The 144,179-nt window shown below is 34.7% G+C and overlaps 1 protein-coding gene across 1 annotated transcript; it reads left to right on the top strand.

Annotated features, from left to right (window-relative positions):
- The first annotated feature begins 63,698 nt into the window (after positions 1–63,698).
- On the top strand, positions 63,699–139,354 carry LOC138711843 (uncharacterized). The gene is made up of 6 exons (XM_069843105.1): positions 63,699–63,769; positions 100,573–100,688; positions 111,667–111,797; positions 128,248–128,354; positions 135,391–135,486; positions 139,156–139,354. Exons 1-6 carry the CDS (start codon positions 63,763–63,765, stop codon positions 139,299–139,301), a joined length of 603 nt encoding a protein of 200 aa, XP_069699206.1. The 5' UTR covers positions 63,699–63,762; the 3' UTR covers positions 139,302–139,354.
- The last annotated feature ends 4,825 nt before the right edge of the window (positions 139,355–144,179 follow it).

The raw sequence follows: 144,179 nt of genomic DNA, 5'->3' as shown, positions 1-144,179 counted from the left end.
TCCTTGTATTTCCTCCTTCGCTTAGATTTCAAACTGTTCTCCTAGTATCTACGTATTTTTCTCGTATTTTCTCTGTCATCCTCGTATACCTAATATCCTAGTATTTCCCATATTCTCCTCGTATCCCCGTATTCTCCTCGTATTTTCTCTGTTATCCTCGTATACCTCATATCCTAGTATTTCCCATATTCTCCTCGTATCCCCGTATTCTCCTCGTATTTTCTCTGTTATCCTCGTATATATCATATCCTAGTATTTCCCATATTCTCCTCGTATCTCCGTATTCTCCTCGTATTTTCTCTGTTATCCTCGTATACCTCATATCCTAGTATTGCCCATATTCTCCTCGTATCCCCGTATTCTCCTCGTATTTTCTCTTTTATCCTCGTATACCTCATGTCCTAGTATTTCCCATATTCTCCTCGTATCCCCGTATTCTCCTCGTATTTTCTCGGTTCTCCTATTATCCTCATATTCTCCTTGTATCCCCGTATTCACCCGTATTTTCCTTGTTCTTCTCGTATCCCCGTATTCTCCTCGCATTTTCTCTGTTCTCTTCGTATCCCCGTATTCTCCTCGTATTTTCTTGATTCTCCTCTTATCCTCGTATTCTCCTTGTATCCGCGTATTCTCCCCATATTTCCCTTGTTCTTCTTGTATCCCCATATTCTCCTCGTATCCCCGTATTCTTCTTGTATTTTCTCGGTTCTCCTATTATCCTCATATTCTCCTCGTATCCCCGTATTCTTCTCGTATTTTCTCGGTTCTCCTATTATCCTCATATTCTCCTTGTATCCCCGTATTCACCCGTATTTCCCTTGTTCTTCTCGTATCCCCGTATTCTCCTCGCATTTTCTCTGTTCTCCTCGTATCCCCGTATTCTCCTCGTATTTTCTTCATTCTCCTCTTATCCTCGTATTCTCCTTGTATCCGCGTATTCTCCCCATATTTCCCTTGTTCTTCTCGTATCCCCGTATTCTCCTCATTTTTCTCTGTTCTCCTCGAATCCCCGGATTCTGCTCGTATTTTCACTGTTCTCCTCGTATCCCCGTATTCTCCTCCTATTCCCCCTGTTCTCTTAGTATCCACGTATTATCCTCGTATTTTCCCTCTTCTCCTCGTATGTTCTCCGTTCTCCTCGCATTTCCCTTGTTCTGCAGGTATGAATGAATGTATATATTTGTCTTTAAGCAATATACCTTTTGGTGAGGCGGCACTTCACATTATTAGTATACAGTGCCATCTCCCCATTTTACAATGCCTCTCGTTCAAGTCGTTTAGGTCATTACTTATTTTTATTTTATTATTGCAATTGTTCCAGTAGTCTTTTCTTGTCCGTCAACAATTCCTCCACTACTTTATTCCTAACCCATTATTATACCAAAATTACTATACTTCTAATTTTTTACCCTCCCTCCTCTATGACACATTTCCCCTCACTTCACATCTCTAACTATTTGCACTTTTCACTGATAACGTTTCCACATTGCTAATTTATTTAGATCTTAGTTTTCTTTCCTCACGATTTATTTCCTCTCCACACCATATTCTTAAGTCATACTGGTTTTACACCTTGTTTTCCCCTCTTCCTTCATCACTGCTTCCTGAACTATCTCCTATTTGCGTTACTCTACTTCTCGTGAGCCTAGATTTAGATCTTAGTTTCTTCACCCGCTTCGGAATTGCTCGCATCTGCTGTCCACTATTTCCATTCACTTGCACTGAGGTCTGGTTCTACTGTGCTTGCTGAATACCAGTTTGCGTCATTCATGTTTCTTCTTCAGATGACGTCACTGCCTGCTTTCCGGAAAATTTCGCTGAGTTTAACACGTTTGCATTTGCCTCGCGTAAACTCTCCACACTTGTGTCACTAACCTCGCCTTTAGATACGATATTCCTTTTTTTTTTTTTTTTTTGTTTTCAAAATTTGTTCGTCCCTTTCCTTTTCATCCAAGCCTACAATCAGTTCCTTTAAGATTACTAGACACTAAAAACCAAATTGCTTATCTTAAATTTGTCCTTGATAAGTTTCGCGAATTTTCCATTTCTTCATGCTGCTTTAAGAAAAGGGATTAAAACTCTTATTCTTCTTCTTCTCACTTCGTAGCTCCAGTCGTTATCTATTCTGATCGTTGTGTTCCCTAGCATCCTTCTATTCTTCATAATCCTCTCCTTCGTAACCACACTCTTAAATTTTACTAATATTGGCCTAACTTGTTCTAAGTTTTGTATCTGCTTCTTTCCTACTCTAAATGCTTCCTGTACTTGTCCATCGCTCACGTCCATACCAAAACATTCTCAACACACTCCTAATATCTTCTCATATTTATCGATACTCTGTTCTCTATCTTTTTCTTCTATCCCGAAAAATAACAAGATATTTTCTCCTCTTCTCCTCCTCCTCCTCCTCCTCAAAGTGATCCCATTTGCTTTTCAGAATTTTGTTTTCCAGTTGAATTCCTTCCATCTTCTTCCTTAGCTCTGCCATGCACTCCTTCATTTCCATTAGGTCTTGTTTCACTGCACTGTCCTCCATTTCACTGTTACGCACACTTATTCACCGGTTTAACACAGGTCAACGCCTCTACTATACGTTACTATTCCCTGACTTGCACAAAGTGAAACGACTTCCTCTTGCTTAAGGCTGTTCTGCTGATATGCCTCGTATTCTCCTCGTATTTCCTTTGTTCTCCTCGTATTCCCCTTATTCTCCACTCTATTAATTTCATGACCAGAGCTGTATCTCTGTGGTGATAATTTTCTTACAATTTCACATGTCACTTTCAAATTTACTTTTCTTTTTTTGTGATGAATGAAGTATCAAATTTTCAAAGTAATGTCGCAGTAATGTAATATACATATCTGTCATAGTATAATAGCAGAACACAATATATCATTTCGCTAATTTTCTTCGACGCGAAAATTAATTTGAACACATTACAACAAGATAGAATGAAACTCTTTAATTATAACATATTCATTCAGATAATAATAATAATAATAATAATAATAATAGTGATAATAATAAAATAATTATATTACTATTACTGTTATTATTTTTCGGATCTGATGTAAGATTATTATAATATTTTATATATATTATTTAGTTGGACATTATTGACAGCAATATATATGTAGTGAAGTAAATAACATAATAATCATTACTTTAACTTTCTCTTAATTTCAATCAATGAAATAGGCAAACTACAACTGCAATGCATGTGACTGGCAGTGTAAACAGACTGCGACCAGTTGAACGTAGTCAGTGTGAGAGGAAGTGTCACAGCGCAATGGAGCAACGTGTAAACATCAAGTTCTGCTACAAATTGGGGAAGACTGCAACGGAGACACATGGAATGTTGGTGCAGGTGTACGGGAGGGAAGCCATGAGCAGAAAATGTGTTTACGAATGGTTTAAACGCTTCCGTAAAGGGAAGGAAACAATTGAGGATGAGCCACGTTCAGGTCGGCCATCGACAAGCAGAACCCCAGAAATGATCGAGAAAGTGCGACAAATGCTGGCACAAGATCGGCGACTGACTCTAAGATTGATTGCGGAGGAATTGGACATTAGCAAGGACACCATTGTCCGCGATGATTTCGGTAAGCGGAAGATCTGCTCCCGATTTGTACCGCACAAGCTCATAGACGAGCAGAAAACAAAACGGAATGAAAACTTCTGGTGATTTCATTTCCATGTGTGACCAGGATCCATTGCTTCTGAAAACCATCGTCACGGGAGATGAGACCTGGTGCTACCAGTTCGATCCGGAATCAAAACGGCAATCGATGTCATGGTGTTCACCAACTTCCCCGCGACCAAAAAAAAGCTGTCCGCAAAAATCCAAGGTGAAAACACTGTTGATCGCCTTCTTCGACAACAACGGCATTATTCACAAGGAATTTGTTCCTGCAGGTCAAACCATTAATGCTGCATTTTACCAGTCCGTTTTGAACCGATTGCTACGGCGTATCCGGCGGGTTCGGCCAGAGTTGCACAGGACTGGAAAATGGATGCTGCTCCATGACAATGCCCCTGCACACTGTGCGATCCGTGTGCGCCAATTCCTGGCTCAGAAGATGGTAACTGTTCTTGAACACCCTCCGTACTCGGAGAAGCAATGGATCCTGGTCACACATGGAAATGAAATCACCAAAAGTTTCCATTCCGTTTTGCTTTCTGCTCGTCTAAGAGCTTGTGCGGCACAAATCGGGAGCAGATCTTCCGCTTACCGAAATCATCGCGGACGATGGTGTCCTTGCTAATGTCCAATTCCTCCGCAATCAATCTTAGAGTCAGTCGCCGATCTTGTGCCAGCATTTGTCGCACTTTCTCGATCATTTCTGGGGTTCTGCTTGTCGATGGCCGACCTGAACGTGGCTCATCCTCAATTGTTTCCTTCCCTTCACGGAAGCGTTTAAACCATTCGTAAACACATTTTCTGCTCACGGCTTCCCTCCCGTACACCTGCACCAACATTCCATGTGTCTCCGTTGCAGTCTTCCCCAATTTGTAGCAGAACTTGATGTTTACACGTTGCTCCATTGCGCTGTGACACTTCCTCTCACACTGACTACGTTCAACTGGTCGCAGTCTGTTTACACTGCCAGTCACATGCATTGCATGCTGTGTATCGATTCTCCCGAAGTCTCTGCAGAATCATGTGCATGCGCAAGCACATGCGCCAAGTTGCCGTTCAGATATGATACCATTCACCGAACTTTTTAGACACACCACGTATACACGATGTTGCAGTAATTTACGACTTCACTGAGGACTACTCGTAAGACCTAAGAATCTGATAATCTATACTAATAATAAATCTGTAGCCGAAATTTTTCTGGTAATTTTCGATTTTCCAAAAATAATTGGTCCTAACTTATACAATTAACCACCCTGAAACCGAAAATCGCTATTTTGAAATTTTTGTTTGTATGTCTGTCTGTCTGTCTGTCTGTCTGTATGTTTGTTACCTTTTCACGCGATAATGGCTGAACCGATTTCGATGAAAATTGGAATATAAATTAAGTTCGTTGTAACTTAGATTTTAGGCTATATGGCATTCAAAATACATTATTTAAAAGGGGGGTTATAAGGGGGCCTGAATTAATTAAATCGAAATATCTCGCTTATTATTGATTTTTATGAAAAATGTTACATAACAAAAGTTTCTTTAAAAATAATTTTCGATAAGTTTTATTCCTTCAAAAAGTTTGATAGGACTGATATTTAATGAGATAAATGAGTATTAAAATTAAAATAACTGTCATCTATGGCCGTGTAATGAATTAAAAAAAATAATTCGTCTATAAGGGGCCTTGGACAAAAACAATCGAAAGCTATGAAAGATAGCCTACAGAGAATGTTTCTGTGTTTGTATGAACTAATATCAGAAGCTAAATTAACCGATTTCTATAATTAATTATTATTTCACTATTGGAAAGTGTAGTTTCTGCAGATGGACATAATGCTATAATGTTATTACAGTAACTTCTGAGTGAATCGAGGACAGGTAAGATTAAAATAGCTTCTTATGCACAGAAAACTTGATAGACTATTCTGTACATTCGTTTCCTGTATTTCCTAAAATAATTTTTATGACCAAATGAGTGGTCTTTGGATCAAAATGATCGCTTTTTAATTATGCAAATACAATTCAAATTAAGTAACATAATAAACGATTTTTCCTTATATCAAACACGAATGTTCCCTGGATCAAATGTCCTATTTTAATTATGTAATTATTTTATATTTATTTCTAACGGGTGCAGCGGAGCGCACGGGTACGGCTAGTCATTTATATAAAACTCATGGCTACGGTATTCCACGACGCAATTATTTAGGTTTTCACTTCGGGAACTATCTGCTAAACCTACCAAGTACATTGAATGAAAATGGTGGTTTGCCAAGATTCATTACCTCCACTGCGGAATCGTTAAATTCTTTCTTTCTTGCTGAAGTATTAGAATGGTTTGACAAGAACTCATAGTATGAAGTACCATTAAAATAATCCTTTTATGTTCCGAAAACAACGTTCCACATGGGTGGTCGTGCTGCGTAGGTTAAACATTGGTAATTTCGTGGCAGTGGTTATTTCGTGATACTTTTTCTTTGGTCTTTCGTGAACTAACCAATGGCGTTACGAGATTCAAAATTCCGCCAAGAGATTGCATATGTTGTCCGGTTTCCAGAAACATATAGCTACGCTTTGTGTGACTATTGTAGCCGCTTCAGTGAGCTTTTATGTTTGGAGAGAGCAAGTTAGCGTCGATTTCTCAGGCGTACAAATTGTGTGGATGTTTGTAATTACATTACAGGCTTATTACTAAAGGTAAGCATATGGTATTTGGTACAATGATTTATTATGTCTTAATGAAATTTTAGGAAATGTTTTTGGAATTTTAGATACACTGTAGTCGCTTAGCTTTACTGATAGAAATCTTAGCTGTTTGAGGCGAAATTTTGCTGATCATTAAGCGTTACATTTTATACTATTTTAAAAATTGTATTACAATACGAATTTTAGAAATTTCAAGATACTATGTGATAATAAAAAAGAAAAGGGGGACGCAATGGGTTCAGTGTAGCTTCTGTTTGATTTGTTATCATGCTAAGTGCCAATGATAAGTGCTAGACGACTTACTTGCAAGAATTGTGACAGAAGATGAAACATGCCTCCAACATTTTGGACCGGAGACAGAGGCAGCCAATGGAGTGGCATCATGCAAATTCACCAAAGAAATAGAAATTCAAAAGTGTTCTGCTATTACACAACAACGCACAGCCATATGTCAGTCACAAGACCACAGACCAGATCAGAAAATTCGGATAGACAACACTGAAACATCCGCCTTACAGTCCTGAACTGACACCGTGCGATTATCATCTCTTTGGTAAACTGAAGGATCCCTTCGCGGAACGAGGTTAGAAGATCACTCCCTTGTGCACGCTGCTAAAGAGTGGCTCAGACGTGTTGGTCCAGACTTTTAAAGTGTTGGTCTACAGGCCCTCGTTCCTAGGTTACGTAAGGCAGTTGAGAGGGATGGGGATTATGTGGAAAAGTGACATTTTGTTCCTTAAGGATGTATCTACATTCTGTGAAAATAGAAAAACTGTAGAATAAAAATATAATTTTTAAACAAATGATATGCATTACTTTTGGAGTTACCCTAGTAATATAAGCTATAGTAAAGTCCGTAATAAAAGTGTTCACCCTTTCAGGGCAAAGAAGATCCCTTTTCAATTTCAATTTTTACTTTGATTTCATTCTTATTATGTGTTGATATGTATTTCTATGTTTTCTTGCTATGAATATTAGACGGGATTACTATGTTTGAAGTCTTGTAACATTAAATGAGAATTTCTTTTGACTTTAATGAATTTTTCCACAATTCTTCTACCTCTCACGAAATTATCAATGTAAAATCACGAAATTACCAAGGTTATCACGAAAGAACCAACCTTTTAGCTTAAGTTGTAAAAGTGGTTTCTGGCACTTGTTCAAGAACGTGTCCAATCTTTTATGTCTCCAGATTTGTACAGCAAATTATAGTCTTTTAGATGAAAAAATCGGAATAAGGATACATTTACACATTGCATTTTAAATAGATTTTCATGAAATTATTACGAAATTACCAATGCTTACCCTAATAACTGGCAGACAGAAATACTGCCAGTTACTCTCAACGTATATAAATAAGATAACGTCAAATGTTTAAGTGTATTTCCTTGCAAATCTACACATCATTTTCAGTTAAAATAAGATAAATTGAAAAGTACACCGTTTTCATAATTATCGCGCAAATTCGCCTGTAAAATATTGTCATGTATGAACTATACTTAACACTAACACTTAGAGGCATTCGCTTTAATTATTATCGCAGAATAGTACCAAAACCACATTGGTTGGAGTAAATCATTGCACGTCGATAAGATAAATGAATGTGTAAAGTAAAAAGAACCGACATAACTAAAACCATGTAAACTCGAGGAAAAAAAAAATAGATCTTTAATCAATATTTTTCATTCCAGTGCATATTTAAGGTGTTAAAATTGTAATCATTTCAAGTTGTGGCAGCAAATGTACTGGATTGCGTCTGTTCTAAGTTCTTCCAGTTGAAGTTCACTTTACTACAGCGGTCAATGAGTGGACAGTCATGGAGACAGCTTTTCCTGGATGTGCAACAGTGATAATGAGGTAATGCCAAATCATATTAATACTACGCCATGAAGACACTTCAGAGACATGGAGGTAGATCATTACCGTCTTAATCCCGGCACTAGAACGAGGTGGTATGGTCGGCACCACGCTGCGATTACTTTTTGCCTCCGGGAAAACCTGGAGCAGTTACTTAAGAGATGAAAAAGAAACTAAAGTGTAAAGAGACAAAAATACTAGTTTCTCAATCATATGTGGTGAGCGAGATGTGTTAGTGAAACAACTTAAACTCTGACAGAATAAATGCAGCAAAATTATCAGTGACATAATTATGTCATTCTTATGGGTTTATCACTCTTCGCGACGTCGAAAGAGTTTCTTACAGTAAAGTACTGTTTAAGTGACCACTTCATTTCAACTTCGGCTATTTTTAATATGTTAAACGCACGCGCCTTCTTTAAAATAGAAAAACTTTTATATTAAAGCTTATCATAATACGAGTATATGAAAATTAATTAAAAAATAATTTATGAATGAAGTGAAAGCACAGGAGATCAAACTTACGGCAGAAAAGAATATAGAAAAACGAGAGACGAGAAAATAAGAAATGAAGAGCATAACATTCCTACGAATGCGCAATACGTTCTTACCTAGTGTAATAGAATAATGCAATAAATGCGAGTGCAACTGCAAAATGTTAATAATTTAATAAAACTTTCAATGGCCAACTTATTTTTGATATGGTTACAAATTACCAACTAAATAAAAGGAAAATAAACTGAAGAATAGAAATGAAGGAAATAAAGGCAGAAAGAATAAATACGGGAAGAGACATTGAAAAAAAAATTAAATGGAAAAAAATATAAAGAGTCACAAAATTAATATAAATCGGTCACAGCATTACTGAACGACAGAAATTCAATAGCCTACGAAATAAAAGAAATCTACGAACAAAAGAAGGTTATTTTGTATCAATGGCTAAGATGTGATACGTCTTATCCACAAAGTGGTTATTTAGTTTAACTGAATTATATTATTTATAATAATTATTTTATCATTATCTTCACAAAATTGAACAGGTAACTAATATTTTGTCCTCGTGTAGAAGATCTTGCAAAGCAGAAGCACATTATTATATAAAAAGTTTGTCTATTTTGAGAGAAAATAACTGAAAACCTCGCGGATAAATAGTAATAAACTTCAAAATTGAGATTGACAGTTTTCTGTTTGCTAACAGATTATCAATCACATATTGTTTGATTTGGTTAAATAATTATGTAAATATGTTAATAAATTATTTCATTATGCTGCTTGAAAAATGGCAATCCTCTTGTGTTTGCAGTAAAAATTAAAATTAAACTCTTGTCACTGAAGTATCTCTGTCTGCAGTAAAGGGATCTATAAAAATCCTAAGAAAACATCTCTACACGTAAATAGATTGATCTTTACCTATGGCGATCTACTCACTTAAGTTGGGTCTTGTAATTAATGATAAATAGACGACTGTGATCACTTGATAGCAAATGGATACCGTACTAGGAAAATTTTACGTTTATTCTGGAATTAATGATCTTTTGTTTAGTCGTCTTCAATTATTTATAATTGTGTTATTTCTTTTTCTTTTCCTTCTTCATTGTTTTTTTTTCATTATAATTGTGTACCTACCATTTACTCAAAAAAAAAAAACAACAAGTTCTTGGTACGCTCTATCTTCTAGGCAGCCTTCACTTGGAGGAAGCTGAATAAAATTCAAAACAATATCATTATATACACCCGGGTCTTCAATTTTTAAAGCAATTTTCTGTTTCACCTGAAAATTCACAGATACGAGGTATTCAATTGTAAATAAATGTATTTGTAATCAGATAATCACTCTAATCGAATTTGAAGTTCCTAGTTATAGTAATAGAATTAATCAAACATTTTTTTATAATGTGTCCCTGGACAAATTACAGTACACACAATATAGAAGTTGTTGCTATTAAAATAAGTATTTTAACAATTGTCATACTTTTTGCTCTAGAATTACATGTTTTATATCGGCCACAGTACACAGTACAACCTACACGCAATTTAGTTTAGTTTAATTTTTATAAGTTTTATTTTTTTTAATTGCTACCTTACTGTTATTTGTAAGTAGTTTTCCCTTATTGTTGTTGGGTAAACCATGATAAATAAATAAATAAATAAATATATATATATATATATATAAATAAATAAATAAGGTGAGTAAGTTAAGTAAGGTAAGTAGGTAAATAAGGTAAGTAAGTAAGGTAAATAAGTAAGGTAAGCAAGGTAAATAAGTAAGGTAAGTAAGTAAGGTAGGTAAGTAAGTAAGATAAGTTAGGTAAATAATTAAGGTAAGGAAGTAAGGTAAGAAAGAAAGGTAAGTAAGAAAGTAAAGTAAATAAGGTAGGTAGTTAAGTAAGGTAAGTAGGTACGTAGGTAAGAAAGTAAGGTAAGTAAGTAAGGTAAGAAAGTAAGGCCAATAAGTAACTAAAGAAAGTAAGTAAGGTAAGTAAGTAAGGTGAATAAGTAAGGTAAGTAAGGAAGGTAGGTAAGTATGTAACTTAAGCAAGTAAGGTAAATAAGTAAGGTAAGCAAGTAAGGTAAGTAAGTAAGTAAGGTAAGTAAGTAAGGTAAGTAAGTAAGGTAAGTAAGAAAGTAAAGTAAGTAAGCTAAGTAGTTAAGAAAGGTAAGTAAGTAGGTAAGTACGGTAAGTAAGGTAAGTAAGTAAGGTAAATAAGTAAAGTAAGGTAAGAAAGAAAGGTAAGTAAGTAAGTAAAGTAAGTAAGTTATGTAAGTAAGGTAAGTACGCTAAGTAAGGTAAGAAAGTAAGGTAAGCAAGTAAAGTAAGTAAGGTAAGAAAGGAAGGTAAGTAGTTAAGTAAGGTAAGTAGATACGTAGATAAGTAAGTAAGGTAAGTAAGTAAGGTAATTAAGTAAGGTACGAGAGTGAGGTAAGAAAGGCAAGTAAGTAAAGAAAGTAAGGTAAGTGAGTAAGGTAAGTAAGTAGGATAGGAAAGTAAGTAAAGTAGGTAAGTAAGGTAAGTAAGTAAGTAATTAAGTAAGGTAAGTAAGTAAGGTAAGAAAGTAAGGTAAGTAAGTAAATAAAGTGAGTAAGGTAAGTAGTTAAGCAAGGTAAGTAAGTAGGTAAATAAGATAAGAAAGTAATGTAAGTAAGTAAGGTAAATAAGTAAGGTAAGTAAGGTAAGAAAGAAAGGTTGGTAAGTAAAGTAAGTAAGTAGGGTACGTAAGTAAGTAAGATAGTAAGATAAGTTAGTAAGTACAGTAAGCAAGTAAGGTAAGTAAGTAAGTAAAGTAAGTAAGTAAGGTAGGTAAGTAGGGTAAGAAAGTAAGTAAGGTAAGAAAGTAAGGTAAGTAAGTAAAGTAAGGTAAATAACTAAGGTAAGTAAGTAAGTAAGGTAAGTAAGGTTAGTAAGTAGGTAAGTAAGGTAAGTGAGTAAGTAGGCAAGTAAGATAAATAAGTAAGGTAAGTAAGTAAAGTAAGTAAATAAGGTAAGAAGTAAGATAGGTAAGTAACGTAAGTAAGGTAAATAAGTAAGGAAAGTAAATAAGGTATGTAAGTAAGGTAAGAAAGTAAGGTAAGTAAGAAAGTACAGTAAAGTAAGTAGTTAAGTAAGGTAAGTAGGTAGATAGCTAAGTAAGGTAAGAAAGGTAAGTAAATAATGAAAGTAAAGTAAATAAGTAAGGTAAGTAATGTAAGAAAGTAAGATAAGTAATGTAAGTAAGTAAGGTACGGAAGTAAGGTAAGAATGTGAGGTAAGTAAGAAAGCAAGGTAAGTAAGATAAATAAGTAGGTTAAGTTAGTAAGGTAAGTAAGTAAGGTAAGAGTAGGGCAAGTAGGTCAGTAAAGTATGTAAGATAAATAAGTAAGTTAGTAGGTAAGTAAGTAAAGATAATAAGTAAGGTAATTAAGTAAAGTAAGTAATTAATAAGGTAAGAAAGTAAGGCAAGTAAAGTAACTAAGTAAGGTAATAAAGTAATGTAAGTAAAGTAAGTAAGGTAAGAAAGTAAGGTAAGTAAGTAAAGTAAGCAAGTAAGGTAAGTAGGGTAGGTAAGTAAGTAAATAAGGTAACTGTGGTAGGAAAGAAGGTAAGAAAGTAAGGCAAGTAAGTAAGTAAAGGAAGTAAATAAGGCAAGTAACTAAGTAAGGTAAGTAAGTAAGGTAGGTAAGTAAGTAAGGCAAGGAAGTAAGGTAAGTAAATGAGTGAGGTAAATAAGAAAGGTAAGTAAGTAATTAAGGTAAGAAAGTAAGGTAAGTAAGAATGCAAGGTAAGTAAGAAAGTAAAGTAAGAAAGGTAAGTAGTTAAGTAAGGTAAGAAAGAAAGTAGGTAAGTAAGCAAGAAAGCTAAGTAAGGTAAGAAAGTAAGGTAAGTAAGTAAGTAAAGTAAGTAAGTAGGGTACGTAAGTAAGGTAAGCAAGTAAGGTAAATAAGGTAAGAAGGTATGGTAAGTAAGGTAAGTAAGTAAGGTAGGTAAGGAAGTAAGGTAAGAAAGTAAGGTAAGAAAGTAAGGTAAGTAAGTAGGTAAGTATGTAAAGTAAGTAAGTAAGGTAAGTACGTAAGTAAGATAAGAAAGTAAGGAAAGTAAGTTAAGTCAGTAAGTAAGGTAAGTAAGTAATTAATTAAGGTAAGTATGGTAAGTAAGAAAAAAATAAGTAAGGTAAGTAAGTAAGGTAAGAAAGTAAGGTAAGTAAGTAAAGTAAGAAAGGTAAGTAAGTAAGGTAAGAGAATAAGGTAAGTAAGTAAGGTAAGTAAGGTAGTTAAGTAAGTACGTAAGGTGGGAAAGTAAGGTAAGTAAGTAAAGTATGTAAGTAAGGTAAGTGAGTAAGGTAAGTAAGTGAAGTAGGTAAGGTAAGTGAGTAAAGTAAATAAGGTAAGTAAGTAAGGTAGGTAAGTAAGGTAAGTAAGTAAGGTAAGTAAGTAATAAGGTAAAAAGTAATTAAGGTAAGTAAGGTAAGTAAGTAGGGTAAGAGAGTAAGGTAAGTAAGTAAAGTAAGTAAGTAAGATAAGTAAGTAAGGTAAGTAAGTAAGATAAGAAAGTAAGGTAAGTAAGGGAAGTAAGGTGAGAAAGTAAGGTAAGTAAGAAAGTAAAGTAAGGTAAGTAAGTAAGCAAAGTAAGTAAGGTAAGTAAGGAAGTAAATTAAGTAAAAAGGTAATTAAGTAATTAAGGTAAGTATGTTAAGAAAGTAAGTAAAGTAAGAAAGTAAGGTAAGTAAGTAAAGTAGGTAAGTAAGGTAAGCAAGTAAGCAAGATGAGAAAGTAAGGTAAGTAAGTAAAGTAATTAATTAAGGTAAGTAAGTAAGGTGAGAAAGTAAGGTAAGTAAGTAAAGTAAGTAAGTAACTAAGGTATGTAAGGTAAGAAGGCAAGTAAGTAAAGTAAGTAAGAAAGTCATTAAGGTAAGTAAGATATGAAAGTAAGTAAGCATGTAAAGTAACTAAGAAAGTAGTTAAGATAAGGTAAGTAAGTAAGGTGAGAAAGGAAGGTAGGTAAGTAAGTAAAGTAACTAAGTAAAGTAATTAAGTAAGGTAAAAAGGTAAGGTAAGTAAGTAAAGTAAGAATGTATGGTAAGTTAGTAAATTAAGTAAGGTAAGTAGTAAGGTAGGTAAGTAAGTAAAGTAAGTAAGTAAAGTAAGAAAGTAAGGTAAGAAAGTAAGGTAAGTAAGTAAAGTAAATAAGTAAGGTAAGTAAGGTAAGAAATTAAGGTAAGTATGTAAAGTAAGTAAGTAAAGTAATTAAATAAGGTAAGTAAGAAAATAAGGAAAGTAAGTAAATTAAGGTAAGTAAGTAAAGTAAGTAAGATAGGTAAGAAAGTTAGGTACGTAAGTAAGTAATTTAAGTAAGGGAAGTAAGTAAGTAAGGTAAGTATGTAAGTAAGTAAGGTAAGAAGGTGAGGTAAGTAAGTAAAGTAAGCAAGGTAAGTAAGTAGGTAATTAAGGTAAGAAAGTGAGTTAAGTAGGTATGTAAAGTAACAAAGGTACGTAAGTAAGGTAAATAAATAAATTAAGTAATTAAGGTAAGAATGTGACGTAAGAAAGTAAGGCAAGTAAGTAAGTAAAGTATGTAAGGTAAGTAAGGTATATAAGTAAATAGGTAAGTAAGTAAGATAAGTATTTAAGTAAGGTAAGTAAGTAATTAATGTAATTAAGGTAAGTAAGATAAGAAAGTACGGTAAGTAAGTAAAGTATGTAAGGTGAGTAAGAAAGGTAAGTAAGGTAAGAAGGTAAGTTAAGTAAAGTAGGTAAAGTAAGTAAGGTAAATAAGTAAGGTAAGAAAGTACGGTAAGTAAAGTAATTAAGGTAAGTAAGTAAGGTAAGTTATGTAAATTAGTAAGGTAAGTAAGTATGGTAGGCAAGTTATGTAAGAAAGTAAGGCAAATAATTATGTAAAAAGTAAGTAAGGTATGTAAGTAAGTAAGGTAAGTTAGTAAAGTAGGTAAACAAGTAAGTAAGGAGGTATGGTAAGTAAGTAAGGTAGGTAAGTAAGTAAATAAGGTAAGTAAGGTAACTAAGTAAGGTAAGAAGTTAAGTTAGTAAGGTTATAGTTAAGTAAGTTAAGAATATAAGTAGGTAAGTAAATAAGGTAAGTAGGTAAGTGAAGTAAGTAAAGTAAGTAAGTATGGTAAGTAAGTAAGTAAAGTAAATAAGTAAGGTACGTAAGTAAGGTAAGTAAATAAGGTATGAAAGAAAGGGAAGTTAGTAAAGTAAGTAAGTAGGGTAAGCAACTAAGTAAGGTAAGTATGTAAGTAAGGTAAGTAAGTAATTAAGGTAAGTAAGTAAAGTATGTAAGTAATGTAACTAAGTAATTAACGTAAGAGATTAAGATAAGTAAGTAAATGAAGTAAGTAAGGTAAGTATCATAAGGACAGTAAAGCGCGTAAGTAATTAAAGTAAGTAATGGAAGTAAGTAAGGTGAGAAAGTAAGGTAAGTAAGCAAGTAAAGTAAGAAAGCAAGGTAAGTAAGTAAGTAAAGTAAGATAAGAAAGGTACGTAAGTAATTAAGTAAAGTAAGTAACTAAGGTAAGTAAGTAAAGTAAGCATGTAAGGTAAGTAAGTAATTAAGGTAAGTATGGTAAGAAAGTTAGTTAAGTAAGTAAAGTAAGAAAGTAAGGTAAGTAAGTAAAGTAAGTAAAGTAGGTAAGTAAGGTAAGTAAGCATGTAAGATAAGCAAGTAAGTAAGGTAAGTAAGTAATTAAGGTAAGTATAATGTAAGAAAGTAAGGTAAGTAAAATATGTAAGTAAGCAATAAAAGTAAGTAAGTTAAGTAAGTAAGGTAAGAAGGTAAGAAAGTAATTAACAAAAGAAAGTTAGGTAAGTAAATAAGGTAAGTAGGTAAAGTAAGTAAGGTAAGACTGTAATTAAGTAAGTAAAGTTAGTAAGTAAGTTAAGTACGTAAGTAAGAATGGTAAGTAAATAGGGTAAAAATTAATTAAGGTAATTAATGTAAGGTCTGGTAAGTCAGTAACGTAAGTAAGTAAGGTAGGTAAGGAAGTAAGGTAAGAAAGAAACGAAGGTAAGGTAAGTAAATAGGTAAGTAAGTATGGTAATTAAGTAAAGTAAATAAGTAAGGTAAGTACATACGAAAGGTAAGAAAGTGAGGCAAGTAAGTAAGGTAAGGAAGTAATTAAGGTAAGTAAGTATGGTAAGTAAGTAAGGTAAGAAAATAAGGTAAGAAAGTAAGTAAGTAAAGTAAGTAAGTAAGGTACGTAGGTAAGCAAGTCAGGAAGTAAAAGAAAGTAAGGTAAGTATAGTAAGTAAGTAAAGTAAGTAAGGTAAGTAAGTAAGGTAAGTAAGTAAAGTAAGTAAGTATGTAAATGTAGTAAGTAAGGTAAGTAAGTAATGTAGCTAAGCAGGTAAGGTAAGTAAGTAACGTAAGTAAGTAAAGTAAATAAGTAAGGCACCCAAGTAAGGTAAGTAAATAATTAAGGTATGAAAGTAATGCTAGTAAGTAAAGTAAGTAAGGTAAGTATGTAAGTAATTAAGGTAAGTAAGGTAAGAAAGTAAGGTAAGTAAGTAAAGTTTGTAAGTAAGGTAAGTAAGTAATTAAGGTAAGTAAGGTAAGTAAGGTAAGAGAGTAAGTTAAGTAAGTAAGATGAGAAAGTAAGGTAAGTAAGGTAAGAAAGTAAGTAAATAATTAAGGTAGGTAAGTAAGTAAGTAAAGTAAGTAACGTAAGTATGATAAGTAAGTAAAGTAAGTAATTAAGGTAAGCAAGGGAAGTAAGGTAAGAAAATCAGGTAAGTAAGTAAGTAAAGTAAGAAAGTAAGGTCAGTAAGTAAGTAAGGTAAGGAAGGTAGGTAAGTAAGTAAAGTAAGTAAGAAGGTAAGTAAGTAATTCAGGTAAGTAGGGTAAGAAAGTAAGGTAAGTAAGTAAAGTAAGAAAATAAGGTAAGTAATTAAGTAAAGCAAGTTAAATAGGTAAGTAAGGTACGGAAGTAAGTAAGATAAGTAAGTAAGTAAATAAGGCAAGTAAGTAATTAAGGTAAGAAAATAAGTTGAGAAAGTAAGGTAAGCAAGTAAGGTAAGCAAGTAACGTAAGTAAGTAATTAAGGTAAGTAAGTAAGGTGAGAAAGTAAGGTAAGTAAGTAAAGTAAATGAGTAAGGTAAGTAAGCAAAGTATATAAGTAAGGTAAGTAAGTAAGGTAACAAAAAAGGCAAGTATTTAAATTAAGTAAGGTAAGTAAGGTAAGTAAGAAAGTAACGATAGTAAGTAAGTAAAGTAAGATAAGTAAGGTAAGAAATTTAGGTAAGTAAGTAAAGTAAGTAAGGTAAGTAAGTAGTAAGGTAGGTATGTAAGTAAGTAAGGTAATAAAGTGAAGCAAGTAAGGAAAGTAAGCAATTTAAGTAAGTAAGGTAAGAAAGTAAGGTAAGTAAATATTTAAAGTAACTAAAGTACTTAAGTATGGTAAGTAAGTAAGGTAAATTAGTAAGGTAAGTAAGTAATGTAAGAAAGTAAGGCAAGTAAGTAAGTAAAGTATGTAAGGTAAGTAAGTAAGGTAACTAAGTAAATAGGTAAGTAATAAGGCAAGTAAGTAAGTATGGTAAGTAAATAAGATAATAAGTAATTAAAGTAAGTAAGTAAGGTAAGATAGTAAGGAAAGTAAGTAAGTAAAGTATGTAAGGTGAGTAAGTAAGTAAGGTAAGTAAGGTAAGAAAGTAAGGTAAGTAAGTAAAGTAGGTAAAGTAAGTAAGTAAGGTAAATAAGTAAGGTAAGTAATGTAAAATAGTAAGGTAAGTTAGTTTGGTAAGTAAGTTAGTTAAGAAAGTAAGGCAAGTAATTAAGTAAAAAAGTAAGAAAGAAAGTAAAGTAATTAAGTAAGGTAGGTAAGCAAGTAAGTAAGTTAAGTAAGGTAGGTAAGTATGAAAGTAAGTAAGTTAAGTAAGGTAGGTAAGTATGAAAGTAAGGTAAGTAAGTAGGGTAGGTAAATATGAAAGGTAAGTAAGTAAGGTAAATAAGTAAAGTAATTGTGTAAGGTAAGTAAGTAAGGCAAGAAAGTAAGGTAAGAAAGTAAAGTAAGTAAGGTAAGTAGTTAAGTAAGATAAGTAAGTAGGTAAGGAAGTTAGGTAAGTAAGTAAGGTAAGAAAGTAAGTTATCTAAGTAAGTAAGGTAAGTGCCATAAGAAAGTAAGGAATGTAAATAACGTAAGTAGGGGAGAGTCGGGTAGTATCGGACATGGGGTAGTATCGGACAGTGCGTTTCTTTCATCTACCACCATATGGTAGTACCTGAATGACATGGTTACGTTACTCTATGAGATATCACAGAAACGTAACCATGTTAATTAGGAACTATCATTGAGTGGTAGATGAAAGAAACTCACTGTCCGATATTACCCGCTGTCCGATACTACCCGACTCTCCCCTAATGAAGAGCAGATAAGTAAGTACATTGAAATATTTAACGGATAATTACATAACTGATTTCTGGCACAATTTCCATATTCATCTATGACTATAGGCTATATCTCATCCTATATCTTGACTGTGGTTGTAGCACAAATACTTGTAGCAGTTCTGATGATAAAGAAATATTATTAGTACGGTTCGAATAAAGTAACTGAATCAGGATAGGCATCCTTAGTCCGTACGTTTTGTTTACAAATATTAACTGCTGGGAAGAATGTGACAAAATTTGATTAATAAAATATCATTAATTAATTATGTATTGTAGTACAACAACATCTTCGTGGAGGCTTTCAAAGCCTCAGATAAGGTGTTGTAAAATGTAAAGCTACATAAGTACAAGACTGACATTGTTTCACACGAAAGAGTTTGAAGAGATTTAACTGAAAAATATAATTAAACCTCATTACTTTCTTTACAGAGGAATTCATTTTGAAATCATTTTTTTTTTACTGTTTAATTAATTTGTTTCAGAATGTTCTGTAATTTGGGCTGTATTAACCGGCCACAAAGAATCAGCGGCAGCTGATGACACCCGTTCCATCACAGCTCACTTCATACGTAAGCTGCTATGAACTTAATGCAGCTTCTTGCTATACTCTCTCCATGTTAGGAGTACGGTAGGCGTATTGATGTTCATCGAGACACTTTTTTCTTTACAGTATTCCGAAATTAGTATATGTCACTCTTAATAATTGAACTGAATTACTGATATTTAACATTTTAACAAGGGAAATTAAAATATTATCACTTGTTAATAAAGTACAGTGTCCATAAGCCGATGCAAATATTTAATTATGTAGTCTAATATGTTAAATACGTAATATGTCACGCTACCCCTTAATATTATATTGTAGAGTAAATCAGTATTATAATCATCGCTCATCTGAAGATATAAGCCTTGCATGTATTCTACTTGGTTTTCCTGTGTAATGTGTTGCACGTTGTGATTGTGGAAGTGGTTAGTGACCAATTCTTCGTTTGCTATAAGCCCTACCAATAATATAGTGGGATCCGTAATAACAGTGCAACTGATATTTCGAAATTTGTGCGGAATATGTGTTAATTGCAAGACTTTATTATGGCGAGTTTTAATATTTTATCGACTGTACGATAAGAGATTGAAATATCTACATGTATTGCACTTTCACCTTGTACATCAGGTGATTAATTTGCAACCCAACATTGTCAACAAACGATGTGCCGCCATAGTGAAGTACTGATTTCGGTCATTTTCTCCCACTGCGTTGGATTGGACTTGAAGGACCAATACCATTTCCTGTGGAACTATGTAAAGGATTTATAGATTCAGGGGCACTGAAGGAAGTTACAACTAATGCAGTGAACTGCATTGACATAACCAATATTACAAAACATCGGACAGAAACTAGAATACCAGTGAATATTTCAAGAACGGCCAACGATGCCCGTGTTCAGATTCATTAATGATTTTATTGGGTTACTATAACTATTCTATATTATATGTTATTCATGTTTAGTTTGTACCTGATGTTAAATAGTTACACGCTAATGTAAGTTTACTCGGCTTGTGGACAAGCGTACTTGGAACAAGAATTGTTTTAAAGTCATAATTGATTTTCAGGGTGTAATTAAAGCAAATTCATTTCACAAATATCAGTGTTGTTCTATGTACTTCTGAACTTTACTAAGCCTTTTATTTCTGATCAATTGGTGCGTCAGTATTAGTCTACAATACCTTGCCAGATCGAGTTTCAGCTTTACGAATATTTAATTCTATGGATAAATGCTAAAGGAAAATTTGAATTCGTATTCAATTAATTGATTCTTTTCAAATTGAATGTTTCATTTAAAGGCGATGAATATTAAGTAAATAATATACCAATTATTTCAGGGAAGATGAAAGTACCTCGAGAATATGCCTATACACTGTATTTCAACACTACAGTTAATAGGCCTATTTGGTCTCCTGATATTTGACTTAGCCTCTAGCGTGGAAATTAAAATAAAAGTTATTTACTTAACTAAGTACGTTTCTTGTATTATTTACATTACTAAGTGCGCTTTGTAACTGCCGATAATATTGCACGTAGCTGAAGTAGGGTGGTTAGTTTAATTGGTAGGGAAATCAAATAGTACTCGAAAAAGTTGATATCACCTGAAGCATTATTGTTATAACATTAAAATATTAACAGTTATTTTCAAAATAAGCATTAATTCTGAGCCACTACATGGACGTGTAATACATTTAATTATAACTAATATCTTTCATTAAATATAACACATATTCACGCGAGAGAGTTATAGCTTGAAGCTGGGGGACCGGATGCTATACAACCCAAGTGACATGTTCATATTTTATCGCTTTTGAGAAATTTGAAGAGTAATGAAGAGCAGATAAGTAAGTACATTGAAATATTTAACGGATAATTACTGTACATAACTCATTTCTGGTAATATTTCCATATTCATCTACGACTATAGGCTATACCTCACTTTATATCTTGACTGTGGTGGTAGCACTAATACTTGCAGCAGTACTGATGATAAAGAAATATTATTAGTACGGTTCGAATAAAGTAACTGTATCAGGATAGGCATCCTTGGTCCGTACATTTTATTTACAAATATTAACAGCTGGGAAGAGCGCCCCCACCCCCTAGCTAAAACATAAGGGAATGGACAATACAGTCGTTGACGTTTGTAAACAAAACCCACGGAGCAAGGATGCCTATCCTGATAGAGCTACTTTATCCGAACCGTAATTATTAGTAATTGTAGCTATGATGTAATGGGACGCGCGGTAGCGTCGCGGTTAAGAAGTAAAGCCCCAAGCCAGAAGATCACGGGTTCAATTCCCGACGGCGGCGTCATGAACTTTCGTCAATAACGTAATCCTTCCGGTCGAGCTATGGCTCTGGGCTAACTTCGTCACTAAAAGAAATGAGTACCAGGAGTATTTCCCTGGGGATAAAAGCGATAAAAGTGGCGGGAACGTAGTACTGACATCCTTATTCCCATTTACTACCAGTATATGTCCAGGTGGTAGCCTTAGTCAAAGACGTTGTAGTTATAGATCTAGACACACAATTGGCGCTGGTGTGCTGTACAGATCAGAGTCCGTGGATATACAGGGACATCATTTTATTTTTACTAACATTTTTAATATTAACCTGTCTAAACCTTTAGAGAACCGGAAACACCGTTTTCTACCCCCTTCCACGACTGTAGTTCGATGATACTGGCGTAAAACACAAAAAATCGCTTCACTAGGTATAGGAGGGAAGAAAAGTAGTTAATCCATTTACGTAAAGTAGGAAATATCGCGATTTTGAGTTTGATAATTTTCATTAGGATTTTTGTTTAATCAAAATACAGTACTGTATTAACAATGAGTGTTTTATTCATGAACTGAGTTATCCATGCGAACATATTCATTATGTAGTGTATATTATACTCTCTACAGCACATTAGCGTACAATAAAGAGAATGTATATTATACTGTCTACAGCACATAAGCGTACAATATAGAGAATGAAGTTAAATTGAAAAATAACCATAATATGGATATTTAAACACATTTTTGAAAATGGTGGCCGTTCATTTCGATACAGGCTTCAGTTCTTTTGTGCATATTATCGCACTATAGACTATTGCATCTAATTCCAATTACCAGTTTCGTCCTACGTACTAGTAACTCATATTGAAATAAATCTGTACCTACTCTATAAAAGAGTACCTTACGTACCGTAAATTCAATCTTCACTTCTGCCCGACCCGCACAGATAAAATTACTCAGACATGCTATCAGTGGTTATGCCGCAGGATCGTAGAAAGGGGGAAAATCACGTGACAGTTCATTACTTAACGAGGCCCTTATATTTATGTTATTTTAAACAGTTGTATAATATTACGTGAACATTCAATTCCTAACAAAAAATTAATGTTTTCAGAAAGGAGCTAAGACATCCCAGTTTTTACAGAGGTGCGTGCAGAAGCAAGTGGGGGAAATCGGGATGCGACGTAGGCTAAGGGACAGTACCTGTGCGAAAATATTATTCAATATTGACAGCTCTTTCGTCACTGGAAAACGCGAACATATATCTGGAACGTACTATACTCACTAACTCAGTGCTGTTTGCTATATGCGGCCTTGGTTCTGTGTGGAGGACATTTGGAACTTCATTAGTAGATGGGTGGGAGTGAAGTACATTCAAAAACTCAGGTACAATAAAAATTGAAGTAAAAATAAAATTATGTCCCTGTACAAAGCCGCAATTCTTTTCGCCGGAAAATGCCGACGAACTCGGCGCTCTGCAGTATAGTTGTATAGGGAAAGAATGTAATGTAAGTGCGAAAACATGTTTGGGTATATTGGAAAACACGAAGACGGTAGAAACTAGAAACCCTATTAAGTGTAGACTGATGTGAAATTTCAGTTTTCTAAACTATTCTAGGTAGATCTCTGAAATTTTGTCCTGCTGCATATAAATAGTCTCTGCACAAAGTTTAATCTAATTTGGTACAGATATGTACGAATTATTAACAATTTTGTAATTTTAAATTGTGTAAAATTAGGTTTCCAAAAATTGCTATTATTTTGGCCTGAATTTTTGTCTACATACTTATCAGACCTTCAGAAACAATACTTGTTATACAATTTTGCTTCTTATTTTACTAAAAAAAAATTAAATATTCACTTCACTAAAATGTAAAAACAGAAAAAAATTCAACACGAGCATAAAAAAAATTAGTATTAAAAATACCTATTATTGATATTCTGGCTGATATATATAACCAGCAGTACATCTCACTTGAAGATATGTGTCAGAGGAAGAACAATAAAATTGTACGTATGCATCTGAAGTCTGATTAGTGGAATATGTCGCTAATCGGCGAAGTATGCATTGGAGGGGGGAAAGGAACTGGTCACCCTACCCCATTATCTCCTGGTCTAGTTGTCTCATGAGTGATGCCTTATTGGTGTTAATTATGAGAGTTAAACCTGTCTTCAGACAGGTGACTAAGCAACAAAAAAAAAAATGAGTGTTAGGTATAATCCTGATAGTAAGTTTTGTTAACATATTCAAGAATCTCTACAAAAAATCATGCATGTAGTACAAAATCTGTAGAAAGAGTAGCGTTTTAGCAATGCAAAATTTACAGAAAATTAAAGTGGAAAAATTGACTTCAAATTTGGAATCATAATAATGAACCAGGTCTCTGTCTTTTTTATTTCCTAGGCATTTTGAAATACATAGACCTAGCATATATGCAGAAGTTCTCTCATATATACTACCACGCTGTGCACATAACCTACACTAGTAAATAAAGATGACGACTGAAAAACTATTTAAACTTAAGAAAACACTATACTAGATAAATATTATTAGAAATCACTATAGACTGTAGACACTATTATAACACTAACAATGAAACTGTTTGAAACTTGTAAATATTTCTTATAACACAAACAGAAACCAAGCATAAAAACACGTTGTTATGGCGACTAGCAATAACTGGAATTCTCCTTTAGACAAGAGTTGTGCTCTCCTTTGTAACTGAAAATCTTTCAAAGGCAAGCAACCTTTGAAGTAACATCTATTGGATTCTACTTCGAGAAGTCGAGAAGTTACACTGGTTCAATCGGAAATATAAGATAATAAATAATGTATGAAACACAGCGTAATTTCCAAAATGGTGGCAGAATTCAGAGTAGAGGGCGTGGACGGAGCACTTAAATTACCAGACAAAGCGCGCAGCCTTTTAAAAATGTGACCATAAACAGCTGATAGACCAGTTGTATGGCCATGAAAATTGGCAGAGGGCATCTTTACACCATAAATAAATTAAAAAAAATAAAATCAAAGAATCGATTTTTTTGACCAAGCATGACAAAATCTCACATCATTGTATCCTTGGGGACATTATACTGAAATTACTGACTTCCATATTTTTAATGCTAAATTCACAAAATGTTTATCACAAGTATATCTGGTTAATAATAACACATGTACAAAATTTCGTCCCTCTATGATAAGTGGTTTGCATTTTATTAATAACTTCATAAAATATTGTATTGCTTTATTTCGCCACAATTTACTTTATTTTCAATTAACATCCACTTATATTATTCTTTATATACATTGGAACAAACATTACTCTTGGAATTTTCTGCACAGTGAATGACTAGTTTATGACTTAATTTTTATTTTACAATAAAAAATTCTAGTAATTTACTGATTAATTTTACAGTAAATCCCTATAGTAAGCTTTGATTCCATGTATCTAAGGATCCATATAAGTGAATATCACTTAAGAATAATGTCAATTGTATTGCAAGCGACATTTTATAAAGCGGTTCTATATTTTAATAAAGTAATTAATAAAATGCAAACCACGTATCATAGGCAGATATACCAGTGATCAAAATTTGGTGAATCTAACTTCGTAAGTATGGTATTTATTGGTTAAATTGCATTGTTGTGAACTCTTAAAACTAAGGAACTTGAGAAATTTCAGTATAGTGTCCTCTTATATGCGGAGGCCGGAGAGCTTGCACGAGAATGCAGTTGGAAATGTTTAGATTTATTGTTTTTTTTTATTTGCAACATTGTTTTCATTTGTTACTTGTAATTTATTAAGTTCATGTTGCTATAATACCTATAACTGTGCTGTGTATGAAGGAGTGTGTTGAACACTTAAATGTATATTTATGCTGTAATAATTATTAAATTATATTTTTATACATTAGTATGTTGATTGACAATATTGTTCTAAAATGTAAGAAGATTCTTTAGAAGCTTTTGCTCTTCAAATTAAAAATATCTGAGTTTTACTTTAACTGTGCCTATCCTAAGCGTGCTGAAAAGGAATAACAATGGCGGCCGAATCGGTGATTGCTTGTATGCAACCGGTATATCCACGGACAATGGTGCAGATTTGAAACCTCTCGCGCAGGTTCGCATGACTCCACGTTTCGGGAGCACAAATGGTTGTTTCTACAGGGACATCATTTTATTTTTACTTCAATTTTTATTGTACCTGAGTTTTTGAATGTACTTCACTCCCACCCCTTCTACTAATGAAGTTCCAACTCCACACAGAGCCAAGACAGCAGATAGTAAGCAGTACTGAGTTACTGAGTATAGTACGTTCCAGAAATATGTTCGCGTTTTCCAGTGACGAAAGAGCTTTCAATATTGAATCATATTTTCGCACAGGTACTGTCCGTTTGCCTACGTCGCATCCCGATTTCCCCCACCTGCTTCTGCTCGCCCCTCTGTAAAAGCTGGGATGTCTTAGCTCTTTTCTGAAAACATTAATTTCTCTTAGGAATTGGGCGTTTACGTAATGTTATACAGCTGTTTAATTGAACTTAAATAAAAGGGCCTCGTTAAGCAATTAACTGTCACGTGATTTCCTCCCTTTCTACAATCCTGCGTCATAACCACTTGGACGGACAGTAGATAGCATGTCTGAGTAATTTTATATTTTCGGGTCGGGCAGAAGTGAAGATTGAATTAACAGTACGTAGAGTAGGTACATAATTATTTCAACATGAGTTACTAGTACGAAGGACGAAACTGGCAATTGGAATGAGATGCAATAGTCTATAGTGCGATAATATGCACAAAAGAACTGAAGCCTGTATCGAAATGAACGGCCACCATTTTAAAAATTGTGTTTAAATATTCATATTATGATTATTTTTCAATTTAACTTCTTTCTCTATATTGTACGCTAATGTGCTGTAGACAGTATAATATACACCGCATAATGAAAACGTTCGCATGGATAACTCACTTTGTGAGTAAAAACACTTATTCTTAATACAGTACTGTACTTTCATTAAAGAAAAACCTAATGAAAATTATCAAACTCAAAATCGCGATATTTCCTAGTTTACGTAAATGGATGAACTACTTTTCTTCCTTCCTATACCTAGTACAGTGATTTGTGTTTTACGCTAGTATCATCGAACTCCAGTCTGGAGGGGGGAGCAAGCGGTGATTCCGGTTCTCTAAAGGTATAGACAGGTTAATATTTAAAATGTTAGTAAAAATAAAATGATGTCCCTGTATGTATAAAGAGTTCGTAGTTCAAAAAATTCCATTGAGTATAACGGCATCTTCTTATCAGACATCTCCCCTCTTTGTAATATAACTAAGGTAACTTATTTACATATTATTTTCTAACATGTACAAAACAAGAGAAGTAAGAGTAAATCTAAAAAAATTATAACTAAGCAATTTTCTCATCAGAAATAATTGCTAAATTATTATAATGTGGTTTAAGAGACCATTACTTCCTTTCAGTCATCTGATGATTCATATATTTTCAAGATTCAGTTAATAAAACTATTTGTTGAAATACTTTCGATTATTGCTTCAAATATAAGTGCTTATATTGCTCATATAGAATTACAGCATGTACTAATTTATATATATTACCAATAACCGAATACATGGAATAAATTTACTCTTGTTATTTTTATACACGTTAGCTAATGTGTAGATAACTTATTTAAGTTTTATTACAAAGAGGGAGAGATGTCCATTATTAAGACGCCTATATACCCAGTAGTATTTTCTAACCTCCGAATCCACTATAATAATGATTCTCAGTGTTTTGAGAATCAGAGGCGACAGGATACTTTTGAACTTTCAATTGAATACAGTCTCCATATTCTTACACCATTCTCAATGACAGGATATTCTGAAAATGTGATTTTATAAATTGTTGTTAAATTAATAAGAAAATATCTTGTTATAAATCTGAAGAATAAATTTATGGTCCCAGCAGTAAACAAAATCTGTTTTTCTTTTATCTTACGAAACAATGAGTGTCTTGTTATGCCATCATATAAAATATACCGCTTAAATGAAATGGCGATTACGCAGATATTGATAGAAAACAATGACTTATCTTCCATGGGTCCTGTATTACATCGTGTGAAAACAATGAGATCCAACAGTTCAACATTTCCACAGCAGAGGAACATATTTTAGAAAACGTTTCCCAGAGAATCACATTTTAAACTTCTTAAATTGAACATAGATATGTACAGATACGGAATTAAAATTTGGAGCGCGTCTTGACTGGGCTCTTGTTTATTGCACATGCGCAGTGTCTTCTAAGCGAAAATTACACAATAAGGGAGCTCCAGATTTTATTTCCATATCTGTACATAAAAAGCAGATATCAACAAACAGCGAAAAGTTAGAATACGAGTTTTCATAAAAAACGGTTATAAGACAATAATAAATTTAGCTAAGTCACTCTTATTAATAATGAATCAATAAGTAAGATCTTGTTTTGTACAGTAAGCCTAACATAGATTACACACAGAGAGGCCTAATGTCCATATAATAATGTGTTCAAGTTTATTTGACTGAGTAATTCATGCATGTGAAGTTTATTTTGTACTACTGCTGTGATAATAAACTAATGAATGAAAGACCTACTTATAATTCCAAGCTGAAACATTAGGCCTAGACATTTTTAATTTCCAGGAGTAGTATATTATGCGATATGGAAGGAGATGAATAATAATTATTCGTTTCTCATTCACATCATAGAGAACATGTTTTCATAATATGATATGATATGATATGATATGATATGATATGATATGATATGATATGATATGATATGATATATGATATGATATGATATATGATATGATATGATATATGATATATGATATATGATATGATATGATATATGATAAGATATGATATATGATATGATATGATATGATATGATATGATATATGATATGATATGATATGATATGATATGATATGATATGATATGATATGATATGATATGATATGATATGATATGATATGATATGATATGATATGATATGATATGATATATAGTAATAATAAATATGTAGCCGAAATTTTTCTGGTAATTTTCGATTTTCCAAAAATAATTGGTCCTAACATATATAATTAACCACCCTGAAACCGAAAATCGCTTTTTTGAAATTTTTGTTTGTATGTCTGTCTGTCTGTATGTATGTATGTTTGTTACCTTTTCACGCGATAATGGCTGAACGGATTTCGATGAAAATTGGAATATAAATTAAGTTCGTTGTAACTTAGATTTTAGGCTATATGGCATTCAAAATACATTATTTAAAAGGGGGGTTATAAGGGGACCTGAATTAAATAAATCGAAATATCTCGCTTATTATTGATTTTTATGAAAAATGTCACATAACAAAAGTTTATTTAAAAATAATTTGCGATAAGTTTTATCCCTTGAAAAAGTTTGATAGGACTGATATTTAATGAGATAAATGAGTTTTAAAATTAAAATAACTGCCATATAAGGCGTGTAATGAATTAAAAAACAAATGACTCCGTCTATAAGGGGTCTTGGACAGCAACAATCGAAAGCTATGAAAGATAGCCTACTGAGAATGTTTCTGTGTTTGTATGAAGTAATATCGGAAGCTAAATTAACCGATATGTATAATGAATAATTATTTCACCATTGAAAAGTGTAGTTTCTCTAGATGGACATAATGCTATAATGTAACATATAATATAATATAATATAATATAATATAACATAATATAATATAATGTAATATAATATAATATAATATAATATAAAATAATGTAATATAATATAATATAAAATAATGTAATATAATATAATGTAATATAATATAATATAATATAATATAATGTGTAATATTATATAATATAATTTATTTGAAGGGTTCACAACCATAGTGGGCTAAGCGCCATTTACTGAATACGTAGAAAACAAGGGTTAAAATTAAGTTATTACCATAATTCAATGGAAACCTATAACAAGTAAAATAAAATATATACATTAAATCTAAATGATGTCAATCTCCATTAAACTATGGTTGTATGTAATAAAAATTAAGAAACAGGTTAAAGGAATTGTCATTGCACCAAATGAGTGTCTCTGAACCAAAATGATCGCACTTTAATTATTTGGATGCAATTTAAATTAAGTAACATATTAAATGATTTATCCTTCTATCAAACACGAATGTTCCCTGGATCAAATGTCCTATTTTAATTATGTAATTACTTTATATTTATTTCTAACGGGTACAGCGGAGCGCACGGATGAAGGATATTTAGCAGAGTTGTTTCGACTATTATGTAAACCGCTGACAGCTAATGCAACAGGATCTGCAATTTTCAGAGACTTGTTAGTGAGTACTTGGAAGAAAATCATATACCCTGGGACAATTGTGTTCATGTCTGCACACATGTTCAAAGGCAATGGTTGGGAAACAACTGGTACAATATCGCGCAAAAAGTCAGTTGAAAAAAAATTGGAAAAGCAGTCATTGTATTTTGGACCGTCAAGCTTTGGCCACATCAAAAATCCCACTGTCCATCAAAAATGTTCTTAATGAAGCAGTAAAAATCGTTAAGTTTATCAAGTCCAGACCACTAAATTCAATACTCTTCAAAATCATTTGTGAGGACATGGGAAGCCTTCATAAATCTGTGCTTCTCCATGCAGAAGTGAGATAGCTTTCTCGCGGAAAAACTTTAACTGGACTTTACGAACTTAGGGCTGAGGTGTTGACTTTCTTCACTGATCACCATTTCGAGTAGGATGATCGTTTGAGTGACAACCAATGGCTCTTGAGACTTGCCTATTTATCTGACATTTTTGTCAAAATGAACGCAGTAAATGTGTCATTGCAGGGGAAAAATGGTAATATATTCCCTGTAGTAGATAAAATCAGGGCTTTCAAAAGAAAATTGCAGTTCTGGATGAGAAGTCTAGCTGGCCGTGAATTTGAGAGCTTGCCTGCTTTGAAAGATTTCCTTGAGAAGAACGAAGAAACTCTCCTAGAACTTGATGAAATCAATAAAGAATTAGTAAAGCATTTGGAGGATATTCGCCACACTGTAGAGCAATATTTTCCAGAACAGTGAAAACAATTCTGGAAAATTTTGCGTCAAAAATCCATTTGACATCAAAGAAAAACGTTCTTCCCTCGATTCTGAAGAATACGAAGCATTACTGGAATTGACGTCTGATTTACCCCTGCAATCTCAGTTTAAGAATCTCCAGTGTTTGACTTTTGGCACAGCCTGAGAAGAGAGTACCCAGTGTTATCTAAGAAAGCTATTACAATCAAGAACATTATTTATAATTTTTAAATATGTATAATATGTGACATCAATAAAAATGTGTAATGTTAGTGGTAAAAATACATTTGGTAATTTAATATTGCCTGTAATATACACACACACCACTAATATTACGCTGGGTTCCACAGATTTATTTTGCGTTTAAAAGGGTTCCGTGGATATAAAAGTTTGAGAAACGCTGCGCTACGGGACCGATGGACCTAAGGGTAAGAATAATGCAATCGTTATGCTATCTAGTAGTGATCTGTGACTATGCGTCTGCAATGTTGGAGATAATATTGTGCGCTATGTGACCGTAAAATTCAAAATGACCGTGTGAGCTAAATGACAATTTCTACGGTAAAATCTTAAACTTATGCGCAATGTAACTCCCGATCCATACATATCTTTGATGGTCTATTCTTTTCTCTTCTATATTCGGTTCTACGATTGTTCATCGGGCATTCTTCTTATATATCCATACTATTCCAGTCTTTCTCCTTCAATTTCCAAAATATTTCTGTATACCCTTAATTTCTCTTATTGTAATATTTTTAACCCTTTCCCTTTCTGATTTCTTGGGTGATCCATTGGTTACGATCTCCGAGGAAAGTGGTTCGGCACTGAAGAATTCTCCAGGGAGAAGAATAACCTTGCGTGTACTCCAGACAACATTGCTAATCTTCGGTTTGCTGCGCCGCTCTATGGACTACGTACTGTACGTCGGGATTGTGAAGATGAATGGTAGTCATTTAAAGGCTGTCCTTTTCAAGAAATAAATGGCAGATTACGATTTGTATGATCCCATGTATATCATTTAGAAAAAAAGAAATTCGTCTACTATGTTGAATTTCCTTCTTTTCATTTAAATAATACCCAGATGAGTCCGCCGAGTTAGCTCTGTGTTAGAGCATCTGCCTCCAGACTAACCGGCCTGGGTTCGATTCCTGGCGGAGTGAGAAATTTTCATGTAAAATTTCTATCTCGAGACTAAGACAGATGGCGGTGTACAACTTCTAATCACTAGATTGTGCACCAATATGTCTGAATTAAATCCAAAATCTCTCCGCAGTGTATATGAATAGAAGCCATATGTCATTGTTGATGCGATTCGTCCGTCAGACTGGGACGTTAAGCCTGGCGGCTGACTTGATACTATTCGACAGGAGTAGGCTACGTTCCGGCACCAGGTTTCTCCTCCCTACCTCATCTTCATCATCATCCTCACTCATTTCCTACACTACATTTAAACGAACACTAATGCATACACTCACAGTAGTGCGTGATGCGCCACTAATACAGTAGCTTCATGGGGCCCCAAGTGAGTCTTAATATTGAACAATGAGAAATCAGAACAATCCTTCAACTGCCATACAGCTTATTACCTTAAAATAATGGAAAATCCATTTTCAAAATTTATTAGTAGAAAAGGGGATTAGAATTAGGGAATGAAGACTCAGTTGATGATGCGTCTAATAGGAATATGGAACCTATTTTAGAGAAGGAGTTGAAGTGTGCACTGATGAAGGCAAAAAATGGCAACGCTAGTGGCCCTGAAGAAGTAGTGTTAGATTTCTGGTAATATGGATCTATCTGCTACTGAGACTTATTACGAAAATGTTTAATCAGGTTATAGAAGGAGATAATATTACCAAAGACTGGGACCTCTCTTATATATCGGCCATACACAAGAAAGGAAATAAAAAATACCCGAATAACTACAGAGGAGTTAGTTTAATGGCATCAATTAGTAGAATTTGGAGCAGCATTCTTAAGGTCAGATTGGAAAAGTCAATTGCATGGAAAAATTTTGGAAGACCAAGTAGGTTTTAGTATATGAAAATCATGTTTGGATTATATTTTCTGCCTTAGGCAACAAAGTGAAAAACGCATGGGGAAGGAGAGAAAGTCCCTTTCATATCTGTTGATTTGGAAAAGGTATATGATTCACTAATTATATGAGACTTGTGGAATGCTCTTAAGCGAATTGGAAGCTTTTGGAAGCATTTGAAGTTGGAGGTCTTCGGGTGAATGTGAATAAGACTGAATATCCTGTTATTGGAGGAGGTGGGAAGGATATTATATTGCCTCAAGGGACCATCAAGGCTGTTAGTATTTTAAATATATGGGATCTATAATCCATGAATCAGGCTCGATAAAAATTCTGAATGCGATTCTATGGAGTAGGAATCTTAGTAGACAAACAAAGAAGGGAATCCTTCAAACAGTCATTGAGAGTATTTTAACTTACGGTGCTGAGAGTCGGGCGTTAGTAGAGAGGCAGAAAAGTAGAATATTGGCAGTGGAGATGGATGGGATCCGGAGAGGGGCCAGAATATCTAGCTTTGAAACAAGGGAAAATAAGATGTAAGACAGCTAATGTAAATGGAGGAATCTGTTATGGAGAGAATTGAAAGACAAGCACTACAATGGTATGGGCACGTCAATGGAATGTATTGTGAAAGACTTTCTAAAACTTTTCTCCATTGGTCACATTCTGGAAGAAGAAAGTGTGGACGGTCCAGAGCATCATGGAAGTCTGGTGTAGTCCAACTGATGAAGCAATATAATCTGAAGGAAGGGGACTGGCAAGACGGTGAAGTATGGAAGATGGGAATACAGAAAAACTGCTCACAAGTGCAAATACCCTCTAAAGTAAAAAGTATTCTTAATATGATTGTGAATAAATAACTTCACGGCACAACAGCTAGTGAAGAGCTGGAGCCCTCAATTTTTTTAGATTTCACACTAGATAGACCAGGGGCTGCACGCATTGTATTCTTCACCTGACATAATTAGGAACTTTAATCCAGACTTTTGAGATGAGCAGGGCACGTAACACGTATGGGGAAATCCAGAAATGCATATAGAGTGTTAGATAGGCAGACAGACAGACAGACAGAGACAAACAGATAGATAGGTAGGTAGGTAGGTAGGTAGGTAGGTAGGTAGGTAGATAGGTAGGTGGATGGATGGACGGACGGACGGACGGACGGACAGACAGACAGACAGACAGACAGACAGACAGACAGACAGATAGATAGATAGATTTATTCGTTCCATAATATTCTTACATTTTCTTTATAGCATAGAATAAAGAACATGTCCAATTCTTACGTTTAACAATAAAATTCAATACATATAAAATGCAAATATGAAATATGTACAGAATTAATACCTTAATAACAATAATATTTTATACAATGTAATATGCTTACCACTTAATAGTATTATAATATTTACACAGTACTGTGAAATGTCAAGAATTCATCTATAGAATAGAAAGTGTGAGATATTAAGTAATTTTTTAATTTTACCTTAAATAATGCAGGGTTTTGGCTATGATTCTTAATATCTTCAGGAAGACTATTGAACATTTTTATCGCCATGTAACGTACTGCCCTTTGAAAGAATGTTAAATTTGATGATGGCGTATGAAAATCATTCCTTATACTATGTATGGCTGAGTTAGTTGGAAAATTTTCTTTATTACATAAGAGGAAGTTTATTGTAGAGTATATGTATTCATTTGTTAAGGTTAGAATCTCTAATTTTTTTTAAAATAATCTACAAGATTCTCTAGCCTTTGCTCCAACTATTATTCTAATGGCTCTTTTTTTGCAATAAGAATATATTTTTACTATCTGCAGAATTTCTCCAAAATATTATTCCGTAGGACATAATGGAATGAAAATAGGCAAAATATATTGTCTTTAAGATACTGCTGTTCAGAAATTGTTGTAACGACCTAATTGCGAAGCATGCTGAGCTAAGTTTGGGGGTTATTTCTTTGATATGATTTTTCCAATTTATTGTATTATTAATATGCAAACCAAGAAATTTGGTTGTTGATGTTTCTAGTAGAGGTATATTGTTGATAGTTGTGTCCAATGTTTCAGAGATTAAATTTTAAGTGGCTTTAAATTGAATTATGTTAGTTTTATTATTGTTTAATGTTAGTTTATTGGTTGTAAACCAGTCATAAATTTTAAGGAGAATTATTTCTGTTTTATATTTGAATGTGGCAAAGTTCTTGTCCGTAATTATGATACTTGTGTCATCTGCAAATAGTATAGAATAACCTATTCCTTTTATTATGGGGCCAAGGTCATTTATAAAGATTAGAAAAAGAAGAGGCCCTAATATAGATCCTTGTGGGACCCCTGTATGAACATTTCCCCATGTTGAAGTAGATTGAAAGGAGTTATTAAATGCGTTGATTTCCAATTTTTGTTTTCTGTTTAGGAGATATGACTCAAACCACTGATATGCTATGCCTTTAATACCATAGTATTCTAATTTTTGTAGTAGAATTTTATGGTTAATACAATCAAAAGCTTTGGAGAGATCACAGAATATCCCTCCTACTTGTAATTTTTTATTAATAGCTTCCAGAATTTTATCAGTTAAATTAAACGTCGCTTGCTCAGTTGATTTATTCTTTCTGAATCCAAATTGTTCCGGAATGAGAATGTATCTATCAAGATGATGATATACTCTCTTATATATAACTTTTTCGAAGACCTTTGAGAAGACTGGTAGCAGGGATATGGGCTTGTAGTTTTCGGGCGAGGTTCTGTCCCCTTTCTTGAATAAAGGAATAACAACTGAAAATTTCAGTCGCTCTGGAAATACACCATTAAACATTGAAAAGTTGCATAAATAAGACAGGGGCTTGGCTATTATTTGCGAACTGGCTTTTAATATTTTGCTAGTAATTTCGTCATATCCCGAGGAATATTTAGACTTTAATTGCTTTAGAATTGTAATTATTTCTCGTGAATTTGTTGGTACAAATTTGAATATTTGGGAAAGTTACAGGAATAGATATTTTCAAACAATCGATGGCATTATTATTATTATTATTATTATTATTATTATTATTATTATTATTATTATTATTATTATTCTGTGGGATGTTTAGGTTATCAGTTATTGAGAGAAAATGATTGTTGAATATGTTCGCAATTTCTGTTGTATCTGATGTTTTTCTATGATCTGTTACAAGAGTGTAACCTTTTTCTTTACCTCTAAACTTCCCACTTTCTTTTTTATTATGTTCCAAGTTGTTTTGATTTTATTATTCGAGTTTAGAATAATTCCGTTATAGTAAAGTTCTTTGGCTTTTAAGATTACTTTATGTAATATTTTAGAGTACTTTTTAAAGTGAGCTATTAATTTGGGGTAATTACTATTTCTACTTTGAATATAGGAAGACCTCTTAGCTTTACAAGAGATTTTTATGCCTTGTGTAATCCAATTGTTTTTAGATGTTTGAGAATTTTTGTACTTTACAGGAAAACTGGAATCAAAGATATTTAAGAATGTATTATGAAACACATTGAATTTACTATTCACATCACCATTATCATATATTGATTCCCATGTTTCATTTTTTAGTGTAGCTTCAAAGTCCTTTAAAGATTCTTCATTTATGACCCTTAATCTAAATTTATTCGGGTGTTTTGATGCAGAAATGCTATCGTTTATTTTTATTACTTGAGCATCATGGTCTGAAAGACCATTTATAATGGGAACTGTCCGGTAACTATCTAATCTATCTTTCCTTATAATTATATTATCAATTGCAGAAATCGATCCTTTTTGTATTATAGTTGGAAAATTGACTGTATGTATTAAATTGAAGGTTGCTAATAATGTGTTAAATTCTTCTTTTTTAGTTCTCAGTGAGATAGTCAAAATTTAAGTCTCAGCAAGATATGTATTCTTTTTTTTTCATATATGTGTTGTAATTTATTTTCTAGTAGATGAAGAAAATGTTTGAAATCTCCAGATTACTATAAGATTACCAGATTTTAATTCTAATTCTACCGCACACAGCTCTAAATCTTTTTCTCTGCTAAATTTTGAAAGGCTGATATTTTTTAAAATTTATATCGTTTCTAAAAATATGCACACACCTCCTTTCTGTAGACTCTGTCTACAATAGCTATCTCCTAGTTAGTTAGTTGGGAGGCCGGAGGGAAAAAAACCTTTGGGGAAGCCGAGACGTAGATGGGAAGATAATATTAAAATGAATTTGAGGGAGGTGGCATATGTTGGTAGAGACTGGATTAATCTTACTCAGGATAGGGACCAATGGAGGGCTTATGTGAGGGCGGCAATGAACCTCCGGGTTCCTTAAAAGTCAGTAAGTAAGTAAGTGAGTGAGTGAGTAAGTAAGTAAGATAGACCAAAGAGGGACTTTTATTCTCATACGTGAAATCAGCACGACTGCGATCTCCACGAGACAAATCAGGAAATTAAGTTACATTAACAATATAAAACCATTCTTGCGCGTTGACAAGATTCAATCCCAGGACTGTAGCTTCCCACCACGTTGAAATGCGTGCAACCTTCGCGTAGTTAATATTTGCTACCGACTAAAATTTAATGCCAAGTAAGATAATAGTCATAAATAGTCGCACGATTCTTGTTCTGTTGCTGTATATAGATGAATATCTATGATTAGATCTGCATAATTCGAAATATTCGCTGTTTATTTTTACACTGTTTACAATAACCTGTGATACGGGTATAAACGTTTCTCTCAAAGGGAACCCTGTCACATTCCCGCATCCAAATTCCATAACATTTTCACAGCAGGTAACAATTGGTAGAATTCGCAGTCGTTTGAAAGACATTAATTTGCTGTAATTGTTCACTGTTTGTATACTATTAATGCCCTCTACTTACGCAACCCGCCAGTCACCAATGTTCGGCGTGACAACAGTTTATACTAATAGTCCTGAACATCCAACACTACTGCGTGTTCAGTTCAAACTGTGTCATGGCTCGCTGTATGTCGTCATGTGGCTAGCCGATGAGCCTAGAGAATTCAATCTTCCTACACTTCCGCAGAGGCGTATTACCTATGTGCCAGAGAAGTTGCCTAGCAAGTACGGCGTTCATTCTGAAGAGTAACTTTCGTACCGATATGTACGGTAACGCCAGTAGTAGCAGGAATGTGAACTGTTTGGAAACACGTACTGAGGTGAGTTTTTTCCTTACTGTCGGGGTATGGGGAGAGGGTTAAGACGATTACTTACGTATTTGTTGACATTAACTTGGATGGTCAACATGGACACGGAACATTTGATTTGTGTTGTGGAATGTTGCCTACGCAACCGATGATAACAAATACCCTGCGTACGACTTGCCCGTGCAAGACAGTTCGAAAGAGGTTATGGTAGCACACAGACAGTACAGACCGCCATCTGCTGCTACGACGTTCAAGTTATACCGTACACGTTTCAAGTTCAGATTTTTTTTTTTTTTTTTTTTTTGCTTTAATAGTTTCACATTCTGATATCCTTTCTTTTTTTTTAATTAGACCGGCCAGAGGCCGTTTACCAAAGTTACCTCTGTTTTTTGTTTTCGTTTTCATTTATTTCCTTTGTTTTACTTACACTAATACAAACACAACACCCATGCCCGAGGCGGGACTCGAACCCACAACCCTTCGGACCAAGCGATAGAGACATGCCGTGCCCCTACCGCTTGAGCCATCCGGGCCGAGATTGAACGCCTTGAATAATAGGCAACTTCTCTGACATAAAAGCTGAAACTCGCTTCAAATCGCTGACTCACAACAGTGACGTCATGACACACTTTTAAATGAACATTCAGTAGAATACTCTGGAACCATTGCAATAATTGCAGTAGGCCTGCATCTGCCTGCTGAGGATGCTGTTTACATAAATGTGCAGTACAGCTATGACTCACAGATGGTATTGTTATAATCCCTAACTATTAGGTGTATTCTAAAGGAGAAAGTTCCGCGTAATTTTTCATCTATGTAGAGCCGTCCAGTTTTTACAGACGCATTGCTCAACAGTTGTCAAACATACATTTGTGTTATATACAAGGTAATTGCACTGTGAATAGGAGCAGAGCCTTTGGTGTGACAGTAGTGTAACAGAGAGCGGCTATTTAGATACAGAAGAAATATGCACGGAACAACTTCCGGAGAGGAGTTCAAGTTCTTACCAAATCTCTGCTTCCAAACATTCACGGAGAAGTGTACGTGAGCAGTTAAAATAAACTATGCATTCCGTATATAAAGCTATAAAAGAACAAAAGAAGTCTATAAATACAATTGTAAGGAAATAAAATTTCGCAAGTTAAGATGAGTTAGCGGTTAAACTCCGTTTACATTTCTAATTTATATAGTTTAATAATACTAAAACAATACACTTTCACTGTAGAAATAAAGAAAACTTTTATAAATTAATGATACTTAAAGATTCTATAAATCTCATTAACATCTTCATTGCCACGCGCTATAATATAAGCTATTCAAGTCTAAATAATTAATAAAATTATTATAACAACAATTCACATTACAAAAAATATAAGAAAGAATTTTAAATTATTATATTGCCATCACTGATTAATTTTACCCATATATATATATAACATTTTCTGTTTGTGAAGGTGCCTTAGGGTTATCTATTTTGGTTTCTATAATTCGTAGATATGGTAATGATTATTTTCAATCATATGTTATAATATTACAATGTTAAAATTTTTAATATACTTAATTTTTTTATACCTTTATGCTTATTACGTAATTCTTGATGAATAATTCAGTCGTTAATATTTATTCTTTAATAAGTATATACCCTGACCATCAAAGTATTCTCTCCAACCAGATTCAAATACCTTGTATGATTTATAACCCAAGAATAAAAGTGTATTAGATATACCATAAGCTAAGTAGAAATATAAGGTATAAATCATATATAACCTATAAATCTTGAACATAAATAAAACTTAATATGAACAATTATCAGAACAATATTTTTATTAATTCTACTAGTCGGTTTATATCATGAATGAAACCAAGGATCATTAGAATGAACATCATAGGATAGTAGTTAAATATAACATTTGGGTTGCATTAAAAAAGTATTGATTATTCAATCTATCTTAAATAAGAAGCAATTATTTGCAATCAGTTTCGACCTGATATTTAGATAGGGACGAATTTTATTCAAAGGATTTAATTTTGGAAATGGTATCTTTAAGATATGTAAATATCTTTGGATTTTTTTTTTGTTTTATTTTTCCACGGGTTTAACTGTTTGTTATTCCTCTAAAAAGACTAAAATACCGCCAAATTATTTATGTTTCAAGACCTTAACTAATACTACTTTATGGTTAAAGGTGGAAACAAGACAAATGAATATAAAAAATAAAATTATGTATGTGTTCGGCGTTCAAGGAGGTACGTGATGCCTCTGAAACGGTCCATTATTGGCATTTATGGAAATGGGTAAAAGAAGGCGCTATGCGAGTAGGATGCAGTGGAAGAAAACATCAAGAAAAATTACGATGTTCGTTAACAAACGTGATGTTTCAGAAGAAGCCACCATTATAAATCGTGATTTTGTTCAGGGAATACAACAATACATTGATAACAATGACATTGTGTTCGACGTTCAAGGAGGTACGACTCAGCGTTGTCAGACACAGCCTAAACGGAGCGGAGCGCTCCACTATAACTCGTTGCGTGCTCCGGTGCTTCCACAGACATAAGCAAGTTCACGCTCCGACTGGACGTCTCTAGCACCACAACCGGTTTCGGAGCTTACAACTCTGACACTGAGGTACGTGATGCCTCTAAAAAGGACCATTATTGACATTTATGGAAATGGGTAAAAGAAGGCGCTATGCGAGTGGGATGCAGTGGAAGAAAACATCAAGAAAAATTACGATGTTCGTTACCAAACGTGATGTTTCAGAAGAAGCCACCATCATAAATAGTGATTTTGTTCAGGGAATACAACAATACATTGATAACAATGACATTAAAGAGAGCTCTGTGTTCAGCACCGATTACAGCCGTTTCTAACACGATCCCACTGCCTATCGCACAGTGTCAATGACCGAGAGAGAACTATTGAAGCAAGTATGCGGTCAATTGCGTTTACCACACATTCCTATACAATATAATCGCTATCAGGGAAATTAGGACAAAAATTGTTTATATGCTTCCAGAAATCTGGTGGCACATTTGGAAAACGAGTTACAGTAGCCTAAGCGTTAATCTCATAGACCGCCGAACATTGCGATTCTAGTAGCAGTAGTAAACTATCATGGGTGCAAAACGTCCTCAAATCAGAGTTGCATGGTGTGTCCCTATTTTTCCTTGATTTATGATCAGGTCAGACTGATGTTATGTTACCTTCAACAGCCTTTCCGGACGATGTGAATTTCTGCTTTAAAGTAATCCCACCAATAACCACGCGTTACTGCCAGCCACTCGATGTTTATTTCTTCCGTCATGGCAACCTTCTGGTTTCTTGTCGCAAGAACACAAAATATGTTTAAAAATGTGCAACAGACGAAGTTAAACACATCCTTTGGCTGTGGCGCTGAAATGTGTACGAAAAATGTCCTTATATTGCGTAGCTGGTGTGATAACCATTTCTACTTTCAGCACACTGCTGTGGAGTTATACTACCACTCATAGGATTAATAATGAAAAGTGAGGCTTACATAGGGTAGAGTAGCATAAATCGCACCGCTTCCTAAATGGCACCACTGCTAGTTTGAAACAAGTTACTGTAGTAGTGTGGGATTTAGTGGTACTTTTACAATCTACCATATGAACTTCCACCATGTCACTTGATTTCTGCCACTTCTTTGTGTCAGCAACGTGGTGATAGTTTATTTAATATAATCGCTCAGGTGGACATATATTTAGCTAACATTTTGTAACTAAATATCGGATTTGTATGCAAAGGAATTCATAATTTTAATATGTTATTGGTTTAAAGAAATATTAAAGAACATTTAACTTAGTAGAATTTTCGAACATGTGGTGATTATAGGCTGGAATGAAAAAAATAGTAACTTATGACGTAGTTTCTCAATTCGCACCACTTTGTAGGTGTCTAATTCGCACCGGTGCGATATGAGCAACTGTAACAATTCTAGCCGTACAAAAGAAGGCCCAAAAATTTTAACTGAACGAGGAATGCATCAGATGGGTGCAGTATCAAGTGCTGAAAAGGGCGTTAATACAACAAGTCTGTGTTGTACAAGCGCACCAGATATTTTGTGCCACCTATGATAATTTTTAAACGTCAAACAGTGCATCCTACATTATCAGCTGATGTGCTTCCAGGATCGTTATTTGTTTGCTCTGATTCAGGTTACATCAACAGTGAACTATTTGTCGAATAGCTCAAACATTTTATTTGCCACTCAAACCTGCCATAGAAAAAAGTGCTGCTTCTGTATGTCCACCTATACGACCCATTCCAAAAAATTAGAAGCTAGATTATCTCGAGAAAATGTGTTCCTATCTCAGCTTCCTCGTCATAATACTCGTAGGCCCAGCCTTTAGATGTTTCTATCTTCAAACCATTTCAGACAGCTATAACATGAAGCAGTTCTTAGGTGGCTTCGATATAATCGTGGATAAAAAGTGATGAAGTTTACAGTTTGAACTGCCTGGTGAAGAACATGGCAAATGTGCAACAATAAAAAACGCATCCAGGAAGTTTAAATGTTAGTTAAGTTATGCTCTATTTTTTTCAATTTAATTTGAAAATGCGTTACTCTCTTTCATTAATTTCAATAAACTTGTAATTTACATTTATTACATTATTCATATTAAATACTGTTCAATATGTTCAATATTAAAAGCTTTCCTTCATCCTGTTCCCTGCAGTTAAAGAGGTGCGATTTAAGAAACCGCAGGTGCTATTTAGGAAACTAGTTGCCTAAATGGCACCACTGACAAGTATTTCGAAAATGTCATTCTAATTCAAAAATATTAAATCAAATTCAAGGATTCTTTTTTACATGGAAGGTAAATGTTCTGGGAATGTATTTCTGTAAAGGAATGCAGAAAATAAAAATAGTATTGTTCAATAAAAATTAAAAAAGCCAATGTGGTGCGATATACGCACCCTAACCCTATCAATTAATCGTATGTAACTTTGCTCCTCTTCAATATATCGCTGTCTATTTCCCTTGAACTGACACTAGCCTATACTACAAAATCAAGTAATATCACTGTTACAGTTATTTCCTTCAAAGTGCTACGACTTAATACGACAAACTAACCATCTCCACTGCCTCCTTCAGCGCAAGCAGTTATTATGAGCACGTGTTGTGCTGCTGGGTGGATAAGTGTCGGGCGTTATTACCGTAAAGTAACTAAAACATGTACAAACAATTATTACGTGTTCGAAGCAATTTCGATATGCAACAGACTATATATGAGCGTTTCTTACCATAAACTACGTTCTGTAAAAATTTTTCGGTAATTGTAGGCGGGAATAGGACAGGATTCCCTTCTGAGTAAGGTTTCCTTGGGAATGAAGGTAATGCTGGTGTTTCCCTGTCGTTGATTCAGTTAGTAAAGGATCTTTTCCCTGATGCTGGGCTCCTATCAAAACTTTCCGTCCAATTCTCGGCCACGTTTAAATTTGAGGGTGGCATAATAATCTTACCGTAAATAGTATAAATGTTGACAAACTTTTCGCACCTTCCACTCAAAATCCATACCATAGCAATAAGCAATATTATTTTGTTGTGGCGTTCACATTCATTCCATTTTAACCCTAGATTACTGTATTTATGTTACTCTAACCGTCCTCCAGTTTCTGTACTAACAATACTAAAACGCTTTCGTTAAACACATACCTACTAGATAATAAACGCTTATATTTCAGAGCATTTACACGTATCAACAAATTCAACTTCTTCAATAGTTAGTTAAAAATCTGACTAGAATACTTACTGTAAATGCCTCTTCAACTTCTCATTATACAAAATATTAGGGGCAAGTACAGTCACGATGCAGAAATTCAATTTCGAGATTTGCACGAAGGTACAGTTTTTAAGCAACCCTATGTCCAAAAAACATTTATGCCCGTAATATATTTCTATATTTCCTATCTAAAGCTATAGTCGATGAAATTTGTCCACGTTCAGTTTCTGAAGTAGTTAAATTGGGACTCACGCACATAAAATATAATTTTTGGTAAAAAAATAATACTAGGGCTGGATAAAAAATAATGGCAACAGTTCGATATTTCTGATATGGCTTTATTCACAGGGGTACAACATTTACGTACCTTCTATAGAGTCGCCCCCCCCTTATTTATTACCTTTTGCCAAATGTTTGGAAGGCGTCGTACACCATCAGCGCGTCCATCTTTGTTGATGTTCCGTATTGACCGCCCTATAGCACGGATAAGTTAATCTCTGGTATTGTACCGGGTCCCTCGCAGTGGTTCTTTCATTTTGGTGAAAAGATCATAATCGCACGGACTCATATCGGGTGAGTACAGTGGATGTTTCAGAATTTCCCATTGTCAGCGGCGCAAGGGGTCCTTGACAGCAGCAGCGGTGTGACTACTTGCATTATCATGAAGAATGATGGGATTCTGTACCACCAAGTGTCGTCGTTTTCTCCTGAGGGCTAGACGAAGGTGGTGCTGAAGGAACCTGCAGTAGTAGTCCGCGTTTTCCGTCTGCCTTGGAGGTACAGTGTGGTGCAGTATTACCCCATCAATGTCATATGCCACAATGAACATCACCTTCACAGCACTTTTGTAGGCGCACTTTATTCGGACGAGAAGAACCTGGATGCTTCCATTCATTTGATCAACGTTTCAAGTTTGATTGGTTCGTATGAGCGAGCCCAGGTTTCGTCCATAGCGACGATTCGTCCAAGAAAGTCGTCATCTTTCCTTTGGTACCGGTCCAACAAGGCCTATGCGGCTGCATAGAAGTGCTCGGAAATTCCATGGGGTATGCAACGCCGTGTCATTTTGATGTAACCCAGAATGTCTTGCAGAATGTGGAGGACAGTTTTGTGACATACTCCGACTTCCGCTGCTAACTCACGAGCAGTCCATCGGCGATCAGCATCCAACAGGGAAGCAAGGAGTTGAACTGTGGTGTCCTCCACTCGGGGTCGTCCTATTCGGAGGTTGTTCTGAACGGCATCCCTGTCTTAACGGAACGCTTTAACCCATCGTGCCACTGTGCGATATGGCAACGCTGCTTCGGCACATGCTTCACGCAGTCCCTGAAAACATTCTTGTGCACTACGACCTCGTGTCACTTCAATTTTGATCCAGGAACGTTGCTCTAATTTTGTAAACGTGGTCTTAGGGCGCTCGCACTATTCCTATGAAAGTCAACGTTCTACACACTGCAGTAGATTGACAGAGTACTGTCGCCGCTGGCTGCAGTAACTCATCTAACAGTCCTTGTTCATGTCCACACAGCTGGTAGCTCTCGAACGCACCATCGTCACGTGACAGCAGTGTTGCCATAACTTTTTATCCAATCTATGTATTTACATCAAAATCACGAAGAGCATTTATTTTAAATCTTCTTTTACGTTTCGAAAATTGACATCTCAGTCTTACTTCCCTCTGAGAAGAAACCATTCTACAGGTTTTATCTACATCGGTCGGATCTGCAAATTTTTCATTTCATTTCATTTATTGTATTCCATAGATTTTATATTAGCATTGAAGCTTTAAGATTAGGAACAAATCAATATTTTACAAGATTACATTCTTGACAAAGTCAAGTGACGCCGAGAATTCGAATTTGCTTTATGGTTGGGGAAAATCTAGAAAAAAAAAAACAATCAGGTAATCAGCCAAAACGGGAATGTAACCCAAGCCCTATTGCAGTTCTGGATGAGCAGGCTAGCGAGTCTGCCGACTGTGCTACGTTGGTGGCTCTACAAAAAATATAATTAGATACAGTACATAGAAACCGAGGATTTAGTTTAAAAACCTAAACAATTATTCGTCATAATATCATATAAATCAGTTTTTATTTTCAGTCAATCACTTATCTGAACTCAATGACATTTAAATTTAAATTCATGACTTTTAAAATTATTCGTCAGTTGAGCTACAAAAGTAGTTATATATCATTAGGTAAACTTGAATAAATTCAGTAAGCTACTCGAATGTAGTATAGGCAGAGTTAACTTAAACTGTTATATGCACTAATCTGCAAATATCAATTAAAGAACACTCTTTACTGTCAACTTGAAATATTTTTCTCCATTCTTACAGAGGCAATGAAAGCTCTTATTTATATCCATAGAAATATTATTTTATTGGCCTTTCGAGTAATATGGCAAATTTCTGCAGACAACGAAAGGTCATCTCTAATACGGAAAGCTTACTCTTATCCCATGTGCTTCAGTTAAATAAATTAATCACAAAATATTAGAATCCCTACACATCTATATTGTCTGTACCTGTTCCCGTATCACCATCAATCAAGTCACTCTCTAATATCGAAATGTAGACGGCATTTGGAATGAGGGGTGAACGTCTGTATGTTTGTAGTCAGTGTACTGCACATCTATGTGTTTATTCAAATGTAAATGGAGTAAACACCAGTGGAACTGATAACATAACACACAATAATAGTAATAATAATAATAATAATAATAACAATAATAATAACAATAACAATATTAATAATAATAATAATAATAATAATAATAATAATATTTCATAGTAACCTAATTAAAGTGAACCTAATTTGCCATTCAAACCATACACACACAAACACACACACACACACACACACACACACACACATATATATATATATATATATATATATATATATATATATATATAATATATACAGGTTGGACCATTTAAGTTGACACTGTACAATATCTCCAACACTAAGCGTTATAGAAAGAAATGTCTTGAATAGAAGTTGCTTGATATTATGGGCGAAAGTAAATGTCATTTGTCGTGTCTTATTTAGAGAACGTTTGGATGGTCATTTGAGGGTCAAGGTATGTTTTTTCAAATGGGAACCAACATTTTTTATTTTGTTTCCTTATTCCTCATCACAAAATATACAGGCTTTATAAAACCATTTTCTAGTACATGGTTCTTTCACTGATGTAGACAATTAAACATTGATGAAAGGTAGGTACACAGAGTATCACCACTGTACGGGTATTGTACAGTATTATTTCGTAAGCATCGTACCTTAGCGTAATAAATGTTCAAAATGATACCCTTCTACCTCAATGCATTTTCCTATTCTGTGAATGAACGATTGATGTGTACGTAAAAGCATGTCTCTTCCAATAGGGGCACAAGCATTTTGTATGAGCGCCTTCATGTTGTCTGGAGTCGTTGGTATGTCACAATACCCCTTTTCTTTAAGGTAACCCCATAAGAAAAAATCTGGTGATGAAAGGTCAGGAAATCGAGCTGCCCAATTGATGGGACCTACGAGTTCTATCCAACGATCATGGTAACTGTTATTTAAAATATCCCTAGAAGTCTGTGTATAGTGAGCAGGGCATCCGTCGTGCTAATACCACATTTAAGACCTGGTTTCTAATGGTACATCTTCCAACAATAACGGCAACTCCTCCGTTAGAAAGTCTCTGTACATTGCACCTGCTAAGGTGTCATCAATGAAGTACGGTCCAATTACCTTATCACCCAAAATTCCACACCACACATTAACAGACCAGCTCTCTGATGTTTCACTTCTCTTAACCAACGTGGATTTTCCACAGCCCAACAGTGCATATTATGTCGATTTACTTCACCATGATTTGTGAACGTACACTCGCCACTAAACAATACTAACTGAAAGAAGGTGTTATTATTCCGCAGTATTCTTATGCCCACCTACAGAACGTTAGTCATCATCATCATCATCATCATCATCATCATCATCATCATCATCTACTTCAAGGTGAACCGATTCCGATCCGTTCCGACTCAGAGGTCGTCTGCCCATCGTAGTCGTGGTCGACCAGTACTTCGTTTTACTTTTGGTTTGTACTCATAAAGGCATTTACAACGTTAGTCTATTCACAAAATCATCATCATGTAGTTGTTGATGTAATGACGCATGGTGGGGATGAATTTATGTCGTTTCAATATTCTGACGACACTGCTTTTGAGCATTCCCGCATTGGTAGCGAATTCGCAAGAACTTACATGGGGTTCGTAATTCACTGCAGCTAGCACCGTTGCACGATGCTTCATCGAAGAAAAAGTGTAACAAAAGGTTTCTTATATTTAAACATGTAGAATCGCCTCTTAAATTTTGGTGCATCGTCCTTCTCCACTCTGTATGCCACAACATGTAGAATTGCTGAAGGTCAACAAGCAACAAAGGTTTTGAACTCTGTATTACGGAGTATGAGTATGAAACGGACTGATTAAGACCCACTTTTACGATCGTCAGTAAGAAGTTTACGGTTACTTTCATTGAATCATTACAAATAATTTGGTTTGACAAATCCTGTGAGAAGTCATTCGCCTAACTGGAACTTATCTTTACTACAGCGTATCATCCATTATAGTCCCAACTGGGTGATATTTGAAGGTTATATTATATTCTCGTTAACTGAACAAAATGGCGCAAAGAAATTACATAGTTTCGTTTGAAAGTGATATTGAAGGCGATCAGTTTAAAATACACGAAAAATGTGTAATGCATTGAAAACTATAACAAATTATTACCGAAATTTAGACCACCAAGAAGTTTTTTTAAACTTTCCGCTTGTCAAAGAGTTCGCTCTTTCGGAATTTCTACTTCTTGATCTTATTGGTGAAGAAATTCGTCATAAGACGGATAGTCACCGTAAACAAATTTAGTAGCAATGTGTTAACCGGAAGTAAACTTACAAGATGATAAGAACGAAGTAATGCTTAATGCAACTTTACTCTGATCATAAAATTAACAGTAGCTTAGCTATAATTCAAATTAGGTGGACATTGTAACTATGGTCCTTAGTTGACTTCTTGAGCTACATCTCCGACCACACTGTCCTTATTAACTTAAGTTATGTTAAATGCAAATGAAACCAATATTTTACCGAAAATTATTTTCAAGATAGCACGGTGAATCTTTCGCGAGTTCACTCTTGGAGCTTAGAGGTGTTGCAATAGTATTTTTTTTTTTTTTTTAGTTTATTTATACATATGTGATCACATCGCAAGTTAGAATCTTTGGGTATATCTGTAGACCCGTTTTTAGTATTGTTGAGTTCCTGTTTCTATTGCCGTGTATTATATACGGCTTGTGTTCAACTGATTTTAGATTTTGATGAATGGTTATAATATTAGTGATTAAGGCGGTGATCAATCATGGCATATAATTTCCAATCCAAAATTTCCCTTTGTGACTAAGGGAAACCATGAAAAACCCCAATCGGATTAGCCGGCCACTGGGTTTGAACCCGAGTCTGACAAGTTATTATCAGAATCAACTCGCTCGCTAGTAATATGTTATTGTCAAAGACAATGTGAAATAGGAATATCTATTGTTCTGAAATAACTCGCCTGTATTATTCCAGGACACATGAGTCAATATTGGCTAAGATTTGTGCGAACCGTGACGTCAACACATAATATGATGTAGGCCTAAGTACTGGTTCTCATTTGCATAGAATTTATGCATCTTCATTTTAAGAAATGATGTTGTCACTTGTTTAATTTTATTGTAATCATTGGATCTCTCTGTTGACATTGCACTTTCAAGGTGTCTTCTCATGATGTGGTATGAAACCTGAAAATTCATAGGCCTATCCAATTCTGAAAAAAAAGTAATTTCTTCCGACGCTTCTCTCAGTTTCTGCGTGGAGTTTTATATAAATGCTACAAACTTAACTAAATAAAAAAAATACTTTTCCTAACAAACGTCATTATTGTCCTCAATGTTCTATTTTCGGTACTCCGGTATACTCAATATTTAGGGGTAACGAGAGCGATCGATATTTCTGAGAAATGGTCCCAATACTCTCAGGAAGTTTTCTTCTTCATTTATTTATTTGTTTGTTTGTATATTTCTTTCTTCCCATTTTCTTTCTTATTTCATCCTTTCTTTTTCTTTCTTTATATCATTTGATTTCATCGATGGATTAGACTTCCACTATATCGAAGTTTATGGGATCATGTGGCACATCCATTTTTGCCCAGTGTTTTATGTGTTATATTTTCATCACTCAAAAGTATTTTATAATAACTTATGCAGTAAAATAATCCTAATTTCTGAAACACTAAAAATTTCAACAATCCACGTCATGTGATTGATAAATTCCTCACTAGCAGTCGAGAAATTTTTAGAGAAAAGTACATATTGTAAATTATTTTGTGCGAGATCGTGCGTATTTGCTTGGTTATCGCACAAAACGAATCCGCGGAAAGTCTAAAATTCCACATTCAGTTTTCCCAACCTAACACACATAACAATTTCTCTCTTCTGACATATTGATTTTACTGCTTTAGGCTTTTAACATATTATTTTTAGAGACCTTCAATATAGTAATAATTATAAATTGGAAACTTACCACTGCAATTTCACCTAAATTGCACTGTTAATTATTGTTTTTAAATATTTGCAAAAATTTGTAAACTCTACAACTCCACTAAAGTAACTGCATTCGTGACAGTAACATTAAGAAAGCCGTGAAAAAATCAACAAGATTCCAGATGCCGATGTTATTACTGCAATATGTTATATAAATAATATTGTTAAAATATTAAAATGAAAAATAAATCATTACATAACCTTACCGTTTCAGTTTGCATTTATAGACTGGGGGAAAAAAAGACAGACGTATATCACTGCCTGCTGGAGTACAGTAAACACAGAAAACATTTTAAAGCAACAATGTTGAAGATAGATATTTTTGTTTTCCAAATTTGCCGTCATTGAACAGAAACCAAGATGGAGATTTCATTGCAACTAATTAGAAATTCCTCTTTCAGTTATGTAATAAACGATCATCGCACAAAATAATGTACGATACACGAGCGGTATGTTTTCTTTCAATTCTCGGAAATTAAAAAAGCTCAAATATGTTTCGCTTTTTCAAACTTTTCCTCGAACATGAAAATTTCAACATACCGCTCTTGTAACGCATATTACTATAATATTTCAACCGTCCACCCAGAAATACTCAGGTGTAAGGCGTTTGAATAATCTCCACTCACTTGCTAATTTTTACGAATGCAATAACTTTATAACCTTATAAACTAGTTTCCAACGCTATTTTTTGTACGACAGCATTATAACAAGAACTAATAAAGACGGAATAGGTAAATAAGATATCAAATTTATAACTAGTTGCTCTGAAACAAGAGCTTGCAATATAAAGCATTGTTTCGTTTCTTGACTAACTTCGTACCTAAATATGGATATCAGTTTACGAACACATATTTTAGAAGCTTATGAAGCAAAATTGCGTTTAATTCTCCAAGAAATCTTATGAGAGCTATGAGAGAGAGCAGGAGAGATCGATTAAATAGTTGGAGATCAAGAAAAAAAAAAAGCTTTCAGAAACAATGTGTGTGACATACAAGTAACTAATGGAACAGATCAGTTGACTAAATTTTACATTTCATTCGGTGTGTAATTTATTTTATCCACTTTGATTATGTAATATGGACTTTAGATTACTAATAAAAAGGTTGTATACATACCTATTCATTACGCAACTAGTTAGGTCATTATACTTTATTACGCAAACTAGTTACGTAATGACACATTTTTTTTTTTTGAAACGCCAATCTTTAAATTATTTATATTCCACTTCATAACTTACGCGGGATTTCGATGGCAGGGCCTACTAAATATTCAATTGCAGAAGCAGCATTTTCAATATCTGAATCCTTGTTTGAACTAATTTTAACAATGTTTATTTATTTCTCCTAGCATTGCTGTTCTTCTGTTATAAACAAAAGCCTATCGTGTTCAAAACTAATAAAACAAACATAAACGAATCGCCTCTCGCAGGAAAAAACCAATAACAATACTATCGCCTCTCCACAAAAAGACATGTTCAAAACTCATAAAAATAATACTATTACTTTTATTAAAAAATCGATTTTTATGAAAGTGGATAAAACGTTGTATGATATACTTAAAACGTAACTTCATATTGCAATGCTCGACTGGTTATCAAACTTGCCAACGACCTGGTTTGACAACTTTCCAACCTCGAATTGTAAAGAAACGTTACGATACTCTTATCGTAAATAACTATTACAACACAAAGGCTAATTGGGATTTTCCGGTGTCCGATCGGGTCAAAAACCCTGATAGAACTGGTATTTAACCCTTGCGATGAATTTCGGTGAAGTCCGGAGGGCCAAATTAGTCAAATCCATTCTCCTTACCTCCACGCTGGGACCCCTTGGGATCTTTCAAGATGCGAAAGAGAGAGTGGTGTGCGGAAAGTAAAGGGAAGCTACCGCATTTATCCTTCCCAAGAAAAACTGCAAAAAGTTCGGGGCAGAAGAAGATATCAAATGATTGACGACATTGAGTTATGAAGATCATATGCGGAGACTAAGAGGAAGGCAGAAAATAGGAAAGACTGGAGAATGCTGGGTTTGCAGTGAAATATCTTCCCATGGGTCAGAACACATTGTTTGTATGTATGTATGTATGTATGTATGTATGTATGTATGTATGTATGTCTATCAGAACAAGTCAGTAGCTTAAAATTTAATTTTGCATTTCATCTTTACGTTTAATTTTAATATTCAGATATATTACGTTATTGACCCTAGCACTACTAAAGTACGATTTGTCACGTAGATGGCGAAGTGAAGGGAAAAAATTGCCCGAGTTTTGTTTTGATTTTTGAAATATACTAGGAACTACTTTACTATGTTATTACACAATTTTCTATATCAGGAACATTTTAAAAAACATAAATATAAGAGTTTATCAAAATAGTCGTATAAAAACGTCGGCCTATATTTCTCATATATGGCAAATTAGACTTCAGAATTTTCTCTACTACGTAATCAATAAAAACATACTATTGCAAACCTCAAATAACAAAAAAGCAACAATGACAACATAATTTAAATTAAATTTGTATATCCAGCGGTACCAACAATCAAACAATATAGCTATCTTAATCTGATTATTGAGAAATACATTCAGACAGAAAAGTTGTCACATCCATGTCTAATGGAGGGAGGGCCAAAAATTGCCCGTAAAATAAATAAAGATTATGGACAGATTTAAATAATTCATAAAAATTATAAATCCATGTCATTATGTAGGCTACTTGAGATAATAATCTAAAACTACCTAAAATCTTTCTTCTTCAGTTCAAATAAAATAAATACTGCGGGCAATTTCTGATCCCCTAAGCAATGCTAGGGTTAATAACATATCATTTATTTCATTTCAAAATTCTTGTTCTATTAATATTATGAAGTAGAACTGTTATAAATACCGACTATTCAATAGCATAATTGCTGTTATAACAATTTTATTGCACGCGTGCTATAATATGTCATTTTCTGAACGGTTTTTAGCAAATGTACAGATTGTTTATAATGGCTTACAATTAATTTAAAAATAATAAATTTTTATCTGCCAAAAATATATAAAGTAAATAATAGTAAATACGAAATAAATGTAGAGGAGAAATAAATAATTAAATAAATAACTAAATAAATAAATCTATACTAATAATAAATCTGTAGCCGAAATTTTTCTGGTAATTTTCGATTTTCCAAAAATAATTGGTCCTAACATATGTAATTAACCACCCTGAAACCGAAAATCGCTTTTTTGAAATTTTTGTTTGTATGTCTGTCTGTCTGTATGTTTGTTACCTTTTCACGCGATAATGGCTGAACGGATTTCGATGAAAATTGGAATATAAATTAAGTTCGTTGTAACATTGATTTTAGGCTATATGGCATTCAAAATACATTATTAGAAAGGGGGTTATAAGGCCGCCTGAATTAAATTAATCGAAATACCTCGCTTAATATTCATTTTTGTGAAAAATGTTACATAAAAAAGTTTCTTTAAAAATAATTTGCGAAAAGTTTTAATCCTTGAAAATTTTTGATAGGACTGCTATTTAATGAGATAAATGAGTTTTAAAATTAAAATAACTGCCATCTAAGGCCGTGTAATAAATTAAAAAACAAATGACTTCGTCTATAAGGGGCCTTGGACAGCAACAATCGAAAGCTATGAAAGATAGCCTACAGAGAATATTTCTGTGTTTGTATGAAGTAATATCGGAAGTTAAATTAACCGATTTGTATAATTAATTATTACTTCACCATTGGAAAGTGTAGTTTCTCTAGATGGACATAATGCTATAATGTTATTACAGTAACGACTGAGTAAATCGAGGACAGGTAAGATTAAAATAGCTTCTTATGCACAGAAAATTTGATAGGCTAATTTGTACATTCGTTTTCTGTATTTCTTAAAATAATATTTATGTACACTCATTTTAATCTCAGAGAATTAACGAACAACGAGAGTGTATTGATTTAATATGCAGTAATAGTACGTTAGCTTAGCAATCCATTATTTTATAACTAGCCGTACCCGTGCGCTCCGCTGCACCCGTTAGAAATAAATATAAAGTAATTACATAATTAAAATAGGACGTTTGATCCAGGGAACATTCGTGTTTGATAGAAGGATAAATCGTTTAATATGTTACTTAATTTAAATTGCATCCAAATAATTATAATGCGATCATTTTGGTCCAGAGACACTCATTTGGTGCAATGACAATTCCTTTAACCTGTTTCTTAATTTTTATTACATGCAACCATAGTTTAATGAAGATCGACATCATTTAGATTTAATGTGTATATTTTATTTTACTTGTTATAGGTTTCCATTGAATTATGGTAATAACTTAATTTTAACCCTTGTTTTCTACGTATTCAGTAAATGGCGCTTGGCCCACTATGGTTCTCAACCCTTCAAATAACTTAAATTATATTATATTATATTATATTATATTATATTATATTATATTATATTATATTATATTATATTATATCAGAAGTTACTGTAATAACATTATAGCATTATGTCCATCTAGAGAAACTACACTTTCCAATGGTGAAATAATAATTAATTAATCAAATCGGTTAATTTAGCTTCCGATATTACTTCATACAAACACAGAAACATTCTCTGTAGGCTATCTTTCATAGCTTTCGATTGTTGCTGTCCAAGGCCCCTTATAGACGAAGTCATTTGTTTTTTAATTCATTACACGGCCTCAGATGGCAGTTATTTTAATTTTAAACTCATTTATCTCATTAAATATCAGACCTATCAAAATATTTCAAGGAATAAAACGTATCGCAAATAATTTTTAAAGAAACTTTTGTTATGTAACACTTTTCATAAAAATCAATAATAAGCGAGATATTTCGATTTATTTAATTCAGGCCCCCTTATAACCCCCTTTTAAATAATGTATTTTGAATGCCATATAGCCTAAAATCAATGATACAACGAACTTAATTTATATTCCAATTTTCATCGAAATCCGTTCAGCCATTATCGCGTGAAAAGGTAACAAACATACAGACAGACATACAAACAAAAATTTCAAAAAAGCGATTTTCGGTTTCAGGGTGGTTAATTATATATTTTAGGACCAATTATTTTTGGAAAATCGAAAATTACCAGAAAAATTTCGGCTACAGATTTATTAATAGTATAGATTAAAATTTTAACTATGCTCAATTGAATCGTGTTAAAATACATAAAATATATATGCAATAAATACAATGCAAAAAAAAAAAATGGGTAATGAGCGAAGCAGATTATCTTGCGCTGTTGTAAAAGTTGTTCCCCGGATCAAACGTCCTATTTCAATTATGTAATTACTTTATATTTATTTCTAACAGGTGCAGCGGAGCGTACGGGTATGGCTAGTAATATAATATAATATATTTACTTAAAAATGGTTTTTAAGGAACCCGAAGGTTCATTGCCGCCCTCACATAAGCCCGCCATCGGTCCCTATCCTGTGCAAGATTAATCCAGTCTCTATCATCATATCACACATCCCTCAAATCCATTAAAATATTATCCTCCCATCTACGTCTCGGCCTCCCTAAAGGTCTTTTTCCCTCCGATCTCCCAACTAATACTCTATTATTTCAATTCAGAAATCCGCCCCTGAGCACGAGTTCTACTGTTTCAGGGGCGAGCTAAAGTTTCTCTGTATATTTTATATTTTATGTTACAATTATTAGCAAAAATAATAAATAAATAAATAAATAAATAAATAAATAAATAAATAAATAAATAAATAAATAAATAAATAAATAAATAAATAAATAAATAAATAAATATGCATTTCTGCATTCGCCCATACGTGCTAAATGCCCTGCCCATGTCAAACGTCTCGATTTAATGTTCCTAATTATGTCATGTGAAGAATACAATGCGTGCAGTTCTGCGTTGTGTAACTTTTTCCATTCCCCTGTAACTTCATCCCTCTTAGCCCCAAATATTTTCCTAAGCACCTTATTCTCAAACACCCTTAACCTATGTTCCTCTCTCAGAGTGAGAATCCAAGTTTCACAACTATACAGAAGAACCGGTAATATAATTGTTTTATAAATTCTAACTTTCAGATTTTTGGACAGCAGACTGGATGATAAGAGCTTCTCAACCGAATAATAACACGCATTTCCCATATTTATTCTGCGTTTAATTTCCTCCCGAGTGTCATTTATATTTGTTACTGTTGCTCCAAGATATTTGAATTTTTCCACCTCCAATTTTTGTATTTCCATTTCGTAGAATATTCTGGTCACGAGACATAATCATATACTTTGTCTTTTCGGGATTTACTTCCAAACCGATCGCTTTACTTGCTTCAAGAAAAATTTCCGTGTTTTCCCTAATCGTTTGTGTATTTTCTCCTAACATATTCACGTCGTCCGCATAGACAAGAAGCTGATGTAATCCGTTCAATTCCAAACCCTGCCTGTTATCCTGAACTCTCCTAATGGCATATTCTAGAGCGAAGTTAAATGTAAAGGTGATAGTGCATCTCCCTGCTTTAGCCGGCAGTGAATTGGAAAAGCATCAGATAGAAACTGACCTATACGGACTCTGCTATATCTTTCACTGAGACACATTTTAATTAATCGAACTAGTTCCTTGGGAATACCAAATTCAATGAGAATATCGTATAATACTTCCCTCTTAACCGAGTCATATGCCTTTTTGATATCTATGAATAACTGATGTACCGTACCCTTATACTCCCATTTTTTCTCCATTATCTGTCGAATACAAAAAATCTGATCAATAGTCGATCTATTACGCCTAAAACCGCACTGATGATCGCCAATAATTTCATCTATGTACGGAGTTAATCTTCTCAAGAGACAAAATTGGACAAAATTTTGTACGACGTCAACAAAAGTGATATTCCTCGAAAGCTACCACAGTTGGTTTTGTCCTCCTTTTTAAAAATAGGTACAATTATGGACTCCTTCCATTGTTCTGGTACAATTTCCTTTTCTCAAATAGCAAGTACAAGTTTATAAATTTCGCTATATAATGCACTTCCACACTCTTGTATTAATTCTTCTGGAATTTGATCGATACCTGGAGACTTGTACTTTTTCAGATTTTCTATCGCAATTTCGACTTCTGAAAGCGTGAGTTCGGGTATAAATGGCTCAGCAGTTTGTATTTCAATTTCGTCCCGATCATTTTTATTTGGCCTATGTACATTTAGTAGTTGCGCAAAATAGTTTTTCCATCTGTTTAGGATTGATGGAGGGTCTGCAAGCAAGTCACCATTCTCATCCTTGATCACGTTTACCCTTGGCTGATATCCGTTCTTTAATTCCTATATACCCTTATATAAATCTCGAATGTTTTTATTCTTACTATTTGTTTCTACCTCATTCAGTTTTTCCTTCAAGTAACCTCTCTTTTTATTCCTAAGTGTACGACTTGCTTCCCGTCTTTCATTGAAATAATTATCTCTCTTCTCCTCAACTGGATCCTGTAAGAATTTCAATTCTGCCTGTTTCCTTCTTTCTACTACCATGCAACAATCTTCATCAAACCAGTTTCATTTTCTTAGTTTCATAATAACCTATGCTCTGCTCAGCTGCAATTTTGATACTATCTCTGATATTTTCCACACGCTATTAACATCTAATTCTTTCTCAACTTCGTCGGAACTTTCTAAAGTGGCAAACCTATTCGAAATTTCGACCTGATAATTTTGTTTAGTTTCCTCGTCCTACAATTTCAAAATATTAAAATTTAGTAATATTAACTTGTAGCTCTACTTGCTTGGCAACTGATAATCTTTCTCTTAATTCTCCAATCACCAAATGATGGTCAGAATTACAGTCTGCACCCATGAAAGTTCGAATATCTACTATACTAGTATGTCTCCGTTTATCCATCAAGATGTGATCTATTTGGTTGTGTGTCAATCTATCTGGAGAAGTCCGAGTATATTTATGTATATCCTTATGGGGGAATGTTGTACTTTTGACAATTAAATTTTTCGATGTGGCAAAGTTGACTAATCTAACTCCATTGTCACTACTAGTTAAGTGTAGGCTCTCTTTTCCAATAGTTGGTCTAAAAATATCCTCCCGTCCTACTTTAGCGTTGAAATCCCCCAATAAAATTTTCATGTGATATCTAAGTAACTGATCAAAAGTATGTTCCAATTCCTCATAGAAGCTATCCTTCATATGGTCGTCTTTCTCTTCTGTAGAGGAGTGAGCATTTATAACTATGATGTCGCACCATCTACCCTTAAGTACTAAATATGATAACCTGTCACTGATAAATTCGACCTTTTTTACTGCTGATTTTATTCTTTTATGAACAAAGAATCCTGTTCCTAATTGGTGATTATTGTTTCCTTCCTCATAATACAACAAGTAATCTCCTATTTGTGATACGCCATTCCCATCTAACCTAACCTCTTTTACTCGCACGAAATCTATTCTATACCTACTTATGCTACTAATGTTACCCCTCCTGTTCTATTAAGACTAGTTACGTTCCAAGTGCCAAATTTCAAAACCTTATTCCTTTGCTGTGGTCGTGCCAGAGAAACAGTCCTATTCCGAGGCTTATTGTAGGGATTCGTAACAAGCTGTTTTTTACGGTGATGGGTTGTTAGCCCTTCGCTCAACCCCAGAGCTGGAGGACCACCCCTTATCGGCTGTCCACGACTGCTTATTCAATATATTCGCAGCTACCCTCCATATCTGGAGGCCGTCTTCTCTATCCGCAACCTGAGGACGCGCCATGCCGTGGTAATAGGGACCCACAATACATGGATAATATAATATAATATAATATAATATAATGTAATATTATATAATATAATTTAAGTTATTTGAAGGGTTCAGAACCATAGTGGGCCAAGCGCCATTTACTGAATACGTAGAAAACAAGGGTTAAAATTAAGTTATTACCATAATTCAATGGAAAGCTATAACAAGTAAAATAAAATATACACATTAAATCTAAATGATGTCAATCTTCATTAAATTATGGTTGTATGTAATAACAATTAAGAAACATGTTAAAGGAATTGTCATTGCACCAAATGAGTGTCTCTGGACCAAAATGATCGCATTTCAATTATTTGGATGCAATTTAAATTAAGTAACATATTAAACGATTTATCCTTCTATCAAACACGAATGTTCCCTGGATCAAGTGTCCTATTTTAATTATGTAATTACTTTATATTTATTTCTAACAGATGCAGCGGAGCGCACGGGTACGGCTAGTATATAAATAAATAAATAAATAAATAAATAAATAAATAAATAAATGGACTGAAAGATAAATAAATATTTACATAAACAAATAAATGAGTTAATAAGTAAATAAATAAAAATAAATAAATATAAATAAATAAGTAAATAAGCAAGATACATGGATAAGTATATTTTATTATCAAACACATTAAAAATGCATAGACATGGTCAAATTGTACACATAAATTATAATATAAAACAAGTCAATGGAATGTTATTCCATTATTTAATACTTAAAATGCTCATACGTGCGTTCTCTAAACTGTAAGTATACAATTGTATTAACAACTTCTCAATGTATTCCCTAATTTAAATTATGTCATTTGTATCTTTGACATCAGCTGATAAACTATTATAATATATCTTTATACCAAAAACCTTACAAGTTCTAATTCTATTAAGGTGGCACACCGGAATACTTAAACTATTTTTGTTACGAGTCCAGGCAAAGGATTTACTAATAAAGCTAATATTAAATTATATTTTGCATTATCTTTATGTTTCGCAAAGTGTAGAGTTGACTGCTACCGTGATCTGGTGGTCAGCATGCTGACTTCCAGATCTGGAGGTCCTACGTTCGCTTCCTGTGCTCGGCTCTCGGTGAAATTTTCTTGAAGAAAAATTGCTTGGGTGTCTACAGTCTGGAAATTCGTATGAGTGTGCCGGGTTAATATTAACTGGCCAATCTTCAAAAATATAAAATACAATATATCAGGACTGTCACTGGGCAGTAACCTGAACCCTAGATCATAATAAAACAGATAGGTCATCTCATGTTAAAATCTGTAGCTCTTTAAAGAGAACAACCGCCAGGATCGCCACCTGTCCGCCGTAAACGAACACGATATGGCAGTACAGTCGCTAATGCAATTCAAATGGGAATTATGGCGTGACTTCTTATTTATTTATTTATTTTTTATTTTATTGGGTATTTTACGACGCTGTATCAACATCTAGGTTATTTAGCGTCTGAATGAAATGAAGGTGATAATGCCGGTGAAATGAGTCCGGGGTCCAGCACCGAAAGTTACCCAGCACTTCCTCGTATTGGGTTGAGGGAAACCCCGGAAAAAACCTCAACCAGATAACTTGCCCCGACCGCGATTCGAACCCGGGCCACCTGGTTTCGCGGCAAGACGCGCTGACCGTTACTCCACAGGTATGGACGACTTCTTATGTAACAACTAGATGGCAGCATAGTAAACCTGACAAAAGTTGTTAGCGTGAAACCTATAAGGCCGAGCAATCTGGGTATGATCTAGGCCTGAACACAAGTTTTATTTATTTATCTATTTGGTGGTTTCAATAAAGACACATGTCATCACAAGTTCCAGGTCACATGGACCCTTGCCTTAACAATAATTGCTTAGTATAACATGAGTACGTAAATGAAGTGTGACCATCTTCTCCATCAGAAACGGAGACTGGTAAGCTGGACATGTAGGTAAATTTTCAGAGTCAATGATTTTTGCAGAAAAGTTAACATTACTTGATTGTTCACTGAATGCTATGTGTAATTATGGTTTAATAAGTGGATTAGGATGAGTTTGTAATTTCTGAAGATAATTTTTACGTAAGTGCTGCACGTAGACACTGAATAAAATGATTTCCAGGTCACTGTACAGTTGTATGTACTGTATGTATGTATTTATTCACACTGCAATGGGTATATACCCGGTGGGAGTGGTAACTAATTACACTCAATAATGACAATTAATAATAAACACAGCTAATAAAAAACAATAAATAATAATAATAATAATAATAATAATAATAATAATAACAACAACAACAACAACGAGCATCCTAAATTAAATGAAGCATGGTCGCTTAAAATAACATTTACAGTAAATCTAATTCGTATCTTAACCCTAAGTTCGAACTAAGACCCACGAGTGTGACAGGTTCATACCTGCACAAGTACCTTTCGGCACTACACTTATTTCGCTGTCAACTCACTCACTGCACTGATTCTACCTGATTTCACTAACACTTCTAACCATTTCACTGTTCAAATACTTTGCACAGCCACATCACTGACACCAACACACTTCACTTGCACAATAGACTTCACTGACACTACACACTTCACTGACACAACACACTTTCTCACTGACAGAACACTTCAAATAACAAGATATCAATTACACACTTTAAGTAGTGTGTATAATATACTACCGTCTATTAGTAAAGTCCATAAGCCTATTTTTAAGTACATTTTTGATTATTGGTAAAGCCTTTAGTAAGTCTGCAGGTAAAGCATTCCAGTCACTGATAGTACGATTGAGAAAAGAAAACTTTCCAGAAAAGAAAGAAAAGTTGTGCGTTAGTAATGTAAAAATCAGCTCCTGTGATGGTTCTGCACACAGTTCTTTGGATGGCATAGAGTTCCTTGATGTGGCGGGGATGGGTTTGAGCCCAAATTTCTGACGACCCAAGTTGTAGCGTCACACTGTTGACAAGTAACTCCATCGTTTAGCAGAACCGTAAAGCACTAATATTTGCTATAGTCGTTAACAACAACAGGAAAGAAAGTATAGGGTCTAGACTTGAAACAGACTACCTTATTTTCCATATTTCAGAGTTTAGTATATATTTCAATTAATTTCCATATTTCATATAAAAAGTCCATATTATATTAACCTTACCAATAGAATAACATTCCATTAACTTTTAAAAATGCATCTCAACAATAGATTTTTAAACATTTGCAGTAATTCCTTTAAAATCAGAGTTATTTGAAAATGAACAATCCTCTCAACGATGGAAAACTAAGTTAAGAAATTGTATTATTTTAATTTTGAGGTTTTTAACAGAAAACAAATGTGCAGCTCCACAGTTACATGCCAGTCAGAATGCACATTAGTTCAGTTCTGTTAGTCATTCTATAAAGACGGTAAATACGCCAAAAGTACCACATTTAACCTCTTTAAAAATTAGGAAGTTGCATTTCAGAATTTAAAGATGATGGTTTATCAACTGACAATAAAGTATTATTTTGTAAATTGTTTCAGTATGCATTATCGTCTACACAAAAGTTCCTGGTGCAAAAACATATTCCAACCAGTAAACATTAGGCTAACAAACAACAAAATTCCAAGCAGAGACAATAAATTGTTTTTAATAGAACCAACAATATCGAATGTAACGTCCGAGTTCAACATCGACCCGTGCCACTCTCTCATCTCTGCTGACATTCCTCTCTACAGACGGAAGAATGAGTGCTTCAGGGAATTCCTCGAGAAATATACTAAGCATACAACCCCGGATGAGTTAACAAGCACGAAGACGAATGCTTCATCCATCTACCATGTGTCCACACCTGTGGAATAACGGCTAGCGCGTCTGACCTCGAAACCAGGTGGCTCGGGTTCGATTTCCGGTCAGTGCAAGTTACCTGGTTTACGTTTTTCCGGGGTTTTCCCTCAACCCAATATGAGCAAATGCTGGGTAACTTTCGGTGCTGGACCCCGGACTCATTTCACCTACGTTATTATCTTCATTCAGACGCTAAATAACCTAAGATGTTGGTAAAGCGTCGTAAAATAACCTACTAAAATAAAAAATTTGTAATTAAAAAAAAAAGAGAGTGTAGGAGATTCGAACCTTGAGCTACTACTATTAACTCGTTCAACTGACCAATCCCGTAATGACTTACGCTACTCAGACTGTTAATATTATTTCAGCGCAATACTTCGTTTTCCTGTTCATATTCGCTTCGATTGATTTTGTATTAATCAATTATTTCACTCTTCAGAGGCCCTGATGTATCTAGAATCAACCCTCCATTCGATTTTATTACATATTTTAGACTTTTAAACAAAATACAGCAAATTTAAATGGTTTAATTATGTGTTACCTGGTGAACTACAGCTTTGATGAGACGAGCATGCGCAATGTTATGTCTCTGGAACTTAGGAATTGTCAGCGGCTCATTATTTTTTTGCCGTTAAGTGTAAGGTAAATGTACCAAAGGCTGACACTTTAAGAAACAAATTATGAATTTTGATTCATTACAGGACAGGTTACTTATTTATATGAGTTGGTACAGGTATCAGAGACAAGGTACTTATTTCTGTAAATTAGAGAATCACACAAAGGCTATATGAAGAGCAAATATATATATATATATATATATATATATTTATTTGTTTTTTTTTTCAAATAAGCATGTTACTTGCACCAATAGCTGACACGTCAAAAATTGCGTTGTCCCAAAGGCTGACACATACATGCTCCAAAATTGACACTTAACATAAATGAAAACGAAAAATCGGCTGCCAACAATTAGGTTATGCGCCACCATGGGGGAACGTTTTCGAGTTGATACCACTGACTGAGAGCTGTATTGTCTGAGGTTGGCAACCTGCATACGCAGGGAGTGATGCGCGGCAACAAGACAAAGATGACGTTCACAGTAACGGGAGCGTCCAAATTCTTGCAGCAAAATGAATAAATAAATAAATAAATAAGTAAATAAATAAATAAATAAATAAATAAATAAATAAATGAACAAACAATAATTAAATACCTACCTTGTTGGTATTCGAACGTGGAAAGTGGAGTCGATAATGTTGCAAGTTGAGATTAGTTATCTAGTGGCGAAGAATTTAATGAGGTCATCACAACCAAGTGCACATTTTCAAGAAAGATACATTTTAAATTAGTCAGATATGTAGGACATGGCAATGTATGAAAGTATCATGTTCCGATCACTCTTCTTCTCCATTAGTTTTCCCACAAGTGATAAAGATAATTATTATAATTATTTAAACTTATGAACCAGTTTACGGACAAAGACCTACCCACATTATCTGCTCTTTGACGCAATGACCTAGCCTTGAGATAGTTCCAGATTTATATAAATACCACGTGGATCATGTCAACTCAAAGTTTTCTGGAAGATCTATAGCTCAGAAGTAGACTACAATACGTCATGTTTGGTAAGAAAAGTTGATTTCAGTTTTTGAATTCACATATTCGTAGTTATGGTATACAAACTTTTTCAATCAGTTGTGTAGAACATCAAAGATAAAAAAAAAATATTAGGGGACTTTGGTTGCAGGATTAACGTGAAATAATGTGAGGTATTAGATTTTGTGTTAAAACAGCTTGTCTTGATATTTAATATTTGAGGAGAAAAAATCGGTCCGGCGCAGGGGATCGAACTCGGGTCCTTGATTCTACGTACCATGCGCTTTGACCACTGAGCTACACCGAATTCAATCCACAGCACCGGATCTAACTCTCCTCCTTCAATGTTTCCCTTTTGGCCTGACTCCAAGTTAGGCATATGTTGACGTTTTATGTCCAAGTCAACTTTACTGCCATTGACTTGGCATTAAACTTAAACCTTTATGAAAACATTACTATAAAATTATTAGGGGAGTTTGGTTGTAGGATTAACGTGAAATAATGTGATGTATTAGATTTTGTGTTAAAACAGCTTGACTTGGCATTAAACTTAGAGACCTTTATCAAAACATTATTATTTATTTACATAACCTATAGTATTTATGTTTTTTATGAATTACGTCTGTGAGTTGAGAAGGAGCGTGAATTGCTTGTACTTACGATGTTCGTAGGATAGCTGAAGTCCATACAGGGTGAGTGTCCATATTATGACCAAATACCATGTCCATGCAAGAATTAGATCTAGTTGTTCCTTGGTCGAGATCTGAAAGGGCTCAACTTCAAAGGTACTTTCTATAAACTGACCCGGTTCTGCACTGTAATAATAATACACATTACACTACTCAAGCACACCCCCACAGGAAACAGAACAAGAGGCGCCAAGACTAGCAACGACCAGTTCTGAAGAAGACTAATAACAGGTCGAAACATGTACAGCTGTAAAAAGAAAAAGTGGCCGTTCTCCTGAAACTAAGTTCCCTTCGGGTATCTTCGCTACAGTTCGGAGACAGGCGACGTTACATGTTGTTGGACCACGTTGCCTGATATCTACAGTTATAATTGAAGTATTCTGTGTGTTATTCGATAGCGTAATGGTAGCGTTCAGGCCTCTTATTCATGAGGTCCTGCGTTCGACTACAACCTCGTGCTTTTTATGTTCTTTTTTGTTCTGTTTTTGAGAGAGACAAACTATAGCCTACATAATGGCTCCTTTCTCTTTTACGATTATTTTAGTAATTAACATCAGGTTCATTAATATATTATGCCATGACTTTATCATTATGATATTGTGGCTGCAAATGGAAAGAAAAACGATTTTATTCCCAATAAAAATATCTTTCGTTGCATAAACAAAACAAATTTACTGGCGTCGGCCTTAAAACATTCAAACAATTAAGCGTTCAAAAAACAAAACAAAAAGCCACAATTCAATATTTTCTCTATCTTCCTCTTATCTCGATCATCTTGCAGTCGAGTGGGCATTGAATTGACTAGTCTTTGCAAATAGCGACTGTTCTTAGACACGATATTCCAGGCATTCTGAACATACATACATAAGTGTTCTGTCCATGGGCAGGTCTTTCATTGCAAACCCAGCAATCTCCAATCTTTCCTATTTTCTGCCTTCCTCTTAGTCTCCGCATATGATCCAGATATCCTAATGTCGTCTATTATTCTTTTCAACCAGAGGCCCAACCAATTCCTTTTTCTCTTTCTAATCAGTTTCAGCATCATTCTTTCTTCACTCACTTTTTCAAACACAATTTTATTTCTTATTCTGTCTGTCCACTTCACACGCACAGTTCTTCTCCACATCCACACTTCAAATGCTTCAATTCGTTTCTCTTCATTTCGTCGTAATGTCCATGTTCCTTCCCCATACAATGCCACACTCCACACAAAGCACTTCACTAGTCTCTTCATTAGTTCTTTTTCCAGAGGTCCGCAGAAGATCCTTCTTCTATTAAAGGCTTCCTTTGTTCATGTTTGCAGTTTTTCTTGGGAAGGATAGGCCTAAATGCTGTAACATCCCGTTGCTTTCCGCACACCACTATCTCTTTTGCATCTTATTAAATTCCGGGGGCCCAAGCGTGGAGATGAGGAGAATGGATTTGACTAATTGGGCCCTCCGGACTTCACCGAAAGTCACGGCAAGGGTTAAATATTAATTCTATCAGGATGTTTGACCCGATCAGAGACCGGGAAATCTTAATTAGCCTTTGCCCCCCGCATCCTGGACTAGCTTCTACGAATCATCAGAAAATCTTAGATTGTGATTGGGCAAATTTTTCTGAAAATGTTTCCACACTTTTGCCCTCGTAGCTCAGCGGACGAACGTCGGAATTTAGATGTCAACGTCTCAGGTTCAATTCCTCGTTACTCCTTTCCATTTTATTGTGGTTCAAGATAGTATAATGTAATAATACAAAAAGAGAAACTACTACCAGTATTATGCAATTGGATTTTTCCAAACCTAATATTAAATTTGTTATTTATATCGTTAAAGAACAATTACAATATAAATAACTTGAATATTATTTATACAATATCACTAAAGAACGATAACAGAATATAAATGATAAATATCGGTTTGTTTAATTAATATAAGATATTATATAATACGTACTTAATTATCTAAATGAAATAACCTATTTTACAAAGAAAGATGGTTATTTGTGTTATAATAATTACTTAAGTTACATAAAATACAGATTATTTATATTGCGAAAGAACAATAACAATATAAATAACTTGAATATTATTTTATAATGCTAATGAAGGAAAACAATATAAATGATAACTTGAATATTATTTATATCTCTAAAGAACGATAACAATATAAAAAACGTGAATATTATTCATATCGGAATTTCACAGATTTATTACAGATGTATTTAAGAAATTGTAGAAGAATAGTAAATAGTAACAGTGTCCTATTTATTCTTCTTGGAGCCAAATTTGTAACTTTTAAAAGTGTGGTTACTATGTTGAAGTGTATGTCTTGCAACGGATGCTTGATTTGTTATGTATGTGAGTCAGTTATGGGATGCTTGATGTCGCAATGTCGTAATTATAGTTTGATTGTGTTTGTGTGACTATTGTGTATTAATTTATGATGTATGGTACGGAAAGCTGCATATTTGTGTTATAGAAGTGTTACGTATGTGTGTTGTTAATGTTTTTGTATGTTTCAAATTGATAACTGATATTTCTTTTGCAATCGCAATGCCTAATTTACGGATTGTTTATGTTTTGTTTACATCGCGTAAGCTAATTTTATTTTCTTTTCCATTTCTCTTTATGCTAATCTTTTTGTGTATAAAACTATAGCCCTAACATACATGTGTAAAATAGAGCTAACCCCCATTGGAGATACAATAATAATTATTAGTCTATTATTATTCATATCGTTATAAAACGATAACAGAACACAAATGATGACTTGAATTTTATTCATATCTCTAAAGAACGATAACAAAATATAAATAACATGATATCCATAAAGAACGATAAATGGATATAAATGATAATTTGAATATCATTTACATCGCTAAAGAACGATTAAAAAATAAAATGAAAACTTGAAGAAGGCCCGAACCCACAACCTTTGAATCATTAAACAAGCACTCTACCGCTGGTCTACGAGGCGCAGATATGGAACGCTTTCATAGTTCCGGAACTGCTTGTACAAACACATGCATCGTGTAACATCGCCGCGACCCGAAGTAGACTTTGAAAATATTCGCAGTTCACGAGTGCGGCCACTTTTTTTTTTGACAACTGTACACCAGGTACGATAGAATTTAACACAAGAAAGTCATATAATACATATTGCGAAGTGATACAGTGTTAAAAGTTGTGTAAATAAGATGTATAATAATAGTAATAATAATAATAATAATAATAATAATAATAATAATAATAATAATAATAATAAATATTTATTGGCAGAAAAATACAATACAAAGAAATTGTGAATTAACAAAATTGTAGCATTTCCCTGAAAGAAGGAGTTTTCATGCTCATGGGAAGATTGGGTACATAATAAATTTGCATGCATGTATTACTCGTACAATAAAATGACATCTAGAAATGAATAATTCATTCATTCATTCATTTATTTTATTCCATAGATCTTACATGAGCAATGAAGCTTTAAGATGTGGAACATGTCAACATTTTACAATATTACAATTACAATTTTTACAAATTTTTATAGTTTTACAATTTAGTAATTTTCTACAATTTTTACAATTTTGTACAATTTTTTTACATTTTTTTTACATTTTGGCGAGATGTAGTGAGATGAGATGAGGTCCGAGGATTCGCCAAAATATTACCTGACATTTGCCTTTTCGGTGGGGGAAACCTCGGAAAAACCCAACCAGGTAATCAAATCAAAGGGGGTAATAAAATCAAAGGGGTTGATGCCAAGGACTCGCCATAGACCATCCGGCTTCAGTCCCACGGCTGGGGAAAACCTCCGAAGAAACCAAAGTCCAAAGGAGGATCCAACCCAAGCCCGAACGCAGCTCCGGATCAGCAGCCCAGCGAGTCTGTCGACTGAGCTACATCGATGGCTCTACTAAAAGTATACAATACATAGCCAATCAGATTATTAAATTTACAAACGCAAACGATCATTCATAAGTTGAGCTATATTATAATACAAAACAATTTAATTAAATTTAAGGCATAAACAATTCAACCAGTTGTGATATACAGAAATTGATAATACATATCATGCAAACTACTTCAAATTACAAACACAAACAATTTATCAGTAGATCTATATAGATTACTATTCAATTTAAAGCATATACAATTCTTCGGCTAAAACTATACAAATATATACAATACAAAGTAGCATACTTTCATTAAGCTATACAAATTTGTGCAATTAATATCAAGTAGATTAATTCAATTTATAATCATAAACAATTCATCAGTTGAGCTATACATATTACCATTCAATTTACAGTAGGTCTATATACAATTCATCAGTAGAGCTACACAGACTAGTAATCATTTTAAGAACATATACAATTCATCAGCCAAACTATACAAACATATACAATCAAATTAGTTCAATTTACAAACTTATTTTCGTTAAGCTATACAATTCATATGAAGTAGATTAATTCAATTTATAAGCTTAAACAATTCATCAGTTGACCTATACAGTATACTATTCAATTTTCAGTACATACAATTCATCAGTTATGCTAAACAAAAAATACAATACATAGTAACATACTCACAACAAATTGTTTCTCTTTCTTTCTTTCTTTCTTTCTTTCTTTCTTTCTTTCTTTCTTTCTTTCTTTCTCTCAGTTTAACCTCTCCCTTCTAGGTACATTTACACGACCCACGCCACCCGGGCCTTACAGGGCCGCGACCTGTAGGGAGAGTAATTACTATGGATCACATACATACTTTTTTGACCACACAAGGACATGGAGGGCCTCCCCGGATGAGGGATCACTCAATGCCGGGGCCACCTCCGATACAACACAAACATTTAAGACATTACACATCATTCACTCACACATATGAAAGGATTAAGGGAAGGATCGCCGTCCATGGCCGGACTTTCAAGGGGTACAATCCCGGCATTTTGCCTGGAAATAACTCAGGAAACCATGGAAAACCTCCGTTAGGATTGTCGACCACTGGGATCGAACCCCGGACCTCCCGAATGCGAGGCCAGCCCTCTACCACTCCGCTATCGCGCTCGGCCAACAAATTGTTTACTTTTATTTTTAAATTTCAAACTGATGGAAGTAAAGAGATGTGCGTATTTCTTTATTAATTTGTTATACATTCTAGGGCCAATATCAGTACTATGATTGAAAGTAGTGCTCGTTAGAAACTTGAGTTCTAACAAACGTATTGTATCCATGTCTTTGGTTTTGTGTTTGTGATTATACGATTGGAAATATGTGTGATTTTTATGTATAACATTTAATAATGCATTGACATAAATTTGATGTATTTTCAAGACTTCAAATATTAAAAACAATCTTTCGGTTGTATAATCAATAGGTTTGTTTTATATATATATATATATATATATATATATATATATATATATAAATTATTCTTGTCAATATTGAATGTACTCGATTAAGGTTAGTTTTTTAAGTATCCATCCTAATATTTCGTATTGGGTTATAGACTGAAATAAGGCAAGATAAATTGTACGTAGTACATCTATTAGAATTTAGTAACTGAACAAAGTAATATAGCCATTCGTTCATTTAGTGTTCTGCTCAAGGGCAGGTCTTTCACTGTAAACCCAGCTTTCTCCAAGCTTTCCTATTTTCTGTATTTCTCTTGGTTTCCTCGTATGATCCATAATATATCTTAAAGTCGTTTATCATCTGATATATTTTTCTGTCCCGAACTCTTCTCCCGTTCACCATTCCTTCCAGTGCATCCTTCAGTAGGCAGTTTCTTCTCAGCCAGTGACCCAACCAATTCCTTTTCCTCTTTCTGATCAGTTTCAGGATCATTCTTTCTTTACCCATTCTTTCCAACACAGCTTCATTTCTTATTCTGTCTCTCCACTTCACACGTTCCATTCTCCATATTGACATTTCAAATGCTTCTATTCGTTTCTTTTCACTTCGTCGTAATGTCCACGTTTCTGACCCATACAATGCTACACTCCACACAAAGCACTTCACTAATCTTTTTCTTAGTTCTTTTTCCAGAGGTCCACATATATATTTATATATATATAATTATATTTAATTTGTGACAAAGGCAATTGATTTGTTTGTCCCATTTCAGGTGTTTATCAACACTGATTCCTAAATATTTAACCTATGAAGATTAATTTATAATTGGACAATTGCAGCACATTGAGGAACAAACAAAAGTGTGTAGTTTGATTCATTATATAATAATGCATACATGCACATACTTCTAGCGGTAATCGGGTATGATATATTGAACCACATTATGTAAAGAATTTTAGACGTGAAAGAATACTGGGTCATTCCATATAAAATTTTAAGTTTTGTAACGCCAAGTTCTGGATTTTTCCAATTTTCTAGTAAACGAATGTTATAATAATAAATAGTTAAATAGCCTAATATGAACCTCATATCATCAATGGTTGAAAGGTAAAGAAGGGTGAAATATTCGGGGAGTTGATATGTAGACTATTGTAAAAAATATTATTAAAATGACATGCTTCAGTGTATCAACGTAAAAATTGTCCCAATACAATGGTGACTATATATATTTACACTTACGTTTGAGTTATTATTGATTTTTACTTCGAGTATGTATTAAAACTTACAGTAAAATAAAGAAATGTTAATATTTTCATATCGAATATTTTTTTATTCTGTTATATTTTTTACGGTGAGACAAACAATTTTCTTATCGATTTCAAAAAAAAAAATTATGATGTCACTTCTAAAACTTTGGGAAATATTAAATAAACTAGAATTGGAAATCTTGCTGTTGAGTTTCATAGTCGCATGCAATGTACGAGTATTATGTCACGCGCTCATATCAGAGATCCACACGCGTGCTTAGGCTCGGCGCACACAGGAAGAGACCGACTCGAGGATTAAGTTAGATAGGTAGGCAGGCACATAGGAAGAGACGCTTGTCTCAGGGTCTCAGAGACTGTCTGAGGGAAAACAATGAAGGTGCCTGGAATTATGTCTCGTCTCGAGGAAACTGGAGACAGTCCAGGGTCTGCATGCGCGTACTTCTACTTTCATTATTTCGTATTATAATTATCAGCGTTGTCGAGTATTGCGAGGAGATTCAGATTAATTTGAATTCGGTGTCTTTGTCTTGCACCAGTACTACAGTGGAATTAGATACAAACTTGTTATTCTGCTTCAGACAAGACCTGCAATATACAATTATTTGAGTTTAAATTAAAAGAACATGCTAAAAGAGATCCTATTGACTGGCTTTGGGAAGAAATATCTCAGGAAATGAATGCTTCAGGTATACAGTAACATTATTATTGCTATTATAGTAATATAATTATATTTTTAAAATTAACAATTGAAAGACTGTCTAAACACAAATAACATAAACAATTAATGGCATAGAATGACAAAATATAAATGTATCGTGTTTAATTATACTCATTGCAAAAGAGCTGTTCTATTTTGCCATTATTGCTGTTGAAGTGAATACTGCATGTTCGCGATATTATGGCGAACTAATCGCTACATAAGTTCTGCAATAAAAACCAATAAATATAAATTTTTCAAGACCACCGAGATCATGACATCAATTTCAAGTTTATATTTGGGAGTTAAGGAAGTCCACATATTTGTTACGAACAGTGTATGTCGTATTAGAACCTCGCTGCAGATTAGAAACTACTCCTTCTTCGAGATCTTCCTGTGTGCGGTAAGCCTTAGCGATCGATATGACTGCCAGATGTTACGACATCCGCTCTAATAGCTTTCACGTGGGGATTTGTTTTCTTGGACTGTGTTAATCTCAGCGCAACTTTTCCCCTTCAGTTTAGAGGGTGATACTAAATTAATGCGCATGAGTTTAAGACCGTATGCAATTCTTGAATCTGAAAGTGGAATAGAAAATATTAACGATTTAATGCTGAAAATAGTCTGCAATAACCCATCACCAAATTGTTATCTCGATAATTGCAAAAAATGTCCCGGTAGTGAAAATCTGTCACAAATACTGACGTCACTGTTACAGAGAAATTTAGTTGAAGAACTTAAATACAAGAAATGGACGACAACAGACAGGGCCAATATGATTTTAGTGAAAAGCGACTGTGTAAATTTCATTAAGAACTTTATTGGTTGGCTTAAAAAATTCAAGATACACAACTTCATTGCAAAGTCCCAAGCAAATTATTTAAAGCAGCTGAAAAATGAAATAAAACCCAGCGAGTTCATTATCATTGGTGATTTTTCAGAGAATTACAGTTTCATTATTCAGGATGCTATACAAGGTTATCATTAGAGTACTTCTCAAGCAACAATACACCCATTCACAGTATATTACAGAAATTCAGTTGGTGGTGATTTAGAAAACCTTTGTTTTTCAATAATTTCGGAATACTTAGTTCATGATAGTGCAACAGTTCATGTTTTTCAAAGGAAAGTAATAGAAGATTTGAAACAAATACATACCAAAATATCTAAAATATATTATTTTAGTGACAGAGCAGCTAGCCAATACAAGAACAAAAAAAACTTCGTTAATCTACTCAGTCATGAACATGACTTTCACATACCTGCGGAGTGGCATTTCTTTGCAACTGGTCACGGTAAAGGGCCCAGTGACGGTGTAGGGGGTACAATCAAGCGACTCGCTGCAAAAGCCAGCCTGCAAGGGACTCTAATTTCAACTCCTAAAGAATTGTATGAATGGTCAAAATGCAATATACAGGGAATTATTGTGTCATTCATATCCATTGAAGAATATGAAGAAGTAGTTACAAATCTAAATCCTCAAAGATTTGCCGACCTCAAGACTGCTCCCGGAACAGGAAGTGTTCACTGTGTTGTTCCAGTTAATGGAACGTTAGCAATAAAACCCTATTCTGCTTCACCAGAAGTACCGAAACTAGTTGAAATCAGACGTGTGACGCGCACCGGTCGTCAACGCGGAGGCGTTTCTCGCAGTGACCAGCAGCAGTGACGGCGCATGGCGCAGCGGCATAGATCACTCTTTACGCGGTGAGTTGTTTTAATTTGTAACTTACTTACGTTTGAAGATCCCATTATGAAAATTTGACAGCCTAATGAAAATGCTCTGTAAATTATCATATTTTTTATGTGAATTGAAGTATTCGATTTAATGTAATGGCGTTTTCTAAAATATATTTTTAAATTTCTTTAAACACAAATTTCAGAGCTGCACTGAATTATAGTATCTTAATAACCTCTTTTTAAGCTATCTAAAGATATCTTTAAAAAAAATTTTGTAATTATTCTTATGGTCGGAAAACATTGAAAATATGCCTATGTGCTCAAATCAAATTATTTTAACTGTCCATAAAATTTAAACGGTATTTGCCGCAAACATAATTTTGTACATGATTAATATATGTAACATAAAGAGTTGAATGTGCAATTTTTAACAAATTTGGAGATATCAATGTTTTGCGTCACACTGTTTTCCATGGAATTATCCTACTATGTTTTTGGGTTAGATAATATTTCTAGGCTAGGTACGAGGAAGTCCAGGCTTGTGGTGGTTGTCTATCATCCAGGCTTACTATAAAGATGTTTGTACTGTAATAGGTAATTAAATAGGGTAAGGAAAGATATTTTCGTGATATCTTTATTATTATGGCTAGTTTTTCCCCATTTTTTTTCTATTTCTATGGCATTATTGTAACAAAATATATAACAGAGGTGTATTTTCTATTTTTTTTTTATTTTAATTATTAATAGAAAATAGGATTGAAAATGTGCGTGATTGGTAGGTAATTTCGGGGTAGGGTTAGGCCTATCTAATTTCGTGATAGGGGTAAGGCAATTTCGTGAATGAAAGGAATACATAGTTATTTCATATTATGCCTACTGTATATTTATATAATTTCACAATAGTGTTTTTAAACACTAAAGTATTTGATGAACTCTTATTTATGCAAGCTTATAAATGTATTAGAATGATATAGAATATTTAATCAGTTTTAACTGTTCATAGGATTGTTCCTGAAAAAAAAATCTTCTAGACTACTGTCTTTGAAATATATTAGACTCAACTAAGAACAACACATGAAACAAAGAATAAAATATGAAACAGAACAGATTTATGACCGTTATGTAGAGATAGGCCTATTTTGATTAATTGGAACATTTTACAGGGACTGTTAATGTAAAAAAAAGAGATCGTCCGGACAACAGTCTTTAGAACATTTTAGGGCTAATAAAATTAAAAACATTAAACAAATAACCAAACATGAAACGTAAACATATTTACGACTTTTCTGAGTTCTTGACAGCAAGATTTTTAGCAGCCCGTATTGTGAGATTGTATCTGTGTTTAAAATGAAACTACCATCATTATCTGGCACTTTCGCTGTGTGCATTCAACAAATATTCTCGCACGACACTCCTGGCCATCTGGTGTGTCAATTTCATAATTGGCACCGTCACGCCAAATCCTAACTTTTGCATTTGTATAATACGAAAGTGGATCGGAAAGTAACGCACAATAATTTTTTTCTGCGTTGGTATTGCGGCTGGAATGTTGACATTTCACCGAGATATAGTTTGAAGTTTTCACTAAAGACACAATTTGTTTTGCATATGCAGCTCTAGCGAGAGGAGCGTGTGCGTGAACTACGTAACAAAGATGGCACGCATGTTACTATCGCCAACTTGTGAAGAACAGCGAAGTGTTGTGCGATTTTTGTCGGTTAAAGGACATGACCCGAGTGAAATTCAAAGGTACATGTGTAGCTGTATGGGAAAACTATGGACTGTAGTTATGTGGAGATATTCCCCAGGTGGTGCGCATTCTTCTCAGACGGCCGTGAGAACCTTTGTGATTCGCCACGTTCCGGGCGGCCAGTAGCAGCTGCAACCCAGCGGAATGTCACAGGCATTGAGATTACAATTTTGAACGACCGGCGGATCTAACTGCAAACCTTATCTCAGCAGTTCAATATTTCATACGGTGTGGTGTACGAATCGTGCACGACACATTGAAATTTCATAAAGTTAGTGCCCGCTGGGTGCCTAAGAACATGACAGACGACCACAACGGCCAGCGAATGATGATATGATTGGACCACTTAAGGCGTTACGCTGCAGAAGGGCATAACTTTCTGGAAGCAATTGTCACTGGTGATGAGTCCTGGGCGTAGCTCTACACGCCCGAAACAAAGCAGGCCTCTATGCCGTGGAAACATGCTGCTTCCCCAGCACAGGAAATAATTCAAATTGAAAGAAAGTGCTTGTGACAGTGTTCTGGGATATGCATGGTGTTTTGTTGATGGACTTTGCTAATACGAGGCCACTGTGAATGCTGCACCTACATTGAATCTTTGGTAAAGTTGCGTTGTGCCCTTCGTAACAAACGCCGTAACATTAATGCTGACGATGTCAAACTTCATGAAAATGCTCGCCCGAATGTTGCATCTTCTGTTCGTGAGAAAATCAACACATTTGGTTGGGAGGTGCTCCAGCATTCACCAAACAGCCCAGACCTTGAATCGTCAGACTTTCATCTATTTGGTCTCATGAAGAAATTCCTGGCCGACAATCGCTTTGCGACCGATGCAGAAATGTAATCAACTGTCCGCAGATGGGTATACTGATTTCTATGAACAGGGTATACTGAAACTGGTACTACGATTGGAGAAATGTGTTGAGAAACTTGGCGCCTATGTAGAAAAGTAGCTGACAGGTGTGAGATCATTTGCTTTTTTATTTTTGTTTACCTGTTAAACTTGTTTTTTAATTATTGTGCGTTACTTTTCGATCCACCCTCGCATAATTAACATACAGCCGTACTTCCAAAAGAGCAAAAATCCTTCCTAATTTAAGAGTCTGTTTTCCATTACCATCATTTCAGCTCATGAAATCTATGAGTGAACTCCATGACACATCCATATTTGTAGTTTTTAGCTAGATACTTTCTGATCCTTCACCATTTGGGCGGCTGTAATAGGTTTATTGCACCGTATTTCCTGTATTTAATTCTCTTTTTTCCTATGTTAGACCTAAAATCAAAATAGAGTAGGTTATTTCTTGATAGGCACTAAATTAATAAAAAAGTAAATGGAATTGAAGTACGATTTATGGGTAATAATTTTCTTCAAATAAGTTATTCTGGCAGAGATACAGAATCCTTGCTATTGGCCGAAATAATGAGGCTTGTTCGGCAGCCATCACTTTCACGAGAAGAAAGCTAAGAAATCGCATCTTTTCCTAAGCTTTAATTGACGCCATTAACATCAGTAATATAATCTAAATATATGTACTGTTAGAGGAACTCAAGTACTACAGTATTGACTCCTTACTTTAAATAGGTGCACAGTATTCACTGCAACATTACAAACAGTTCAGAAACTACCGAAATTCTTAAGAAAATACGCAGCGCACAATACAACTTTTTCTCATGGCCAGCACAAACGAACTAAGATGAAATCAATCATGTTTCGCCAATCGTGAAACAATGCAGTATTACTAGCAGATGCCTAGAACTATTTTCTACAGTAGGCATGTTCTTGAAAGCTTTTGCAAAAATTATCACGAATATACCTATATCACGAAAATACCTTTCCTCGCCCTAATTAAACGTGTAACCAATCAAAAAGACAGTTTTGATATAGTTTTAATTAACACATGAGATTAAATTCCTTATTAATTTTGTACTGCAATACGTTCGAATTTCGAACACGGCTTACATTTTTGTTTTCATAAAGAAGGTGGACTGGAACCTAAAAGCATTCAAAGTAATGTTTTTTTTCTTAAATTGGTAATTTTACGACGCTTTATCAACCGCTAAGTTTATCTAGCGTCTAAATTAGATGAAGGTGATAATGCCAGCGAAATGAGTTCAGCGTGGATCGACAAAAATTACCCGGCATTTGCTCTTAATGAGTTGAGGGAGAACCTCGGAAAAAACCTCAATCATGTAACTTGTCCCAACCAGGATTTGAATCCGGGCTCACTCGTTTTACAGTCAGGCATGCTAATCGTTTCTCCACAGCGGTGAACACAAAATAATATCATCAAAGTTGTCAAAATAAGAATAGTGTTTTATAAATTAATGATGCATGCATTTCAAAATATCACGAAGGAATAAAATACTCACATTAGAAATTCTTACTGAAATAAAAGAAACATGCAAAATAAAATAATATCTCAACTATTAACAGAAGTTGCAATTTTCTTGAGAAGTCACAAGTTTCGCTTTACGAAAGAAAAACATCACGTTGCGGTGCACGATCTTCGATAGGAGGACGAAGAGATGGTTTATGCAGGAGTCTTTGGTACACAACAACAAACATGAGACTGTGTGCAATACCATGATTTGTAAATCGTAGCCAATAGACCTGCCTTACCCCGGTTACAGATTCTTTTGCTAGATGTTTGCGAGTGGGCTTCCTCCTAGGTTGATAACTAGGGTCCGGATTTCCATTCATTATCAAGTCTTAAGACATTCATGCCTTCATGTACTATCACAGACAAAACATGCACAATGAAGCGAAAATAATGTAAAAACATGAATATCAAAACTGAATTCTACATTATGTTACATTTTTATTTTATTTTCAATGTACTACAACTAGTTTCTCAAAATTTCTTCACTTACGCTCATGTGTTTATCAGGAGCACGTCCATGAACACAGAAAATGATTTTCTACGTCACAAGAAATGACAGACGCATACTTAAGTGAAGACATTTGGGAAGAAGTGAGGTCGAATTGTAAGTCTTTTACATTTCCTCATGATCAAGAATTAAAAATTTTTTAATTATGGTTTATTTAACGACGCTCGCAATTGCAAGGTTATATCACCGTCGCCGGTGTGCCGGAATTTTGTTCCGCAAGATTTCTTTTACATGCCAGTAAATCTACTGACATGAGCCTTTCGCATTTAAACATGATCAAGATCCCATCGGAAATGGAACCCACGACCTTCGGACTTTGCAACGTTACGCTTTAACCGCGATCCTATCACTTGGCCCAAAATACAAAAGTACTTAGCCTACGCCTTTATTACAACAATTATAATGAACTGCATCACCGTCCGTTTTAGAAATTCCTTTCCCTCAATCCGTTTTGACACAAGATCTTTTCTTGCAGTTCTAATAGGAGCTATAGCAACACTTCATAATTCGACACAAAAGTATACTAAATTGCAGTTTGCAAGCATGCTGCTTCTGCCTTCCTTACTTGCAATACTTTGAACTCCGGCTTGTAACCAGCGAGAGTTAAGGGGTGGAAACTCCAGTGTAACAAAGTGAGGGTTTAGAGGAAAGTCCAAAATAGTTGTCAGGTAGGATGTCACGAAACCATATTACCGGTAGCCATCTTTAATTTTTTTTAATAGACAAATACCGTAGAAATAAAGAAACATTAATAAAGGGCATTATAAAGCAACTTAACATAATATATATATTGAAACCGGAAAAAGAAAATAATATGCAATATAAAAGTCTAAGTATGTAGCTTACTATTAAACCTTATGTGTTCAAAATACGCATTATGCATAATTTACTCCGAAAAAGACAAAAAGCATGCAGACATGCTTGAAAAAAGTATTGTTATTTGGAATGGATGTCTTAAAACATATATTTACAAAGTTTCAGAGGTGTAACTAGCTTATAAAAAAGATGCATTAGCTTGGAAGTCCAGGATCTATTAATGACACTTAACTGAGAAAGAAGTGTCTATGCTTGAAAGACATGCGTATAGTTTAAAGTGATAGACGTTTCATGATAGATAATTCACAAAACATCAGACCGTAAAATACGTGACACATGTATGGAGTAACTATTAGAGCACAGAAAAATGTAAATAGGGCGTTGTTTCATATGATTTTTTCTTAGTAAATACTAATACATAATATTATATTACGATACATGATTGGAAAGTGTTTTTTACAGCAGAGCGAGTTTTTCAATCTCCGAGAATTTACAATGCACTTCAGAAACGTGTATTGTACAGTATTCCGTACAGTATTCCTTGCACGATAGTATATTTTGAAAATAATACTTTAAAAAATATTAATATACAGTACCTATTTACGTTAAAGTAAGAACAGCTGATTGATTCTCAGCAAGAAGTCTGTCAAAGGTGTCGGTAGATGTCATAAGTAGTAATTATTACAACCCTAGAGCAGTTACTTGTAGTAATATTTCAACATTCTTGTCTAATTTGGCAACTCTGAATTCAGTAAAATAAACTTCCAATTGTGGAGGGAGTTTGCGGCCAGTTTTCAGGAAAGTCGTCTGCTACAAGTCCCGCTCACTGCACGCCGTGCTTACATTGTACTGAAGGAGAAAAACGCGTGCTGAAGTACATTACATAGATAATTCTTACATATCTAGTGTATATTATGGTTTCAGATATTAATAAGAATGATATTAATGTGTAAGCATACTTATTTAAAACCAAGACGGCCTTTTGGCTGCAATTATAGGTCATAACGAAAAGCACAAAATAGAAATAAAAGCAAAATGATCATTAATTTATACTGTATGTCAGTAGACTATAGGTTTATTATGTGAAATAGGTATATACAGATTATGCTATATCACAAAGAAAATGTTACTTTACATTGTAGACTTTGATATTATGATCTATTTGGAACCCAACATATAGACAGTTCAAAACTGTTTTCAAGAAGCTGCTTATGCTTCAATGAAAATTGGATTTCATTGGAATATTTGAGTATTTTGCGCGTTATGTGTCTCCTGAGTTAGTTATTAATTAATTACTATTAACCCTCTGATGCATAACATGGGTCTGAAAGGCCCGGTCATGAAATCAAACAACTATAGGTGTGTAATTATGCACGCTAAACGGCTGCCTGCTTGTGACAAGTCGACAAATATAGCTATGATTTAATATCTGAAGTGATATTTTTTCCAGACTGAGGTTTATCTGCAAATTGTATTTTTTTACCGGTACCCTGTTGTTACATAGCATGGATCTTTGAGGCCTGTATTAATTATTAACTTCTGAGAAACTTCTAAGATCTCTTAAGTGATTATTTACATACATTTAGGCCTATATAATATTTATGCAGAAACGTAATCTGACACTGTTTGATCAACTGTGTTTTCTCGGGTGTGAAGCAAATTACACTGTAAAATGAGTGGAAAACCTAACAAACGTAAATATCTCAGCAAGAGTTGAAAACACTTATTGAAATACTTGTGTTAGCTGGTGTAGTGAAGAATTGTGATGTATGAATGCGAGAAATATTTTATGAGACGATTTGTAAAGCATTGCATTTTGATGACAAGAGGACGTGGGATAAAAGACTTCAAACAGAGCGTTTGCCTGTCTTTCGTTATGTATGGAGGATTTTCATCGAGAATTGCAAGAAGTATGTGCTCAGTGAGTGCATGGCCGTAGATCAGCCATGTCAGACAGAGCCTAAACGGAGAGGAGCGCTCCACTAGACTCGTTGCGTGCTCCGGTCTTTCCACAGACATAAGCAAGTTCACGCTCCGACTCTAGCTACACAACCGGTTTTGGAGCTTACAACTCTGACACTACTACCGTGGATGAACAGCTAGTTCCTTTGAGTGGGCGCTGCCCATTTTTACAGTTCATGCCAAACAAGCTCGGAAAATATGGAATAAAAATGTTATGAATCTGTATCTGGTAGAAATATTACTTGTGACAATTACTCTACATCAGTTCCTCTGTCACAAGAACTCCTCACAAAAAGACTTAATTTAGTCGGCACCATGAAGAAAGACAAGCGGGACATACCACCAGTCATGCAGGCTCATAAATCCAGACCAGTTCGTTCATCAGAATTTTGTTCTCATGGTGAACTAACTCTTGTAAGTTATATTCCTAAGAATAATAAGAGTGTAATTTTCCATAAATCTGTGATAAGCCAGAAATAAATATTTATTACTAGACTAAAGGGGGTGTGGACTGTCATCACAGGACGAGAAATTACACTACGCTACGTAAAACAAAGGATGGCCATGTGTGTTATTTTACAACCTGTTGGATGCAGCCTGTGTAAATATATTTGTGATATATGAAAGCCAACATCCAGAAATTTGTGGTAAGACGTCATCTAACAGAAGAATATTTCTCAAACAGCTGGCCAAAGAATTAATTATGCCACATATGGAAGCCTGAACATATATATATATATATATATATATATATATATATATATATATATCTACAGAAGAGTATCAAAGAAGCTATGGTTATCTGTGGAATCGTATTTCCAGAGCCATCGCAGCAACGAAACCAAGGTAGAAAGAGGAAAAGATACTACAAATATCCAGTAAACAAAGACAGAAAAGCAAACCAATTCGTGTTAACTGTGCTCAGAGAGTATAGTATGGTATGAGGTTCATCCAGGAAGTACGTTCCAATAGCGTCCAGAGATGACATGACTAGTTGGACGAGAATTCGCATGCATAGCAGTAGAGAGGGGATATGTGGGAATAATTCAATGCAATTTCAGTCTTGTGACGGTAGTAGTTATTGCACAGTACTAGGAGAGAATGACAGCACTGATATTGTCTCCCGCCAACTTCGAGATTCATGCAGTTATCCGATTTCTGCAAACTCAGAAGCAATCTCCAGCAGAGATCCACTGCTAATTCTGCAACGTGTATGGACCCGACATTATGAGCGACAGTATGGTCAGACGATGGTATAGGCAATTCACTGAAGGCCGAACCAATGTGCAAGACGAAGACCGTAGTGGCCGACCGTCCCTGGCGACGCAAGAACTGATGGAAACTGTACGGCAAGCAGTTTTGCAGAACCGGCACTTCAAAATTTCGGAACTCTCTGGTCAATTCCCCCAGATGTCTCGCTCACTGCTGCACGAAATCGTCTCCCAGTGGCTTGGTTTTCGGAAAATGTGTGCAAAATGGGTCCCAAAGTAGCTGACAGATGAATACAAAACGAAACGTCTGGGCGCAGCATTGACATTCCTCCAGCGGTACTCAAAGAAAGGTGACGAGTTTCTCGACAATGTTGTCACCGGGGATGAAACATGGGTGTCACATGCCACACCAAAAAGAAAACAATCCATGCATTGGCTACATAGTGGTTCACATGTGAGGGCCAAATTCAATCTGACAATATCTGTCAAAAAATCATGTGCACTGTCTTCTGGAATCGATGTGGTGTCCTCACATGCGAGTTTTTACCACGAGGGCAGACAGTTAATGCTGAGCGGTATTGTCAGACATTGCAAAATCTGAGGAGGCGATCCAGAATAAGATACGTGAAATACTGATAAGAGGCATTACGCTTTTGCAGACAATGCACGATCCCATACAGTCAACGCCATACGGAATCTGTTGCTTCAGTTCGGATGGGAGATCGACTCTCCATCCCAGAGCCCCGACCTCGCGCCAAGTGACTTTCATCTCTTTTCCATCCTATGATGCGCTTTCTGGCAGGAAAATGTTTCCACAACGACGTTGAAGTACAGACGGCAGTGACTTCATGGCTCTAGACATTGTCGGCAGACTCCTATGACACAGGCATAGAAACGTTGGTGTACCAGTATGATAAATGTCTCAATAACGGTGGTGACTATGTTGAGAAGTAGCCAGTGAGTCTGTAAATAGTGCAATAAATATTTCTTACTTACAGACGTTTTTTTCTATATTGGCCATTGGAACTAACTTACTCGTAGTATGCTGTTAATGTAAACAGTGAAAATCTTGACAACAGGTTAGAAGTAAAATGAAAAGAGAATTTAATATGTGAATGTTTATATTTTATTCTCCAGGACTACAAATTGAAAACTGAATAGTATATATTTATAATTAAGAAAATAAAATTGAATGACAATGTAAAATTTATGTGCAATATTAGTTACCATTTTGTATAATTTAAATAAATAGATATATTAATTCAAATTAACACGGTATTTTAAATTACAATTCAAATTAACACGGTATTTCACATTTCTAGTAAGTGCGGGACTCGTAGGTCCATGTCATGCATTAAAAGGGGGGAAAAGGGTCATGCATCAAAAGGTTAACAGATGTTGATTGTGTGATCCATGATCACTCATATTTGAGCCAAATAAATTATAACATTCTAAATGAATTTAGTTATAATCAGGGCTCGAAGTGGAACGGAACAGACCGTTCATGAATTTCAGAAACCTTTACATTTCGTTTCGTAAGAAATGGCTATGGTCCGTTCTTGTACGTTCTAATGTAGTATAGGCTAAATTAATTAAGACATGATATTCCAATACCTTTTTCAATGAAGCGTGACTTAAATTATATTGTTAAATAGTCTAACCTATACTGGCAATAGCACTGTTGGCACTATTCTGTTGTATTACAATGTTTGTATAACCCTCACTAATTTGTAGACCTAATACTCTCGCGTCATACATTTGTTATGTTTGATTATGCAATGGGTATAATTGTTGCGAATAATAGCGAAATTAAAAGAAGCGGAATTTAGTCAAACTTCATCACTCCATATCTAGGTAATGAACAGACGTCACAGGTCACTGCTGGGCAGTAGGTCGAGTTTCTAATTAAGTTGCGACCTGAGTATCCATTTCAAAGATTTTGAGAATCAAATGTTCAAGTCATAGACTAAGTGTAGCATCGGAAATTCTTCTCTTATACCATTAAAATATGCGTCGAAGTAAATTGTTAAAGATATGTGAACTTTATTATATATGTTTTTTTCAGCTCAATGCAGTGACTACTCGTGGTTTCCGTCTGTATAAAGAGATGAAAATTTCCGAAGACATGTATCCAAAACTTTTATAAGAGTATTACTTAATGTTAATTATTACACTTTTATTGTTTATCGTGGTAATACTCGACATCATATCACTGGTCATTAATTAATTAATTCCGTCTTAGTCATTAACAGCACGGGGTACACGAAAATAAGATCGTCTCTGTTCGTGAAAAGGTTCATTTCGAACCTTTGCGTTTCCAATTCACTGTGGGCTAAAGCAAGGAAATGCACTATCACCTTTACTTTTAATTTTGCTCTAGAATATGATATTAAGAAAGTCCAGGATAATAGAGAGGGTTTGGAATTGAACAGGTTACATCAGCTGCTTGTCTAGGCGGATGACGTGAATATGTTAGGAGAAAATGCACAAACGATTAGCAAGAACACGGAAATTTTACTTGAAGCAAGTAGAGTGATAGGTTTGGAAGTAAACCTTGAAAATACGAAGTATATGATTATGTCTCGTGACGAGAATATTATACGAAATGGAAATATAAAAATTGGAAATTTATCCTTTGAAGAGGTGGTAAAATTCAAATACCTGGGAGCAACAGTAACAAATATAAATGATCCTCGGGAAAAAATTAAACACAGAATAAATATGGGAAATGCCTGTTATTATTCGGTTGAGAAGCTTTTATCATCCAGTCTGTTGTCAAATAATGTGAAAGTTAGAATTTATAAAACAGTTATATTATCGGTTGTTCTTTATCATTGTGAAACTTGGACTCTCACTTTGAGAGAGGAACATAGGTTGAGAGTGTTTGAGAATAAGGTGCTTAAGAAAATATTTGGGGCTAAGAAGGATGAAGTTACAGGAGAATGGAGAAAGTTACACAACACAGAACTGCATGCATTGTATTCTTCGCCTGACATAATTAGGAACATTAAATCCAGACGTTTGAGATGGGCAGGGCTTGTAGCACGTATGGGCAAATGCAGAAATGCATATAGAGTGTTAGTGGGGAGGCCAGAGGGAAAAAGATCTTTGCGGAGGCCGAGACGTAGATGGGAAGATAATATAAAAATGGATTTGAGGGAGGTGGGATATGATGATAGAGAATAGATTAATCTTACTCAGGGTAGGGATCAATGGCGGGCTTATGTGAGGGCGGCAATGAACCTCCGGGTTCCTTAAAGTAAGTTATAATAGGGATTTTATATAGCAGCCTTTGTAGTAAGGCATTTAAAAACAAATTTGAAATGCTATCCTTGTGTAGAATGTTCAACTTTCCAAGACAATACTGTATGTATTCAGATTTATATCTGTTAAAAAAAGGAGGCCTATATTGATCTGAATGAAGAGGAGGAGAGGAACGGTGAATAGTTTAATGCTTGAGTTGTTTGGACTTTTTCCATTGCTAATTTTAACAAAAATTGTAGCACAACGTTTCGAAGAGTGGATCTCTCTTCGTCGTCAGGTGAAAACGTACTGTGGAGATCGTTACAAACAACTAGCCTGTCTGACTGATGGACGCCCGTCGGTCGGTGCGAAATATAAAGAAGGAACACACGATGTCATAAGCTGTTGTAACATGAATTATAGGGAACGAAAAGAAGAATAAAAAGAGAAATTCTGTGATTTTAACTAAACTAATATATAGAATAATAACACCAAAGATAATGAATAATAGGCACTAATAATCAAGAGCGAGTGTGTGTGAACTATGCGGCAGTGTGTGTGGGAAGTATCATCTACAGTGGTGCAAAGAAAGGACCAAATCCATAACAGCCTACAGCAAGGAAAATTAACGTGTACAGTGTGGGCGACATATGAGAGAGACAAAAGATAGGCCTATTTAGTTTGTATTGTGACAGTGTACACTTTACAGGATCTCTCGCTCTCTATTTTTGCCCATTGAGCGCTTTACATTATTATTATTATTATTATTATTATTATTATTATTATTATTATTATTATTAATGTGCTGGACAACAGCCATTGGCCAATAAAAGTCCAGCACAGTAATACAATAAAATGAACAACTATGTTACAAATTAAATAACTGAGATAACAACAAAATGAAGAACATAGATTACAATGATTACTTTACAAGAATACTAAAAAAAATTATGGAAAGGAGTTGATTCTTACAAAAGTATTACCAATTTGTGTATAAGGATTATGTAAATAATATTAGCAAAGACATTACCATATTCTAATACTTCTATACATTGAATGGATCGAAATCGCCTACATGTAAGTTAGCAGTTTTAATACATCTGGAGACCGGCGAGGAAAATTTAGGATTTCTAATATAGAAGAATTTGATGTCTCATGTCCTTCATAAGAATACGAAGTATGGCACTGTTTAAGAAAGAATGACAATTAATGTCACCTTTAAAGACCTTACATAAGAATAAGTAATCGAGATCATGACGTCTAGCATACAAGCTTCGACATTTGAAGTGCTCGCATTTTTTATCATAGCTATACCCGTAGTTATTAGGCAGAAATCTGTACGAACATAATGACAAATTTCCTTTGAATATTTTCCAGTTTTGCCGAATCAGTACTTGTAATAGAGTTCCAAACTACAGATGCATGTTCGAGTTTCGATCTCAATAATTAAAGTATTAAAAGTATTATAGTATTAAAAGTAAGTCAGGTGTTGAAAAAGAATAAGTAAGTGACCGAATTATTCCTAACAATCTTATTGCATGGTTATAAATATAATCAATGTGGTTGTGAAAATATAATTTGTCACTTAAAACACCGAGGTCTCTAATACAATATTTTCTGAATTAACACATTTTTTAGTTGATAGTTATATTTTAGTGTAGAGGTTTCCCTTGAAAATGATATTACTTAAGTTCTGGATTCATCAATCATCATTCCGTTATCAATTGACCAATTGATAACTGAATTAATGACATCAATTTCCCATAGAACGGCGCTATTAGGCAACCAGCAGGCCACACACCAGTGTTATTAATTAATTCAAAATCTTTTTCATCTACAGAGATGTGAAAAGATGAATATGTTTGGTATTCAGTTTTTAACTTGGTTACCACCAGTAACTTTAAGCTGATCTGATTCTTAAGAGAATCCTCAATGATTTTACAATTGACATTAGGACTGAATCTTAACACAAATAATGCTTTTGATTTTACTCTCTCAGGTATAACTTCAAGTGAACTTGATTTGAGTACTCCGACCGCGTGTCTTCTGTTTTTATTTCTCTTTCTCGAAACAATTTGAAAATCATCATTATTGACACACTCAGTCGGAGCTGTGACGTCACGTCACTTTTTGTCATGTTAATAATAATACTTACTTACAAATGGCTTTTAAGGAACCCGCTGGTTCATTACCGCCCTCACTAAAGACCGTCATCGGTCCCTATTCTGTGCAAGATTAATCCAATCTCTATCATCATATCCCACTTCCCTCAAATCTATTTTAATATTATCCTCCCATCTTCGTTTCGGAATCCGCCTCCCCAAGGGTGTTTTTCCCTCCGGCCTGCCAACTAATACTCTATACGCATTTCTGGATTCGCCCATACGTGCTACACGCCCTGCCATTTCAAACGTCTGGATTTAATGTTCCTAATTGTGTCAGGAGAAGAATACAATGCATGCATTTCTGCGCTGTGTAACTTTCTTCATTCCCCTGTAACTTCATCCCTTTAGCCTCAAATATTTTCCTAACAACCTTATTCTCAAACACCCTTAATCTCTGTTCCTCTCTCAAAGTGAGAGTCCAAGTATCACAACTATACAGAAGAGCCGGTAATATAACTGTTTTATAAATTCTAACTTTCATATTTTTGACAACTAGATGACAAAAGCCTCTCAACCGAATAATAACACGCATTTCCCATATTTATTCTGCGTTTAATTTCCTCCCGAGTGTCATTTATATTTATTACTGTTGGTCCAATATATTTGAATTTTTCCACATCTCCAAAAGATATATCTCCAATTTTTATACTTCCATTTCGTAGAATATTCTGGTCACGAGACATAATCATATACTTCGTATTTTCAAGGTTTACTTCCAAACCTATCACTCTACTTGCTTCAAGTAAAATTTTCGTGTTCTTCCTAATCGTTTGTGGATTTTCTCCTAACATATTCACGTCATCCGCATAGACAAGAAGCTGATGTAACCCGTTCAATACCAAACCCTCTGTGTTATCCTAAACTTTCCTAATGACATACTCTAGAGTAAAGTTAAAAAGTAAAGGTGATAGTGCATCTTCTTGCTTTAGCCTGAAGTGAATTGGAAAAGCATCAGACAGAGGCTGGTATATACGAACTCTGCTTTAAGTTTCATTGAGACACATTTTAATTCTTCGAACTAGTTTTCTTGCAATACCAAATTCAATAAGAATGTTACATAAAACTTCTCTTTTAACTGAGTCATATGCCTTTTTGAAATCTATGAACACCTGCTGTACTATACCCTTATAATCCCATTTTTTCTCAAATATCTATCGAATACAAAAAATCTTATCAATGCTCGATATATTACGCCTAAAACCTCACTGATGATTCCCAATAATTTCGTCTACATACGGAGTTAATCTTCTCAAAAGAATATTGGACAAAATTTTGTACGACGTCAACAAAAGTGATATTCCTCGAAAGTTACTACAGTTAGTCTTGTCACCCTTCTTAAAAATAGGTACGATTATGGACTCCTTCCATTGTTCTGGTACAATTTTCTTTTCCCAAATAGCAAGTACAAGCTTATAAATTTCGCTAGATAATGCACTTCCACACTCTTGTATTAATTCTACTGGAATTTGATCGATACCAGGAGACCTGTACTTTTTCAGATTTTCGCAATTTCGACTTCAGAAAGTGTGGGTTCGGGTATAAATTGCTTAGCAGTTCGTATTTGAATTTCGTCCCTATCATTTCTACTTGGCCTATGTGCATTTAGTAATTGCCCAAAATAGTTCTTCCATCTGTTCAGGATTGAATGAGCGTCTGCAAGCAAGTCACCATTCTCATCCTTGATCACGTTTACCCTTGCCTCATATCCGTTTTTAAATTCCTTTATGCCCTTATATAAATCTCGAATGTTTCTATTCTTACTATTTGTTTCTATCTCATTCAGTTTTTCCTTCAAGTAATCTCTCTTTTTATTCCTAAGTGTACGACTTGCTTCCCGTCTTTCATTGAAATAATTATCTCTATTCGCCTCAACTGGATCCTGTAAAAATTTCAATTTTGTCTGTTTCCTTCTTTCTACAACCGTGCAGCAATCTTCATCAATCCATGGTTTATATTTCTTAGTTTCATAATAACCTATGCTCTGCTCAACTGCAATTTTTATCCTATCTCTGATATTTTCCCACACGCTATTAACATGTAATTCTTTCTCAACTTCGTCGGAGCTTTCTAAAGTGACAAACCTATTTGAAATTTCGACCTGATAAAGTTGCTTAGTTTCCTCGTCCTTTAATTTCAGGATATTGTATTTACTAATATTAACTAGTTGCTCTACTCGCTTGGATACTGATAGTCTTTCTCTCAATTCTCCAATTACCAGATAATGGTCAGAATTACAGTCTGCCCCCCGCCATCTGAAAGTTCGAATGTCTGCTATATTAGTATGTCTTCGTTTATCTATCAAGATGTGATCTATTTGGTTGTGTGTCAATCCATCTTGAGAAGTCCAAGTATATTTATGTATATCCTTATGGGGAAATGTTCTACTTTTTACTATTAAATTTTTTAATGTAAAGTTGACTAACCTAATTCCATTGTCATTACTAGTTACGTGTAGGCTTTCTTTTCCATTAGTTTACAAATATCCTCCCGTCCTACTTTAGCACTGAAATCCCCCAATAAAATTGTCATGGGATATCTAGATAACTGATCAAATGTCTGTTCCGATTCTTCATAGAAGCTATCCTTTATATGGTCGTCTTTCTCTTTTGTAGGGGCATGAGCATTTATAATAGGCCTATTATTATGATATCCCACCATCTACCCTTAAGTAAATACGATAACTTGTCACTGATAAATTCGACCTTTTTTACTGCTGATTTTACTCTTTTATGAACAAAGAGTCCTGTTCCTAATTGGTGATTATTTTTTCCTTCCCCATAATACAACAAGTTATCTCCTATTTGTGATATGCCATTCCCATCTAACCTAACCTCTTGTACTCCCACAAAGTCTATTCTATATCTAGCTAGTTCTTTTATTACTAATGTTACCCCACCTGTTCTTTAAAGACTAGTTACGTTGCAAGTTCCAAATATCATAACCTCATTCCTTTGCTGTGGTCGTGCCAGAGAATCAGTCCCATTCCGAGGCTTATTGTAAGGTTTCGTAACAAACTGTTTTTACGGTGATGGGTTGTTAGCCCTTCACGCAACCCCCAAGCTGGAGGACCACCCCTTATCGACTGTCCATGACTGCTTATTCAATATAATCACAGCTACCCCCCATATCTGGAAGCCATCTCCTCTGTCCGCAACCTGAGGACGCGCCATGCCGTGGTGATAGGGACCCACAATACATGGGTTAATAATAATAATAATAATAATAATAATAATAATAATAATAATAATAATAATAATCTTAAAAATTGAATATGAAAAGATCCATTTCCATCGAAAATCATTATAAATGGCACATTAATAGAACGTGTGAATTCATTCAACTATTTAGGTTATAACCTATCATACATCACTGATGATGGTATAGACAACAAAATCTCAAAATTTCTAAAAAAAATTGCTGGAACCATTAATAGTGTATTCAAACCTTACCAAGTACAAAGACATACAAGGCCGAAAATCTATAAAAAAAATTTCGCTCGACGAGTTTTGGCTTATGGCAGTTAAGCAGGGACACTACGAAAATGCGACGAAAGATGGCTAATAACTGCCGAAATGAAATTCATGCAAAAAACTGCTGGAGACTCTCTTCTCGACCATCATAGGAACGTAGATATTCTGAAGGAATTAAAAATTGACTCTATTATCCATTATCTGCAGCAATACAGGCTTCAGTGGTAGGCACATGTCAAGAGGATGGATCGCTCTAGATGGCCCAGGTAGATATTATCGTATGTCCAAAGAGATCGAAGACATTTAGGAAGACCTAGGAAACGCTGGCAAGAGATCGTAAGAGATCCACTGGGGTATAACACTTGAAGGCTGATGATGATTATGAAGATGAAGATGATGATGATGATGATGATGATAATAATAATAATAATAATAAAGAGTGGAAATAGTGAAATGATGAAACAATAGGAAATAAATTATTGAGCGAAGAAACAATTAAACAATTTCACTATTTCCACTCTTGATTTTATTAATGCCTATTATGCCTTATCTTTGGTGTTATTATTCTATATATTAGTTTAGTTATAATCACGTAATTCTTTTTATTCTTCTTTTCATTCTCTATAATTCATGTTACAACAGTCTATGACATCGTGTGGAACACACCTCACACATATCTCGCTCCGACCTGACGGTCTCGATCAGTCAGACAGACTAGCTGTTTGTAACGATCCCCACAGTAGGTTTTCACGACTCTCCACTCTTCGAAACGTTGTGCTACAATTTTTGAAAATCAAGCCTATATTGTTTCCTTAAGAGTCTGCATTACCGCAGAAAAAATGGCAAGGACATCTGTTAAGGAACGTGGAGGCCATTTCATGAAAAAGAAGTCCAGCGGAAAATATTTTGACAAGTTTTGTGCTACAAGAATATATTTGGGAAGCGAATTATACATGTATGTTCACTTGCTTAAGTCCACACGATTATCTACAAGAAGCATTGCAAATCCATTCTGTATATTTAATGAAGGCCATCTCATTGAAGTATGTGAATATTCGCCTTTTCTATAGCTGTAAAAAGTTTGTGGACAGTGCTGGTTCAATAAGAAATGTTGCAAACACTGCATTATTCAAGTGACAGCAAAATTGGTGTCGTAGTAATATCAAAGTTTGGATATAGCTTATTAATGCTTCTACTAATTCCTAGTTTCAGCCAATGTGCCTATATTAAGTTGAATTTTTTTAAATCCTGCTTGCAATAAAGTATTATTTCAAGGGTTTAAACTTCAATCAGATTTCTATTTTAATTAAGAAATCAATGAAGGTACGCTCTATTACAATTATTACTCTAATGATTTCATATGCTTATAATTTTTAAATACTGAAATGAAATAATTAATTTACCATAAAATACATATTAAAATATGTAGCGGAGGAGTGATTTTCTTTTTCTTAAATGTTAAAATCGTCGTTATTTTATGAGATCTTCTATGTGGCAGTGCACAACATAATTTTTCAGAATTAATTAAAAATCAATGGGTCTACATGAAAATATATATCAAGTAGGCTAATTCAATACAAAACGTTGGTGAATATAGCAAACATAAATGGCATCATCGAGAAATCAATGAAGGCCTATTGATAATTAATTTATTTTTACTTCCTCCTCGAAAATAAATTATATTCTGCTTTGTCACATAGGAGCAGTGGCGATTCCTCCATGAAGGATATGAGGATGATCCTACAGTTTAATTTCGTGCCTCTGAGGATAGAAAACATTTTTATTACTTTCATTTTGTTGTATACCGATAAGCTGCTATTATGAATTAAACAATTTTTTTGGGACACCTGGTGCTTATCTTCTTAAATAGTTTTTTATAACATTAACGTTTTCGATACTACTTATGTATCATCATCAGATGTTAAAGCATTGTGTTGATTATATGTAATGAAAACCTTGCCTCATGGTATTACTATTTGGTTGCATGTTACTTATCCTAATGTCTAAGCCTTGTTAGAGTTAACATGGTGACAGTCCGTTATGATTTCTTAGCCTAGGTCAGTGTCTCCAGTTCACAATAAAATACAATTAAAATGCAATATAAAATACAATGAGATACAGTTTTAAACAATTTAGTAACACTATATAAAATATGACATATAGTGTTACTAAATTGTTTAAAACTGTATCTCATTGTATTTTATATTGCATTTTAATTGTATTTTATTGTGAACTGGAGACACTGATCTAGGCTAAGAAATCATAACGGACTGTCACCATGTTAACTCTAACAAGGCTTAGACATTACGATAGTAATATGCAACCAAATAGTAATACCATGAGGCAAGGTTTTCATTACATATAATCAACACAATGCTTTAACATCTGATGATGATACATAAGTAGTATCGAAAACGTTAATGTTATATAAAAAAACTATTTAAGAAGATAAGCACAGGTGGCCCAAAAAATTGTTTAATTTTTATTACTGATTTTCATTTTCAATGCGTCCCGACGTATTAATTTCCTTTAAGCTTCCACTTTCTGTCATTAGTTGTCGCCACTGCACAGCTCGGAAATAATTTCCGAGGAACCATCCAAATATCTTACAGTAAACGGCATTGTTAGCAGTGAAGTAAGCGGACAGGGTGGGTGCGGAGGGCGGGGTACGGCTTGAGTTTAACCGCGTTTGAGGATATGACCGTGTATCCTAATACTACGACCAACTAGTTAGATACTATAGAGAGGCCAAAGACCACAGAAAGTTGAAGACAATTGAACATTGGTCCGCCATGTTTCGGTTAGTCAAAACAAAGGGGCGTGGCTCGGATGTTGTAGGAAATGGCTGTGATGAAGTTAGTATTATTGTGAATTGAGTTACATATTAAGACTATTTTAATAAGTAAAAAGTAAAATACACACAAAACTTTACGTTTTATAACAGCTGTAGGCCTATGTTTTATTAGTTTCACTAAATATAGCCCAGATATTAAATGACAAGCTATACTCGATGCTACCAAAGCAAAGCACCTAAAGACGGATGAATTTAATCGGCAGAATAAAAATAAATAATTTTTTGACTTCGTCACAAATTTAATTACGTTACAGTTAATCTAACCTAATATGAAATTATGTAATTCAGTTCTCACCAGGTGATTTCAAGAGAGACGACGTATGTAAGTAATAGGAGTAAAATATAGGAAAGATAGTGGCGAAAATTAAAAAAATATATATCCAGTAATTAAGTTATTGAAAAAAATTCATTTGAAATTGGAATTAACACAGAGAACTTTTGAAAACTGCAATTATTAAAACTACAAATAACCTCTTAGCACGCAACATAATAATTAAAGAATGACACTAATAGAAAGTTACTCATGATCATAACTCACCACATTTATTGAAACGATAAGATACTTACGATTAACATTGTTATCAGAAACAACAGGAGCCACAGCTAGGTACACTTCTTTTCGCGTGATGGAGACATCGTGTAGTCTAATATAATTTGAAACAAACATTGATCTCACACGTGTCTCGCAACTAGGCAGAGGCTTTTGCAGAATAAAACTGTTCTTACATTATTTTGAACAATAATTACAAATTGTGTGTGATGCAAGTGCTAACTTTTCTCTTTGTTAACAAAAAGAGCCCTACGCATTAATAAAAAGAAAATTGGAGTAGGCCCTATAAACACAATAAATACAAAACTATTGATGGTACAAACTTATTAATACAGATATTTCGCTTATGCTCAGTCCGTCTTATCTTATAATTCTCTGGGGCATGTTACCTGTATTGAGAGGGTTTAATTATCCAGCAACGAATATTATGATTTACGGTACATTTCATTTAAATCCGAGGGAATGAGACATTTTTGGAAATTTTAAAGTCTTAATTATTACTTTTTCATTTATAAATAAGCTTTTACAAAACCTATAGCGAAATGTTTAAATTAAATATTGATGTATCTGAAAAATATAATAATTTATTTTATTTTACCTGGCAGAGTTAAGGCCTGCTCTTCCACTGACCCAAGTCTACAATTAATACAAATACATATAATAATAATAATAATAATAATAATAATAATAATAATAATAATAATAATAATATTATTATTATTATTATTATTATTATTATTATTAGATATGTTGTGAAATATTATTATTGAAACTGTATCATACAAGAATATGAAATAAAATATTCATTGGAAACTACGGGACACCTTATTATTCAAAGTCTCCCGTTGTACTATAGACCGCCATGTTTTTTAGGGAACGATCCATAGTACTGTTGGCCTCCGCAGAGAGAGCTTATCAGAGGTCTTCAGCCTCTCTATAGTATCTAACTCGTTGACTACGACCCTTCTTTCTGTGTGGTGGAGACCCTGTCAGAGACTACAATAAGAATTTTCAAGTACCCTTGCGGCCTCCTTAAATGCAGTTCGTTGGTCATTTTAAAAGAATAGAATAAACGAAATAATAAATAATTTAAAATAATATAATATGAAAAACAAAATGAATAAAAACAAAATTACATAAAAATAAATAAAACAAGCTATAATAAATACAAGAATTAACAGGACTTTCAGATAACAGGATAGACAAAAGAATACCTGAAGTTGTATTTGATCATTTAGAAGAATTTAACTGTAGCAAGGAATTAATTGCGCAAACATACGACGAAACATCGGTAAATATCGGGCAGTACAATGGCTTAGGAGCCATCTTCACAACTATTGTAAAAAGGGGAGGAGAATCGAACTTCACTACTAATAAATTGCCAGTTCCAAAATGGTGAGTCAAAGACTAACATCTAGGCATATTTGTAATGGTTTTGCATGCTCTATTATTATTATTATTATTATTATTATTATTATTAGTAGTAGTAGTAGTAGTAGTAGTAGTAGTAGTAGTAGTAGTAATATTATATTATTATTAACATTAGTTTCTGTTTTGGTCATCAGTCATCAATCTCATATCCCACATACAAAAAATATCACGAGTCCGCCACTGCTTAGAAGGATTCATAAAATCAACGACGAAATGCTTTGGTTTCTTTCACCCTGTCTTATTCAATAGTTTGTGCATTTTTAAATCCTGGTTTCCTCTTAAAAACAATTTCTCTGTATTCATTCGCGTAGCAGAGTGGTGTGTAATCTGTACTCGCACATCTCTTCCTCCCTTCCGTCACCTGGCACGCTTCCCCTCGTCTTCATTCACCTATAGCGCCAACTCCATATTCTTACTCTCTCCACGACTTCCAATAGCGGCGACCGTTTGCTGTAACGACGAAAAACACTATCGTGCGAAAACACATATTCAAATATTTGCACTATACTCCTATCAGCTTATATATACAGAGTGATTCAGATCACCCGTAACAGTAATTTATTTCGGAAACTAGTGCATTAAAATTTTCGAGACAAAATTATTTATCACAAAAGCACATGTGAACTTTCACTTGAGCTTGATTTCATCAATCAATCTTAACAGGAAGTAGGGTCAGTGGCGTATCACTTTAAAATTTCAAATGGGAATAGTGGTAAAATACGGTATCATTTGATAGAGCTCTTCAAAACAAACAAATTTCATAGGAAACGTTTTTATTAATTCCTAATCTTTCAATGAGAAAACGTACGAAAAGATAATGTCATTAATACTGAGAAATGTAACGAGAAGAAAATGTAAACTAGGTAAGTACATTTAATGTTGACATAGTACATACGCACTATTACTTGGCTGAGTGTAGATCTGGTGGCTGGCAGCAGTGTCGAGGAGTGTATACAAGTAAACTACCCTTTTCGTACTTTTCTCATTGAAGTAGTAGGAATTGATAAAAACGTTTCCTATGAAAGTTGTTTGCTTTGAAGAGCTCTATCAAATGGTACCCTACTTGATCCCGACTCTCATTTGAAATTTTAAAGTGATACGCCACTGACACTACTTCCTGTTAAGATTTATCGATGAAATCAAGCTCAATTGAAAGTTCACATGTGCTTTTGTTAAAAATATTTTTGTCTCGAAAATTTTAATGTACTAGTTTCCAAAATAAACGACTTAACGGTGGTCCAAATCATCTAATTGCTTTTTTGTACGTTTTCTCATTAAAATAGTAGGAATTAATAAAAACGTTTCCTCTGAAAGTTGTTTGTTTTGAAGAGTTCTATCAAATGGTACCATATTTGATCACTACCCCCATTTGAAATTTTAAAGCGATACGCCACTGACCCTACTTCCTGTTAAGATTGATTGATGAAATCAAGCTCAAGAGAAAGTTCACATGTGCTTTTGTAATAAATATTTTTCTCTCGAAAATTTTAATGCACTAGTTTCCGAAATAAATTACTGTTACGGGTGGTCTGAATCATCCTGTATTAGAGCGAAAATAAATTTTAGGCCTATATAGAATTAATTTTCTTCAGATTTCTATTTACACACTGAACCGAAAAGTAAAAAAAAAAAATAATAAATAATTAAACAGATTAGAAAAATACGAAACATATGTATACAAATTCTAAAACACAAACATAACACAACCTCAACACTCAAATTAATTTTAAAACACACACCCTTTCCAACACAACACTATTAATCATAAACACACCTCCACCACTACCTACACATTCTCTCCAACACGACACACAGCAAGAAGAAGTCGAAAGAAAGCGCTAAACTTCACCCGAATGTAAAGAAGATCTAGAAATTTATATGAATAAAAACGTAAGTTGGAATACACAGATCACACATATGTAAAACAATTTATATGAAAATTAACACATTGAAAAATATCCGTAATTTCCTTGGATTGGCTCTTGAGAAGAATTCAGTATGGTCGCTCTAGATGCCTCATTTTGTTTATTATGATATTCTTTCTACTGATCTAAACATGAAACTGACAGAAAGGCTACAGAGTATTCATATTGCACGTATTCGATTTATTTGGAACATCCGTTGATCTGACCGTATCTCAACTTCACTTAATATGCTGCCCTGCGTCCTTCTATTCAATATAGTTCAGAAATCTCTTCCTAGGTGTTAGCTTCTTATTTTCAGAATTTGTTCTCATATTATGAAATATATTCTCGTTCATAACACATTATGACACTCTACATTCCTAAACGTAGAACGTCCTTATAGTCTATATTTCACCGTTTCTGCAGCTCATCTCTGAAACTCTCTACAACAGCATAACAGAGACTGTTGGACATTATCACGTTACAATATATAGAGTGAACCAGAACTCTACAGAAATTTTCACAGGTTGTTCAAGGATGTTGGCTGAGTGTTTTGTCATAAGGAACCTATGGTCTCCGATGACTTATTACTGAGTAACGTGTTGTTGATGTGTTTACTTGTAGCATGTCGTTTGAACGGTGATAAGAAAGATTCTGATAGATTACAAGGAAAAATTTAAAAGTAATCAACTAATTTCTGAAGTAGGGACTGTAATATCATAAACTGTAATACAAACAATACAATAATTACATGAGTAATGAAACAAACTTTAGAACAAAACGCATACTTGCTTGTTAAACACTTCACTGTACAGTGCACTATTATACTCTTCACTTCGTACAAAGCAGGTATTCAAAATATCGACCGCCATGATTTCTACAAACTCTACAGCGACGCATCGTGGAATACCGCATACGCTCTAGCATCTAAGGCGATTGGCGCACCTCTTCAGCGGCTGCAAGAGTCCTTGCAACCAGATCCATTTCAGTGTCAATTGGAGTCTGTAGATAACTCTCTGCGGCAGTGAGTTCATAATCACGAGACAGATCGAAGTAGGTAGATAACTTTCTGCGGGAGTTAGTTCATAAACATCACGAAACAGATTCGAAGTAGGTACCTAGATAAATTTCTGTGAGAGTGAGTTCCTAAACATCACGAGTCAAACCGAAACGAATAACTTTCTGCGGGAGTGAGTTCATAAATATCACGAGACAGGTTCGAAGCAGGTAGATACCCTTCTGCGGGAGTGAGTTCATAAACATCACGAGACAGATCGAAGCAGGTAGATACCCTTCTGCGGGAGTGAGTTCATAAACATCACGAGACAGATCGAAGCAGGTAGATAACTTTCTGCGGCAGTGAGTTCATAATCACGAGACAAATCGAAGTAGGTAGATAACTTTCTCCGGGAGTCAGTTCATAAACATCACGAAACAGATTCGAAGTAGGTACCTAGATAAATTTCTGTGAGAGTGAGTTCATAAACATCACGAGACAGATCGACGCAGGTAGACAACTTTCTGCGGGAGTGAGTTCATAAACATCACGAGTCAGACCGAAACGAATAACTTTCTGCGGGAGTGAGTTCATAAATATCACGAGACAGGTTCGAAGCAGGTAGATACCCTTCTGCGGGAGTGAGTTCATAAATATCACGAGACAGATCAAAGCAGGTAGATAACTTTCTGCGGGAGTGAGTTCATAAACATCACGAGATAGATTGAAGTAGGTAGACAACATTCTGCGGCAGTGAGTTCATAATCACGAGACAAATCGAAGTAGGTAGATAACTTTCTCCGGGAGTCAGTTCATAAACATCACGAAACAGATTCGAAGTAGGTACCTAGATAAATTTCTGTGAGAGTGAGTTCATAAACATCACGAGACAGATCGACGCAGGTAGACAACTTTCTGCGGGAGTGAGTTCATAAACATCACGAGTCAGACCGAAACGAATAACTTTCTGCGGGAGTGAGTTCATAAATATCACGAGACAGGTTCGAAGCAGGTAGATAACTTTCTGCGGGAGTGAGTTCATAAACATCACGAGACAGATCGAAGCAGGTAGATAACTTTCTGCGGGAGTGAGTTCATAAACATCACGAGACAGATTGAAGTAGGTAGATAACATTCTGCGGCAGTGAGTTCATAATCACGAGAAAGATCGAAGTAGGTAGATAACTTTCTACGGGAGTGAGTTCATAAACATCACGAAACAGATTGAAGTAAGTAGATAACTTTCTGCGGCAGTGAGTTCATAATCACGAGACAAATCGAAACAGGTAGATAACATTCTGCGGGAGTGAGTTCATAAATATCACGAGTCAGATTCGAAGCAGGTAGATAACTTTCTGCGGGAGTAAGTTCATAAATATCAAGAGACAGGTAGATAACTTTCTGCGGGAGCGATTTCATAAATATTACGAGACAGGTTCGAAGCAGGTAGATAACTTTCCGCGGGAGGGAGTTCATAAATATCACGAGACAGATTGAAGCAGGTAGATAACTTTCTGCGGGAGTGAGTTCACAAACACCACGAGTGAGATCGATAACTTAGTACGGGAGTGGGTTCATAAACACAAGGGATTAACTGTAATTAGGTTGCAGTGTTCTTCTTTGATGTGTGGAAACAAGTACGAATCACTAGTCACAATATACAAATGTCAATTAGCAATCGACAATGGCTCTGATTGGCTGAAATTCAATGGTTTCTTACACGCCATTGGCGAATTGGTGGTTGCGCGAAATAGTCAATGAAAGAATATTGTTTTCAAGAAAATCAATGTTTTTACTTTCCCATTTTATGGAAAGTTTTGTTTTCAGCATTCCTGATATACTGAAAAATTAGCCTTGGCTAAGTCGTTCGAGGTTATATACTGCATGAATACTTACACTGTGTCAAATTTTCTTTGCAGGTGCGAGAGTATCACTCCTGATTTTGTTCTTGTCAAGTTTCTATCAAGATTTGGAAACGAAAGATGTAAAATGTGACATTGGAGCTCCTCCCATCACAGACTTCTCTCTCGCAGATGTACGTAAAATGCCGTTGTAATTCATTTATATAATTTAATGAACTTGAAACAAACAGTTTTAAAAATATCTTCAGCTCAGGTAGCTTTTTCCTGTAAATAGACTATATGTCCCATATTAGAAATATTCTCTTGTGTTCTTCGCCCAAAGAAATTCGTGTTAAAAATGTCGGCAGGAAATGTCCTCGCATCAGTTTTTTCGAGACAAAGACGGCATAATAGTGTAATACTAACGTAGAACATGATAGAACTGCGATGTGAGCGTATTATTCTTCATTATTAACCGAGCTTTCAGAAAAATTGTGGAGGAACTTCGTGATAAAATTAAAAAAATAATAACCCGTTCACAAGTCCCTCACTGAATTGCAGACAATTTATGAAGTTGACTTTGACTTGATTGATCAACCGCCATATTCCCCACATCTAACCAGCTCAGTCTATTATTTACAGTAGCGTGCAAATTAATGGGAACATCCTCTTAGGGATGATTTCACCAACATGTTACTAATCCACAATTCACTAATTGTAATTTAACGTAAATACGGAAACATATTATACAAATATAATTCGTTTGCATTTCACGAGACTAATATGCATTGAAAATGAAGTCAATGAATTTAATTACCAATTACGTGACCACAGCTTTCGGAATCATAGCAAAATAGTAATTTCGAAGGCAGTATGCCTTCTTAATGTAAGCAGTGAGGTTTATAATGAGTTCGCTTGTTACATGACGAAAATAAAATGATGTCATAATCAGAAGTAACCTCAATAGTTACTTATGAGACAAGTTCGTAAAAGTTATCTTTTAGACACGAGTGTAAAGTGTCACCTCATTACACAAACTTTACACTCGTCCAAAAAGATAACTTTACGAAAGTGTGTCATACAATGCTTTTTCTACTTACTTACTTAATTACTTACTGGCTTTTAAGGAACCCGGAGGTTCATTGCCGCCCTCACATAAGCCCGCCATTGGTCCCTATCCTGAGCAAGATTAATCCATTCTCTATCATCATATCCCACCTCCCTCAAATCCATTTTAATATTATCCTCCCATCTACGTCTCGGCCTCCCTAAAGGTCTTTTTCCCTACGGCCTCCCAACTAACACTGTATGCATTTCTGGATTCCCCCATAAGTGCTACATGCCCTGCCCATCTCAAACGTCTGGATTTAATGTTCCTAATTATGTCAGGTGAAGAGTACAATGCGTGCAGTTCTGTGTTGTGTACCTTTCTCCATTCTCCTGTAACTTCATCCCTCTTAGCCCAAAATATTTTCGTAATCACCTTATTCTCATACACCATTAATCTATGTTCCTCTCTCAAAGTGAGAGTTCAAGTTTCACAACCATAAAGAACAACTATAACACAAATTTACATTAAAAATATTTCAAGTTCGAGAGATTATAAGATCACAATGTGATGGCCATCTAAACTCAGAAGAATTAAGAAGTAAGTATCCATGGAATGGCAGCCTGTTTTACTCATGTTCACGTATTCATGGCCGTTTATACCGCTATATAATCAACAAAGCGAATGATAAATCTTGTTACAATGAGTAACTATTAGGCTACATGTAACTTCAGAATAATAAGGGCTAAAATGCAGATGGGTCAGCACATGTCAAATTAACACAATTCTGAAACGTTTTCAACCTGATCCTCAGGTTTGAATGAAATTTTTGTCAGATATTGTCCATGTAAAGGAAAGTAAAAATGCAAAATATCTAAAGTGTAATGTAAATATTTTTGGAGTTATCAATCATTAAAATTTAGAACAAAACAGTGACATTTGGCTTAAGATATAAGAAAAATTTTTATAGCTATTCAACAACTGAAGTTAAACAAATTAATTTTATTTTAGCTTAAGTTGTAAGAAATGATATTTGGTTTTATGTAAGACCAAAGATGCAATAACTTTGAATGATTTTCGAGATTTGTAATGATTTTGAATGCTGTTCAAGATCATACAATATATTCAACCTTAAATATTAAAAAATGAACAATTTTAACATTTTGGAAAAAATATACGTTGTTGATCTATATCAGCAGTCGTCAGAACACTGCACCCTCGGGCTAGAGTCTCTTACCCGCAAGTCTCTTACAGTACCAGCGTGCAGCCGTGGCTGCTGGCGGGTACCCTCCCTTCTGCACGACGGAGCATATTTCCTTGCACCGCTTACACTCTGCCAATTTCAACGACTTCTCACGACTACTGGTCTATATAACGTTTGAATATCCCGCAAGTTCCATTTTGCAACTGGAGAAACTTGTGGACTTACCTAAATTACCAAGATGTTTTCACATACGCTGGTCTTCTGTATTTCTAAGTTTCGTAAATGTTCACCAGTAATAATTTTTATTTTAATTGTAGTCAATTTTGATCTCTCTGTACCTGCAGACTATTTACACATTGATATATTATACTTTTTTATTTTGATGCTCTCCTCATGTGCTGTTATGCTGTGGATGTTGTAGAGTAGCGCAATCACCAAGTCGGCTGCTATTATAATTCCTTTTCAACACGCTTGGGATAGATATATTTAAAATAAAACTCATATTTTTAATTTGAAGGGCAAGAACTTCAAAAAGATCTTCACATATTTTAGAACAATACGTCAATAATGTACAAAATCTCATTTTAATAACACTACTCAATAAATTTGAACTTTTTTCCCCATAACATTTATTACAATCATTACTGCACAAATATTCTGCGTGTTCAGTTCAAAGTGTGTCATGGCTCTCTGTATGCCGTCATGTGGCTAGCCGATGAGCCTAGAGAATTCAATCTTCCTACATTTCCGCAGAGGCATATTACCTATGTGCCAGAGAAGTTGCCTGGCAAGTACGGCGTTCATTCTGAAGAGTACTTACCGATACGTACGGTAACGCCGGTAGTGGCAGGAATGTGAACTGTTTGGAAACACGTACTGAGGCGAGTTTTTTTTTCTTACTGTCGGTATATGGGAAGAGAGTTAAGACGATTACTTACGTGCAGTATTTGTTGACACTAACTTCGACGGTCAACATGGACACGGAGCATTTGATTTGTGTTGTGGAATGTTGCCGTACGCAGCCGATGATAACAAGTACCCTGGCTACGACTTACCCGCGCAAAACACAGTTCGAAAGAGGTTATGGTAGCACACAGACAGAGTCCGTGGATATTCAGAGTACCGCAATCGTTTGAGCCGGCAAATGCCGACAAATCCGCCATTGTTAGTCCAGCGCGCTATGCAGTATACAGTTGTATAGAGAAAGAATGTAATTTAAGTGCGAAAAAATGTAATGCTGCTGTGTTCAGAACTGTTCACAGTTAACTGAAAAGAGCGCACATTTGTTTTCTCTCTGACAAGGTGAAAGAAATAAGGGAAAAGGAAAGAAGTGACTATAAATATAAAAAGTAACGATCCGCTACCTAAGCGAGCATACATAGTGAGATTAATGAATGACTGTATTTTGATTTTTTTTTTTTTTCAAAATTTGGGCCCCAAAATATTTTTATAAAACTAATCTAGAATTTAAGTTGTTTCAGCAATGATATTTCTACATAAAACAAATGAAAATCACGTACAAATTAGGATCAGTGTCAAATTTTTACCATCTTCTCCCTTTCAAATCAAGCATTTCTGAATTAATCCTATTTGCTATTTTTTTTGGTTATTTTACGACGCTGTATCAACATCTAGATTATTTAGCGTCAGAATGAAATGAAGGTGATAATGCCGGTGAAATGAGTCCGGGGTCCAGCACCGAAAGTTACCCAGCATTTGCTCGTATTGTGTTGAGGAAAAATCCCGGAAAAAACCTCAACCAGGTAACTTGCCCCGACCGGGATTAGAACCCGGGCCACCTGGTTTCGCGGCCAGACGCGCTGACCGTTACTCCACAGGTGTGGACTGCTATTTGCAAGAATGACATAATATATTTGTGAAGTTCTGAATTTATTCTTGAGACAAGACTGTATTGTTTGGCTCGATTGGAAAATGCAGAGACCGTAGAAACTAGAAACGCTATTAAGGTTAGACTGATGTGAATTTTCAATTTTCTAAACTATTCTAAGAATAATAATAAAATAATAATAATAATAATAATAATAATTTATTAATTTAATATGGCAGAGCTAAGGCCAGTAGGCCTTCTCTGCCGCCCAGCCAGACTCTAATTCTAATTGAAGACAATTGCTTACATAGTTATTACATTAATATCTAGACCATATCTAGGTTGATCTCTGAAATTTTGTACTTTTCAATTTGTAATTTTAAATTGTGTAAATTTAGGTTTTCAAAAATTGCTACTATTATGGCCAGAATTTTTGTCTACATACTTGTCAGACCTTCAGGAACAAAACTTACTATACAATTTTCCTTTAATTTACTAGAAAAAATTATTAAAAATATTTAATGCACTAAAAGTAAAAAAACAGAAAAAAATTGAACTCGAGCGTAAAAAAAATAGTATTATAAACACCTTTTATTGATATTCTGGCTGATATGCATATATATTATCAGGCAGTACATCTTACTTGACGATATGTGTCAGAGGAAGAACAATTTGTATGCATCTGAAGTCTGATTAGTGGAATATGTAGCTAATTGGCGAAGTATGCATTGGAAGGAGAAAGGAACTGGCCACCCTACCCCATTATCTCCTGGCCTAGTTGTCTCATGAGTGATGCCTTATTGGTGGTACTTATGAGATTCAAACATGTCTTCGGATATTTGACTAAACAACAGCAACAACAAAAAATATGAGTGTTAGGTATAATCCTGATAGTAAGTTTTGTTAAGAACATATTCAAAAACCTCTAATGATTATTGTAATACCGTAAACTCTATGTAAACTGTAAGAATTGTTTATGTGTTTTTGCGATATGACTTCCTAAGTTAAAACGACATAAAATAAATAAATTAAAAAAAAACCTCTACAAAAAATCATGCATGTAGTACAAAATCTGTAGAAAAAGTAGAATTTTTCGCAATGCAAAATTTACAGTAAATTAAAGTGGAGAAAATTCACTTCAAAGTTTTGGATGATAATAATGAACCAGGTCTCTGTCTTTTTTATTTTCTAGGAATTTTGAAACATATAGATCTAGCATATTATATACAGAACTTACCCTTATATACATTACCACGCTGTGCACACCTAACCTACACTAGTAAATAAAGGTGACTAAAAAATCTATGTAAACTTATGAAAACACTATAATAGATAAATATTATTTACAAATCGCTATAGACTGTAGACATTATTACAACACTAACAATAAAACTGTTAGAAACTTGCAAATATCTCTTGTATCACAAACAAAAACCAAGCATGGGAAGCACGTTGTTATGGATACTAGCAACAAGTGGAATTTTCCTTTAGACAAGAGTTGTGCTCTCATTTGTAAATTTTTAAATTTAGTTGGTTATTTAACGACGCTGTGTCAACTACTAGGTTATTTAGCGTCGATGAAATTGGTGACAGCGAGATGATATTTGGCGAGATGAGGTCGAGGATTCAACATAGATTACCTTGCATTCACATTACGGCTGGGGAAAACCTCGGAAAAAACCCAACCAGGTAATCAGCCCAAGCGGGGATCGAACCCGCGCCCGAACGCAACTTCAGACCGGAAGGCAAGTGCCTTAACCGACTGAGCCACACCAGTGGCCTCTCTTTTGTAAATGAATGTTTTTTTAAAGGAAAGCAGCCTTTGAAGTAGGCCTAACACCTGTTGGATTCTATTAAGGAATATTTCGAGAAGTCAAGAAGCTACGCTGGCTCAATCGGAAATCTAATATATAATAAATAAGTATGAAATAGAGCGTAATTTCCAAAATGGTCGCAGAATTCGGAGTGGAGGTCGTGGACGGAGAATTTAAATTAACAGTCAGAGCCCGCAGCCTTTTAAAAATGTGACCCTAAATAGCTGACAGACCGGTCGTAAGGTCATGAAAATTGGCAGAGGGCATCTTTAGACCAAAAATGAATTTTTAAAGGTAAAAACAAAGAAACAATTTTTTGACCAAAAATGACAAAACCTCACGTCAGTGTATTCTTGAGGACATTATACTGAAAATACTAACTTCCATATTTTTAAAGCTAAATTCACAAAATGTTTATCACTAGTATATCTAGTTGGTAATAACACATGTACAAAATTTCGTCTCTCTATAATAAGTAGTTTGCATTTTATTAATAAGTTAATAGAATAATATTGTATTGCTTTATACAAAAAGTCCCTTGTGTCACAATTTACATTATTTTTTATTGTTATTCACTTATATGATTCTTTATATACATTGGAACAAACATTACTATTGGAATTTTCTGTACAGCGAATGGGTAAATTACTAGGAAATTTTATGGCTATTAATTTTTTTTTATTAAAAAATTCTAGTAATTTACTGATTAATTTTACAGCAAACCCTATAGTAAGCTTTGATTCCATGTATGTAAGGATCGATATACGTGAAAATCACTTATGAATAATGTCAATAATTGTAGTGCAAGCGCATTTTTATATAAAGCGGTTCAAAATTTTAATAAATCGATTAATAAAATGTAAACCACGTATCATAGGCGGATGCAATTTTGTACACTTGTCACTATTAAGCAGATATATCAGTGATAAAAGTTTGATGAATCTAGCTTCTTAAGTATGGTAGTTATGGATTTTACTGTTGTGAACGCTTAAAACTAATGAACTTCGCGAAATTTCAGTATAGTGTCCCCTTATATGCGGAAGCCGGAGAGTTTGCACGAGGAATGCAGTTGGAAATGTTTAGATTTATTGTTATTTTATTTGAAACATTGCTGTTTTAATTTGTTACTTGTAATTTATTAAGTTCTTGTTGCTGTAATACCTACAATTGTGACGTTTATGAAGGAGTGTATTGAACATTTAAATGTATATTTATACTGTAATAATTATTAAATGAAGTTTTTTTACATTAGTATGTTGACTGACAATAATGTTCTATAATGTAAGAAGATCCTTTAGACGTTTTTGCCCTTCAAATTAAAAATATCTGAGTTTTACTTTAAATATTCCTACCCCTAGCGTGTTGAAAAGAATTAACAATGGCGGCCGACTCGGTGATTGCGCTACTCTGGTATATCCACGGACTCTGCACCAGTGGCGTAGCATGAAATTTTGAGTAGGGGAAGCTAACTCAAGTTGTTTTTCATGCAATATGAGAAAACGTATTACAAAAATACAGTCTTAAAATAAATAGTAGTCGACTTCAAGTCAGCAGTCGAAGATTGGTTGGAACATCGCAAGTAACACCAATAAGGCATGACCTCAAATGATACGTAGTAAAATATGATTTCACGGTTTACACATATCTCTTAACAAATAGACACGTATACGTATAACATTAGCTCACTCCCTGTCATACTTAGAGAAATCACAATATTAGTATCATTACGTAAGTATGCGTCTGTCTTTTGGTTGTGTCCTTCATTCACAGCAAGGGAGTCGGTCATTTGTTTTTTAAATCACACTTTTGTTCGTAAGTCAGTTTTGATAATACAATTGTCCTAAAAAAATTCAAGTAAATTAGTGTCAGGAACTGTTATTTCGCTCATTATTTAATATATTAGCCACAATGCACACTAACACTTCAACTGAACACAACTGACGAAAAGGGATAACGCGGAAACTACTTATTTTAAATGTTAAAGCTAGCTTCTTTGCGAGCCTTGCGACTAGGGTAGCTTAGGAAGGGATGGAAAATCTGCGGGGTGGATTACACAGAAGAAACCGGTCTGCTTGGAAGCTGGTGTGTGCAGGCTTCTTGTTTACTGCTGCATCACAAATCATCCTGAGCTGCCGCATCACAATATTTAACGCGTAAATATAAATTCTATTAAAATTAATAAATAATTTTCTTCATAAACTACAGGTTTATTATGAAATTATTATTAACTGGGGAAGCTAAGCTTTTTAGCTTACATTGACGCTACGCCACTGCTCTACACACAGACCGTACAGACCACCATCTGTTGCTACGACGTTTAAGTTACACTGTACACGTTCTCAAGTTCAGATTGAACGCCTTGATTAATAGGCAACTTCTCTGACATAAAAACTGAAACTCGCTTCAAATCGCTGACTCACCAACAGCGACGTCATGACACACTTTGAAATGAACACCCAGTATTTCCTAAAGAGTTGAGACTAGGAAAGTGATGCAGGTCGTTTTCTAAAATTTGAGATTTCCATAGATCTAGTTTCGAAATTAATGCTTTCACGTCTCCATACGCATCCACTATATATATATATATATATATATATATATATATATATATATATATATATATATATATATATATATATTTGTTTTCACTAAAATGTGTATTTAACTGATTAAAATGTTCAAAAATATCGGTCATTTAACCAATCTGCATCTTCTAACTCAGGAACAGGTAATTCCTGTGTTCGTATGAATTCAGCAATTACCTCACGAAGTTCGAAGAATCTGTGTAGTATCCGACAGCGGCTGAGCCACCTCACTTCAGTGTTGTCAATTAAATCTTCATAGTGTTGATCCATACCTTTCAGAAATATTTGAAACTGACGGTGCTTAAGTGCTTTAGATTTTATTTTATTGATTGTCTTTACAACAATGTTCATGACATTATCCATATTCAATATTGTAATTCAGCAAATTTGAGCTTGTTTGAAGAGGTTGAAGGTTTTGAAAGATATATTGTAAATGTTAATCCGCCGCGGCTTGTTGACTGTTTTGAAGTAGAGCTCTGCTTGTTTCGATCCACACGGCAGAGTACCTCGTTCGAGACTGCGACTCAAATTGAGTCACGACACAGCGATTGCCCATCTATGTTTTAGGACGTATATAACATTATACAACACTGCTAAAGCATTCCCCTCATCTTTCGTATCTCAGAAATAGATTCCTAACAACAGCCTGTACAGCTGAACATACTGTACATAAATAATTTACGTCCCCGTCATTGATTTAACATAATATGCTAATGTTTTACGTGGCCAAAACGATGTTCAGCTTTCACAGGTACCTAATACACTCCAAACGTTGTCAAATATTGTTGCTAGCAACCATTATGCTACTTCCTATAAAATGGAGGACAGATATTGGTAAAAGAAGAAAACGTACGGTCCATAGATCTAAGTATCGCTGATCATTTTGGAATAGATCAACAACAATACAATAAATTTACTGCCGAAAAAAAATTAGGATGTTTTTGTTTCCGAAGATGGTGAACCACCAAAATACCATTATGTTGTGCATGGCAGATATTGGAGACCAAATTAAGCTCTCACTGTGATCTGATGATATATCTCCTCCTCTTGTCTTATAACTCACAATTGCAACACAGTGTCTTACGCCAGCAAAATAAGCTGATTACCGTTCGTAGCCATTTATCACACAATCATTAGTCACACAAGTTAATCCAGCAATATTTGGTAAATCAGTATTGCCGGAAGGAGGCGCAAGATTACAATTCCTAAGGAAAAACCAGAAGGTATTAGGTACTCATTGATAAAATAAGAGGCCTATAAGATTTTGTAGTCTCCCGTTCGCTTCAGCAAGATCTTTTAGCATGAAAAATAGTGATAAAATATCCTCTAAATTTCAAGGCAGTCTACGAAACATGCAGCATGTATACCAATATGCTATTGTCTACTGTTCAAAAGCATGGCAAACCTGAAATTTTCTTAACTCTCACCTGCAATCCGCAATGAACTGAAATAGCTACTGCTTTACTCACATATGAAAAAAAACCCTGATTTTCCTGATATTGTTACTTGCATTTTCACATTGAAACTCAAAGAACTGAAGATGGATATGTTAGAGAAAAAATATTTGGCATAAAGAACCATTACGAGGGAAGCTTTTTGAAAGAGATATTTTTGACAGGTTACATTTCATTGAGTTATTACGTTGCTTTGAATGTTACATCTTTATTACTATGGAAGCAAATAACTTTCAAAATGTCTGCTAAACTTTCTAGAAAATAAATCTGAAAAAAATGTATTTGTACCTTTACCTAATGAACTTCGTTTGCAGCATTTGCTGCACAAGCCACGGGTAAACAATAAAACGGTACCGGTAATTAAAACAAAATAATTTGGATTAGAAACAATATTATGATCCTCTCAAAAAAGCTGAAAGTTAGAACTTATAAAACAGTTATATTACCAGTTGTTCTGCACGGTTGTGAAACTTGGACTCTCACTTTGGGAGAGGAACAGAGGTTAAGGGTGTTCGAGAATGAATACTAAACAAATACGATAAAGTAAGTAAATGCAAATGAAACCGTCTATAACTAACATTCTTAAGTAAATGCAATTAAAATATAGAAATTAATAATTTACAGCTTTGTTAATTTTTCTTGATAATTTCTTTAATTTTAAGTTTAAATTTCACCGTATTTTTATTTAAAAGATCAGGATATGAGAAATGAAATTATTATATAGCTTTAAGCCAAGTTTGATACCAGCAGCCGTTAAACTTATCGACTCCGTAAAATGGGATACGTATGATTCTTCTAGTATTATAATTATGCCAGTATTTATTGAAATTTTATCTTTTCATTAAAAAAGGTAATAATGTATTTCTGTATATCTTTTTCAACTTAAAATATTAAATTTCGAGTAGAAAAATTTAGTAACTTAACGTAATGAACAGATTTGTAGACATAGGCTATTTTCATTATTCTCTTCTGAAGTAATTCTTGTAGCTTTCTTGTGGATTTAGGAACACTGCCCCAAGCGACAATATCATAACGTAATATCGATTGCACCAATTATAAATAAATTAATGTTAAAAAATAACTTAGCTCTAACGGGGACTTAGGAACATAGTGTAATAGGTCTATGTATGATTCTATATAATGCAGTACATAATAGTGCAAATGTTTGTGAATTTTAATACTGTGGTTATAGTCAAGATGTATGGCATTGTGTGATTAATATCTATATTTTTGTTTCAGTTCAGTAGAGGCCGATTATCGTATATGTATACTGTGTTGACAAACTCGAAAATATTTACAGACAGTATCTGCTTCCTCGTCGACAATTTCAAGTTTCCTATGTCTACTATGTATAGTGCTGCTACAGGACTGTAAGTCAATTATACAGTGATAAGTAGAACAAATAATTTCATACCCAACTCTTACTACCAGCGACCGGCCGGAATCTTAGCCACTATTCTTTGAAGTTAAGTGAGTACGGAGTTTGTGCAATGAGTAGGCTTCGTGTTTCAGCTACCTGTGAGCTGAAATGAAGTTATCAATAGTTATTAGAAGAGAAAAATTCGCTCCGGCGCCGGGGATCGAACATAGGTCCTCGGTTCTACGCATCAAGCGCTCTAACCACTGAGCTACGCCGAAGTTCAATTCGCAGCACAGGATCAAATCTCCCTCCTCTGGTGGTTTTCCCTCTGTGGTCTTATTCCATGTTCGACATATAGTATATTGACATATATTAAGTCAACTGCCATTATACAAGAAGCGCACTCAATTGAGTGACTTTGGTGGCACCAGTATATGCACCGCTGGGCGAAGAATCTACGTAAAGATTATTTTTTGGTCTTATAGAATTTATCTGTTATGGTAACAATAATTATTAGAGGAGAAAATTTCGCTCCGGCGTCGGTGATAGAACCCGGGTACTTGCTTCTACGTACCAAGCGCTCTAACCACTTAATATATGTCAACATATATGTCGAACATGGAATAAGACAACAAAGGGAAAAACACTAGAGGAAGGGGTTTTGATCCAGTGCTGTGGAATGAACTTCGGCGTAGCTCAGTGGTTAGAGCGCTTGGTACGTAGAATGCAGTTGTTTAATTCGAAATATATGTGACGTCACAGCACAGGTATAGGTACGTTCGTAAATAAAATAACTGCGCATTCTCTACCCTTTCGTTATAATAAGTCAAATATACAATGTGCCTTTAACTTCAGTCTTTAGGTAGCTGGAATACTAATGGCGAAGTGCATCAAAATCGGTTAAAAACGCAGTAATCATAGATTACGAAACGACGGTTAAACAGTAACGGTGGTTAAAATGTAATTTCTGTGCACCATTCATAATCACCGATTACTTAAACATGGTTAACTGACACCTCATTTAACCAGAGTAAAGTCTATGATGGTACACTGTTTCTACAAAATGACAAAAGGAAAGCATCCATACCGCTGCAAAGATAATAGTCAACGTCTAAAAACGACTGCGCTCACTCCGTTCTACATCGAAATGAACGTAGCCTACATTTTCGCGTTGCATTTGTTTGCCTTTGGGCACTGTTATATTTGCGAGTTGCATTTCTTTGTTTTTCAGTGCTGTTAGGTTAAAATCGTACAAAATAGAAAATTGAATGCAAAAATGATTATATTCCAATATGAGGTTAAAGTATCATAGACTTACTTACTATATTTAAATATATTATATAAAAAAGAAGGAATATCCACAAAGGAAAAGGATGTAGAAGATTAGTACGAATGTGTGTACGATCCAGGACCTCATTTACACCAGGTTACTGTTCATTATCCTAAGATCCATCCATAACCTCTCTTAGTTCAGCCAGTGACATAGAGAAAGAGATATTCAAGTATTCCCTCTTAAAATATAGAAAATAAGTTATATAGAATCGTAATATAAGCAGCCGATCAATAGAAGAAATATGACTGTTTTTGTGTTATTTCAAGTGAGCCATTTGTAGATTTTGATAAACGACATCCCTCCTGGAATTTTCTGTCACCTAATTCCTCGTAAGAATTCTCTCTTGCCACTAAAGAAACTTCACGCTCACGCTCTATCCAAGTAATTCAAGTACTGTACAATAATAATCGTCTTCGAAATAAACATTTGTGGCTCTGGCCGCCATTTTGCTTTACTTGCTCTACTAATCACTGGTTATCTCCTTTAACCGCTCGAATATGGCCGGTTAGATATTACTGTGGTTAACCTCCTATTTAAGTCGTAACCGAGGTCGATCCACCGTAAAAATGCTTAACCAGGGGTTAGGTGACAATTTTAACTAGTGGTTACACTAACCGACGTTGATGCACGTGGGCGTAAGCCTAGCAATGAGACAAATGACTTGACGAAAAGTAGTAGTGCGCGGCATTGTACTATTTCCACATGAAGGACAACAACCGCAGTACACACATAAAAGAATCATTTCAAGAGTAAGGCTGTCTTGTTTATTACAAAAGAAAATGAACGTAATCTTTGCTGTGAACTTTTAAATTAAAATGATACTGTTCCACGGACACTACTCATAATGAAGCGATATATATATATATATATATATATATATATATATATATATATATATTAAACACACTGTGTACAATTTAAAATATGAATGTTCACTGGAAGTTCTCATCATTTGCGTAAAAGTTCATTGAGCGAGTCCTTGCGGGGCATGCAATTAGGTGATATTATGGGCAGTGCCGACCGCACAGCCTGCAGGAACACTGGGACGATGCCTGGTGATATCCTCTTTGGTCACAAACTCTATGATGAAAGCCATGTGCCGCGGTCCTCGTGAAGACATGCCTGAGTTCGAAGTTTGGCCCTTTCCAGTCCTCTGCGTTCATTGCGGGCGTCCGGAAGAAGTCTGGGTCAATTGCAGATGCCTTTTGCTCCCTGTCTTCGATGTGGGCTTCGTACGCTGTTGTGCTGCCTAGGTTGTTGTTTGCCCTCAATTCCCTGATGAAGAAGTCGGTGTCTGCTAGTACGTACACAAGTCTTGTGCGCGCGGTTTTTGGTATTCGTAGTGCTCTTTTTATGTACGTAGTCTTTACAGCTTCCAGCCTTTTCAGGTTAGCCTTGGTGAGGTGAGCCCATATTTTGGTCACTGCATAGCATGCTATCGGTGCTATCTTGATATTGAAGAGTCTTGGGGCTGTTTTTAGGGACAGTTTCTCGAGGTTCTTGATTTCATATATGGACTTGATTGCTGCCGTGCATCTTTCCTCTATATGCTTGGTAAATGTTTTCCCAGTTACTTGCATGGTTAGTCCTAAGTACCTGTAAGAGTTTACCATCTCAAGGTTGTCGTTGCCACATGTGTAGACGTCTGTTCTGGCTATGTTTCCTCCTCGTCTGAATTTCATAATCTTAGTTTTGCTAGTGCTTATTTCTAGTTCATTTCTTTTTTACCATTCGCTGAGCGAAGCGATTAATAAACTTAGTTTAAATTTAACACATGAAAGTGATCACCATAAATATATATTTCTAAATATTTATGCCTAAATTACAACAATCTTTGATGTAAAATTTGGACTTAAAATGTTGCTGTATCAGAGGCACTACTCTCAATAACATGTTTAGGACTATTACAATAATATTTGATGTAAAATTTTAACTTAATATGTTACTGTATCAAAGGTAACTCTCTTAATTAAATGTTAAACCCATTTTGCGATAATCTGTGTTGCAAAATTTTAACTTAAAACACCGGTACAACTGTAGCACAGGTACTGCCCTTCTGTACTAGTGGACTTTCCAACAAAACATTCAAAGTGTTTGTCCTCAACTTTGTTGAATGTTGGCCTGCATTATCACTTCATAGAGGTCTTTGCTAAAATCTTCCGCTGGTACTGAATTACTATTTGAAGGTAGATCGTCAGACTCACTTCTTTGTATCAATTTCAAATGGCTTATATGTTTTTTTTAATTACAGTGCTGCCGTCTTTTAGAACAGATTATGTCAGTCTTACATAAATTACACACAATTATGTCACCACTTACACAGACATAATGTCTTCCGAATTCCTCTACCGATTTCTGTATTTTCGTACTTGTTTTAGGAACCTTTATTTCAACTAATAGTGCATAATACCATAAACATTGCTAAACTGAAGCATTCTGTACTTGTTTAGGAGTAAGGAATCTGTTTTAGAATGACCCTGTAGTGCGCGTTATTTGCGTTTGTGAGCAGTGTGCCTACTGTAGGACATGTGACATAATGTATACCCCGTGCACACTTAAATTCATTCCAATGTTGTTGAACTAAGAAAACGGTATTTACTTATTACTAGCTATGTGTGCTTGTGTGTGTGTGTTCAAAGGCGAGAGCGATGATATTCAACATATAGTGTGAACCGTAAGTACGAGGGGGATCCAGGAAATAACGAGAGTTTTGTTGTAATAATTTAAAAATATATATATTTATTTCAAAAAAAACAATGTCCGTTACATAACTGAAGCTTCCTTTACTTCTCTACATAATCACCACCTACATTTAAACATTTGTCGTATCTGTTCACTAGCTTTAGAATTCCCGTGTTATACTCCTCTGCCGCCAGTTCATTAAGCCAGGTGTTCACTGTCTTCTTCAACTCTTCATCACTTCCAAAACGCGTACCACCCAGAAAGTCTTTCAGCTTAGTGAAAAGGTGAAAATCGCTAGGAGTAAGGTCTAGACTATAGGGCGGATGATCAAAGATTTCCCAACCGAATTGATCCAGCAATTCTCGAGTTGAAGCAGCAGTGTGCGGACGGGCGTTGTCGTGAAGAAACACAACTCCTCTCGATCTCGAAAGCATTCCTCGCCTCTTGTTTTGGATGGGTCGCCTTAGTTTTCGTAAAGTCTCACAATAACGATTTGCATTGATCGTAGTGCCTTTTGGCATGAAATCCAGCAAAAGAACACCTTTGCGATCCCAAAAGACAGTAGCCAAGACTTTTTGTGTTGAGAGAGTCTGTTTGAATTTTCTCGGTTTCTTGGGTGATGAGGGATGATGCCTCTGACGTGATTTGCGCTTGGTCTCTGGGGTGTTGTGAGACACCCAGGTCTCATCACCAGTCACAATTTGATCAAGAAAGGCGTCTCCATCTGTGTGATATCGCATCAAGAATGTCAATGCTGAGGCCATTCTCTGAGTTTTGTGTTGGTCACTCAGTTGCCATGGAACCCATCGTGCACAGATTTTGTGGTAGCCAAGATGTTGCGACACAATTTCACCAAGCAAAGAACGAGAAATGTCAGGAAAGGCAATATGCAATTCGTCGAGTGATGTGCGCCTGTCTTGCAAGATTCTGTCGTTCACTTTAGTCTTCAGGTCTTCTGTGATGAGTGATGGGCGTCCGGGTCGAGTTTCATCGTGGACATTTGTTCGCCCATTGTTGAACATTTCACACCATTTTCTCACATTTCTTTCATTCATTAAAGTATCACCATACACTTCTTTCAGTTGCCGGTAAATTTCTGCAGGTTTCAAATGTCGGGCATTCAAAAATCGAATCACACTCCTCACATCACAGTCGGCGGGATTATCAATCACGTCGTTCATTTTGAAGTAACACAAAATGCAGAATGGCGACTTGTTGCAACCAGTACTCACAACATTATGAGAACACATGTTAAGGAAGCCAGTTGACCTTCAAACAAGGAAGGGGAGTCAGCTGCGCGGCGGGTATGCGCGAACGGTCGTTATTTCCTGGATCCCCCTCGTAATATCATTAATTCCAGGGGAATATTCTTTGAGAGATTTCAGACAAAGCAATTTTGCTTATTTTTACTTCCTTTTTCAAGAAAAAAATTGTTTAATGTGAAACATTTCATAGCGTGTTTTGTAAAAGCCATTGATTTAATTCCGAATCCTATGTCCAGTCAATTTAAGAGAGCAGTGTATTATGATTAATGATTGAAAGAATTTTGTCCTTTAAATGTGCAGAAATTTGATTCGAACAAATGCAAATTTTCGTTCTGTAAATGAATTTTAAAATTGCGGTTTACTCCGTGTAGAAACTTCTGTTAGGCATTAAGGATGTAGTCTCTCAGAAAGTATATAAATGCGTGATGCTGCGAATGAAATTTAGACCCATATGCACAGTCGCATTTGAGACCGGTCAGAGAAAATCGACACAATTCGTATGCACCTTCACATTTTTAGACGCGTTTGAGACTGGGCTGAGACTGCCAATCAGCAGCCTTGTGATGATTTCAGTCGGCTGTATGAAAATAAATGGTGGCTATTTTAGATGACGATTTCATTATTTTTCTTAATTTTTTTGTAAATGAAGGTGCTATTGAACATGAACCGCGGTTGTCAAGAAGATATTTTAGAGACAATAAAAATCCACCATTATTTTAAGATGACGAGCAGTTTTACAAACGCTACAGATTCACAAAGGACACCGTTGTAAATTCTATTATATTACATTGTCGGTTGAAGAACGAATGAAAAAAGGCAGGTGGTATAATATTCCTATATTACAAGAATTCTGCAACTCCTGATTGTCCTAAGATTTTATGCCACAGAAGACTTTTCAGTGGATATAACTTGAAAACTTATCCTAACATCTGCGGTCATATCGCGTGTTAGTAAGCCGTTTTTACTATTCTTGAGTTCCTGTTTCTATTGCCGTGTGTTTTAGATATCTTGTGTTCATGTAACTGATAGTAGATTTTGATTAATGTTTATGATATTGGTGATTGAGGCAGTGATGAAACATGGTATGTAAATTTTCAAACGTTACCGTCTGAGCCACCTCGCTCGGTGTTGTTAGGTTATAATAGCCAAATAAGCTTATTACATGTTAGGTACCGGTATACGTATTTTAATATTATTGGTACCACGATCGTAAAGAATGCAGGGCGTTGACAGTGCATACGGGCTTTAGTACGGAAGAAATTGCAGAAGCGAAGACTGAGGTAGGTCAGATCTGAACTAAACGTCAGAGGGCTACTTCAGTACTGAAATCCGATAAGAACAATATTCAGGTAGACAAACATTTGATGCGAAATGTAGGGCTTATTATGCCGCTGTGATATGTAACGTGATATGTTTTGTTATTTCTGAGCGGGAACTCTCCATGTGCGTTCGGTACAGTCTGTTAACATGGAAATTAGTTTCAGTCACTATGAAACATGTATAGAATTCTGTAACGCATTTTTTTATGCCTTGTTGATAACACTACTCAACAAGGTTTTCATAACATGGACAAGAATAATTATTTTTATGTAATTTGTATGTCCTGATTACGAATATAGCATTGAAAAAGTGCCTACACGTCACATTTTTTCAGAAACTTATATTTTTTAGTTAGCGAATCGTATAAAAATGTGTTAAAACCTAGCCAGTTTGAAAGAGGTTCTTTTCTTTAACGTCGATCTTTTACACAATTATATAGCATTTCCGTTCTTTTAAGGTACCATTTGAAACATACTTTCACTTTTGTGGGTTGAATGAGTGTTACCCTTAGCGATGGTTTATTGTTTTATTACCCATATTATGCAGCTGCACGGAGGGTAGGTCAGATCTGGATATAACTGAATAAGGGAAAGGAGGAAATATGGTCGCTGTTGTATCATTAGATAAAAAAATGAATAATTTAACGATTAGTTCTGATTGTGGAAGTGTTGTGAGCGGTACTAGTTATTCTGTAATAGTGTTAAATGGATAGCAATCGTCGTTCCTGTAAAAATTTTCCAAATAGTTTCTGCTATGTTTGTGGGGAATTAAATTTGAAATCACAACGTCGATAAATAACAGAGAATGTAAAAAAGGCACATTACTTTTATTTTGGCTATAAAGTGGGTGAACAAGATAAAAATTGGTCACCACACGTGTGTTGTGTAACATGTTACGTGAAGTTAACAGAGTGGTTGCGGGGGAAAAATAACAATCATTTGGCGAAGAGCTCACCAGTCATCTGGAAGATTGCTACTTCTGGATTATCAAACCACAGGAATTTTCAAGGAAAACTAAATATAAAATTGAGTATCCTAATTTCCCACCAGCCATAATACCCGTGCCACATTCTCCTAAACTTCCTATCCCTATCCCTCCGCCCAGTGGAGAAGATTATGTCATTCCAGGGGAACACGAACTATCAGAATCCTCAGACTACTCTTCAACTTCCGCTGATCCCACCTACATTCCCGAACATCATAGAACACCACATCTGATACGACAGGCAGAACTTAATGACCTAGTTATGGATTCAGGTCTTTCCTAGCAACACGCTGAACTATTAGGTTCTAGATGACAAGAATGTAACTTATTAACAAAAGATACCAAGATTTCCGTGTTCAGAAAACGAAATGATAAACTGACTAGTTATTTTGTAATGAAAAATTCTGTTTGTGCCTGCAAAAATGTGAACATGCTTATGAATGAATTAGATATTCAATATAATTCAGAAGAATGGAGACTGTTCATCGATTCGTCAAAACTAAGCTTAAAAGCACTTTTATTGCACAATGGCAATACAAAACCTTCCATCAGTGGCTCATTCGGTCACTATGAAAGAAACTTATGAAAACATGTCACTAATATTGAATGCAGTAAATTGTAATGAAGAGCGCTTGGCAATTTGTGGAGATTTGAAAGTAATAGCTTTGTTGCTTGGATTACAATGAGGGTTTACTAAGTTATGTTTTTTTATGTTTGTGGGACAGTCGAGCAACAGCACAACATTATGTGGTGAAGAACTGGCATATCACAGAAGGTTATATTCCTGGTGAGCACAATGTTAAATATCCTCCGCTAGTGTAACGTGAAAAAGTAATTCTTTCTCCACTGCATATAAAACTATGGCTAATGAAAAATTTTGTGTAATCTCTAAATAAGAGTGGAGAAGCCTTTCAACACTTAAAGACTCTGTTCCCTAAAATCAGTGATGCTAAATTAAAAGAAGGCATATTTGTCGGTCCACAAATTAGAAAACTTTTTAAGGACAGCATTTTTGACAAAAAACTTAATCCTAAGGAATTATCAGCATGGAAATATTTTACATCAAAGGGCTTTTAGGGAATCACAAGGCAGAAAATTATTGCCAATTAATATAGATGTTACTAAGAAACTACGAAAAATGGCCTGCAGTATGTCACTGAAGATCCACTTCTTACATTCACATTTGGACTTCTTTCCTGAGAACTTGGGGACTGTAAGTGATGATCAGGGAGAGCGATTTCACCAAGACATTGCTACAATGGAGCAACGATATCAAGGAATATGGGATCCAGCGATTATTGCTAGTTTTTAAAAAGGGAAGATTCCAGTTCTCATAAGAGAAAAAATGAAGTTATATTTTATCTTTCTCTATTTTATTGCACGAAGAGTGGTTTTTATAAGTCTTAATAGCTGATCAGTTATTGATGTATCAGTTTTATCATATCCAAGCTGCCCTTGGAAATTTTCACACAAAAAATGAGAATAAAATAATTTTTAATAGGTAAAAAATCCTGATTTTTCAATGTATGAAGTAAGTATCTATAACACAAAAACGTGACGTTTTACGAACTTTTCATTGTCATTTTCGTGTTCAGCGCATGCAAATTAGTTAAGATCAGCCTATTTTATTAATGTTATGGGAATAAAAGTTCAAATTTGATGAGTAGTGTAATTAGTCCGACTTTTCCACGCAAGAACGAAGTGGAGATAAACAAACATTTGATAATAATTGTATGCAAATTGTAGCCTATTATGTGCCACCGGCGTAGCTCAGTCGGATAAGGAGCTTGTCTGTCGATCCGGAATTCCGCTCGGGCAAGGGATTCGATTCCTGCTTGAGCTGATTACCTAGTTGAAATTTTTCCGAGGTTTTTCTTAACCGTAAGGCAAATGTCACGTAATCTACTACAAATCTTCGGCCTAATCTCGTCAAATACCACCTCGCTATCACCAATCCTTCGACGTTAAAATGACCTAGTACTCGATACAATCTCATTAAATAGCCAACTAGAAAGAATTCTATTACGCTGTCGTCTTAATGCAGTTCCCCTGTGCATTGTCCACCACGCTACAGCACAGTCTGATCTCTGTTAATACAGTGGCAAGTGTTCTCTTCATTGTTTACGTTTACATTCAGTATAATATTAACAAGGTTTACATGCACATACAGGAGATATCTTAGTAGCGTTACAAAGAGCGAGACAAGTCTCGGCGGTACATGCGAACTGGCATATATTAAGGCTGTTACGCAAGTTCTAGTTGCGTGAAATGCAACAGTACGGGCTAACGGAATCCCGCCTACTTTAAACAATGCATTGTGGTAACCCATATCTGCATTCTAAACTTACGACTAATCTCGGTTCATGATTTTAACTTATTTCACTTCTGTCTAAATCAGGCGTCTCAGAGTGAACGTACAGAAGCTGTTATAGAGAGAAAGTTTAGATAGCTAGACAGCTGAACAGATAAACTCCATATCCGAAGATAGCCGATCGTTGATTCAAGTCACAAGCGTGAGCGAGCTAAGTTGCAACTATCGTGGGAAAAATGCTACAGGGCTACACTTTTTGACCTGTACGTAATATTCGTGGCACAGTACAAACTTGTTTTCGGAGGAATTTCTTAAATGGTTTACAATAAATCAATAATGATGATAATAATAATAATAATAAGAAGAAGAAGAAGAAGAAGAAGAAAAGCTGTAATAAGTTTTTCTAATAATAATATGTCAATGATTAAAAAGAAGAAACATGAAGCATGAAGAATCATACATGTTACAAAATTATTTAAACACATTACTTCATTTCTGTTAAATGGGTTAGGTAGCTATATTTTCTTTTAAATTTATATATGTAATAAAACAAAATAAAAATAAATGGTAATTAAATTACTGTACAATATGTTTCCTAATGTTTTCAATAATAGCTACTGAAGGGATGAGTGACGTAACGCCACAATTGGTACCCACTTCTGCAAGCCTGCATTAATAAGAACGTACCTATCTGAACAGATTCCATGTCTCAAAACACAATAAATCAGTAACAATTTACTCTTTTTCACTGACATAATAAGCCTCTATGTATACAACTGAACATGTCCTTCTTCTTCTGATAATACAGTAAAAGCTATTTCTCACAAAGTTCTGCAAATATTAAATAACACGAATTCACATTAACCTATGATTAACTGAACAAGTCAAAATTTGATTTTTGTCCTCGTAGATTGGGAAAATTGCACACTGCGCGTCGTGCCAGTGTTTCGACTGTGAGCCAATCACAGGTATGACAGCCACGCATAGTCGGAGAGAGAACAGTTTCCTTGTGGAGGCGGCAAAGCAAAACCATAGATTCCCGATATAACAAGGTTATAGGGGACATTATTTACCTTCTCCCCTCTTTATATCTTGACCGTGTTAGAGCATAACGGAATATAATAATTTAATAAAGGTATTTTCGGGGGGTATATTTCTTAGTGTTACATGCATATTCGCAACGTTTCGGACCGAGTTGTATAGGGATTGAACTGTAGGTATACTACAAATTATAACAGGGAAAACATAAATCATTCTCCCTATTTTTCTGTTTCACACACAAACACGTGTATATATCAATAACACTGTGTAACAATGCTAACAGAAACTTTTTTATCTGAAGTTTACCTTCCTGAAGATATCATATGAATTGTAAATTCTAATTATTTTACTTAATCTCTCGTCTTCAAGTTTACACATTATACCAGGATCACTTTTCTTTTTTCTCCATTGTTGTGCAGTATGTTGTTAACATTTTTTCAAGTGGTGGTCTGAACACCTGCAGAGTTCTAACAGTATAGGCTGTTACAAAACAAACATTGCAGTGCTTCCGTTCCTCAAATGTGTTATAGAAATTATTATACATTCAGATATTTTAAATAAATATTGCAGTCCAGAAACATGATCTGAAGACATTAATTCGTCAATTTAAACACAGAAACTTAATCATAAACAAAAGCAAAAAAAAAAAAAAAAAAAAGTATTTTGAATTCAATATTTTCTAAAGGTAATAGAAAAAAAGGATTTCAAACAAGTATGGAGGGCAGTAGGGGAGAAGTGGGTACAGTAAGACAGGGAGAACAGTGAGACATTTTTTATTAGATGATAAATTTTGATATTGAGATGGTTGTAACAGTGGAGTTGTATGTCGCATGAGTAAAGTAACAGTATTTTCTAGTTATAAAAGTGAGTGATGAAAAAATAGTATGTAATATTTCATTCCAGAAGTAAAATTTTGGCTTGTGTTTAATGAAGGTTATATTGGATATACAAATGAGATATAAATATGAATGTTTTGTTACCTAAAACTATGGTATTTGAGATTATGTTTGGCAAAGTTTCGTCTTTCTTGTTTTAATTTTGAAGTGTTGGCGTCATTTTTAAATGAACTATGCGTAAAGGCAACAGTGAGACATGCCATTGAAGGGTACACTGAGACGTCTCACTGTCCCCATGTACCAATGATTTGCAAAAACAAACTGTAATTATATTACATTTACCAGTAACTAACATAAAAATGAACCAATTTATGAACTGTAGCTTAAAATAATGGATACATTACATTTTAATGGTTTCAGAAATAAAAAGTTATTCACAAAATTTAAGAAAATGTTAAAAAATAATAAAGAATTACATTAAATTCTTATAATTATAAGCTTTGTTGTCACCAAAAATTCATTTCTTTTTTCGTAAAAGTTTGAAATATCATGGAAAATTCACTTTTCCAAATGTTCCAGATGTTTCAATGGTTTCGAAGTCATACATCTAAATGATTCTAAATAAGCCTACAGAACATGTCAAGATAAAGAGACAGCAAGTTTTTTTTTCTTTTGAAATAAATATAATCATTCCAATGTCCGTTATTAGACACCGTGGTGTCTCACTGTACCCTCCTGAATGGGACCAGTGAGACATTTGCATTTTTTTTGACAAACACGCATTGTATATTATGTCCTTTATCTATTAACATTTTTGTTTATGTATTATTATACTCCATGTTTTAATGTCTATTTCTATTGCACTTGATTTTAAAAATACTTGAATTATCACTTGCATACATATGTCTTAATATTTTGTGTGTCACTGTACCCACTACTCCCCTACACCCCATAACTGATAAAAAGACTTCTTATAATGCTAACAAAATGGCCTCTGTCACATTAATGCATCAAAATTTTCAGTGCATTAGAAATAAGCTGTATCAATTAGAAATAATCATAAACCATGATTTAAAGAAGTTAGATATCTTATGCTGTACAGAGCACTGGCTAAACACAAAGGAAATAACATACTGTCATATTCCAGATTTCAACCTTTCAAGTTACTTCTGTCGGGACACTTACAAAAATGGAGGAACAGCTATTTTTGTGAGACAACATTTATCACATATAGAAAAAAAGAATACGTATTATCTAAACCAAGACAAAGTATTCGAACATGCTGTGACTGAAATTAGCGGTCAGGATTATAATTTAACTGTAGTGTGTGTCTATAGGTCCCCAGATGGCTGTATAAAAACCTTTTTAGAAAAGTTTGAACTTCTTTTAAATCACCTAAAAAGCAAAAAGAAACAATTAATTTTGTGCGGTGACTTCAACATAGATTTTTTAAATAGTGATGCTACCATAACAGAATTCAGATCGCTAATTCGATCATATAATCTGATAGAAACAATAGACACTCCAACTAGAATAGCCTCTAATTCTAAAACATGCCTAGACCAAATAATTATTGACCATGATTCTTATCCATTCTCAGTAGGAAATATTGATATGGGTATCGCAGACCACAATGCTATATTCTTAAATATTTATGCATTTGAAAACCCTAAACCAAATAGCATTAAGCCAATTATGTATAAAAGATCTTTTAATGATGAAAACGTTGAATATTTTAAACGTTTGCTAAGCAAAGAAAATTGGATTGAAGTAACCAACTTAACAGATGTGGATGCGAAAACAAACGAATTTATAAACTCAATAACTCATTATTTTGATGTTGCTTTTCCACTAAAAAAATGTACACTTACAAATAAGCAGTTCAACAATTCAAAAAATTGGATAACGAAGGGGATTGTAACTTCTTGTAGGAGGAAAAAGGAGTTATATAAATTGTGCCAAATTACAAATAGCCTAGATCTTAAATTACATTATAAACGATATACCAGCATATTAAAGAAAGTTATACATGCAGCTAAACTGAAATTCAATGGAGAATTCATTATGAAAGCACAGAACAGAGGTAAAGCTATATGGGAAGTTGTAAAGAAAGAAACTTGTAAAAATACCAAAGTCTCAAATCAAGACTTTTCAATAATACATAATGGTCAAACAATTCAAAATTCCTTCGAAATAGCTGAAATTTTTAATAAATTTTTTGCAAATGTAGCAGACAATCCTAATAACCAGGTAACAGGTAGTCAGGAAACAACCTTACATGGAACAGGAAATGTAAACACCATATTTCTATCTCCCGTGACTGCAGATGAAATTCTCGATATAATAAAAAAACTAAAAAATAATCTTTCCTGTGGACCTGATGACATTCCGGATGGTATTGTAAAGAAATGTGCCGTACTACTAGTAGCTCCACTAGTAAACATCTGCAATTCATCTTTAATTAGTGGTAAATTTCCCGAACAATTCAAACTCGCAAAAGTATGTCCTATATTTAAGAAGGGAGATAAACAAAATATTAACAACTATAGGCCGATATCTCTATTATCTACATTCTCCAAAATCCTTGAAAAAGTTATGTATAATAGATTAGTTCGGTTTTTAGATTGCAATGGTGCACTATCTAATGCTCAATTTGGATTTCAAAAAGGCAAAGGAATTAATAACGCCATATTCACTTTCACGGAATTTATTCTAAATTCAAAAGACAACAAGAATCAAACAGTTGGGCTATTCCTGGACCTGAGCAAAGCATTTGACACAGTTGACCACATGATACTGATCCAGAAACTACAATGGTTTGGCATAAGGGGGTTAGCTAAAAGTTGGTTTGTTTCTTACCTAAGTGCAAGGCAACAATTTGTTGAAATAGGCTCAATGAAATCATATCCCACTATCATGAAAAGCGGGGTGCCCCAGGGTTCCATACTTGGCCCAATTCTATTTCTCCTGTATATAAACGACCTTCCCTCAAGGATAACACAAGCTAAAACCGTTCTCTTTGCAGATGACACCAATATTGTTTTCAATGCTCTTGATAAAAATAATTTACAGGAGAAAATAAATGAAACCTCAAGACAACTAGAACAGTGGTTAGCTAGCAATAGACTAAAACTGAATGTCAGTAAAACCGTTTGTATGTATTTCAGTCAGAAACAACTACATGACTCCATTGAAATACTACTTAATAATACTGGAATAAAGGACGTCGATTGTACAAAATTTTTAGGGATATGGATTGATTCCAACCTCACGTGGGAAAGTCATATTCAATTCTTAACTGATAAACTAAGTCGTTTGTGTTATGCTTTCCGTGTCCTAACCAATATAACTCCCAAGGAACTACTTAGAGCAGTTTACTTTGGCTATGTTCACTCTGTATTATCATATGGGATAATTATCTGGGGGTCATCATCAAAACTTGCACAAGTGTTTAGACTGCAAAAGAGAATATTGAAAATTATAAAGAAAGTACCTATTCGCTCGGATAGTAAAAAAATATTCAAAGAGTTTGATATTTTGCCCCTACCTTGTATTTACATTCTTGAAACAGTCTGTTTCATCCACCAAAATTATGATAGTTTTAAAATAAACTCTGATTATCACAACTACAGCACAAGAACATGCAATAATTTACATTTTAATCATCATAGGTTATCCAAAAGTCTCAATAGCTTATCACATACAGGGATAAGACTTTACAACAAACTCCCTGTTGAAACTAAAGCCCTTAGCTATGCTAGATTTAAAAAGTCAGTGAAACATATTTTACTTTTCCACATGCCTTTTACTGTCAATGAGTATCTTAGTTTAGCACTCCAAATTTAGCTTACAGTAGTTAGTATCTCCTTTTGTGTTTACTGCTCTTCTTTTCTATCTGATTCATGTCTGGGGTGAGACTGCCCAAGAGGATAAGGAAACCAAGAACCTTGTACAAGTAATGGTCTGAAGAAAACTGTGGAGAATTGACTTCATTACTGAATGTATTGATTGTATATTATTTGTATATTATTGTAGATATCTTGTATGTCGGAAAAACATGTATGTAACCGCATATTTATTATGTATTCACTCTGACGATGCCATGAAATCATTGTATTTCCTAAGGCTAATAAATATCTATCTATCTATCTATCTATAACTCCGCCTACGCAGCCACGTGGTTGTGTTTACGTCAGGATTATATTAACAGCGCGAAGATTAGTCTATTCATGAAAATCTGGAAATCTATATTTTTAACCTTCACCATACTTTTTTAGATATGGAATTAAAACGAGAAAAGAAGTTCGAATATAGACACTACATTTGTTTCATTTGTTATTTTACGACGCTTTTTTAACTGCTATGGTTATGAACTGAAGCTGATAATGCCGCGAAATGTGTCTAGGGTCCAACGTCGAAAGTTATACTCTTATTCGGTTGAGGAAAAACCCCGGAATAAACCTCAATCAGGTAACTTGTCCCAACCCGGATCTGAATTCGGACCCGTTCGTAGAGATTAGATCCTGAAACCTTACATATAGGCCCACTTATCTGTGCTGTAACCTACTGACTAAAGTACTAGTTCTTACCGTTGGAGGAAACAACTTTTGAGTTTTCCTTGATTTTGTATTACTGCAAGTATATCTCACAAAATGACTGGGTACATCAATTGTTTTATGTTTGTTCAGGAATAGCTTCGGCGAAAAAGAGCGTCAGACAGTGTATGGGGGAATCAGATATGCTGACTACAGGAATGGTAAACTGATTATGGATTACAGGCCTGATTTCAATACAAGTAAGAGTGCCAAATTATTACGAACCAAAGTGCAAAGGTCACCTTTATTCAACTTCCTCATTTCTCCATTTGGAATCATGTATTATTATTATTATTATTATTATTATTATTATTATTATTATTATTATTACTATTATTATTATTATCCTGACATAACTATCATCTAAACAATATATTAATTAACAGAAGAGATTGTACAAAGTGAGCCAAAAGAACGGGCGATATTCAGATTCGTGTCTTTTGGGCTGCTGTCGGGTATTTTAGCTGTTACATGTAACTATCTATTTTTCGTTCGATAGCATTCCTTTATAATGGATGGTTGGACGGTTGAACAACGTGCTTTTGTTATTAAAGCATATTACAAAAATAATGATAGTTTCATTGCTGCACAACGGTTATTTCGAAGTCATTACAACATCTATCGCAATGATCCGATACCATCAACCCATGCAATAAAAATCTGTATTCAGAACTTTGCAGTAACTGATTCTGCGTTAAAGGTAAGCAAAGATCTGTACGTACCCCGGTAAACATCAACGCCGTAAGAGTTGCTATGATCCGTAGTCCCAAACGTTCTGCCTGTTGTCATGCAATTATTTCTCTTCGCTTATCAAACGAATAATTCTTCACAAGAACTTATAGATGTATCCATACAGAATTCAAGTAGTGCAGACATTAAAATATGCTGATAAAGTAAACCGCATGACTTTTTGACAACAATTCTCGGATCTAAATGTTAACGAAGACGTTGTCCACAATATGCTGATGAGTGATGTAGCTTATTCTCATCTCTCTGCATACGTGAATAAACAAAACTTTCGATACCTTTCTTTTACCAAAAGTGTCACTGGTCACCAACTAACCTTTATGAAATGCATGAGGAACCATTACACAGTATCAAAGTCACATTTTGGTGTGCAATATTTAGTTCTTTTGGAATCATTGGTCTTTATTTCTTTGAGGACGATAATGGCACATGTGTTACTGTAATATCACAGCGATATGTCCGAATGATTAAACAATTTTTGTCTCCACAAATTGCCAATAACCCTCTCATCAATAGAGACACGTGGTTTGCACAGAATGGTGCGACCAGTCACATGGCTAGACTTAGACTTGAAGAATTTGTGCAAGGAAATGAGTCCCACCTGTGGGATGTAGTGTTCAGAAAATAATTTGATGAGGTACAGGTAAATGCTATTGTGTATACTTTAAACGTAAAGTGAAAGTTTCGTTTCAAAGTAATCAGTGTAATAGTTATTAAAGTTTTAAAATAGCCCGTTTTATTGGCTCACCTAGTATAAGATACCTTGGCGTATTAATCGGCAATAAATTATATTTTCGCAACCACACTGAATAGGCTAAACCATGCAATAAGAATGTTAGAATAATATGTCGATTACTTATTCTTTTTCTACACCTGATTCTGTTTTAATGCTATACTATACATTAGTGAGATCGAAATTCGAATATGCATCTGTAGTTTGGAACTCTATTACAACTAGGCTACTGTTTCAGTTCAATTGGAAAATATTGAAAGGAAATCTATATAATTACGTTCGTACAGATTCCTGCCTAATAAATAACTTCCGGTATAGCTATTAGCTAAAATGTGAGTACTTGAAATGTCGCAGCTTGTATGCTAGACGTCAAGAACTCGATTACTTATTCTTATGTAAAGGAACTTTAAGGTGACATTAACTGTGAAAGGGCATGAGACCTCGTAAACTTTTCTATTTTAGAAATTCTAAATATTTCTCTCCAGTCTCCAGATGCATTAAAAATGCTAACTTGCATGGATGTGATTTCGATCCATTCAATGTATAGAAGTATTAGATCATGGCAATGTCATTTCCTTTCATATTATTTGTAAACTCTTTCTACACAAAATTGTAATATTGTCTCTAATATTTAACTACTTACTATAAATTGAACTATATTATTTGTTTAAATTAACCACTGCAAAACATGTTCTTATACTTTTTTCCTGCCAAGTAACAAGAGAGACGGTGCACACACCAACGAGATATAAACTGCTGTCTCTAGCTGCTGTGAGGAGGGTAGGCATACAAATAAGATCCCCCAACCCCTTAACTTGTGCAGTGTTCTCCCCACTCCCTCAACATTTACAGTGTTACAACAGACAAACCACACATTACACAAACGAATGCTTTTGGGAGCTTTACAGAGATGTAAAAATGGGCCTGTATACAAATTTTGGAAACGAAATTCCTGTTCGAGCAGAAACCCTTCCCTTGTAAGAACGTTATACGAGGCGCATCCAAAAAGTAAGTTTCCCGATTTTTCCCCCTTGAAAGTAAACGTAATTAGCCGTGCCAATTGCGCATGCGTAACAAATCTATGACGTATCAATCATATGCCAGCCGAACAGGTCCCGCCTGGTGCCAGTAGCGTGCAGTAGTGGTCCGAAATGGAAGCTCTTATTCCTTCTCCCGCCGCCTGCGAGGTTCGCTCGGTGACAAAGTTCTTTAATGTACAAAGCATTGCGTCAATTGAAATTCATCGGCAGCTCTGTCAGGTCTATGGGCCGAACATCATGAGTAAGCAGATGGTGCGTCGCTGGTGTAGGCAGTTTTCTGAAGGTCGTCAAAGTGTCCATGATGAAGAGCGCAGTGGGCGACCGTACCTCATCAATGATGATCGTGTTGAGCTTATGCGACAGTGCATCAAGGAGAACCGTCGCTTCACGATTACGGAGCTGAGCAGCCATTTTCGGCAGATATCGCGATCCTTGTTGCATGAGATTGTCACTAAGCACCTGCTGTTCAAAAAAGTGTGTGCCAGGTGGTTGCCGAAAAACCTGACACCCGAACACAAAATGCAACGTTTCGGAGCAGCACTGACATTTCTGCAACGGTATCACGATCACGGCGACGAGTTCCTCGACAGGATCGTCACGGGCGATAAGACTTGGATTTCGCACTTCACCCCGGAAACCAAGCAGCAGTCAATTCATTGGCGGCATAGTCGATCTCCGGTCAGGATGAAATTCAAACAGACGCTGTCGGTACGGAAAGTCATGTGCACGGTGTTCTGGGACAGGAAGGGCATTCTGCTCAATGACTTCCTTCCAAGAGGTGAAACAGTGAACGCTGATCGTTAATGTGAAACACTACGAAAATTGCGACGTGCCATTCAAAACAAGAGGCGTCGAATGCTTACTGCAGGTGTTGTGCTCCTCCATGACAATGCTCGTCCACATACTGCTCGGCGCACAGCAGCTGTTTTGACGGAATTTGGCTGGGAGTTGTTTGATCATCCACCCTACAGTCCTGATCTTGCTCCCAGCGATTTTCACGTTTTCTTACACCTCAAGAAATTCCTGTCCTCCGGTGAGCGTTTTGGCAACGACGAAGAGCTAAAGACGTCTCTCACACGCTGGTTCCATTCACAGGCGGCAGTATTCTACGACAGAGGGATACAAAAGTTGATACCACGATACAAGTGTCTCAATTCTGATGGTGGCTATGTTGAAAAATAGCTGAAACATTGCTGTACCTGTTGCCAATAAATGTTTTCCTGAAAGTGTGTGTTCTTTTAAAAAAAATAGGGAAACTTACTTTCTGGATGCGCCTCGTACTTATCTCACAACTGCATTAATTGGATAGACTCCTATCTTCGTGATCGTCAACAATGTGTCTCAGTACAAAATCGGTTTTCCTCTTGGCGATACACGAAAGTAGGAGTATCTGGAGGTTTCTTTCTTGGACCACTGATTTTCTCCATTTATATTAATGATGTGACTACAAACTTACGCTACTGCAAGTATCACATTTAAGCAGGTGACTTACAACCGACCAGACGAAATTGATGCAACTAATGGCAAACTTAATCATGACTTGAATCAAGTTTCTTCATGGTCGAATAGGTTCGAACTTCGGTTAAATGCTAGTAAGCCACAAGTTGTAAAAATTGGACATAAGAGACTACTGAACATAATGAACGACAGACTTGTCTCAATCATTACTGTTAATAATGCCACTATTCCATACCATTCTGTCGTCAGGAACCTCGGTATTTACTTAGACGAAAATTTTAATTGGGAATGCCAAATAAAGGAAGAGAGTATGCTATATCATGCATTCCCTTGACCCATTCAGAAACTTCCTGCCTCCAAAATTAAGACAGACTTTAGTGAAAACACTCGTATTACCACTGTTTGATTATTATGACGTAATATTTATAGATTTCATAACTCAACTTTCGAATAAGCTGCACCGTGTACACAATATGTGTGTCAGATTAATCACAAATGCTTGAAAATTTAAGCATATTACACCCTCGTTCAAATATTCATCCCGGCTGCGACTCAATAACAGTAGAAAACTTCATTCGCTGTCTTTTGTGTTTCGAGTTCTCCACAGTTCTACTCCAAATTATCTGGGTTCCCGGTTTAACTACTTATCCTCCAATCACAATCTAAACACCAGGTCACAGGAGAGTCAAATCCTAGCAATTCCTGCCCATAGAACATTCCACTATTCATCCTTCTCTACTATCTCAGTCCTCCGTGAATGGAATTCTTTACCTCAGAATATTAGGGGCTGCCAGATAATAACTACTTTCAAGAAAAGGCTCAACAATTTCTTACGGACGTAGTCAAATTGAAGTTATAATTATAATAATGATCGAGTTTATTAATGTAATTATATTTAGGTATGATTATTATTATTATTATTATTATCATTATTATTATTACACAATCATTTTATTGGTGTGTTGGGAAGATAAAACGAATTTTTATTGTACTCGTATATTAATTATGTATTGTATTGTATTATATTAATTATGTTTTGTTTATAGCAATGTAGTAATTTGTAAAATACTGGTTGAATGGTAGGTATTATTATTATTATTATTATTATTATTATTATTATTATTATTATTATTATTATTATTATTATTATTTGCCTTTATCTTAATCATCGTTATGAGCAAATTAAATACAATTAATTCTTCGTGAATTTACTTTAGCTCAGATAGATCTAAATCGATAAATAATTGTGAAGGTTATGAAATAATACAGAATTCAATGTAGAGTGTAAGGCTCAGAGTTACAGTGTTTTCAACTCGTCTCCCGGACGACGTTCATGAATAATATTCCGCTTAAGGCCACGAGAGACACGCGGTTAATTAGCATACAGGTCAATTGATCTCTAGTTTGTAATCCGATAAATTGATCAAACTTATTTAAAGCACAAATGTGTGTTTATGAATTTTTACAGTAGCTTAGGACGGTGGTGCTTTGATATACCACCCTACAGATCACACTATCACTAGAAAAATTATATATAAACTTAGAAACAATTCCAGGGACAGAAACTGCTAGCATTACAACAAACAGAACTTTTGAGTGTGAATAACAATCTCAGAAAAAGGTGTGACGGATACCACTTTGAACGTCTTTAACAGAAGTAGTGTTCAATACCGGTATGAAAGTATAATTGAAGATCTCCCCGAAAAAAGAATGTAATGTCAAATTATTGGAGTATGTGATTTTGGTAGAAAAAATAATTTTGAAGCATTTGTTTATGACAATAAATTATTGCACTAACAAATATAGGTCTAATTAATTTTAAAATAATGTTTTATTCAACTACACTCGCAACTGCCGAGATTATATCAGCGTTACCCGTGTGCCGGAATTTTGTCATCGACGTGGGACGGGATCGAACCCGCTACCTCATCGGCAACAGAAGACTAGCAATCTACTGACTGCACCACCGAGGCCGACATGTCTAATGAAATATGTTCCTTAAATTATTTCCCTTTGTACTGAAACATGAATTATAGTTTTGTTGGTTACATTCTTATTTGGGGAGCTCTTCTATTATGTGTATCCTATTATTAATTAGAGTTATAAGAATAAAAATATGCCGGAGTTTACGAATCGATCCAACATGTTTAATGCTCTATATCGCCTCTCCCGAAATTTTATGCTCAGATTATATCGTGTCATTCCTGAATGAAAATGGAGATGAAAATGTTGGCGACAAAATTTTGTGCAAGAAATTTTTAACTGCACAATTCGGCAACACTGGAAAACATAGAATATCTTAGTAATCCACTCTAATGTTATGTTTACCGTGTTTATCGCTGTAGCTAAAAACAATTAAATTACAAAAAATTGATAAACAATAATTTATTATGATTTTTTGAAGAAGCTTAATGAAACAGAGAAATAGTTTGTTCATTATAGGAAGAGAATTAAAAAAAAGAAAAAGAATATATAAAAGATATAAGCAGAGTGAAGGTTTGAACCATGAACATTTTGTTCCAAACCAAGGTATGGATAGCTTCAGTTAGATCGCAGGAGTAACATCTATTTGCACAATACACTGTCTCTAGTTTGTGCACATAAACGGACAGACTGGAAGTAAAAATCAAATTTTGGATTTTTTTTAATTTTACATTTGGTATTTTTGATTTGTCGCCTGTCGATATGAGAAAGGATTCAATCGAATTCGATGTGTTTAACAGTAGGTTTCTTAAATGTTTAACAAGTTTGTCCCCCGACTCTTACAGCAAATTTCATAAAATTTTCTTGAAAATTTTATAGTTTATTAGTCTTGTACACACCAATGACTCCAATGCCAGCTTTGTTTTCAAGTTAGTAATATCATATTTACGATTTTTTTAATTTAAAATTTATTTAGATTTAGGTATGTCACAATTCAAAATTAGATATGTATTTATAATGAATCTTGGCATGTAAAAAAATACCTGGAACTATTTACGTGACTTTCCAACATATCCAAAGCATATCATATCAGCCAAAATTTTCTTTCGAAATTGGGGGGCAATGTAGTCCTGTGTATGGGAATTTTCGAAAATTCTGTATAATAAGACTGAAATGTCTTGGATTAATTGCAAGGAGGTAGTATTTCCAGAAAATCACTTAAATAATTTAAAAAGTATTTGTTACATATCTTTGTTGAATTCCTATCTAATTGCAACTAATATAGATGTAAGTAGTGTACTACTTGGTAATTTGCCTATTTCTCCTTCATTTCAGAAATCTTTACAGTCTTGAGTGGCAACTATACTGTAATAGCAACGGATAATTTGTCCTATTTAATACTGGGAGCTTGCCTTGAAAGCTTCGAAAAACGTGAGTAAATAAAACACAATTCCAAAAATGTGTGCAAATAAACATTTGAGGGAGAACATGAGCTAAAAGATTCTCTGATGTACTATGAACGCAGAAAGTTCAGGAAGAATAGTATAATTTCAAACTTTCAATTCATTCATACATAGTTTCATTCATAGTTTTCTGCCAAGGGCAGGGATTTAATCGCAAACCCTGCATTCTCCAATATTTCCTATTTTCTGCCTTCCTCTCTGTCTCCTCATATGATACAATGTATATTAATTTCGTTTATCATCTGATATTTTCTGCCCCGAATTCTTCTCCCGTTCACCATTCCTTCCCGTGCATCCTTCAGTAGGCAGTTTCTTCTCAGTGACCCAACCAATTCTTTTTCCTCTTCCTGATCAGTTTCAGCATCATTCTTTCTTCCCCCATTTCTTCCCAACAGAGCTTCATTTCTTACTCTGTCCGTTCACTTCACACGTTCCATTCTTCTCCATATACACATTCAAAGTGCTTCTAGTCGCTTATCTTCAATTCGTCGTGATGACCGCTTTCTTCCCCCATACAATGCTACACTCAACACAAAGCACTTCACTAGTCTCTTTCTTATTTATTTTTCCAGAGGTCAGCAGAAGACGTTTCTTTTTCTATTAAAAACTTCCTTTGCCATAGCTACTTTCCTTTTGACTTCTTGGCAGCAGCTCATGTTGCTGCTTACAGTACACCCCAAGTATTTGAAGCTGTCCACCTGCTCTACTGCCTCATTTAGAATTAGCAAGTTTACCCTCTTTATTTTTCCTCTATAAGCATGGTCTTGGTCTTGTTTCCATTTATCTTCATCCCATACTGCCCACAGCTGTCATTTAGCTCCAGTGGCATAGCCTATCTCTTAGTATCATCTCCTCTTCTGCTAACAACGCCATAACATCAGCAAATCTTATACAATTTATTCTTCCTCGTACTATCACCTCTCCCATGTTCTGAAAACAGTTTTTCATTCAATCCACCAGGTAGATATTGAACAGAACAGGTGATAAAGGGCAACCTTGTCGTACTCCTCTTACTATTTCACTTCCTTCTGACATTTCTTCTCATATCCTGACTTTGACTCGTTATTTCATATAAAGGTTACTGAACAGACTCCTCTCTTTCTAATCCACACTTATTTTCTTCAGGTCCCTCATAAGTTTAACTTTCAATTAGGAAATACTATTTAATTTGAGTTCATTGCTATAATATTAATGATTACTGGCTCCTTGGAAGGAATTTTATGAAATTTCGTAACTTCATTGAATTTTCAAGAAAAACGTTAACCTACAACATTCCAAGGACGAGGTAGTAGTATCTTTTTTTCCTACATAGCTCCAAGTGTCGCTTAACGATACCTGAAAAGATAAGGTTCGCATAGTTGCGACTAAAAAGAGTTTCCTGCCTATTTGAGTTTGTTAGTGTTAAAACTCGCCATTGATGTTTAGTGAAAGTGCTTGGAATATGTCGTATTAACTGTTTGAGACAGATTTTTTTAAAATTTGCACACATCACGCTGCATATAAAGAGCCTCTTTACACACTTTCATCTCATTTGGTCCAACATTATATGAAATAATATTTCTATAAATTTAAATTATTTAACAATTTTGAAGTACAGTAGAACTTGGTTATAGCGACCTCGTTTTGTGCGACACCTCGCCTATAACGTCAAATATTCTGTGGTCCCAACTAATTCCCCATAAGACATATGCTTTCCTACCTTACTTAATACGACAAACGCATATGCGTCTATCTCGCATGTAACGTCATTTTCAACGTCAGTTTGGAATAAGATTTTCTAAGAACCAAAGTATTTTGTTGAAATCTGACCCTGACAAATTCTTTACAGTCTCCTTCTGTCATAGACCTCTGGAATGCAGGCGGATTCCCCAGCTCATTGTAACCTGCCCGAATTCATGCGGTATTAGATCAGTTTAGATAGGAAGTTTTCACTAAGTGCATGCATTTTAACGCAGTATGGCCACTAAAAGAAAGAGTGACGCTTTAGAAGTCATTAGAATTATGAACATGTTCTATGAAGCTAGGGAAGGGAGCAGTGAAACTGCAACTGAAATTATGAACATAGAATGTAATTTAGCCCTAGAATGTGTGTATTGGGAAAGTAGAAAACAACAGAGTAAAATGATTGATTACTTCACTTCTAAGTAAAGTAGTTTGGTGAGTACTGAACATACTGTTTTAATACAGAATACTGTATTTATAATTGTAGGTCTACGTGTATTTTATTATGTTCTTTGTAGGCTTAAAAGTCAATATATAAATCTAAAATAAGTCTAATTAAGTTTGTTATTTTTCATTTTCCACCAAACTAGATTGATAATGTGAATCTCGGTTACTACGACACTCGTTTATAAGAACATAATTTTTAAGGTCCCTTGGATGTCGTTAAAACCAAGTTCTACTGTATATGAAAATTGGAACTCTATCCTCAGAAAAATTCAAATATCTTGGAACAACACTAACAAATATAAATGACACTCGGTAGGAAATTAAACGCGGAATAAATATGTGAAATGCGTGTTATTATTCGCTTTAGAAGATTTTGTCATCTAGTCTGCTTTGAAAAAAACCTGAAGATTAGAATTTATCATATAGTTATATTACTGGTTGTTCTATATGATTGTGAAACTTGGACTCTCAATTTGAGAAACAGAGGCTAAGTGTGTTCGAGAATAAGATTCTTAGGAATATATTTGAGGCTAAGAGGACTGCAGTTACAGGAAAAAGGAGAAAGTTACACAACGCAGAACTGCACGCATTGTATTCTTCACCTGACATAATTAGGAACATTAAATCCAGACGTTTGAGATAGACAGGGTATGTAGCACGTATGGGTGAATTCAGAAATGCATACAGAGTGTGAGTCGGAAGACTGGAGGAAAAGATACATTTGGGGAGACCAAGACGTAGATGGAAGGATAACGAAATGGATTTGATGGTAGAGAATGGATTAATCTTGCTCAGGATAGTGACCAATGGCGGGCTTATGTGAGGGAGGCAATGAACCTCTGGGTCCTCTAAAAGCCATTTGTAAGTTGTAATAATACTATTTTGAATAAAACACTAACCATATTTGTCGTACAATAATAAAATTTGCTCCAACCTACTTTTAAAAATCTCTGAAATATAATTCGCTATTTCTTTTTTCATTTTATCCCGAATACTAAATTTAGTAGTGAACTAAAGATAGAATAGCTTACAAAATAATCAGATCGCTCATATGACAAATATAGTTGATACGTACTCTTGTCTGATGTTCAAGATGAAAAAAATATATATATTTTTTTTTTTATTCAAATGTTATAATTTTGTGTAATATAAGTGTGTCACTAACTTTGTCAAATGTTTTCGAAAAGTGCATCTAATTATATCTATTATGTTCACTTTGTACAATTTTAAATTTTGCGAAATTTTCTCCCCAAAATTCGATGTATAATACTACACGAATTGATCCATCTGGCTATCTATTTTGTGGTAATTTCCGTATGTTATATTGCAATATAAGCATTTAGTGTATTCAATTGTTCTATAATTTTGTTATTCATATAGGCCTAATTAAGTCTTATTGGCTACTTCTTCCTTCAATAAATCGGTAATGTTGCTGTTTATTTATTTCATACTCTTGTTCACTTTTCAGCTTTTATTCGAGTTCTGATTGATAGTGAATGGTTAGATGATGGCACTGAAAAAAATTTAAGAAAAGAACTGAAGAGTTTGGGACTCGACGAAAGTAAATTCATGCGCATCAACCGCACGATTTGTCCATATGAAAGTCTTGGTTAAATAAGCAGTTTTATAACACGCCTTGTGAAATAAAACAATGTGTATAACTGGAATATCGTTTTAACTTAAGTTTCGTTGTTCAATCCTATCCAAATTAAAGCGTCCTTGAATAGCTCCGACCGCTATCCTGTTTATCCCTCTCTGCTTGCAAAATCTGAAGGTAGTACTAATGACAGGCTACAGTCACTAATCGCGATTGTCGACATAATCGCGATCAATGTTGTAGTTCGTCCACGTCCTGTTCGCGATCAGGAGATTAATCCAGATTGTCTAGTGTAACTGAGTAATAGTGCTGAGGCACTGCCCAGTGGACGAATGTTAGATTTTAGTAAGCTAATCTTTGGTTGAATGGACTTGATATTTTGACGTCTTCTCTTATTTAGGAAGTCGTGATAGCTGTCGGTGTGAAATTTTGTTACCCCTTCCACTGTATTACAGAGCATATGGCTGAAAAAAAAGAAGTGAATGATCAGAAAAAGATACTTTGATTATCATTAGAAGTGTGGGAGAAATTTAATGAAAATATGAAAAAACTAAAATTTAAATCTATGAACAAATGGCGAACGAATTATTTATATGTGGAGGGCAATAGAAGGCTGTTGAAAGATGTTCCAATTCAATTAATTTTCGATTAACTGATTCCATTTGTAGATGTTTAATTTGAGCCTCTATTGCGATTATAATTTATTGTTGAGTTTAGAGTTCATTTTAAAAACATATTTTATTACAAAATAATATAATAGTAATGACATGTCTGAATATTATCATCCATGGTAATGGTATGAACTATATAGGTTATAAACTATCTTTAAAAAATAATGTAACTAGTAATGGTACGTACAAATTATAAGTAAGGATGGAAGTTCGGACACCGAACATATGAAGTTAACTAGTCGCGTTTATACCGTTGCTGACGAGATTATACAGGGACATCATTTTATTTTCACTTCAATTTTTATTGTACCTGAGTTTTTGAATGTACTTCACTCCCACTCCTCCTACTAATGAAGTTAAACCGTCCTCCACACAGATCCAAGACCGCATATACAGTCATAGTAGCCATACGGTCATAGTAAACAGTACGGTCCAAACATATGTTCGCGTTTTCCAGTGACGAAAGGGCTTTCAATATTGAATCATTTTCGCAAAGTAACTGTCTTCCATTTGCCTACGTCGCATCCCGGTTTCCTCCACCTGCTTTTATTCGCCACTCTGTAAAGGCTAGTGGCTGTGCTGTCTTAGCTCTTTTCTGAGAACATCAATTTTTGTCAGGAATTGGACGTCTACGTAATATTACACCCATACAACTGTTCAAAATAACTTAAATAAAAGGGCCTCGTTAAGTAATTAAATGTCACGTAATTTCCTCCCCTTTCTACGACCCTGCGACATAATCACTTGAACGGACAGTAGATAGCATGCCTGAGTAATTTTATCTTTTCGGATCGGGCAGAAGTAAAGATTGATTTTACAGTACGTAAGGTACTCTTTTATAGAGTAGGAACAGAATTATTTCAACATGAGTTACTGGTACGAAGGACGAAACTGGTAATTGGAATTCGGCACAATAGTCTATAGTGCGATAATATGCACATTATAACTGAAGCGTGTGTCGAAATAAACTGCCACCATTTTCAAAAAATGTGTTTAAATATCCATATTATGATTATTTTTCAATTTAACTTCATTCTCTATATTGTACGCTAATGTGCTGTAGACAGTATAATATACATTGCATAATGAATACGTGCACATAGACAGCTCAGTTCGGGAGTAAAAATACTTACTGTTAACTAGCCATACCCGTGCGCTCCGCTGCACCTGTTAGAAATAAATATAAAGTAATTACATAATTAAAATAGGACGGTTGATCCAGGGAACAACTTTTACAACAGCGCAAGATAATCTGCTTCGCTCATTACCCAATTTTTTTTGCACTGCATTTATTGCATATATATTTTATGCATTTTAACACGATTAAATTGAGCATAGTTAAAATTTGAATTATAAAATAATGGATTACTAAGCTAACGTACTATTACTGCATACTAAATCAATACACTCTTGTTGTTCGTTAATTCTCTGAGATTAAAATGAGTGTACATAAATATTATTTTAAGAAATACAGAAAACGAATGTACAAAATAGCCTATCAAATTTTCTGTGCATAAGAAGCTATTTTAATCTTACCTGTCCTCGATTTACTCAGACGTTACTGTAATAACATTATAGCATTATGTCCATCTAGAGAAACTACACTTTCCAATGGTGAAATAATAATTAATTATACAAATCGGTTAATTTAACTTCTGATATTACTTCTCTGTAGGCTATGTTTAATAGCTTTCGATTGTTGATGTCCAAGGCCCCTGTTTCGATTGTTGTTGTCCAAGGCCCCTTATAGACGAAGTCATTTGTTCTTAATTCATTGCACCGTCTTAGATGGCGTTATTTTAATTTTAAAACTCCTATCAAAATTTTGTAAAGAATAAAACTTATCGGAAATCATTTTTAAAGAAACTTTGGTTATGTAACATTTTTCACAAAAATCAATAATAAGCGAGATATTTCGATTTATTTAATTCATAACCCCCCCTTTTAAATAAAGTATTTTGAATGCCATATAGCCTAAAATCTAAGTTACAACGAACTTAATTTATATTCAAATTTTCATATAAATCGGTTCAGCCATTATCGCGTGAAAAGGTAACAAACATATAGACAGACATACAAACAAAATTTTCAAAAATGCGATTTTCGGTTTCAGGGTGGTTAATTATATATGTTAGGGCCAATTACTTTTGGAAAATCGAAAATTACCAGAAAAATTTCGGCTACAGATTTATTATTAGTATAGATACTGTACTGTATTTTGATTAAACAAAAACCTAATGGAAATTATCAAACTCAAAATCGTGATATTTCCTATTTTACGTAAATGGATGAACTACTTTTCTCCCCTCCTATTCCCAGTAAAGTAATTTGTTTGTATATTACGCCAGTATCATCGAACTCCAGTCGTGGAAGGGTGTAGCAAACGGTGTTTTCGGTTCTCAACAAGGTATAGCCGGGTTAATATGAGAAATGTTAGTAAAAATAAAATGATGTCCCTGTACAAGCTGGCGCATAGCGCTTGAAATGCGGGTCTAAAGTGGTTCCCGTGTAACGCCAATTAATTCCGCCGCTCGGAGCGCTGTTCGGTTCTAATTATTCGTAGCAGAACACTTAGATGACTTTCAGATTTGGGACATTTAAAGGACTGACCGTTGCTTATTAAATGCTTCGTACAATATTTTATGGTCAATAGACGTAATTTCAAAACTTCCACGTCTCAATTTTATTAAATTATAAGGTTATAATTCTTACATTAAAATATATTACATATTATAAACTAAGGCACTACCTTCCTGTTATTCAATTCATACAGCATATATTTTCGGAAATAGTAATTAAAGGAACTAAATACATTTTAGACGAACACTGAGTTACATTTAAGTCCGTCTTATAAGGTCCAGCGATTTTATTTCTAGTTCTCTTCATACTGCCTTGTAGAAAATTGTACGAACATCAATTGATTAACACTGTTCATTGTTCACATTATTGAATGCTATTGTAATTGCATTTGTACATAATTCTGTCACTCATAGTAACAGGCTCTAAAACACATGATTCACTTGTTATTTCAGCTTTTCTGTTAACGTTTGCACATTAAAACTGGAAGCGCGACTACCAGACTGCGAACGAAAAACATGTGGATGTCATAAAAGTAGCCTACCGCTATTTGGGGTGGAGTAAGGGTTGGTCCGGAACTAGCGACATCTTGAAACTGAGGGAGATAGAAGGTAGGATTCTTTTCCTGCCTACGACAGATTGGCATAGTGGAGTCCCACTGTGAGTTGCCCCAAACTAGGTTAAGAGAAAAATAAAATAGACTAGAGCATTAAAGCGGGAGCTGTGATAATGTGTCGCAGAAATATGAGGATCCGAGTGCGCGCAAGAAGCGGTATAAGTAACATCGATTTTATAGTCATTATATTTCGTAAACGAGGAAAAAGCGAAACGAAGGGCTATCACCACGTTTCTTAACGAACGAAAATTAGCTTAAATATGCATTTCATTAAATTCAAGCACCAGGACCTGGGACGGTCGTGAGTACACTCACATCACGATCCGAACGCAGGGCATTTTCATCAAGATGCTTCTAGTCTCTTCTCTTCACTTCGTCGTAACGTCCAGGTTTCTACCCTATACAATGCCACACTCCACACAAACAACTTCACTAATCTCTTCCTTAGCACTTTTTCCAGAGTTCCGTTGAGGATGCGCCTTTTCCTAGCAAAAGCTTCCTTGATCATTGCTCTCTTCCTTTTGACTTCCTGGCAGCAGCTCATGTTACTGCTTATAGTAACCTACACCTCAAGTATTTGAAATTGTTCACTTGTTACTACCTCATTTAGTATTCGCAAGTTTATTTTTCTTCCGATAACCATGATCTTCCTGGAAGTTAAGCAACACACCAAACAGAGCGGAGAAACTGCTTTTATCCTGAAATGTATGTTTATTCATTTGAAATGTAGATAGGAGAAGAATGGAGAGTGTGAAATGGACAGAAAGAATAAGAAATGAAGCTGTGTTGGACAAAATGGTTGAAGAAAGAATGATTCTGAAACTGATCACAAAGAGGAAAAGGAATGGCTGGGTCACTGGCTGAGAAGACACTCCCTTCTGAAGGATGCACTGAAAGGAATGGTGAACGGGAAAAGAGTTCGGGACAGAAAAAGATATCAGATGATAGACGAAATTAAGCTATATGGATCATATGAGGAGACAAAAAGAATGTCGGAAAATAAGAAAGATTGGAGAATGCTGGGTTTGCAG

The sequence above is a fragment of the Periplaneta americana genome, chromosome 13, assembly GCF_040183065.1.
Source record: "Periplaneta americana isolate PAMFEO1 chromosome 13, P.americana_PAMFEO1_priV1, whole genome shotgun sequence".
In the NCBI taxonomy this organism is placed as follows: Eukaryota; Metazoa; Arthropoda; class Insecta; order Blattodea; family Blattidae; genus Periplaneta; species Periplaneta americana.
Note: the sequence above shows the minus strand (reverse complement) of the source record. Positions and strands in the feature narration are given on the sequence as shown.

Excerpts from the sequence above, each read along its gene's own strand:
- LOC138711843 (XM_069843105.1), top strand. Across the intron at positions 128,355-135,390 it reads CAGGCCTGATTTCAATACAA|AAATCTTTACAGTCTTGAGT; the intron begins GTAAGAGTGCCA and ends CCTTCATTTCAG. Across the intron at positions 135,487-139,155 it reads CCTTGAAAGCTTCGAAAAAC|CTTTTATTCGAGTTCTGATT; the intron begins GTGAGTAAATAA and ends TTCACTTTTCAG.